This window comes from Bos indicus, chromosome 6 (assembly GCF_029378745.1).
Source record: "Bos indicus isolate NIAB-ARS_2022 breed Sahiwal x Tharparkar chromosome 6, NIAB-ARS_B.indTharparkar_mat_pri_1.0, whole genome shotgun sequence".
Taxonomy (NCBI): Eukaryota; Metazoa; Chordata; class Mammalia; order Artiodactyla; family Bovidae; genus Bos; species Bos indicus.
In genome coordinates, this window is record NC_091765.1 from 5111864 (window position 1) to 5256042 (window position 144179).

The window sequence follows — 144179 nt, forward strand, 5'->3', positions numbered from 1 at the left end:
AGAGTTGGACATGACTGACAGGCTGAACTGATTGACTGATTTTGAACTCAAGATCAGTAACTTATTGGGTGCAAAATTATTCAAGATGATTGTACACACACTTTTAACAAAAATGCTTGCATTTTAGTAAGTAACATAAAATTATACATGAAAGTGAAAGTTAAGTCACTCAGTCGTGTCCACTCTTTGTGGCCCTACAGACTGTATCATGCCAGGTTCCCCCGTTCATGGGATTTTCCAGACAAGAGTACTGGAGTGGGTTGCCATTTTCTTCTCCAGGGGATCTTCCTGACCCAGGGATTGAACCCAGGTCTCCCACATTGCAGACAGACTCTACCATCTGAGCCACCAGGGAATCCCAAAATCATATAAGAAAATGCATTAAAATGATTTTAATGATCTTTATGAATTCTGTTTTATGCATATGAATATGTTTTAAAAATGTAGAACCTAGGAAGAAAATATTATACTCTTTAATAGACACTGAAAATACATACTTAATAAATTATTCCATGCCTAGGTTTTCTTTTTATGAAAAAAAGATTTTGTCTTTATAAACATATATCTTTATATAACTCAGCATTTCTACCACCTATTTTAATAATAAATATTTATAGTATAAATTGCAAGCTTAAGTAATAGTTTGCTAGACTTTCCAATGGGGAAATGCCCCATGTACAAAGAGCAGACACTGACTTCCAAGATTTTGGGAGTAATATGTTCTTAGAATCAAAATCTGTGATTGTATATCAAATTCTCTGGAGATGGAATATGCTATTCCAATTTCACCATCTTTCAGAAATTAAAAAATAATTGGTACAATAACTAGTATTGAAACTCAGAAATAGTCATGAGGAGCTGGATTATTTCCATTGAACCAGGGCAAATTCTTGAGTGAGACAGAGGTGATAACCAAATATTTTAGCACATAAGAAATTATCTCTATTGTTAATTTTTCAGACAGCTATTAATCTATTGCTTTCTGAATTTCAGTGAAAACCTTTTTGTGGGTTGGGTTTTACTGGTACACTGCTTTGTAATAAGAGTTCATTAATGCTTTGCAGAGTTCTGACCTGAGAGCTCTGGGGTGTGACATGGAATAAGGGCCCTTTTCATAAATTTAGAGATTACAGAACATTTGTAAATGAATATATATCTATTTAAATGACACAATTATATATATGTGTGTGTATATATATTTATATATGTGAAGAATAATAGCTGCTGTAGGCCACGTTTAAGCAATTGCACTTGTATTACTACTGCTCAGCATAGATAAGTGAGACTAGACCCCTAAAAAGTTTTATTTTATGGTTAACCCTATAATTGAAAATTTCAAAAAAAACAAAAACAAAGAGGAAGGAATGCTTTTGAACTTTCCATGAGACCAGAATCACCCTGATACCAAAACCAGACAAGATACACACACATACACACACACACACACACACACACACACACACAAAACTACATGCCAGTATCACTGATGAACACAGTCACAAAAATCCTCAATAACATATCAGCAAACTGATTTCAATAATACATTAAAAGGACATACCTTTCAATCAAGAGGGATTTGTCCCAGGGATGCAATATCCAGGGTAGTTCAATATCCACAAATCAATATGCAATACACCACACTAATAAATTGAAGAACAAAAGTCATATAATCACCTCAATAGATGCAGAAAGAGCTTTTGACAAGATTCAACACTCAATTATGATAAAAACTCTCAACAAAATGGGTATAAAGGGAACAGGTGCGCATGCATGTCTGCTCAGTTTTGTCTGACTCTGTGACCCCATGGACTGTAGCCCACCAACTCCTCTGTCCATGGAATTTTCCAGGCAAGGATACTGGAGTGGTCATCATTTCCTTCTCCAGGGGATCTTCCCAACCCAGGAGTCAAATCAGCATTTTGCATCTCCTGAATTATCAGGCAGTTTCTTTACCAGTTGAGCCATGAGGGAAGTCCCATTGAAGGAACATACCTCGACACAATAACGGCCATTGATGACAAACACTCAATAGTGAAAAGCTGAAAGCATTTCCTCTAAGATCAGAAACAACACCAGGACGCCAACTATAATCAGAGAGCCCTAGTTATCACACGTCAAAATGTAAATAGATGGATCCTTTTGGATCTCAAGAGTTTTTTTTTTATTTGGATTTACTTAAGCATAGCTAATGCCCTGATATGATAAAGGTAAATATTCTTATCTCTAGCATCCTGACTTGATTCTAATATTATTTATTTATATAAAACCTACAAAAAGGCAGAAAATGGAAATATGAGAAGTAGAATGAATGGTTCAGTGCCAGGAACAATGAAATAAGATTCCAGATACCTCTCTTCTGGCCCTAAAGACCCTTTCTGGTTGTCTGTTCTCCCAGCTGGAAAATATGGGGATTCACCCCATGGGCACTTTGAACTCTGACTGTCCATGAGTTTCTGAGGTGCACCCTGGAAAAAGAAACCTGGTCAGGGTGCAGGCAGGCTCCTGGGCTTGCCTTTCCCTGTGCGTCTGCTCCCTGAGGTACCCTGAAGATGATTTCTTGTCCATCCAGTAAGCTGGTGTCACGTGACAGAAGGAAATATGTTTCCAATTTTGCTCACATCTGAAAGGAATTTTTCTTGGAAGATTATGTCTCTACCCTGCAAAGCATTATGGTACTCTCTGTATATCAGATCTTGTACTATTTTATTTATATATGAAAAGTTAGGATTTTGTCTTTTGACATGAGAAAAATCTCTTGAGAAAATAATGGATAAAAAATCCTGAATTACCTAAAGTCAGCCAAGGAAGTGAGAAAAAAATAATCACATATCCAAATAAAAAAAAGTAAAGTGGACACAGAAATCATACTGAAAGCTGGCTGGCTGCTACAGAACTTCTGTCTCTTAGATTTACATTAATATTTAGCCAACAGCTATTCTAAGTAGGAAAGTAAAATTTTAAGATTCAGTCTTAAGTCACATGTCACTTAGGAGGAAAAAGCCAAGTAAAGCCATGATTATGGTGTACTATTTCAGATGTTAAATCTCATTCCAGAATTTGTACAGTCTCACATTTTGAAGAGTAAAATGTGATTTCACATTTCTTTCCATTTTATGATAATACTCAAAACTCAGAAATTTAGACTAATGCAGATAACACTAAAATGAAGAGATCATGCAATTTGCACAGATAAGCTTTCTCAGGATAAAGTAACTTCTCCCAATATACTCTGACAGATATTAGTGATGTTATATGGTTGTAGTTTATTCACAACTTCACTGATTTTCATGACACTGTGCACTGTAGAAAATAATTACATTATATTAATTTCTCCACTGATGTCTTTAACAAATGAACTCCTGTGAAATATTTCAGTTGGAGTTTATAGTAGGTTGATGCAAAAATAATTGTGGTTTTGGAATGTGAATTCTAAATTGTTATAACTACACTCAAACACATCTTTATTAATCAAAATAGGAACGATTACAATCAACACATTTTTGCCAATAAGAACTAAGTCTGTTTATTCCTATAGCATAAAAATCCCAGGCTTTGGGATTTGACAAACTCTTGGAAAGCCTTTTCTGATTGCTGGCTAAGGAAGCATTTTCCTTGCAAAAAGTTGTTGAGATGCTCGAAGAAGTGCTAATTCGTTGGAGAGAAGTCAGGTGAATATGGTGGATGAAGCAAAATTTTGTAGCCCAGTTTGTTCAACTTTTGAAGTGTTGGTTGTACAACATGTGGTCAAACATTGTCATGGGGAAGAATTAGGCCCTTTCTATTGACCAATGCCAGCCGCAGTCTTTGTAGTTTTCAGGGTGTCTCACTGATTTGCTGAGCATACTTCTCAGATGTAATGGTCTTGCCAGGATTCAGAAAGCTGTAGTGGATCAGACCAGCAGGAGACCAGCAAATAGTGACGATGATTCTTTTTTTTAGTGCAAGTTTGGCTTCAGGAAGTGCTTTGTAGCTTCTTCTTTGTCCAATCGCTGAGATGGCATTGTCGGTCATTGTACAAAATCCACTTTCATCACATGTAACCATCCGATTGAGACATGGTTCCTTGCTGTTGCATAAAACAAGAGAAGACAACACTTCAAAATGACGATTTTTTTGATTTTTGGTCAGTTCATGAGACATTTACTTATTGAGCTTTTGCAATTTTCTAATTTGCTTCAAATGCCAAATGACCATAGAATGGTTGATGTTGAATTCTTTGGCAACTTCTAATGCAGTAGTAAGAGAATTAGCTTCAATGATTGCTCTCAATTGGTCATTGTCAACTTTTGATAGCCAGCCACTGTGCTCCTCATCTTCAAGACTCTCGTCTCCTTTGCAAAACTTCTTGAGCCACAGTGCACTCTAAGTTTGTTAGCAGTTCTTGGGCCCAATTTGTTGTTGATGTTGTGTGCGTCTCCTCTGTTTTACAACCCGTTTTGAACTTGAATAAGAAAATCACTCAAATTTACTTTTTGTCTAACATCATTTCTATAGTCTCAAATAAATACAAAATAAAAAGCAAGTAATAAGTCATTAGCAAAAAAAAAAAAAGAAATGTGCACAAAAATAATGTATAACATAACCACATTTACCTAAGAATGTATTCCAATATCAAACAGAAAATTTCAATAATGCAAAAACCACAATTATGTTTGCACCAACCTAATAGTTCTTAAATTCTGTATCTTTAAAAGGCAAGACTTCCTGAGTTTTCTAATCTATATATCGGGGATATAATTTCTACCTTGCCAAGTTGTTGTGAAAGTTGAAAATAATTTAATTTTGTCACATGAATATCAAAGTATGTGCTGTGGGTGATTGGAAATATATGTGTGTGTACATGTGTGTGCCTATTTCACAGAATGTTTTGTGTCATTATTGGCATTACTAAGCTTTTGACTGCTTCCTGCTTTACCTTAAGTAGTACTGACAATGTTAAACCACCACTGGGTAAAAAGAGTTGAGCAGAATGATTCTATTGAATTGCTTTTGAATTCTCTATGCTTATACTGTCTACAGGTTGTAAGATATTCCCTTTAACTAGTTTACTTTCATTTTTTTATCTGTTCCTCCCACAGTGGTCCTCTTAGAATCTCTCTTCCTCATTTGAAATGGGCATAAGTAATTAGGATATTTACTGAGAGATGTGTGTGTGTGTGTATATATATGTATGTCTCTTTTGATGGTAGTTCAAGTACTTTTGTCAAAAAAATTGGAAATGATTTTTTTTAAATGTTGAGATTTCTAGATTAATGTAATAATAAACTAGGGGTTCCTAACCCACTCTGCCCAGCATTCTCATAAAAATACTAAGACATATAAAACAAAAAACAAAAAAGTAATTGACAAGTGACTAAAGATAAGAAATTGGCAACAGAATAAATTCTTTAATCAATTTTCACTATATGCATTACATTGCTGGCAGTGGAAAATGAGAAACATATTCCAGGACTACACTTTATGAGTTTAAAATACAACATGAAAAGAAAGAAGAAAGGAAGAAAGGAAGGAAGAAAAAAGGGAGATAAGAAGGCAAAAGGTCCAGTGAAGTGCTGGCTCATCTGTATTACTTCACTGGGTCAAGAAAATATACACTGCAGTATAGAGAAAAACACATAATTATTGACTCACTGCAAAAGATTTCCCATCTAAGCTCCCAGAGCCAGAGTCTTAGAACATCTCCTGTACTTGGGAGTCATGTACTTAAATACTTAAAAGGGACAAGAAAATAATATAAATAATTGAAACAGACAGACTTCAGTTGTGGAAAGACAAAGACAGTTATCATTTCTGCAGAGAAGTGATTAAACCCATTCAATAGCCAAGAAAAAACTAAAATTTTAGAAAGACTTTCCATTCTTTTGGCCTGAAGGTTTAATGTGATGTGGTTTCACACAGAACAGGAATTTATCACCTCATCCTCCCCCACTAACTTGTATCTTTATGAGACTGGTCTGCTTGGGAGGGTGAATTAAGTTCCTGTTCTGTTCTCCTTTTGAATGTGTTACCTACACAGACTTGTATTCCAGTTTCTAGTCAACTGTTCAGTTAGCTTACCCAGGCAAGTCTGTCTAGAACTTGCCTGTACCTGCTTAGCAATGCTGTGACTGAGGAATGTCTGCCTAATTCAGGTGTGCAGTATTGCTAAGTATGTCTCCATAGCTGTCCTTTTCCACCTGTTTTGTTCTTGTGCCTACATTTCAGCTGGCTCTAAATCGAAGATATACTGTTTATTTTCCCTCTAAAATTCTAACAAAATAAAAAAATATTGAGTAGAAGTAACAAGTGTTTGATAGGATGACCTAATAAAACTGTTCAAATATTAATAATACACATATACATATGCACTCATATTTATGCATTACCAATAATCTGTTAGGAAATAAAATAGGAAACATCCCACTCACAATGTTAATAAAATTGCAAACTGTCCAGAAATTATCCCCAAACGGAGTATATGAAATAAACCATTAAAACTTATTCAGGGCTGTAAAAGTACTAATTCTACTTCTTCTTGCTGCCAAGTTGCTTCAGTCGTATCCAATTCTGTGCGACCCCATGGACTGTAGCTTACCAGGCTTCTCCATCCATGGGATTCTCCAGGCAAGAACACTGGAGTGGGTTGCCATTTCCTCCTCCAAAGCATGAAAGTGAAAAGTGAAAGTGAAGTCGCCCAGTCGTGTCCGACTCTTAGCGACCCCATGGACTGCAGCCTACCAGGCTCCTCCGTCCATGGGATTTTCCGGGCAACAGTACTGGAGTGGGGTGCCATTGCCTTCTCCCCTACTTGTTCTTAGTCTTCCATTAATATTGTTTTACTCTGATATATATAATAGTAGGCTAATAATAACAATATTATCAATAACAATATTTCACTAATTATATTGAAGATTGCTTTTCAGATGATTATGCCATTAGATTATATCACACTAGTCACCTTTCAGTGTGTCTGCCCTCTGATGCCCTCTCACAACACCTATCGCCTTACTTGGGTTTCTCTTATCTTGGACGTGGGGTATGTCTTCATGGCTGCTCCAGCAAAGCTCAGCCACTGCTCCTTACCTTGGATGAGGTCGCCCCTCCTGACCTTGAACGTGGAGTAGCTCCTCTAGGCTCTCCTGCACCCATGCAGCCAGTGCTCTTGGATGTGGGGTTGCTCCTCTCGGCCACCGCCCCTGATCTTGGGCATGGGGTAGCTCCTCTCGGCCGCTGCCCAGGGTCCTCCAGGCAGTAGGAGAGGGGTCAGAGCAAAGTCCCAGGTTCCTGGGCAAGGCTCTCAGGGTCTTAGGCCAGAAGGTGATGTCTTGGCAGGGGAGTCAAATCTCGTGGGATTCCCCACCTTTCTGGGGTTTCCCTTTATCTCCTCTATGATCACAAGGACCACAGCCTTGTCTAACTCAATGAAACTAAGCCATGCCATGTGGGGCCACCCAAGATGGGCGGGTTATGGTGAAAAGGTCTTACAGAATGTGGTCCACTGGAGAAGGGAATGGCAAACCACTTCAGTATTCTTGCCTTGAGAACCCCATGAACAGTATGAAAAGGCAAAATGATAGGATACTGAAAGAGGAACTCCCTGGGTCGGTAGGTGCCCAATGTGCTACTGGAGATCAGTGGAGAAATAATTTCAGAAAGAATGAAGGGATGGAGCCAAAGCAAAAACAATACCCAGTTGTGGATGTGACTGGTGACAGAAACAAGGTCTGATGCTATAAAGAACAATATTGCAAGGGAACCTGGAATGTTAGTTCCATGAATCAAGGCAAATTGGAACTGGTCAAACAGGAGATGACAAGGGTGAATGTCGGCAATCTAGGAATCAGCAAACTAAAATGGACTGTTATGTGTGAATTTAACTCAGATGACCATTATATCTACTACTGTGGGCAGGAATCCCTTAGAAGAAATGGAATAGCCATCAGGGTCAACAAAAGAGTCCAAAATGCAGTACTTGAATGTAATCTCAAAAATGACAGAATGATCTGTGTTCATTTCCAAGGCAAACCATTCAATATCACAGTAATCCAAGTCTATGCCCCAAGCAGTAACGCTGAAGAAGCTGAAGTTGAATGGTTCTGTGAAGACCTACAAAACCTTTTACAACTAACACCCAAAAAAGATGTCCTTTTCATTATAGGGGACTGGAATCCAAAAGTAGGAAGTCAAGAAACACTTGGAGTAACAGGAAAATTTGGCCTTGGAATACAGAATGAAGCAGGGCAAAGGCTAATAGAGTTTTGCCAAGAAAATGCACTGGTCATAGCAAACACCTTCTTCCAACAATACAAGAGAAGACTCTATACATGGACATCACCAGATGGTCAACACTGAAATCAGATTGATTACATTCTTTGCAGCCAAAGACGGAGAAGCTGTATACAGTCAAAAAAACAAGACTGGGAGCTGACTGTGGCTCAGATCATGAACTCCTTATTGCCAAATTCAGACTGAGATTGAAGAAAGTAGGGAAAATCACTAGACCATTCAGGTATGACCTAAATCAAATCTCTTATAATTATACAGTGGAAGTGAGAAATAGATTTAAGGGACTAGATCTAATAGATAGAGTGCTGGATGAACTATGGACGGAGGTTCTTGACATCGTACAGGAGACGGGGATCAAGACCATCCCCATGGAAAAGAAATGCACAAAAGCAAAATGGCTGTCTGAGGAGGCCTTACAAATAGCTGTGAAAAGAAGAGAAGTGAAAAGCAAAGGAGCAAAGGAAAGATATAAGTGTCTGAATGCAGAGTTCCAAAGAATAGCAAGAAGAGATAAGAAAGCCTTCTTCAGCGATCAATGGAAAGAAATAGAGGAAAACAACAGAATGGGAAAGACTAGAGATCTCTTCAAGAAAATTAGAGATACCAAGGGAACATTTCATGCAAAGATGGGCTCAATAAAGGACAGAAATGATATGGACCTAACAGAAGCAGAAGATATTAAGAAGAGGTGGCAAGAATACACAGAAGAACTGTACAAAAAAGATCTTCATGACCCAGATAATCACGATGGTGTGATCACTGACCTAGAGCCAGACATCCTGGAATGTGAAGTCAAGTGGGCCTTAGAAAGCATCACTACGAACAAAGCTAGTGGAGGTGATGGAATTCCAGTTGAGCTATTTCAAATCCTGGAAGATGATGCTGTGAAAGTGCTGCACTCAATATGCCAGCAAATTTGGAAAACTCAGCAGTGGCCACAGGACTGGAAAAGGTCAGTTTTCATTCCAATCCCAAAGGCAATGCCAAAGAATGCTCAAACTACCGCACAACTGTACTTACCTTACACACTAGTAAAGTAATGCTCAAAATTCTCCAAGCCAGGCTTCAGCAATACGTGAACCGGGAACTTCCAGATGTTCAAGCTGGTTTTAGAAAAGGCAGAGGAACCAGAGGTCAAATTGCCAAAAAATCCGCTGGATCATTGAAAAAGCAAGAGAGTTTCAGAAAAAACATCTACTTCTGCTTTATTGACTATGCCAAATCCTTTGACTGTGTGGATCACAATAAACTGTGGAAAATTCCAAAAGAGATGGGCATACCAGACCACCTGACCTGCCTCTTGAGAAACCTATATGCAGGTCAGGAAGCAACAGTTAGAACTGGACATGGAACAACAAACTGGTTCCAAATAGGAAAGGGAGTATGTCAAAGCTGTATATTGTCACCCTGCTTATTTAACTTCCATGCAGAGTATATTATGAGAAAAGCTGGGCTGTCTACGGCCATACCACCCTGAACGCACCCAATCTCATCTGATTTCAGAAGCTAAGCAGGGTCGGGCCTGGTTAGTACTTGGATGAGAGAAACGTTGGGCTGGAAGAAGCACAATCTGGAATCAAGATTGCCAGGAGAAATATCAATAACCTCAGATATGCAGTGGAGAAGGCAATGGCACCCCACTCCAGTACTCTTGTCTGGAAAATCCCATGGATGGAGGAGCCTGGTAGGCTGCAGTCCATGGGATCGCTAAGAGTCAGGCATGACTGACTGACTTTACTTTCACTTTTCACTTTCATGCATTGGAGAAGGAAATGGCAACCCACTCCAGTGTTCTTGCCTGGAGAATCCCAGGGATGGGGGAGCCTGGTGGGCTGCCGTCTATGGGGTCACATAGAGTCAGACATGACTGAAGTGACTTAGCAGCAGCAGCAGCAGATATGCAGATGGCACCACCCTTATGGCAGAAAGTGAAGAGGAACTAAAAAGCGTCTTGATGAAAGTGAAAGAAGAGAGTGACAAAGTTGGTTTAAAGCTCAACATTCAGAAAACGAAGATCATGGCATCTGGTCCCATCACTTCATGGCAAATAGATGGGGAAACAGTGTCAGACTTTATTTTGAGGGGCTTCAAAATCACTGCAGATGGTGATTGCAGCCATGAAATTAAAAGACGCTTACTCCTTTGGAGGAAAGTTATGACCAACCTAGATACAATATTCAAAAGCAGAGACATTACTTTGCCATAAAGGTCCATCTAGTCAAGGCTATGGTTTTTCCTGTGGTCATGTATGGATGTGAGAGTTGGACTGTGAAGAAAGCTGAGTGCCAAAGAATTGATGCTTTTGAAGTGTGGTGTTGGAGAAGACTCTTGAGAGTCCCTAGGACAGCAAGGAGATCCAATCAGTCCATCCTAATGGAGATCAGTCCTGGGTCTTCATTGGAAGGACTGATGCTGAAGCTGAAACTGCAATATTTTGGCCACCTCATGTGAAGAGTCGACTCACTGGAAAAGATCCTGATGCTGGAGGGATTGGGGGCAGGAGGAGAACGGGATGACAGAGGATAAGATGGCTGGATGCCATCTCCGACTCGATGGACATGAGTTTGAGTAAACTCTGGGAGTTGGTGATGGACAGGGAGGCCTGGCGTGCTGTGATTCATGGGGTTGCAAAGAGTCAGACATGACTGAGTGGCTGAACTGAACTGAGTCACATTTCTGTATTTTAAAGTTTCTGTTTTTAACCTAATCAGATTTATAGATCTCTTTATTTAACGCCCCAGCTTTTGTATCTTAGAAGAATTTTCCTACTTAGTTACACTTTATAAAAAAATTTACACATATATCTCTTTATAATTTGTATATGTTCCTTTTATTCACTTATATGAGCCAGAAACCGATTCAAATTGGTCCTCTGTCATATGGCTTACCAGCCATCCCAACACCATTTTCCTCCCATTGATAGCAGATACTCTTTTAAAAATATTTTCTAACTTTGTTGTTGTTCAGTTGCTCAGTCCTTTCTAACGCTTTAGGACCCCTGGGACTGCAGCACACTAGGCTTCCCTGTCCTTCACCATCTCCTGGAGGTTGTTCAAACTCATGTCCATTGAGTGAGTGATGCCATCTAACTTCTAACCTAGCATATACAATTTGACTTATTTGGGGATTTTAAAAATTATTTTTCACTAGTGTTCGTGCATGGTAAGTCACTTCAGTCCTGTCCGACTACTTGCAGTCTTACAGACCATAGCTCACCAGGCTCCTCTGTCCATAGTATTCTCCTGGTGAGAATGCTGGAGTGGATTGCTGTGCTCTCTTCCAGGGGATCTTCCCGATCCAGGGATTGAACCTATATCTTTCTCTTAAGTCTCCTGCATTGGCAGGCAGGCTCTTTACCACTAGCACCACTCGGGAAGCCTTTCCATTAGTATGCATGCATTATTATCGCACTACATGGTTTTGATTATAGAGGCTTTAGTACTACACATGTATAATATATCACAGGTCTAGAAGTCTTTCTCCTTCCTAGAAACTGCTCTTTTTTCCTACATTTTTATTCTTCTAAAAAAATCCATGATTGCTTGGCTGGTTTCAAAAATAAGGTTTTTACTGGAATATTGTTAAAATTATAAGTTTTTAGTGTTGAATCTTAACTAAAAATATGGTATGTTCCTTTCATAGCTTATCTACATTGTGTTCCCTTCATTAAGTCTATAGATTTTTTCTTTCAGGAGTGATTTTATGCTTTTCCTCACATATAGTTGTAAATATATAAAGATTAAAACTAGGTATGAATTTATTGTTTTTAATAGTGAAGTCTTTCTCTTTCCTGAGAGCTCAGTTGGTAAAGAATCTGCCTGCAATGAAGGAGACCCTGGTTCGATTCCTGGGTTGGGAAGATCCCCTGGAGAAGGAATTGCTACCCACTCTAGTATTCTTGGCCTTCCCATGTGGCTCAGCTGGTAAAGAATCTGCCTGCAATGTGGGAAACCTGGGTTCAATCCCTGGGTTGGGAAGATCCCCTGGAGAAGGGAAAGGCTACCCAGGCTAGTATTCTATTTTACATACACTACTGTAAATTTCTGTTCCTGTTTGAGTTCCCTGAGTCATTCAGCAAATCCCCACTGGCTATCTATTTTACATACACTGTCATAAATTTCTGTTCCTCTTTGAGTTCCCTGAGTCACACAGCAAATCCCCACTGGCTATCTATTTTACATACACTATTGTAAATTTCTGTTACTGGCTCCATATCTCTCCCCTTCTCCCTCCTCTCCTCCCACCATGTCCATAGCTCTGCTCTCTATGCCTGTTTCTCCAGTGCTGCCCTGAAAAAAAATTCATCAGTGCCATCTAGATTCCATATATATGTCCGTATATAATATTTATATTTCTCTTTCTGACTTACTTTACTCTGTATAATAGGCTCTAGTTTCGTCCACCTCATTAGAATAGATTCAAATGCGTACCTTTTTATGGCTGAGTAGTATTCTGTCATATATATGTACCACAACTTCTTTATCCATTCATCTGTCAATGAACATCTAGGTTGCTTCCATGTTCTACTGCTGCTGCTAAGTTGCTTCAGTCGTGTCTGACTCTGTGCGACCCCATAGATGGCAGCCCGCCAGGCTCCGCTGTCCCTGGGATTCTCCAGGCAAGAATACTTGAGTGGGTAGCCATTTCCATCTCCAATGCATGAGAGTGAAGAGTGAAAATGAAGTCACTCAGTCACGTCCAACTCTTTGCAATCCCATGGACTGCAGCCCACCAGGCTCCTCGGTCCATGGGATTTTCCAAGCAAGAGTACTGGAGTGGGGTGCCATTGCCTTAGAGCTGCAATGAACATTAGGGTACATGTGTCTTTATTAGTTTTGATTTCCTCATGGAATATGCCCAGGAGTTTAGAATAAACCTAGGGTTTGCTGGGTCATATGGTGGTTTTATTTCTAGCTTTTTACAGAATCTTCATACCGAACAGACTGACTTTAAAGTTTATACAAAAAGCTGAAAAAAACACCTCATATAATGTCTAATGTGACCCTGGAAAAAAATAATAAAGCTGGAAGATTCACACTACTAGATTATAAAGCTTATTATAAAGCTAGAGTAATTACTACAGTAGTATTGATAAAACAGTAGTGATGTAGACCAATGGAACAGAGGAGAGACCCTAGAAACAGACCCACATAAATACCATCAACTGATTTTTGACAAGCAGCAAAGGCAATGGCAAACAGATGGAGGAAAAGTGGAAACAGTGGCAGATTGTATCTTCCTGGGCTCAAAAATCACTGTGGACGGTGACCGTAGCCATGAAATTAAAAGACCCTCATTCCTTGGAAGAAATGCTGTGACAAACCTAGATAGCATATTCAAAAGCAGAGACATCACTTTGCCAACAAAGGTCTGTATAGTCAGTGCTATGCTTTTTCCAGTAGTCATGCATGCATGTGAGAGTTGGACCATAAAGAAAGCTAAGCAGTGAAGAATTAATGTTTTTGAACTGTGGTGTTGGAGAAGACCCTTGAGAGTCCCTTGGACTGCAAGGAGATCAAACCAGTCAATCCTGAAGGAAATCAACCCTAAATATTCATTAGAAGGACTGATACTGAAGCTGAAACTCCAATACTTTGGCCACCTGATGCAAAGAGCCAACTCATTGGAAAAGATCCTGATGCTTGGGAAGACTGAAAGCATGAGGAGAAGGGGGCGACAGAGGATGAGATGGTTGGGTAGCATCACTGACTCGACGGACATGAGTTTGAGCAGACTCCAGGAGAAAGTGAAGGACAAGGAAGCCTGGCATGCTGTTGCCCACGGAGTTGCAAAGAGTTGGAAACAACTGAAACTGAACGACAACAAAGGCAACAGAATGGAAAAAATGATAGCCTTTTCCACATATGGTTCTGGGATAATTAAATGTTCATCTGCAAAAAATGAAAGTGGACAGAGACCTTGTGCCTTTCACAAAAATTAAGTCTATAAATCTTCTAGAAGAAACATAGGAGAAAATCTACATGACCCTGACCTTGGGTTTGCTGATAAGGTTTTAGAATCAATACCCAAAGCTCTATGTGCTCAGTTGCTCAGTTGTGTCTGAAACTTTGTGACCCCATGGACTGCAGCCCGCCAGGCTCTTCTGTACATGGAATTTACCAAGCAAGAATATTGGATTGGGATGCCATTTCCCACTCCAGGAAAAGCACTATACTTGCAAGAAAAAAATGATATCTTGGACTTTACGAAAATTAACAACTTCTGTGCTGCTCAGTGTTATGTGGCAGCCTGGATGGGAGGGGATTCTATGAGAGAATGGATACATGTATACGCAGGCTGAGTCCCTTTGCCGTTCACCTGAAACTATCGCAACATTGTTAATTGGTTATACCCCAATATAAAATTAAACGTTTTTTTAATTTATTTATCTTAATTAGAGGCTAATTACTTTACAATATTGTATTGGTTTTGCCATACATCAACATAAAAACACTTCTGTGACATCATTAGGAAAATGAAAAGACAAATCACATACTTGGAGAAAATATTTGCTTAAGACATATATGATAGAGGATTTGTATCCAAGATATATAAAGAACTCTTAAAACTCAAGAATAAGGAAACAAACAACCTATTTTTTTAAATGGGCAGAAATATAAACAGACACCTCAGCAAAGAAGATGCTGCAAATAAGGATATGTACCACAGCTTCTTTATCTAGTCATCTGTCGATAGGCATGTAGGTTGCTTCCATGTCCTAGCTATTGTAGAGTTGCAGTGAACATTGGATAAGGATATGAAAAGAGGCTTAAGACTATTTGTCATTAAAAAATTATAAATTAAAATGAGATACCACTACATATCTATTAGAATATCCAAAATTTAAAAAAAAAATTGACAATGTTAATTGTATAGAGCAACAGGGCCACTTATTTATTGCTGGTGAGAATGCAGAGTGGTACGGGCACTTTGGAAGGAAACTTGTCAGTTTCTTAAAAAAGTAAAACTAATATTACCATTATTATCTAGCTTTTGTGTCCCTAGATATTTACTCAAATTATCTGAAAGCATGTATCTACATAAAACCTGCACATGAATTTGTGTAGCGTCTTTGTTCACAATAGCCCCAAACTAAAAACAAACAAGCTGCCATTAAGTAAGTAAATGGATGAACAATCTGTAGTACATTCATACAGTAGACTAATACTTAGCAATAAAACAAAATAAGCGAATAACCCATGGAAAGACATGAATGAATCTTAAATGGTCTCGTTAAATGGGAGAAGTCAGCCTGAAAAAGCTAAATACCTGATGTGATTCCACTATTATGACATACAAGAAAAGGGAAAACTATAAATGAAGTAAAAAGATCTGTGGTATTTTAGGGAAATTCAGTGGCAGGAGGAGAATTCAATGGGTAAAGCACAATGGATTTTTCAGGCCCGTGAAACTATTTTGTAGGATACTGTAATGGTGGATGCATGATACTCTGTCAAAACCCATCAAACTTTATAGAATAATAAATGAAACAATGCTATACAAAGTTTTAAGAAATTATTTAGGAGGTTGAATGAATGTATGAAACAACCTTACTGAAGGAAATGGGGAAAAGTTGTTGACCTAAGTATCTTTAGAAATAAGAAGAGTCTGCAAGACTAAAGGCAACTCTGGATTCTAATTGATAAGGTATGTCTCAGTTCAGTTCAGTTCATTTCAGTCGCTCAGTCGTGTCTGACTCTTTGCGACCCCATGAATCGCAGCACACCAGGCCTCCCTGTCCATCACCAACTCACAGAGTTGACTCAGACTCACATCCATCGAGTCAGTGATGCCATCCAGCCATCTCATCCTCTGTCGTCCCCTTCTCCTCCTGCCCCCAATCCCTCCCAGCATCAGAGTCTTTTCCAATGAGTCAACTCTTCGCATAAGGTGGCCAAAGTACTGGAATTTAAGCTTTAGCATCATTCCTTCCAAAGAAACCCCAGGGTTGATCTCCTTCAGAATGGACTGGTTGGATCTCTTTGCAGTCCAAGGGACTCTCAAGAGTCTTCTCCAACACCACAGTTCAAAAGCATCAATTCTTCGGCGTTCAGCTTTCTTCACAGTCCAACTCTCACATCCATACATGACCACTGGGAAAACCATAGCCTTGACTAGACGGACCTTTGTTGGCAAAGTAATGTCTCTGCTTTTGAATATGCTATTTAGGTTGGTCATAACTTTTCTTCCAAGGAGTAAGCGTCTTTTATTTTCATGGCTGCAGTCTCCATCTGCAGTGATTTTGGAGCCCCCAAAAATAAAGTCTGACACTGTTTCCACTGTTTCCCCATCTATTTCCCATGAAGTGATGGGACAAGATGCCATGACCTTAGTTTTCTGAATGTTGAGCTTTAAGCCAACTTTTTCACTCTCCTCTTTCACTTTCATCATGAGGCTTTTTATTTCCTCTTCACTTTCTGCCATAAGGGTGGTGTCATCTGCATATCTGAGGTTATTGATATTTCTCCCAGCAATCTTGATTCTAGCTTGTGCTTCTTTCAGCCAGCGTTTCTCATGATGTACTCTGCATAGAAGTTAAATAAGCAGGGTGACAATATACAGCCTTGACCTACTCCTTTTCCTATTTGGATTTCATGGGAGTACAAATTAAAAAGACAGATAACTCTATGCATGTATATTGGGGCTTTCACATTGGCTCAGCTGGTAAATAACCCTCGGGCCAATGCAGGAGACACAAGAGACACAAGTTCGAATCCTGGGTTGGGAAGTTTGATCCCTGGATTGGAAAGATCTCCTGGAGAAGGAAATGGCAACCACTCCAGTATTCTTGGGCTTCCCTGGTAGCTCAACTGGTAAAGATTCTTAGGTTGGGAAGATCCGGTGGAGAAGGGAACAGCTATCCACTCCAGTATTCTGGCCTGGAGAATTCCATGGACTGTATAGTCCATGGGGTCACAAAGAGTCGGACACGACTGGGCAACTTTATCTTTCACCCTTTCCAGTATTCTTGTTTGCAAAATTCCGTGGACAGAGGAGCCTGGTGTGCTTCAGTCCATGGGGTCTCAAAGAGTTGGACACAACTGACTGCCCAGGCATATTTACAATTTAAAAAACAAATAAGTAGCAGGTGATGGGAGCTAGTTTCTCAGTTGAAGTGGGAGTTTACAGGTAAGAAAGGAGTGTGTGCGTGCGTGCTCAGTCATATCAGACTCTTTGAGATACCACAGACTGTAGCCCACCAATCTCCTTCTGTCCATGGGATTTCCCAGGCAAGAATACTGGAGTGCATTGCCAGTTCCTTCTCCAGGGGTGTTCTCCACCCAAAGATCGAACCTGTGTCTCCTGCAGTGGCAGGCAGATTCTTTACCACTGTGCCACCTGGGAAGCCCGGGAAAGGAAGGGGAGGAGACTGGGATGATTCATGGGGTAATGGATGAGGTTTGGAGACATTAGTATAAATTCATGAGTAGCTTAATGTAATAACAGATGATTAGAAACACATAGAAATATCTATAGATAAGTGTATGCACATGCCTCAGTATAAACACATATTTTATTGCTCTGTCAGATGAGAAGGCATAAAAACAATGATATCCCACAAGCAATGGGCATATCTAGTGCCTAGATCCTAGTTTTTAATACTACTTTCCAGGAAAAAGAACCAGGATATTTTTGAAAAATGATATATTCTAGGAGTGGGACTGGATATATAAAAAATGAATCTGGAACATGGATGTGCTCTAAAAACAAAAAACAAACAAAAACTCAACAATGATAAGTATACGTCAGAAGGACACAGGGACCAACTGAGAAAGCACCCCAGCAGACAAACTCAGAACCAGCTGAGCAAGAAATTGAAGAAAGGAGTATTGCAAAGTAACCTAAGGTAAAAAATAAATATACATGAATCCACATTGATGTAAATAAGTGATTATATAATATAAATGATGAATAAATGAGAAGAGAACAGACAAATCACCATTGTAAAATAATCATAAATAATTTAGATGCTCTGCCCTCAAAGAGGTGACCTATATGGCATTTCTTTTTGGGTAAAAAAAGTGTTGTGTATTATACATAAATGGGATTTTCTCTGACTGCCTTTTATATCTGTCACTTTAGAGTGAATCATTTTTACCTCCTTATGTCTGATTTCCTCCCATTCTCCTCCTTTTCATCTTCTGTCAATATTTCTTTATGATGCTACCCTGTCTATCGGATCTTTTGTTCCTTTCAATTTAATTTCTGGAATGATTTTTCCTTTTCTGAGAGATGTTAGCAACACTTTGCGTTTTCTGTTGTCCAATCATTCCTCTGTTTTTCTAGATCAGCAATATACAACTATTCATGGTTTATACTGGTTTCCTAAACCTTGTTAATTCCTTCAGCTATAAATGAAACACTATATTATAGTTTTTATCTGTGTTGTAGGCACATTGTTTCTGACATGTCTTTTCCATGTGTACATATATTTTCTGGCTCATGATTTTCAGGACTGTATCCCAGAAGCAGTTTCTGGAGTCTTTGACTCTCAATACCTTCTGATCTCACTTTGTCTTCTTTCCTATTTCCCATTTTTAGTTTAATACCATGTTGCTTTTGGTGTTTTGACTCAACCAAGTGTTTTTCAGTGTGTGGGATTATTTTTCATTTTGGTTGAACATGTTTTAAATCAATTGTTTCCTTTTGTTAACCTAATTTCCCTGTTTATTGGGTCATTCTCAGAGACTGAAAAATCTATGCTCCTGTACTGCTCTCCTCCAAATCTTTAAAAATGATACCATACTACTGGCTGAGATGCCTGGACAGGAATCATGTATCAGAAAATACTTTAGGTTAGTTGAAGCAGGTGCAAACAAGGCTGCCCAGCAAACAAGGGGCACTTCAATTTAAGTTTTCAGCAAGTGACACAGCATAAGGATGAACTTCCTTTTATTTTCAGAATATTTTAAACATGTTTCAGTATCAGTCTCAGAAGCAGAAGGGGAATAGAAGGGATAACATATATATTTCTAAAATGTATCAATATATTTATCAATTATAATATTTATAATTATACAGATGGGCAGCTTAAAGATCAACATCATTATCAAAAGAAAACCTAAGCAAAGAGCATTAAGCTATATTAGAAATATTTACAACTAAAGACTGTATATGTAGGCATTTGTGTATGTCTGTTTCCTGCCAAAAAGAAGGTACTAGAAAAGAGAAGGCTTGAGCTCTGAAAATAGTGTGTTTAAAGGTGTGAGGCTTCAAAGGTTGTTACCATTACAACGCTGGCAGTCTCTCATCGCTGAGAGGTACAGTCCTCTGGCCTGCCACGTCAAGCCTTGACCTGGGTACACCCAGCTGTCCTCATCAGTATAAAAGGAACTTGGTCCCTTTGCTCTCTCTGAGTGATTTCTCCTTCAAGGTGACAAAAGCCCTGGGACTCACCATGAGCTGTAGCTTATTTTACTTCCAAATAGATTTGGCTGAAGACTACAGATGGTTTGGAATGATTGGAGTGGACAGAAATGGTATGGCCCTAACAGAAGCAGAAGATATTAAGAAGAGGTGGCAAGAATACACAGAAGAACTAAACAAAAAAGATCTTAACCATGATAGTGTATCACTCACCCACAGCCAGACATCCTGGAATGTGAAGTCAAGTGGATATTACGAAGCATCACTATGAACAAAGCCAGTGGAGGTGAAGGAATTCCAGTTGAGCTATTTCAAGTTCTAAAAGATGATGCTGTGAAAGTGCTACACTCAATATGCCAGCAAATTTGGCAAACTCAGCAGTGGCCACAGGACTGGAAAAGGTCAGTTTTCATTCCAATCCCAAAGAAAGGCAATGTCAAAGAATGTTCAAACTACCACACAATTGCAATCATCTCACACCCTAGCTAAGTAATGCTCAAAATTCTCCAAGCCAGGCTTCAGCAATACGTGAACCATGAACTTCCAGATGTTAAACTGGATTTAGAAAAAGCAGAGGAACCAGAGATCAAATTGCCAACATCTGTTGGATCATCAAAAAAGCAAGAGAATTCCAGAAAAACATCTACTTCTGCTTCATTGACTACACCAAAGCCTTTGATTGTATAGATCACAACAAACTGTGGAAAATTCTGAAAGAGATGGGAATACCAGACCACTTTACCTGCCTTCTGAGAAACCTGTATGTGGGTCAAGAGGCAGCAGTTAGAACTGGAGGTGGAACAACATACTGGTTCCAAATAGGAAAAGGAGTACGTCAAAGCTGTATATTGTCACCCTGCTTACTAAACTTTTATGCAGAGTACAACATGTGAAATGCTGGGCTGGATGAAGCACAAGCTGGAATCAAGATTGCCAGGAGAAATATCAATAAACTCGGATACACAGATGAGGCCGCCCTTATGACAGAAAGTGAAGAACTAAAAAGCCTCTTGATGAAAGTGAAAGAGGAGAGTGAAAAAGTTAAAATTCAACATTCAGAAATCTAAGATCATGGCATCCAGTCCCATCCCTTCATGGCAAATAGATGGGGAAACAATGGAAACAGTGACAGACTTTATTTTTGGGGGCTCCAAAATCACTGCAGGTGGTGACTTCAGTCATGAAATTAAAAGACACTTGCTCTTAGAAGAAAAGCTATGATAGATACAATATTCAAAAGCAGAGACATTACTTTGCCATCAAAGATCCATCTAGTCAAGGCTATGTTTTTTTTACAGTATTCATGTATGGATGTGAGAGTTGGACTGTGAAGAAACCTGAGTGCTGAAGAATTGATGCTTTTGAACTGTGGTGTTGGAGAAGACTCCCGAGAGTCCCTTAAACTGCAAAGGAGATCCAACCAGTCCATCCTAAAGGAAATCAGTCCTGAATATTCATTGGAAGGACTGATGCTGAAGCTGAAACTCCAATACTTAGGCCACCTGATGCAAAGAACTGACTCCTTAGAAAAGACCCTGTTGCTGGCAAAGAGTGAAGGCAGAAGGAGAAGTGGATGACAGATGATGGGATGGTTGTATGGCATCACCTTCTCGATGGACATGAATTTGAGCAAGTTTCGGGTGTTGGTGATGGACAGGAAACCCTGGCATGCTGGAGTCCATGGGGTCACAAAGAGTCGGACACGACTGAGCGGCTGAACTGTACTGAACTGAACAGATAATTTAGATAAAAAATCCAAGGAGTACACTGTATTCCTGTGGGGCTCTTCTGCTGGTACTATTACCCAACTCGGTCCAGTTCCAAGTTATCAACCCCTATTTAACAGTCTCGTTAAAAGTTTTTGAAACTTGCTCATTCTTCATATGTCACTCTGACTTCATTTGAAACATAAAATGATCCAAGAATAACACCAAAGTATGAATGTGAATAATATCTAAACTTACACAAATGGATAAAAGATCAAAGAAATGAACTTAAGATTTGACTCAGAGCTACATTTTACTTGTGACTACCCTGTTGGGATGTATTTAACAACTGAAATAAAATTCAAATACTTCTTGTAAATATTATCTCAGTGTAGAGTTATTATTGGTGATCATTTCAAAATGTATACAAATACTGTATCTTTATACTGTATATCTGAAACTGGTATGGTGTTACATGTCAATTACACTGCAATAAAAGATAATATAAAGAATCACTAAAGGAAACTGAAGTATAGTCTTGACTGAAGAAATGAGAAAGGAAAAGTCGTGAGGACTTTGGCTGCCCCAGAATCAATGGGGGATGGTGATTAAGAAATTTTAATTGAGGGTCCCCAATCCCCACAAGACTCCCCACCAGTTTACTTTTCATCTTTCCTTTCTCGTTAAAGACTACTGTCTGAGTTTGGAATTTGTGTGTGGGTGTCATGTCAGTGCTGTGGATGGCACCTCAGTGCTGGCCTGAAGCATGAAAAGGGTTATTCTTGGTAAGATTTGCAGCCACTGTGCTGAATAAACCTAATAATAATACTGACTGTGGCAGGCAGAATAATGGCCCCACAAAAATGTCAATATATTAATCCAAGAAATGTGTGAGTATGTTACTTTATGTGGAAAAGGTGGCTTTGAGATGAGGACACTAAGGTTAAGTACCTTGATATGGAAAGAATATCTTGAATTTGGACTAAAGACCAGTGTAACCACAGGAGTCCTTAACCGTGGAGAATGCCTCCCAGCTTGAGAGGCCCAAAGAGGTTGGCCATGTGAGAGGAACTCTCTCACTACCGGTGGCTTTGAGAAAGGTGCAAGAGTGCCTCCAGGAAGGAAGGCAGCAGGCCCCTAGATGCTGGAAGAGGTGTCAGATCTTTCCAAGTTGGGGTTCCACATAAAGCCGGGAACTCAAGTGTTACTCCATCAAGGTGAGGTAAAGCAGGGGCAGTGTGACCCTTCCTGACCCTCTGGGGTCTACAAGGCCAGGTTCTTTGTCACTGTAAAGAGCAGAGAGTGAAAAACAAAGCCCCCTGATAAAGTGCAACTCAAAGCTTAAGTTACTTCCAATATAGACTTGCAACACTAACCCATGTTCCCTGGATGGTGCAGGCTTGGTTTAAATGGCCTTGAACTTGAGGCCTGCCAGACACATTCAAAAGTTCTCCTTGGAGAAATCTACCCTTCTTCTGCAGTCTCCTGCCTCTTAGATAAAGGAGCTTTGATTTTTTTCCAGATACCTAGGCCAAAAAATTCAGTATCATCCTTGGCAATTCTGTTTCTCACACCTCCCATCCAGTCTGTTTAGTTCAGTTCACTCGCTTAGTTGTGTCTGACTCTTTGCAACTCCATGGACTGCAGCATGCCAGTCTTCCCTGTCCATCACCAACTCCTGGAACTTGCTCAAACTCATGCCCATCAGTCGGCGATGCCATCCAACCATCTCATCCTCTGTTGTCCCCTTCTCCTCCCACCTTCAATCTTTCCAGTACATCAGGGTCTTTTCCAATGAGTCAGTTCTTTGCATCAGATGGCCAAAGTATTGGAGTTTCAGCTTCAGCATCAGTATTCAGGACTGATTTCCTTTAGGATGGATTGGTTGGATCTCCTTGCAGTCCAAGGGACTCTCAAGAGTCTTCTCCAACACCACAGTTCAAAAAAATAAATTCTTTGGCACTCAACTTTCTTCATAATCCAACTCTCACATCCATACACGACCACTGGAAAAACTTTAGCTTCGATACATGGGCTTTTCTTGGCAAAGTAATGTCTCTGCTTTTCAGTATGGTGTCTGGGTTGGTCATAGCTTTTCTTCCAAGGAGCAAGCATCTTTTAATTTCATGGCTGCAGTCACCATCTGCAGTGATTCTGGAGCCCCCAAAGATAAAGTCTGCCACTGTTTCCACTGTTTCCCCATCTATTTCCCATGAAGTGATGGGACCAGATGCCATGATCTTCGTTTTCTGAATGTTGAGCTTTAAGCCAACTTTTTCACTCTACTCTTTCACTTTATTTTATTTTATTTTTAAACTTTACAATATTGTATTAGTTTTGCCAAATATTGAAATGAATCCGCCACAGGTATACATGTGTTCCCCATCCTGAACCCTCCTCCCTCCTCCCGCCCCATACCATCCCTCTGGGTCGTCCCAGTGCACCAGCCCCAAGCATCCAGTATCATGCATCGAATCTGGACTGGCGACTCATTTCATATATGATATTATACGTATTTCAATGCCATTCTCCCAAATCTCCCCACCCTCTCCCTCTCCCTCTCCCACAGAGTCCAAAAGACTGTTCTATACATCAGTGTCTCTTTTGCTGTCTCATATACAGGGTTATTGTTACTATCTTTCTAAATTCCATATATATGCATTAGTATACTGTATTGGTGTTTTTCTTTCTGGCTTACTTCATTCTGTATAATAGGCTCCAGTTTCATCCATCTCATTAGAACTGATTCAAATGTATTCTTTTTAATGGCTGAGTAATACTCCATTGTGTATATGTACCACAGCTTTCTTATCCATTCGTCTGCTGATGGACATCTAGGTTGCTTCCATGTCCTGGCTATTATAAACAGTGCTGTGATGAACATCGGATACATGTGTCTCTTCCCCTTCTGGTTTCCTCAGTGTGTATGCCCAGCAGTGGGATTGCTGGATCATAAGGCAGTTCTATTTCCAGTTTTTTAAGGAATCTCCACACTGTTCTCCATAGTGGCTGTACTAGTTTGCATTCCCACCAACAGTGTAAGAGGATTCCCTTTTCTCCACACCCTCTCCAGCATTTATTGCTTGTAGACTTTTGGATTGCAGCCATTCTGACTGGTGTGAAATGGTACCTCATGGTGGTTTTGATTTGCATTTCTCTGATAATGAGTGATGTTGAGCATCTTTTCATGTGTTTGTTAGCCATCTGTATGTCTTCTTTGGAGAAATGTCTATTTAGTTCCTTGGCCCATTTTTTGATTGGGTCATTTATTTTTCTGGAATTGAGCTGTAGGAGTTGCTTGTATATTTTTGAGATTAGTTGTTTGTCAGTTGCTTCATTTGCTATTATTTTCTCCCATTCTAAAGGCTGTCTGTTCACCTTGCTTAGAGTTTCCTTTGTTGTGCAGAAGCTTTTAAGTTTAATTAGGTCTCATTTATTTATTTTTGCTTTTATTTCCAATATTCTGGGAGGTGGGTCATAGAGGATCCTGCTGTGATGTATGTCAGAGAGTGTTTTGCCTATGTTCTCCTCTAGGAGTTTTATAGCTTCTGGTCTTACATTTAGATCTTTAATCCATTTTGAGTTTATTTTTGTGTAGGGTGTTAGAAAGTGCTCTAGTTTCATTCTTTTACAAGTGGTTGACCAGTTTTCCCAGCACCACTTGTTAAAGAGATTGTCTTTAATCCATTGTATATTCTTGCCTCCTTTGTCAAAGATAAGGTGTCCATATGTGCGTGGATTTATCTCTGGGCTTTCTATTTTGTTCCATTGATCTATATTTCTGTCTTTGTGCCAGCACCATACTGTCTTGATGACTGTGGCTTTGCAGTTGAGCCTGAAGTCAGGTAGGTTGATTCCTCCAGTTCCATTCTTCTTTCTCAAGATAGCTTTGGCTATTTGGGGTTTTCTGTAATTCCATACAAATTGTGAAATTATTTGTTCTAGCTCTGTGAAGAATACCGTTGGTAGCTTGATAGGGATCATCAAGAGGCACTTTAGTTCTTCGCTTTCTACCATAAGGGTGGTGTCATCTGCATATCTGAGGTTATTGATATTTCTCCTGGTAATCTTGATTCCAGTTTGTGCTTCTTTCAGACCAGTATTTCACATGATATATTCTGCATATAAATTAAATAAGCAGGGTGACAACATAGAACTTTGATGTACTCCTTTCCCTATTTGGTAGGAGTCTCTTGTTCTGTGTCCAGTTCTAACTATTGCTTCCTGACCTGCATACAGGTTTCTCAGGAGGCAGGTCAGGTGGTCTGGTGTTCCCATCTCTTGAAGAACTTTCTGCAGTTTGTTGTGATCCACACAGTCAAAGGCTTTGGCATAGTCAATAAAGCAGAAGTAGATGTTTTTCTGGAACTCTCTTACTTTGTCTATGTTCCAATGGATGTTGGCAATTTGATTTCTGGTTCCTCTGCCTTTTCTAAATCCACCTGAACATCTGGAGTTCATGTTTCATGTACTGTTGAAGTCTGGCTTGGATAATTTTGAGCACTACTTTCATAGTGTGTGATATGATTGCAATCGTGCGGTAGTTTGAACATTCTTTGGCATTACCTTTCTTTGAGATTGGAATGAAAACTGATCTTTTCCAGTCCTGTGGCCACTGCTGAGTTTTCCAAATTTGCTGGCATATCCATAGACTTTCACAGCATCATCTTTTAGGATTTGAAATAGTTCAACTGGAATTCCATCACATCCACTAGCTTTGTTCATAGTGATGCTTTCTAACATCCCCTTGACTTCACATTCCAGGATGTCTGGCTCTAGGAGAGTGATCACACCATCATGGTTATCTGGGTCATGATGGTCTTTTTTGTATAGTTCTTCTGCGTATTCTTGCCACCTCTTCTTAATATCTTCTGCTTCTGTTAGGTCCATACCATTTCTGTCCTTTATCATGCCCATCTTTGCATGAAATGTTCCCTTGGTATCACTTATTTTCTTGAAGAGATCTCTAGTCTTTCCCATTCTATTGTGTTCTTCTATCTCTTTGCATTGCTCACTGAGGAAGACTTTCTTATTTCTCTGTGCTATTCTTTGGAACTCTACATTCAAATGGGTATATCTTTTCTTTTCACCTTTGCCTTTGGCTTCTCTTCTTTTCTGAGCTATTTGGAAGGCCACCCAAGATGGATGTTGGAGTGTGGAGTGTTCTGACAAAACGTGTCCACTGGAAGAGGCAATGGCAAATGACTTCAGTATTCTTGCCTTGAGAACCCCATGAACAGTATGAAAATGCAAAAAGATATGACACTGAAAGATGAACTTCCGAGGTTGGTAGGTGCCCAATATGCTACTGGAGAAGAGTGGAGAAATAACACCAGAAAGAATGAAGAGATGGAGCCAGAGAGAAAATAATGCCCAATTATGGATGTGACTGGTGATGGAAGTAAAGGCTGATGCTATACAAAGCAATATTGCAAAGGAACCTGGAATGTTAGGTCCAGGCTGCTAAGTCACTTCAGTCGTGTCTGACTCTGTGTGACCCCATAGACGGCAGCCCACCAGGCTCCTCCGTCCCTGGGATTCTCCAGGCAAGAACACTGGAGTGGGTTGCCATTTCCTTCTCCAATGCATGAAAGTGAAAAGTGAATGTGAAGTCACTCAGTGGTGTCCAACTCTTAGAGACCCCATGGACTGCAGCCCACCAGGCTCCTCCGCCCATGGGATTTTCCAGGCTAGAGTACTGGAGTGGGGTGCCATTGCCTTCTCCGATGTTAGGTCCATGAATCAAGGCAAATTGGGAGCCGTCCAACAGGAGATGGCAAGACTGAACATCAACATTTTAGGAATCAGTGAACTAAAATGGACTGGAACAGGTGAATTTAATTCAGATGATCATTATATCTACTACTGTGGGCAAGAATCCCTTAGCAGAAATAGAGTACCCATCATAGTCAACAAAAGAGTCTGAAATGCAGTACTTGGGTACAATCTCAAAAATGACAAAATGATTTCTATTTATTTCCAAGGCAAATCATTCAATATCATAGTAATCCAAGTCTATGTCCCAACCACTAATGCCAATTTGAACAGTTCTATGAAGACCTGAGACCTTCTAGAACTTACACCCCGAAAAGATGTCCTTTTCATTATAGGGAACTGGAATGCAGAGGTAGGAAGTCAAGAGATACCTGGAGGAACAGGCAATTTTTCCATGGTGTACAAAATGAAGCAGGACAAAGGCTAACAGTTTTGCTAAGAAAACACACTGGTCATAGGAAACACCCTCTTCCAACATAAGAGAAGACTCTACACATGGACATCACCAGATGGTCAATACTGAAATCAGATTGATTATGTTCTTTCCAGCCAAAGATTGCGAGGCTCTACACAATCAGCAGAAACAAGACTGGGAACTGACTGTGGCTCAGATCATGAACTCCTTATTTCAAAATTCAGACTTAAAATGAAGAAAGTAGGGAAAGCCACTAGACCATTCAGGTATGACCTAAATCAAATCCCTTACAGTTATACAGTGGAAGTGAGAAATAGATTCAAAGGATTACATCTGATAGACAGAGTGCCTGAAGAACTGTGGACAGAGGTTCGTGACATCCAGTCTGTTAGCAAATCCTATTAACCTTTCAGTACTCTACCCTCTTTCTCTGTTGGAATATCAAATCATCCTCTCAGTGGTGTCTCTGCTTCTATCTTTGTCTCCCTAGGAACTATTCTCACTCTAACAGTCAGAGTAAGCCTGTTAATATGCAAATTATGTAATTTCTATGCTCAAAACATTGTACATGATTCTGACCTCACACAGAAGAAAAGCAAAAAGTCTTTGAAATGACCTCCAGGTTCTCAAACTTCTGCTCCCTTTCCTTTTCTGCCCTCACATCCTGCCACTCTCCTCTGTATTCTGTGCAGCAGTTCTCCCATTCACCGTGCAGGACACACATGTTTATTGGCTCTTCTCTCACTGAAATGTAAGCCACCTGAGCGAAGGGAGGGCTGCCCTGGTGGCACTAGTGGTAAGGAACCTGCCTGACAATGCAGGAGACACAATGAGAACGAATCATTTGTCACAAAGGAAGTGCTAGAGAAATGTCTGTTAAATGCATGAGAGGATCAAAATAAATAATATTCCTAGGATAATAAATAGGTCAGAGGAAGAAAAGTACCCAAGCACAAAAGCAACAGAAATACCATGAGTGAGAGAGTAGTAGTCATTTTTCTACTAGTCATGTATGGATGTGAGAGTTGGAACATAAAGAAAGCTGAGTGCAGAAGAATTGATGCTTTTGAACTGTGGTGTTGGAGAAGACTCTTGAGAGTCCCTTGGACTGCAAGGAGATCCAACCAGTCCTTCCTAAAGGAAATCAGTCCTGGGTTTTCATTGGAAGGACTGATGTTGAAGCTGACACTCCAATAATTTGGCCACCTGATGCAAAGAGCTGACTCATTTGAAAAGACCCTGATGCTGGGAAAGATTGAGGGCAGAAAGAGAAGGAGACGACAGAGGATGAGATGGTTGGATGGCATCACCGACTCAATGGACATAGGTTTGCTTAAACTGCAGGAGTTGGTGATGGACAGGGAGACCTGGTGTGCTGTGGTTCATGGGGTCACAAAGAGTCAGACACGACTGAGCGACTGAACTGAACTGAGCCAACAGAAACAGAAAATGCAGAAAGAGATCTACAAAGATTTTAGTGTGAAATGATCACAGAGATTGTATTTGTGTGCTACATTTAATTAAGAAATATGAGACATATCTGGAGCTGGAAACTATAAAAATAACTAAACAGATATGAAATTAATTTCTTCAGATAAAAACACAATATACTATAAATGATGTGTTTATCAGCATGTTAGATTCAGCTGAAGAGAAAATTAATGAAATATAAATCAAAAGGTTTTTTCTGAGTCCAGCTTAGTAGCTCAGCAGCTCAGTTTACTTCCAATTTATTTACTAGTTTACTTCCCTGGTAGCTCAGTTGGTAAAGAATCTGCCTGCAGTGCAAGAGACCTGGGTTCAATCCCTGGGTCGGGAAGATCCCTTGGAGAAGGAAATGGCAACCCACTCCAGTACTCTAACCTGGAAAATCCTATGGACTGAGGAACCTAATGTGTTACCACTCATGGGGTCATAATGGTTGAACAAGACTTAGTGCTAAACCACCACAGAGTCCAGCACAAAAAGAAAGATATGAAATATGTGAAAAGCAGTTAAAAGACTCAAAGAATAAAGTGAGAAAATGTAGCATATATCTATCACAAGCAGGACAGGAAAGGGAAAAGTTAGAGCCCTGTGCAGGGGGAATAATATTTCTTATTCTTGACAATAGCCATTCTAATATTAATCTCTTTAAATTTGCATTCCATTGGATCCAATTTTCTTTATTGCAAATTTTATTAATTTTTTATCTTAGTATTTAAAACATTCAATCTTCAATGCTTGATACTTAATGGCTTTAATTATCTTGTTAACTAGAATTTTATTGTTTCATTTATTACTCATTTTTACTTACTTAAAACATAAACTTTATATGACTTTAGAATTTCCCGCTCCTACTCTTTCATATCGTTTATGAGTTGTTTTTAGAACTGCCAATAGACAGACCCTCCATGAAGGTTGTGGTAAGAGGAATGCCAAACCACTCTCCAGGGGTTTGAATATCTTCTTTTCTACACATCTGTTCCTGCCCTCAGAATCTGCCTAATACTTATCCCAGGATTATTAATGACTAGTTTCCCAAAACAGCTGCATTCTTGCCAATCTTCCACCTCAAGGGTCACATGATAGGTTTCATGTCTTTTAACTGACAGAGTCCAAGACCTCAAATCTGTTACTATGCTCCTGCCCATCCCTTGCCACAAGAAACACCCAACTGCTTTGGAGAAAAGTCTACTTAAAAAACATAACACCATATCTAGAGAATGCAACCAACAACCATAAGAGCCATGACACCACTCAACTTTTAGGGCTAGCATCAGATAACTGTTTTCATCCTGAGAAGTACTTGGGAGAGAAGAGTAACTACATTCAGAATCTTGGGTAGATGGGAGGTGGGCAGAAAGTTTAAGGGATGGCTGAGGCAGGTCCCTGGGTAATAGCAATGTGACACAGGAATGGATGGGCAAACACCCTAGCAGGGTCGGACACCGCCAAGAGGAACTGAAGTACTGGACACCAGGCATGGCACCAAAAGGCCTCTGGCTCCATAAATGAAAAGGAAATCAGGTTCATCCTGGAGGGGGCGGAGAAAGTCTTTCTTTGGAACACAGTAGAAGGTCTGTTAGCGGGGACAGACTGAAAAGGAAGGGCGTTTGCTGCTAGGGTATTGATGTAGGCTCTACAGACTCTTTTTATTTCCCAACCAAAATCACATTTTTTTTTTTTCTGGAGTCTAAAGGAAAAACAAGTGTCAATGTGGGGGCCTGGTGGCCCCACTAGAGAATGAGGAAGAATGCAAAGTCTGAGAGGTATGCAGGCTTAGCATCACTCCTCTGCTTTCATATTGCAATTTATAAAATCACTCTTCAGTATAATTCTTCCCAAAGAGGAAAGTGATCTGTGCACATCACCAAAGACTGCAAGGATCCTTGTCACTACTAGTCTGTGGTATTCCTCATTTCATTAAATTTGCTACACTTATAGTAGGTGTTCTAGATTGGTTCACAAATATCCTAGTGTTTTGTGGTTGTTCAGCTGCTAAGTCGTGGCTGACTCTTTTATGACCCCGTGGACTATAGCCTGCCAGGCTCCTCTGTCCATGGGATTTCCCAGGCAAGAATACTGGAGTGGGTTGCCATGTCTATCTTCCCGACCCAGGGATTGAACTCGCGTCTCCTGCAGTGGCAGGCGGGTTCTTCACCACTGAACCATCAGCGATGTGTGGTCCTGGTATGAGTGGCCACCATTTCTATGCCTTGAAACAGCTCCCCAGTGTATGCACTAACTAAACCTCCTGTGTGTGAATTGGGAAATGATGGTATTCCTCTGTCTTGTCTAGTATCATAAATAGACATATATTTACCTTCCATCCAGTATTTAGAATTGCTTTGTTGTTGGAAGTACCCTATTTGTTAATCCCAAGTTGGACAGGCTTCTCTTGTGAGGTAATTAACAACTGCAGGAAATTCAGTCAGGCAACTGTGAGGACCTTGTAAAGGGCAGGAGGAAGAAAAAGAAACAGAGAAACAGTTTCCTTTTCAACTTTACATTGAAAGTCAGGAATGACAATGTTGTCACAGAAAGTATGTCACATCAGGGAAACACAATTCTGATAAGGAGACAAATAACCATAACATGCAGGAGGAGTGAGTTTCATCTGTTTAAAAAGCAATAACATTTGGACAACAGAAACTTAGGCTGAGTCCTATTTAACATTCTCCCTCACTTTGCTGTACACTGATGGCAATATTTCCCACATCAATTTGAAATTCACCTATGGAGCCTCAATTATGTTGTTGAAGTATTAATTTTAATCCTTAATTTCCCTTAGAATGCAATGTTCCTCATACTAAGAAAATGTCTGATTTGTGATATTATAAAAACAAAGAAAAACCAGAATCAACACTTGCTTTTATTAAAAAACCACATTTGGAATTGCTATAAGACTATTTTTGCTGAAATACTTCCTACTTATCCAAATACATGGGCAAATGTGTGAGCATGAAGGATGTAAAGGGATGTGAAGAATAAAAGTCCTAGTACCCTGGTCATCATATACAAACAAAATTCCCTCTGGTCCTTATGAAATGGATGAAGGCTAGCCTTTTTGGGTGTTGGTTGTTCCCCTTCAGTCATGACTTCTGCAGAGTGAAAGGAAGGAGGGAAGAGGTAATTCCACTTAGAAGGTGTTTCTGCTTCCACACCTAACCTTCACACTCATTTTTTTTTCATTCTAGATCCTTGGTCTCTGCTGCCAAGAATATAAATTTCATAACCACAGAAAACACAAACCCGGCTCTATAGTTCATTCATACTTAATGAAAAAATGTAAATGAAAGCTTTATTTTCTTACCCCAAACTTATTAACTTAAAAGTGACAAAGACACTAGGGTTTGTGGGGAAAAGGAGTAATGGAATGTGGAATAAGTATATAATATAAACAAATAAAATAAAACTGGGAAATCTTGGGTATTTTTAAATTCTTTATGAAATTCTTTCATTTTATTTTCCTTTTAAATTATGTATAGGGGTTTTTATCTGCTAAAGATTCAGAGAAAAAAATTGTTGAAAATGATAGAAGTTAACACTGAACAACTAAATTATCTTTTTCTCTCAAAGTAAAACTAACAAGCTATTTTTCTAATTACAAAACAACACTTATCTAGGATATATTTAGTTTGAGAACACTTCTGACATGAGAAAGGCAGGGAGAAAAAGCAGTGAGAATTACTTATATTCCCCCTACCCAAATTTTTAACTATTGTTAGCATTTTGCATATATTTTTCCAGATTATCTTCTATGTGCTCGCATGTTTACTAAAAATAAGATCATATTATAAATGCTCTTTCACAGTCTTATGTATTCCTGTGTGTGGACACTCAGTCATGTCTGACTCTTTGTGACCCAATGGATTGTAGTGTGCCAGACTCCTCTGTCCATGGGACTTTCCAGGCAAGAATAATAGAGTGGGTTGCCATTTCCTACGCCAGGGGGTTGTCCTGACCCAGGGATAGAACCCATGTCTCCTGTATCTCCTACATAGGCAGCTGAATTCTTTACCGCTGTGTCACCTAGGAAGCCTTGTGTGTTCATATTGTAACAAATAATGATCATCTTTTCATTCAATGGCTATAGAGTTACATTCACATTTTAAAGGAAGCAAAATATTAAGCATTGTAGATATTCTATAAATTATTTAAATAATCACTAACTGGATAGATCTTTAGGTTGTTTCTTAGTATTTACTATATGTTATTTGTTAGAAGCCATTATCATATTATAAACTGCTTGGCTGAATATGAATAAACAGGTTTATCTATAAACTCAGAATAAATCAATGAAAATTATGACCATACTGCCAATCACAAATGTTAATTACATGAAGCTGTTCGTTCCAACAACTCACAATCATTTAATACTGTTTTGTAACTTACTCACCTGCTCAGTAAATATTCGTTGGATACAGGAGCTGCCAGGCCCAGCGCAATGCACTTGGAGCTCATGGGTGAGCAAGGCATTAGTAGTCTTGGTCTGAAGAGACGTATTCTACAGGGCGCAGACACTCAATAAACATGCACATAAACAAGAGCATTAGAGGTTTGATAAACGCTTTGAATGAAGTGAAAAGGGTGGCATGATAGATTTTAACTGTAGAGGTTTACTAAACTAAGATGGCCAGGATCAAGATCTTTGAGATGATATTTAGTGGATACTTGAATAATAAAAAGGAACCAGTCATTCAAAGAATGAGAAGAGACGGAAGGAGAAAGCAGCAAGTCAAAAGCTCTGTGTAGTAAAAAGTTTCGCATGGAAGATCCAAATATAGCTGAGGTGGACCAAGAAGATGTGGCAGGACATAAGTTTGTACCAGATGGCCTTCCTGATTGGCAGGGCCTTCTTTACTAAGCTAAAGTGTTGGATTTTATTGTAAGGACTAACAAAAATCTTGGGAGAACTTTAAGCAGGGCAGTTGATTTAATGTGAGTTAACTTTTCAAAGGGTCATCCACTTTACTCTATGGGAAATTGATTATGGGGAGAAGAAAAGAAACTGAGAGAGTATACACAAGGGCATTTTAACAGTGCAGGTCCAGAGAAAATAATAAACTGAAAAGATTCCCTGGTGGTTCAGACGGTAAAGAATCCGCCTGCAATGAGGGAGACCTGGGTTCAATCCCTGGGTTGGGAAGATCCCCTGGAAAAAGGAATGGCTACCCACTCTGGTATTCTTGCCTGGAGAATTTCATGCACAGAAGAGCCTGGTGGGCTACAGTCCATGCGGTCGGGAGCACTGTTTACAATAGCCAAGACATGGAAGAAAACTGTGTCCATCAACCAATGAATAGATAAAGAAGATGTAGGATGGTATAACAGTATAATAATAACATATAATGGAATAGTACTTGGCATAAAAAAGAATGAAATGATGCCATTTGCAGCTACATGGATGAGCCCAAAGATACTGAGTACAGTTAAGTCAGACAAAGGTAAATATCATATGATATCATTTATATGTGGAATCTAAAAAGCAATGATACAAATGAACTTATATACAAAACAGAAATAGATCCACAGACGTAAAAACAAACTTATGGTTACCAAAAGAGAAAGACGTGGGTAGGGATAAACTGGAGTCTGGGATTAATATTCAACAAGTACCTACTAGATAGCACAAGGAACTATACTCAGTACTTTGTAATGACCTTCAAGGGAAAAGAATCTGAATATGTCTGTGTGTGTATAAAATTAATCACTTTGCTATACACATGAAACTAACACAACATTGTAAACCAACTATATTTCAAATTAAAAAAGAGAAAATTATGCAAAAAAAAAAAAAAAACCCAGTACAAGATACTTTGGAAAAGTGTGGGCAAAACATGTAGATGCAAGTAGTCATTTTAAGATATGTTTTAGCAGTAGAAAAACATAGTAGAGTGAAAGGAAAACTTCTTTTGGCATTAGAGTGGAATAAATATAAAAAAAACTCCCTCCTGATATAGCACATATGAAAACTATGTAGAACATATTCGAACAAGATGAAGAAAAAACAACACCTATTTAATGCATTGCTGAGTGATGGGAAGCAAGGTTATTTCTCAATGGGCAAAAATTATAAGAAAGTAAAAGAGGCAGTTGGTCTGCGGGATTTGCCAACCCTGATAACTCAAGTGTCCCAACTGGGCAATTTCATTAATTTTTCTTCTATTCTTCTGTGGACTGAGAACTTTATTTATTTATTTGTCAGATACTATGGTGCATCCCACGTAGTCCCCTGAGCTCTGGTGAGATTGCTTTCTATATCAGATCTCCGTGCTCATCAATCCAAATCATATTTAGGAAAGCACTATCACCCCTCCAATACATGCCGAGTTTCTAAGTGAATAACCACAGGGGGGATGTGGACAATCTGGTGAATATTAAAGCAAAACAGAAGTAGTCCAGAGGTTAAAAATAAGTCTACTGCAGCAATCAATAAGTACAAAGTATATCTCTAACTGATCAAAAACACCAGCATGGATGCAAAATTCTAAAATAATTAGCAAACCAAATCCAGAAGTGTATATAAGAGGTAACGTTGTTAGCACACTGGGTTTATTTCAGTATGCAAAATTGCTAAAACTAGTATATCTGTTAATAAAATTCATTGCAAAGACATATTAAAAGAAAAATTTATATAAACATTTCAGTAGATAGAGGGAAAAAATTAGCTAAAATTCAACTTAAAATTCCACTTCTTGGGTTTTAGCCAAGCCCATAGGCTGCCAGCTAAAGACTGTATTTTCCAGTGTGATTGTAGTGACCATATGACTTAGTTCTTACCAATAGAACGTGAGCAGAAGTGATGTGAGTAACCTCTGGGACGTGCCCTTGTGAGGAACGAGGTTTCCACTCCTCACTCTCCTCTTCTAGCTTCTGTGCTATCCAGACCTGCCATATCCCCACACTTATTCTTAGCTCACCATAAAATCAGGCCCACTCCAGGTATTTGTTGTTGTTGTTGTATAGTCCCTGAAGTAGTGTCCCACTTTTTGTGACCCTATGAACTGCAGCACACCACGTTCCTACGTCCTCCGTTATCTCTGAAGTTTGGTCAGATTCACGTCCATTGATTTGGTGATGCTATCTAAGCATCTTACCTTCTGCCACCCTCTGCCACCCGCTTCTCTTTTTGCCTTCAATCTTTCCCAGCATTTGGGTCTTTCCAAATGAATTGGCTCTTCACATGAGTTGGCCAGAGAATTGAAACTTCAGCATCAGTCCTTCCAATGAATATTCAGAGTTGATTTACTTTAGGATTGACTGGTTTGACCTCCTTGCAGTCCAAGGGATTCTCAAGAATCTTCTGAAGCACAAATTGAAAGTATCAGTTCTTTGGTGCTCAGCCTTCTTTATGGTCCATCTCTCAAATCTGTACATGACTACTAGAAAAAGGAATATCTTTTAATTTTCTATTATCATTATGAGTGTTCTTTATCTGTGCTAATAAATTCTAAATTTCCTGAAACAGGGAGTTTTACTTCTTCATCTTTATATTCTTTAAGAATGTGACATAAAATTTAGTTCACAGATACTATTTTTAAATATATATGTAATTGTCTTCAACTTTTTTCACTTATTCCTGCTGCTAGCTAAATGTGCTGCTGTTTAATTGATCCAAATTCTTACTAAGCTAAAAAATTAATCTACAATTTTGAACATTTGAGTCCATTTAAATCCTCATGTTGCACTTAATTGCAGAAATTTAATAACCATTTGTGTCCCAGTGGAAGAGAAACAACCTAAATCCCATGGAAGCCAGAGCTAGAATGCCAAGAGTTGAGAGTTTTTGTGCTGAATTTTCCTTTACTCAACTACTATATTCTTATAACACATGAAAGTGAAAATGAAGCCTCTCAGTTGTGTCTGACTCTTTGCAACCCCATAGACTGTAGACTACCAGGCTCTTCTGTCCATGGGATTTTCCAGGCAATAGTACTGGAGTGGATTGCCATTTTCTTCTCCAGGGGATCTTCCCAACCCAAGGCTCAAACCCGGGTCTCCCGCATTGTAGACAAACACTACCATCTGAGCCACTAGGGAAGTCCTTATAACACATAACAGGCAGATAATACAAATTTCTCATTTCTTGGAACATTCCTATAATAAATTATATAGACATCTCATATTGATTTCAAGCTAAGCTTCAGCAGTATGTGAACCAAGAACTTGTGCAAACTGGATTTCGAAAAGGCAGAGGAACCAGAGATCAAATTGCCAGCATCTGTTGGATCACAGAGAGTGTAAATGATTCCCAGAAAAACATCTACTACTGCTTCATCGACTAAGTTAAAGTCTTTGAATGTGTGGATCACAACAAACTGTGGAAAGTTCTTATAGAGACAGAAATACCAGACCTCTTTACCTGCCTCCTGAGAAATCTGTATGCATGTAAACAAGCAACAGTTAGAACTGGATATAGAACAATGGACTGGTTCCAAATTGGGAAAGAAGTACTTCAAGGCTGTCTATTGTCATCTTGCTTATTTAACTTCTATATACAGTCATCATGTGAAATGCTGGGCTGGATGAAGCACAGTTCAGTTCAGTTCAGTCGCTCAGTCGTGTCTGACTCTTTGCGACCCCATGAATCGCAGCACGCCAGGCCTCCCTGTCCATCACCAACTCCCGGAGTTCACCCAGACTCATGTCCATAGAGTCAGTGATGCCATCCAGCCATCTCATCCTCTGTCATCCCCTTCTCCTCCTGCCCCCAATCCCTCCCAGCATCAGAGTCTTTTCCAATGAGTCAACTCTTCCCATGAGGTGGCCAAAGTACTGGAGTTTCAGCTTTAGCATCATTTCTTCCAAAGAAATCCCAGGGCTGATCTCCTTCAGAATGGACTGGTTGGATCTCCCTGCAGTCCAAGGGACTCTCAAGAGTCTTCTCCAACACCACAGTTCAAAAGCATCAATTCTTCGGCACTCAGCTTTCTTCACTGTCCAACTCTCACATCCACACATGACCACAGGAAAAACCATAGCCTTGACTAGACGAAGCTTTGTTGGCAAAGTAATGTCTCTGCTTTTGAATACGCTATCTAGGTTGGTCATAACTTTCCTTGCAAGGAGTAAGCATCTTTTATTTATTTATTTTTAAATTTTATTTTATTTTTAAACTTTACAAAATTGTATTAGTTTTGCCAAATATCAAAATGAATCCGCCACAGGTATACATGTGTTCCCCATCCTGAACCCTCCTCCCTCCTGCCTCCCCATAGCATCCCTCTAGGTCATCCCAGTGCACTAGCCCCAAGCATCCAGTATCGTGCATCGAACCTGGTCTGGCAACTCATTTCATACATGATATTATACATGTTTCAATGCCATTCTCCCAAATCTTCCCACCCTCTCCCTCTCCCACAGAGTCCATAAGACTGTTCTATACATCAGTGTCTCTTTTGCTGTCTCGTACACAGGGTTATTGTTACCATCTTTGTAAATTCCATATATATGCTTTAGTATACTGTATTGGTGTTTTTCTTTCTGGCTTACTTCACTCTGTATAATAGGCTCCAGTTTCATCCACCTCATTAGAACTGATTCAAATGTATTCTTTTTAATGGCTGAGTAATACTCCATTGTGTATATGTACCACTGCTTTCTTATCCATTCATCTGCTGATGGACATCTAGGTTGCTTCCATGTCCTGGCTATTATAAACAGTGCTGCGATGAACATTGGGGTACACATGTCTCTTTCCCTTCTGGTTTCCTCAGTGTGTATGCCCAGCAGTGGGATTGCTGGATCATAAGGCAGTTCTATTTCCAGTTTTTTAAGGAATCTCCACACTGTTCTCCATACTGGCTGTACTAGTTTGCATTCCCACCAACAGTGTAAGAGGATTCCCTTTTCTCCACACCCTCTCCAGCATTTATTGCTTGTAGACTTTTGGATCGCAGCCATTCTGACTGGCATGAAATGGTACCTCATGGTGGTTTTGATTTGCATTTCTCTGATAATGAGTGATGTTGAGCATCTTTTCATGTGTTTGTTAGCCATCTGTATGTCTTCTTTGGAGAAATGTCTATTTAGTTCTTTGGCCCATTTTTTGATTGGGTCGTTTATTTTTCTGGAATTGAGCTGTAGGAGTTGCTTGTATATTTTTGAGATTAGTTGTTTGTCAGTTGCTTCATTTGCTATTATGTTCTCCCATTCTGAAGGCTGTCTTTTCACCATGCTAATAGTTTCCTTTGATGTGCAGAAGTTTTTAAGTTTAATTAGGTCCCATTTGTTTATTTTTGCTTTTATTTCCAATATTCTGGGAGGTGGGTCATAGAGGATCCTGCTGTGATGTATGTCAGAGAGTGTTTTGCCTGTGTTCTCCTCTAGGAGTTTTATAGTTTCTGGTTTTACATTTAGATCTTTAATCCATTTTGAGTTTATTTTTGTGTGTGGTGTTAGAAAGTGTTCGTTTCATTCTTTTACAAGTGGTTGACCAGATTTCCCAGCACCACTTGTTAAAGAGATTGTCTTTAATCCATTGTATATTCTTGCCTCCTTTGTCAAAGATAAGGTGTCCATATGTGCGTGGATTTGTCTCTGGGCTTTTGGCTGCAGTCACCATCTGCAGTGATTTTGGAGCCCCCAAAAATAAAGTCTGACACTGTTTCCACTGTTTCCCCATCTATTTCCCATGAAGTGATGGGACCGGATGCCATGATCTTCGTTTTCTGAATGTTGAGCTTTAAGCCAACTGTTTCACTCTCCTCTTTCACTTTCATCAAGAGGCTTTTTAGTTCCTCTTCACTTTCGGCCATAAGGGTGGTGTCATCTGCATATCTGAGGTTATTGATATTTCTCCCAGCAATCTTGAATCCAGCTTGTGCTTCTTCCAGTCCAACATTTCTGATGAAGCACAAGCTGGAGTCAAAATTTCTGGGAAAAATACCAACAATCTCAGATATGCAGATGATACCACTCTAATGGCAGAAAGCAAAGAAGAACTAAAAAGCCTGTTGATGAGGGTGAAGGAGGAGAGTGAAAAAGTTGGCTTAAAACTCAGCATTCCAAAACCGAAGATCATGGCATCCAGTCCCATCACTTCATGGCAAATAGATGGGGAAACAATGGAAACAGTGACAGATTTTATTTTCTTGGGCTCCAAAGTTCCTACAGATGGTGACTGCAGCCATGAAATTAAAAGATGCTTGCTCCTTGGAAGAAAAGCTATGACACACCTAGATGGTGTATGAAAAAGCAGAGACATCACTTTGCCAACAAAGTCCATCTAATCAAAGCTAGAGTTTTTCCAGTAGTCATATATGGATACGAGAGTTGGATCATAATGAAGGTTGAGTGCTGAAGAATTGATGCTTTTGAGCTGTGGTGCTGGAGAAGACACCTGAGAGTTCCTTGGACAGCAAGGAAATCAAATAAGTCAATCCTTAAGGAAATCAAACCAGTCAATCCCTAAGGAAATCAACTCTGCACATTCATTGGAAGGACTCACACTGCAGCTCCAATTCTTTGGCCATCTGATGCAATGAGCCGACTTTTTGGAAAAGACTCAGATGCTGGGAAAGACTGAGGGTAGGAAGAGAAGGGGGTGACGGAGCATGAGATGGTTAGATGGTATCCCCAACTCAATGGATATGAGTTGAGCAAACTCTGGGATATGTGGACAGGGAAGTCTGGTGTGCTGCAGTCCATGGGGTCACAGAGAGTTGCATGTGACTTAGCGACTGAACAACAACATCATATTAGTATAAGTTTTCGTAAATGTTTTGGAATTTACAGAATATGAAAAGATGAGGTGCTTCTCTATTTCTAGAATCAATATGCAACAATTATTTATTGGGTAGGAACTAGTAGTGATAAGACATTCAGTAAATTTTAAGAGCTTCCCAGGTGGCTCAGCAGTAAAGAGTCCACGTGCCAACACAGGAACTACAGGAGATGAGAGTTTGATCCCTGGGTCAGGAAAACTCCCTGGAGAAGGAAATGACAGCCCACTCCTGTATTCTTGCTGGGATAATCCCATGAACAAAGGAGCCTGATGGGCTACGGTATAGGCTCTCTAAACCTGAGTTCTTCATTTACAAAAAGATTTTGAACTAGATGAATGGTAAGATTGCCTCAGTTATAAAAGTTCATCTTGTTTTAAGAACTATATTGTTATTGAAAAATATTTGTGAAAAAGTATTATGCTGGGTCTCTTTAGATACAGCAGTTAGAGCCATCTGGGCCAGCATGTTTAACAGAACAAACATGAATCAGTGAACCTCAGTTTGAATGGGACTCACCATGTGGTAATGTATTAGATATGGCCAGAGTGGAAACCAGAGAATGAACTAGGTAGGGATAGACAGATTAAAACTTCATTGCAGAAATTTCATATTGAAAAAAGATAGTCATGAGAATAAAAAATACATGCAGTGAATGAGTCAATACAAGTTAACAAATATTTATTAAACATCTATAGTAAATCATTAGAAAAGTCAATCTTTCCTCTGATGCTGGGAAAGACTGAAGTCAGGATAAGGGGATGACAGAGGATGAGATGGTTGGATGGCATCACTGACGTGATGGACATGAGTTTGAGCAAGCTCCAGGAGAAGGTGAAGGACAGTGAAGCCTGGTGTTTCACAGTCCATGGGGTCACAAAGAGTCAGACACCACTGAGCGACTGAACAACAAGTCATGTACTTGGGTTACATCAGTGAACAAAACAAAGATCCCTATTCTCATGGAACTACATACAAGTGGGATGATGTTTTCACTTTTTGGAAGACCTCAATCAGATGAGTCACATGAGGAAGATGAAGAAGTAGCAGGTACCAACAAGGAGGAATTGGCTCTCAAATTTATTTGAGCAGGAGAGATAGGTGTAAAAGCAATGACATAAGCGTTAAGATACAAGGTCACGTGAGATGACGCGCCTATGTTGCGTCCATGTGTGGAACTTCACGGAACATGGAAACTTTCATAACAGCTATGAGCCTAATAGGTGGTGTGTGATTTAAGGACAATAGAAAAGTTTGCAATGTGGGGTCTAATGAATGTTCCAGGTAGTGATCCATTTTCTCCTAGAAAAGTTTGCAATGTGGGGTCTCCTGAATGTTCTTGTAGTGATCCATTTTCTCTCCTACCCTGCTAACCAGTAGCCTCCTTAAGGTACTGCCTGTGTCTCTGAAACCGGTGGGCCACCAACATTCACGAGCAGGTCTTGTACACCCTCATTTACTCACTTGCTACCAGACACTGTAAGGGATATTTTAACATGGTACATACTTTGTACTGGAGCAAGTTTATAAGAAAAGACTCTATCCATGCATGGTGTGTTCCTTAAGCCCATTGTGTGTGTGGCATGTGTCGGTGCAGTTTGTTTCCTACTGCTGCAAAGGTGGACAGATAGACTCTGCATCCAGTAAGCAAAAATAATAGAGACGGAAGTGAAGGAAGGGACATACCCCACCAGACTTCAACCGTCTCACCCAGCCGGGGGAGGGCTGGAGTTTGCTTCTTGCCTTCCTCCCCAATATCTGACCGTGCGGTCACTGAGTCAGGGTTGTAGGCAGCTCTGTCTCTGTCTTCTGTGCTAGAGGAAGGTTCAGCAGGTTATTTTTCACATGGCACTACTTAGCCTCATGTAGCCAGATAGTGTTTCAATCCAAAGGCATCCAGAGATGTCTATGAGGAAACATATAGTCTAGGAATTATGTAAACGAAATGTACAAGACTTTAGCCTTAAAATGAAGTACACTGGGAATTTCAATACATCTTAGCTCAGGCTCTCTTAACTATTTCATGCAATCCATTTATTTAAAAAACATGATTTTCCTTAACATATCACTGGAATAGTTTTATGTGCATCCATATCCAGTCCTTTTTCTTTCTGAATTAATTATTCTTGCTAGGTTGCAGGGAGGGGAGGAGGGCCCAAGCTGTCCTCAGGTGTAAAGGATACATTCCTGATTCTTGGCTTTGCTGGTTTTTTTTTTTTGGTCTTGTTCCCTTTCCAGCAAGTCCTGGCATTGAAATGCTGTGAGACTTCTCAATTCAGTTTGGTTTGGGGCCTTTCCTGTTCTGGAATTGCCAGATATTGTTGTCTGACATATCTTTGAACCTGAACTGAGCCAGAAAATTAGGGCCCTGGAATGAGAGTCCAAGTGAAAGAAGTGATTCCATGCAACCTGGCTGGGAGTCCAAGTGGCAAAGTCTCAACAACCTCACACGGGCCAGGTGGGTGCTTTTTGCCAGTGCATCCTCTTGAGATACAAGCTCAAAAATAGCAAATTTTAAGCAGATACTTTGAATGAAAAATGGCCTTAGTAATTTTATAAAACAAAGTATCAATGACATAAATGTCTCACATTTTCTCAGCACCTGGTATCTTTTAAGTGTATTTATGTATACATTTATACGTGCTCCCAGAGCACTTGTACATTGTGGATTTATGCCTGAACACTGAGGGTTGGCCTGGTTCCATTTGTGTGTATGCAAGAAGCATCAGAAGTTAGACACAATTTGAATATACTCAAGACAAAAAAATCATACATGCAATAATACAGAAATTAGAAGAATCAGAAGGCGTGGCTTCTGCTAAAATTATCATAATCATTATCAGCAATTTTAGTCCAGGAGCTATACCTTCTTATGTCCATGCTGTACCTATCAGGCCAGGCCAGTATCAGCCACAAGGGGCCCCACGCTTGTTTAGGAAGCCTAGATATGGTCCATAAAGGACTCTTAGATATGGTTGGCAGACTGTGCTGCTCTGCAGTTTGCATATCCAACAGACCTGAGGGGAGTTAGTCACATCCGCCAACAGGCAGCTGAGAGAGGACTGTGGTTGGGCTTAGCTGAGCACACTTAGCACCTTCTCTTAAATTTCTCAAACAGATAAATCATTCTTTCTCTCTTGAAGAGAAATGAATAAGGAGGTAGGGGGGAGCTAAATGGATTCCTTTTACTTCTCCCCCGCCCCCCTACCCTGAGAGGTGGTGGTTTAGTCGCTAAGTCGTGTCCAACTTTTGCGACCCCATGGACTGCAGCCTGCCAGGCTCCTCTGTCCATGGGATTTTCCAGGCAGGGATACTGGAGTGGGTTTCCATTTCCTTCTCCAGGGGATCTTCCTGACCCAGGGATTGAACCTGGCTCTCCTGCATTGCAAGCGGATTCTTTACTGACTGCAAATTTTCCCCTTTTATATAAACAGGAGGAATGGTAAATACATAACCTACATTGCTTTCAATTCAGTTCAGTTCAGTCACTCAGTTGTGTCCGACTCTTTGCGACCCCATGAATCGAAGCATGCCAGGCCTCCCTGTCCATCACCAACTCCCGGAGTTCACTCAGACTCACGTCCATCGAGTCAGTGATGCCATCCAGCCATCTCATCCTCTGTCGTCCCCTTCTCCTCCTGCCCCCAATCCCTCCCAGCATCAGAGTCTTTTCCAATGAGTCAACTCTTCGCATGAGGTGGCCAAAGTACTGGAGTTTCAGCTTTAGCATCATTCCTTCCAAAGAACACCAAGGACTGATCTCCTTCAGAATGGACTGGTTGGATCTCCTTGCAGTCCAAGGGACTCTCAAGAGTCTTCTCCAACACCACAGTTCAAAAACATCAATTCCTCGGTGCTCAGCCTTCTTCACAGTCCAACTCTCACATCCATACATGATCACAGGAAAAACCAAAGCCTTGACTAGACGGACCTTTGTTGGCAAAGTAATGTCTCTGCTTTTCAATATGCTATCTAGGTTGGTCATAACTTTCCTTCCAAGGAGTAAGCGTCTTTTAATTTCATGGCTGCAGTCACCATCTGCAGTGATTTTGGAGCCCATAAAAATAAAGTCTGACACTGTTTCCATTGTTTCCCCATCTACTTCCCATGAAGTGATGGGACCGGATGCCATGATCTTCATTTTCTGAATGTTGAGCTTTAAGCCAACTTTTTTTTTTTTTTTTAAGCCAACTTTTTCACTCTCCTCTTTCACCTTCATCAGAGGCTTTTTAGTTCCTCTTCACTTTCTGCCATAAGGGTGGTGTCATCTGCATATCTGAGGTTATTGATATTTCTCCCGGCAATCTTGATTCCAGCTTGTGCTTCTTTCAGCCCAGCGTTTCTCATGATGTACTCTGCATAGAAGTTAAATAAGCAGGGTGACAATATACAGCCTTGACGTACTCCTTTTCCTGTTTGGAACCAGTCTGTTGTTCCATGTCCAGGTCTAACTGTTGCTTCCTGACCTGCATACAGATTTCTCAAGAGGCCAGTGAGGTGGTCTGGTATTCCCATCTCTTTCAGAATTTTCCACAGTTTATTGTGATCCACACAGTCAAAGGCTTTGGCATGGTCAATATGCTTTAGCAACCGTATTTGTTTGGTAACTATGTATACTCGTTTACGTTAGCTGAGGTTACTTTGCTATATGATCATTAGTTCTATTAGTCAGCTTCAATAATTATGTTTGAATTTGTATTCTGAGTCACAGCAAGAATGTAGATTCAGTTACTAACTTTGTAAAGTATTATTTATAGTCAAGTCATATACTAGCCACATGATGTAGCAGCATAGATGGCCATTCAATACAATCTCATCTACCATTTCATTGTTTCTAGAAATCCCACCAAGAAAACCTATTCTTTCTTTATTTTTTTAATGATACTATCTTTTTGTTCAGGAAATTTGTTTTAATTTCTAACAAACTTTGTAAAACTCCACAGTAGGATTGAGCATATAGTGTTTATCAGTATATTTCATCAGTGTCTCAAGTGAGTGAAATGTTACAAAATTAGTAGTATTTCTCAGATAACAAATTATTCTCCTTCAAAACAAGACTATGAGCCAAAGCTATCCTATAAACTTGAAAATCATTATTTCACTTCATGGATATTAATGTTTAATTTTTAGAAAACAACTGTGCATACACAATTAAAACCCATTGTGACATTGCTGAGACATAAAAATAACCTGTTTAATAATTTTTCAAAGCTGCAAAGTGTGCTGTATTCTTGTATTACTTATAAAACATAATGTACTGTAATTAGATGATATGAATATAAATGAAATTAAGCAAAAATAGGAAAAAAAGTCAAGGCAAAATTTTGATATAGCTTCAGAATTCTTTTCTTAATTAAAATGGCTGGTCCCAAGCGAGCATATGCAACCATTTATTAACATCATGCCATGATGTAATGTCTATTTCCTATATTTGATCCAGTGCACTTGTGTTTTTCATGTTATTTTTATTGCTATGGCTAAGAGGCAAAGTCTATTGAATGTTCTAGGCAAACTCCATGTTTGTTTTTTTTTTCCTCTCAGGGTTTCTTTGTATATTTTATTCATAAAATACAAGGATTTTTCATATTAGTATACACTAGAAATATTTGACTGCCAGTTTATATTGCCTTTCTCTGATAGTGAACTATTGATATAAGAGGTGTAACAGAAAAGGTTTAGTTTCAAATAAACTTTGGCACTGGCTGAAGCCTGAAGCTTAATATCAGAGAAGTGGTGGGGATGGTTATCATGAAGAATTTAAGAGCTGGGGCCAAGCATATTTAAAAGAAATCAGAAAGGTGATTCTTACTGACCATAGATAATAAAAAGTAATATTTATTGAGAATATACAGAATGTCATGAATTGTTCTAACATGTTATAAATGTTTAACCATTTTATTTGCATAAGAACGCTATAAGGTAGCAGCTAATATTAATTAATCCCATTTATATATGGAAAAAAGTGGAGATTCTAAGAGATGTTTCCCAGACTCCCTTAGTATATGGTAAAGTTAGGATTCAAACACCAGCAGTGTGACTAAAAGAAAAGAAGAGAGGCAGGCAAGGAGGGAAGCAGGGAGGGAGAGGAGGAGGGAGGAAAAAAGAAAAGGAAAGAAAATGAAATTAAGGACATAGGTTGGAAAGAGAGAAGAAAGACATTATTTGTACATTACATGATCCTACTGGTAGAATTCCCAAGAAATTAAAGAAAAAAAAAAAAAAAAAGAACCAACTACTAGGAAGTTGTAGGATACATGATCAACACAAAACATACTTATTTTTCTATTTTCTAGTAATGAAAAATCTAAAAATAAAATTAAGAAAACAATTCCATTCATAATAGCATCAAAAAGAATTTGAGGATAAACTTTAAAAAATAAGTGCAACTGAAAACAATACACTTTTACACTGAAAACAGTAAAATGCTGCTAAAATAAGTTAAACAAGATCTAAACAGATGGAGAAATAATATGCATTCACTGAATTAGAGTACTCAATATTACCAAGGTGTCAATTCTCCCAAAATTAATATACAAATTGAATGCAATTCTATCAAATTGCTAGCAGGGATTGTTTTTGTTCTCAAAATGAACATACTAACCCTAATATGCCTGTAAAAATGAAGGGCACCAGCCCACACCAGTCAGAATGGCCATCATTACAAAGTCTACAAATGAACTTACTTACAAAATAGTAGAGTCCCAGATGTAGAAAACACATTTATGGTTACCAGGGGATAAGGGGAGGGATGTGATGGGAGATTGGGACTGACATATACACACCACAGTATATAAAATAGGTGACTAATAAGAGCCTGCGGCATAGTACAGGGAACTCTACTCAATACCCTGTAATGGTCTGTATCAGAAAAGAATATAAAGAAGAGTGGGTATATGTATATGTATAACTGATTCACTTTGTTGTACATCTGAAACTAACACAACATTGTAAATCAACTATACTCTAATAAAAATTTCTTTTAAAGCCTACAAATAACAAATGCTGGAGAGGGTGTGGAGAAAAGGGAACCTTCATCCATCCTACTGTTGGTAGGAATGCAAATCGGTACAGCCTCTATGGAGAAAGGTATTGAGATTCTTCAAAAAACTAACAGTAGAGCTGCCATATGAGCAGAAATCCCCCTCCTGGGCGTGTATCTGGACAAAAATATAATTCAAAAAGATACACGCACTAATGTTCACTGCAGCACTTTTTACAACAGCCCAAACATGGAAACAATCTAAATGTCCATTGATAAATGAATAAGGAAGCTGTGTATACACATGTACACACACAATGGAATATTCCTCAGCCATAAAAAACAGTGAAATAATGCCATCTGCAGCTTCATGGATGGACCCAGAGATTATCATACTTAGCAAAGGAATTCAGAATGAGAAAGACAAATGCCATATGATATCATTATATGTAGAATTTTAAAAAATAACACAAATGAACTTATCTGCAAAATACAAACAGACTCACAGACATAGAGAACAGACTTGTGGTTTGCTATACACTAGAAACTAATTCAATATTATAAATCAAGTATATTCTGATAAAAACACCTAAATTTTTTAAAAATTAAAATAAAAATTGTTTTTATATGTTGGATATCCAAGTGGCCTAGCTCTGTTGAAAAGATTACTCAATTCTGTATCTAGAAAATAAAAAGAAGATAACCAGATATTCTTTAAGATTTTTAGACTTGTTTCTCCTGAGACGCGTGAGGCCAGGCACTGTGGGGTATGTTCATATCTGAACTGACTCTCTGCCTCTGCTGTGCTAGGGAGTGGCCATAGTGACTTTAAGCAGAGAACTATTACAGCTAGTTTATACGCTGTTGGGAGAGGGAGAAGGGGGCATGGATGCTGTGGGAGCGAGCAAATGATTACAGGAGGAGGTCTGAATATGTGAGAGGGGTGGCACCAGTGAGGAAGTGAAAGGTTTGTTACTAGACAGCACACACGGGTCCCTGTGCCACTGTAATGGAAGGAAGGGGATGCAGGGGCATCAGAACATATGGTGCTGGCAGGGATGGGGTCATTCTTTTTTGCCATCTTTTTATTTAGTGAAAGAGGAGGCAAGGTCATTGGCTCTAAGTGGATTGATGACTTGAGAGAAAAGTGTGGACGTGTGGATGTGTCTTCCAGGAGAATCAAACAGTAAACTGACTATGGAAATTTAGGAAAATTGCTCAGCCCTGGTGAAATCCTTACAGTTTGCTGTCATAAATTTAAAGCATGCCCAGTGAGCACAATAGAATGCTCGTGAAGCAGATGGGATTTGTGTAACTAGGTCTGCAGTGTTGCCATTCCAGTGTGATGGAGAGGAAAGAGAGCAAAGGAATTGAGGATGTGTGTAAGGAGTGGTCATTATGATGCTTACGAAACCCAAGTTCAGTAGGGTTGAAATGAAATGAAATGAAATGAAAACTCATTTCAGTAGGAAATGAGAAGAGGGTGGACATTGAAAAAAATATTGAATCACACAATATGACATTCATCGATAGAAAAATTGTCCTACTGTAATGACCTAGAAATTTGGATGAGAAACAATAAGCACTTTTAAAACGCAAAATTGTGCTCAGAAGATGCATAGACAATCCACAGAGGCCAAAAATGAAACGTGAGCTGAAACTAGAATTGTAAGATAGCATGAAACCAGGATATACTGTGGATATTTCAAAGCTGAGGCCTTAAGTTTCAAAGACCATATTTGGGAAGGAAAGAAAAGTTATTGTAGGGATTGAAACTTAGACCACCACCTGAAGATGGAAGCTTTCAGAGACTACATCTCACTGAGGAGTGAAAGGGGCAGCTGGCATGAATAAATAAATGAATTTAAAATATAATTTCTTCTTGTATTAGAAAAAAACGTATAATAATCACTCAATATCAAGGGTAACATAAATATATTTTTAGGTCAACAAAACCAGAGATGTTTACTATTTATTTCAAGAAAACATATACCCCCAAAATATAACACACTAGAAAAATGGTGAAAAAAGTAAAATGGAAGGTAAACACAAGAAAAACTGCTGGATATACCAAAAGTAATAACATGCATGGCTGGGGCAGTTAAAATAGGATACAATTAAAATATTAAAAAGCAACAACAAAAATAGTAAAGGAAAGTGACTGGAATTAAATGATTTTTATTTTTTAGAGAAAGGGTAAAGACTTTGATTAAATTTAAATCTTACTAAAATAAATGCATTGTTAAAATTTCAAAGATTGGATACGGTATAAGGCATTTCAAAGAGCACAGACAAAAAGACATTAAGAGTTTAATTAGAAACAGGGCAAAAGAGAAATGAGACACATATAAAAGGAACAAAGAAAAAGCACAAAAGTGAGTAGAAGTAAATCCAAATGTGTTAGTATTAAGCTTAAATGTAGATGAATCAAACTGTTTTGGTAAGATTCAGTTATATATTGAAAAAATACATGGCTTATGTCATTTCTAAGACACCCTTCTAAAATGAAGACAGATATTTTGAAAGTAGAAAGACTGAACAAAAATACATATATCATGCAAATATTAACTAAAAGAAATTACTATGGTAGCTACATTAAAATCAGACAATGTAGTTATTATAGTGAAAGGAGTTATTAAGGAAAAGGAGATTACTTTTTATTGTTGCTGTCCCTAAAAGTGAAGATGAGAGTATCAGTGAAGAGAAACACTGTGTAAACTTGGCAAGTATTTCAGACCAAGCCTTTAGAGGTACAGCAGGTAGAAATGTCCGATAGAAGCACAGAGGCGCCAAAGTTTAGAAGAAGGGCTTGCATCAGTGAAGGAAGGCAAGGGGCCCTGCATCTGTCTTTCGAGCTCATAATCTTCAGAGGACTATACATGAATCATCATCCTTAGGGGATAAGCTAGATTCAGTTTAACCACAACTAAAAATAAATTCATATATGAGATTTTTTAAAAAGTGAACATAACATTATAATTTTGTGGGTTTTTTTTTTTCAATCAGGATTGCTAAAATGACACACTGAAAGAAGAAACATTCTCAGAAAAGGGAAAGGCAGATTTACTAAAATAAACGTATACAACTGAAATTGCATAGAAACATTAATTTCAAGTTTTGAATGCTATTTGGATAGCAATACTGAATACACTTTCCTCAAGGCATTTTTGAGAGCTACATCTGGGTGTAAAAGAGACTTCAGATTTAAAAAGAAAATGGTGATTTATCTTAAAGTATTTTTAAATGCTTTCTTCTTGAACTAATAGAAAAATACAAACAGCCTTTTTAAGACACAATTGTTTATAATAGCCAGGACATGGAAGTAACCTAGATGTCCTTCAGCAGATGAATGGATAAGAAAGCTGTGGTACATACATACAATGGAGTATTACTCAGTCATTAAAAAGAATATATTTGAATCAGTTCTAATGAGGTGGATGAAACTGGAGCTGATTATACAGAGTGAAGTAAGCCAGAAAGAAAAACACCAATACAGTATACTAACACATATATATGGAATTTAGAAAGATGGTAACAATAACCCTGTATGCGAGACAGCAAAAGAGACACAGATGTATTGAACAGTCTTCTGGACTCTGTGGGGCGGGGGGGGGAATGATTTGGGAGAATGGCACTGAAACATGTATAATATCATATAAGAAACGAATTGCCAGTCCAGGTTCAGGATACAGGATATAGGAAGCTTGGGGCTGGGGCACTGGGATGACCCAGAGGGATGGTATGGGGAGGGAAGTGGGAGGGGGGTTCAGGATTGGGAACACGTGTACACCCGTGGCGGATTCATGTTGATGTATGGCAAAACCAATACAATATTGTAAAGTAATTAGCCTCTAATTAAAATAAATAAATTTAAATTAAAAAAACTCAATTACAAATATTCAAAAAAAAAGACACAACAGTTGATTAATTTAATAATATTAGAATATTCGTTCATTGTGAAGTCATTAGAAATGGAGTGGTAAGTATATATTTAACCCTAGCACATGAAACGTTAATTAGATGTTCCTTAAATTCTTTCTAAAACAAAAAAAACTGATGGGTAAATGTCAAAAGAAACTAAAAAAGAATTGAATTCCCATACTTTTTTTTTTTAATTTTATTTTATTTTTAAACTTTACATAATTGTATTCCCATACTTTATATTTTGCTTCATTTCATGTGTTATTTTTTTCTAGGTAGAGAGATTCAATTCAGTCAGTTCACTTGCTCAGTCATGTCCGACTCTTTGTGACCGCATGGACTGCAGCATGCCAGGACTCCCTGTCCATCACCAACTCCCAGAATTTACTCAAACTCATGTCCATCGAGTCAGTAATGCCATCCAACCATCTCATCCTCTGTTGTCCCCTTCTCCTCCTGCCTTCAATCTTTCCCAGCATCAGGGTCTTTTCTAATGAGTCAGTTCTTTGCATCAGGTGGCCAAAGTATTAAGAGTTTCAGCTTCAGCATCAGTCCTTCCGATGTGTATTCAGGACTGATTTCCTTTAGGATGGACTAGTTGGATCTTCTTGTAGTCCAAGGGACTCTCAAGAGTCTTCTCCAACACCACAGTTCAAAAGCATCAATTTGTTCTTGCCTGGAGAATCCCAGGGACAGGGGAGCCTGGTGGGCTGCTGTCTCTGGGGTCGCACAGAGTCCGACACGACTGAAGTGACTTAGCAGCAGCAGCAGCAGCTTTCTTTATAGTCCAACTCTCACATCCATACATGACTACTGGAAAAACCATAGCTTTGGATAGAGAACCATTTTGTCTAAGGAATGTCTCTGCTTTTTAATATGCTGTCTAGGTTTTATTCTGTAAGACCACAATAAAAAACTTAAAAACTAAGCAAAATGAGCTTATGGTTGGTTAGGCAGTTTTCAGATTTCAGTTTATTAATTAATTCACCAGTGGTCTTTGATAATTATAAAATAGCTCAATATTTTTTGCTGAATTATGCATTAATAAATATTATTTTTTATTGCAGTGACCTTTAAGGCTTACCATTCTAAATGTAACCCAGAAACACAATCTAAGTTACCACATGGGAAATAACATAGCTAAAAGCATTAAAAAAATTTAAGTCTTTCAACTTAGGTGAACATAGCTCAAAAGGAAATTAATGCATTTGCTTGAAATGAGAGGCATTATCATTCATACTCAGGGACATGATTTATTTCTGTTACTATTTAGTGAAGTATTAAAAGCCAGAGGGCCAAATAAATATTTTTCAATTTAGTCAATTATTATATTGGTATCTGATTTCACATATAGTACTTCTTTAAAACTTTAAAAGTTCTTTATGTTCTTATTAAACATGGTTTAAGACTTAACTTAAAAAGTTCTATGACCTAAGTGCATGTGGTTGCTTCTGTGCTATGCTTAGTCCTCAGTTCAGTTCAGTCGTTCAGTTGTGTCCAATTCTTTGCGACCCCATGAACTAGAGCACCCCAGGCCTCCCTGTCCATCACCAATTGCCAGAGTTTACTCAAACTCATGTCCGTTGAGTCAGTGATGCCACCCAACCATCTCATCCTCTGTCGTCTCCTTCTCCTCCTGCCCTCAGTCTTTCCCAGCATCAGGGTCTTTTCAAATGAGCAGCTTTTCGCATCAGGTAGCCAAAGTATTGGCGTTTCAGCTTCAACATCAGTCCTTCCAGTGAACATTAAGGACGGATTTTTTTTAGGATGGACTGGTTGGATCTCCTTGCAGTCGCTCAGTTGTGTCCAACTTTTTGCGACCCCATGGACTGTAGCCCGCCAGGCTTCTCTGTCCATGGAATTCTCCAGGCAAGGATACTGGAGTAGGTTGCCATTCCTTTCTCCAGGGGATCTTCTCAAGCCAGGGATCAAACCTGAGTCTTCTGCATTGCAGGCAGCTTCTTTACTGTCTGAACCACCAGGGAAGCCCTCTAAGTTGCTTCAGTCCTGTCCAACACTTTGTGACCCTGTGGACTGCCAGGCTCTTCTGTCCATAGGGATTCTCCAGGCAGTAATACTGGGGAGGGTTGCCATGTCCTCCTGCAGGAGATCTTCCCAACCCAGGAATTGAACCCACATCTCTTACATCTCCTGCATTGGCAGGCAGGTTCTTTACCGCAAGTGTCACCTGGTAAGCCCCCTCTATGACTCACAGCGCCACATTATCCGTACTTTAGATCAATATAACACTCTCAAAAATCTAAATACATTTTACCTCTTTACAACAAGTCCAGAAATTATCTTCTCCATGCAAGCAAACAAGACCAAAATTTACATTCTCTAAGAAGATTTTACTAACCAGATGAGAGCATTTTCCTGTATCTCTAATCCTTGGGCCAGAATAATACTTTTGATGTATTAACATATGTTGATTTTGCCCATGGCAAAATTACAGCAAGGTTGAATGTAGATTAAGAAAAACAAATTTCTTGATTTTATTTTTCTTAAAAACTCTAAGTTCTCAGACTTCCTTTTCTAATTAGGATTAGAATGTCTCAAGAGACAATTGCTCCCACCTTAAAATATCAATCCACTCCAGTATTCTTGCCTGGAGAATTTCATGGACAGAGGAACCTGGCGGGCAACAGTCCATGGGGTCACAAAGAGTCAGACATTACCGAATGACTAACACTAAAATACAAAATTAGATAACCTACCAGATGATAGATTTTGCTAACTATCAGGTAGTTCAAGCTAACCCAATTGATATCGAGAAAACAATAAACTCTAACCAGGTAAGAGAAGCCAACAGCTGGGATCATCTTTAAAGGAGCAACAAGAAGAGCAGGGAAGTTCACTACATGTGGAGGTGAGGAGACACTAACAGAACTTCAGTGGGTGCGTGTGGATAAGCCTGACGGCCTGGAATCTCGGGGAGTACCCAGCCACAGAGGATATACAAGCCCACAACTGACATTCTCCTACAGACCAAACAAATTAATGAAGGTTGTTTACCACAGACTGGAAGCAGAGCAGAGGAAATGAAATAATGCCTCTCGGGATACATAGGCATTTTCCAAGTGTGATATAGTAGCCTGCTTAAAGAAGAGAGAAGGTCAAGAGACCTGAGAGAAATCCTTCAAGGTACACTAGGTCTTCACAGAAAACCAAGGTTGTGACAAAGGAGCTGAATTTCTGAAGGAAAAGTCCAGGACAAAATAGCACAAAGGACAGAAAGGGTAAATGCGATTAAGTATTATAAAGTTTTTACAATGGTTGTAAAATAGTATGAAATAGTATGTTACTTGAAATAACAGAATGTTTGAAATACAATATTAAAAAAATATTATTCATATATAATATATAGTATTGAAATGCTATATACATAAAAAGATACATCTAAAAATCAGTTTGAGATGTAAAACTGAATACAAAAATATCAGAGTCATCTAAATGATTCAAAAACTAAAGAACAAAGAAGGAAAGGATAAATGGAATTTTAAGAGAAAAGTTAGACTTAAATACAGTAATATTAACATCATTTAAATGTAAATGGACCAAATATTTCCTTTGAAAGGCAGGGATTTCCAGGCTCAACAAAAATACAAAAGTTAAATCAATGATATTTATAAGAAAAATATTTAAATGTAGAAATGTGGCAAACAGAATCCTAAAATGGTCCTGTGATTCCTGTCTGCTGTTGTTCAGACCCTTATGTGATCCATTCTCCTTGACTGTGGGGGATGGTGTGATTTGCTTGCAAACCGCAGTGCACAGCAACAATGCTGCAGCACACGTCTAAATAACCCATAAGGCGGATGTGGACTCGACAGGAATGCCAGTGTAACACCCCATGTGGTCTACTGGTAAAAGGAGTCACACAGTCATAAAAAGGACACCAAAAACTATGATGTGATTACACTGAATGGATGAAAGACATGCTTGTCTTTGTTTGTGTGTGATTGTGTTTATCTTTCCACTGTAGGAAGTCAGTAGATTATGTTTTTATTGAGAAATCAAAAAACATTAGTATATTCATGTTAAGTTGGTTCCCTTGGCTTTTTCTGCAAGTATTGGGAACTGTTCTTTAAAACTATGTACATGTAGAACTTTGATAAGATATTGCATTAGTATATCAGTATTATAGTAGAATGTACACAATCATTAAATACTTCTGAAGGACAGTATTAATGGCATATATATATATATATATATATATATGAATGCACATACACATTTGGCTTTAATAAAACACCAGAGTAATATACATTAAAAAAAATAACATGAAAAAAATTTAAAAAAATGTATTGTGGTTATTCTGAGTAATACTCTTTTCTGTAGCCTCTGGATTTTTACTAATGGACAATTTTTAAATCACTTTTGGGTTTCCTATTTGTTTGTCAGGGTTTGCATATTTCTAAATAAGCACACACTCACATGCATACACACACACACACACACACACACACACACACACTCTCACCACTCTGATTTAGGAATCTAAACCAGTTTCTATCCATAGCAAGGGAAGGTGACTGATGCAATCCTCAGCAGAACCGCAGAGAGGAGATTTGATTTTAAAGCACTGAGAGTCAAGTCTCAGAGGGGAAGTACAGTCTCTGTGTCACTGAGCGAGATCGCACATGGGGGACACACAAAGACGTCCAGGCTGGTCTAAAAAGAAGAGCCCAAAGACATACAGATGGCCAACAAATACATTAAAAGATGCCCAACACCGCTCATTACTAAAGAAATGCAAATCAAAACTATAATAAGGTATCACCTCACTCCAGTCAGAATAGCCATCATCAAAAAGTCTACAAACAGTAAGTGATGTTGAGGATGTTGAAAAAAAGGACCTCACTGCACTGTTAGTAGGACTGTAGATTGATGCAACCACCATGAAGAACAGTATGGAGGGTCCCTAAGAAACTAGGAATAAAACCACCACATGACCCAGCCAATCCCACCAGCGGGCATATACCCTGAGAAAACCGTAATTCAAAAAGACACGTGAACCCCAGTGTTCATCACAGGACTTATTTACAATAGTGAGGACATGGAAGTAATCTAAATGCCCACCCACAGGGGAGTGGATAATGAGGTTGTGGTACATATATACAATGGAATATTATCCATAAAAGGAATGCAATTGGGCCATTTTTAGTGATGTGGATGAACCTAGAGTCTGTCACAGAGTGAAAGAAATCAGAATTAGGAAAACAAATATCATATATTAGCATATAGATATATATGGAATCTAGAAAAATGGTCCTGATGAACATATTTTCAGGGCAGGAGTAGAGACCCAGATGTAGAGAGACTTGTGGACACAGAGGGGAAGGAGTGGGTGGGACGAATGAAGAGAATAGCACTGACTTACATGCACTGCCATGTGTGAAATAGATAGATAGCCACAGGAAGCTGTTGTGTAGCATGGGAGCTTAGCTTGGTGCTTAGTGGTATCCTAGAGGGGTGGGACTGTGGGATGGGAGAGGGAGATCCAAGTCGGGGGATATATGTACACATTTAGCTGATTTAGGCTTCCCAGATGGCTAAGTAGTAAAGAATCCACCTGCCACTGAAGGAGACGTAGGAGATGAGTGTTTGATCCCTGGGTTGGAAAAGTCCCCTGGAGCAGGAAATGGCAACCCACTCCAGTACTCTTGCCTGGAAAATCCCATGGAAGAGGATTCTGGTGGGCTACCATCTATGGGGTCATAAAGAGTCGGACACGACTGAACATACATAGCTGATTCGCACTGTTGTACAGCAGAAACTAACATAATATTGTAAAGTAATTATATTCCAATATTAAAAGATAAAAAAAAAGAGTCCAAGAAAGACAAGGGAGTTCAGACAATATATTTGGCAAACAGCTTCAGCCAATTCAGACCCAACTGCACAAGCTCCTATCCATGGTGTGCTGAAAGCCATCAATAATCTGTAAAACAGAATAATTTTATAAAACAGAATTCTGTTATCAGGGGCTACTTTTATGTTCATTACTGATTTTCTTGAAAACAAAGAGCAAGTGACTCTATTCTCGACCCAACAAGCATCGTTTAAGCATAACCCTGACTTTCATATGTGAGGGAAAAAAATCAAAAGATTATTTTCAAAGTGCTAAAGCACACATTTTTTTGTTGTAGTCTTATGAACAGAAATATTTGCTATTGTAATTGTTTTTGTTGCTCTATTTCCCTCTGGAGAGATCCAAGAATATAATACATACTATGTTTAATGGCAGAAGTCTCCAAGAAAGACATTAAAAGTAGGTACCACGAGACCTGAGAGGAGGAGGTGAAGAGTTTACCAGCAGTAGGATTAAAAGAACCGGAAGACACTTAAACCATTGTCGAGAATCGTTCATTGCTGGGTCAAAAAGGAATCGGTTCTTGGAAGTCTGTTTTAAAAATAACTCATTGGTCAATAATCATTCTGATAATCTTTTTATTCCTTTCAAACCAGAAAGAGCAACTGATCGCTCTTAACTACTTAAGGTTTTTAGCAATGGAAACTAGAACAGCCTCCTTTTCATTTGTTGCTCTGAAGAGGCAATTCTGAAGCAAGAGCAAGAACTTGGTTTTTGTCTCATGTTCATGAAACGTTTTCTACAGAGTGAAATTAACTCAGAAGTTTGTCAAACAGCAATTCTCACTGCAAGCCTGAGGTAAATGAATATGTGGTATGCCTGACAGCTACACTGAATTCCACTAGTCCTCACACCACTCGCCATTTAAAAAGACAACATCTGACCGTTTCTTGGAGTGATGGCAAATTCCATTTGGACACCTGTGAGCCAGATGTGTGTAGCTACACATGCAGCCTGTTATTCTGCCTGCAATATTTACCACAAGCCACTTCTCCCCTTTGGCTGAATTGAGAGAGCCATCAGAAGGCACTACAACGCAAACGTTTTTTCTCAGTACTCTTTTATCTTGTCATTCACATGTTTTCAGTTTTCCTTCTAACTCTATTTTTACATAACATCTCTTATTCCAAATCCACAAGTCATTTCTTTTTCCCTTACTTAACAGATTGAGAACTGGGGATTAATTGTGGCATTTAACATTTACTTTTATTTTTAAGATGTATGCAGTGATTAATGGAAGGGTATTACACTTCATTTTCCCATTGGATCAATCATAGGCAAGAGAACAAATAGACCTTTTGAAGTCCTAGTGAATCTACTCCAAATCCATTGAAAGTATTAGACCACATCTATTTTTAAACATTATTTAATATAATCGATTTTTCATGTTAAATGAGGGGTTGTTCTTTCTCACAAGTCTGGAAGGAAAAGTCACAGAGCAGATGGACATTAAAAAATGGAAAGATCAAAGGGTGACATCACTGGGACTCAAGGTCCAGGAGTAGAGATCCAGGTGGACACCAGAAGGATAAAGTTAATATATTTTGCTGCTACCAAAAGGCAAGAAGACCAGAGCAAACACAGCTACATATGCAGAAATCCTCTATCAGCTGTTGGCAATTTGCTTGGATTATCCCAAATGGCTTGCTTAAATCCATGTCATATAATATTACCACATGAATTCATGGTAGTCCTTGTACCAAATCAATGTGCAAAGTTTTAAAATAAGCTGTGAATCTCATGTCAAAAGTATTTAGGTAATATTACTGGGTTAAGTCCCTTATAGATTACCAAGGACTAATTTTAGCACTATGTAATTCCATGGGTTTCATTTTCAGTATAAAAAGTTGAATTTATTATTTACACAATAATAGTTTTTAAAAAAAATCTTTTATTGAACACAATGTCAGGAACTAGTTTAAGTACTTAACATGCATTTTGTCTCTTAACTTTCACAACAGTTTTACGTGCAAGGTACTAATGTTATACTGATTTTGAAGATACGGGGAAGACTGAAAATTTAAGTCATTTCCTAAGCTAGTCCAGCCAGCAAATTGTGACCCTGAAACCTAGGCTGTTCGCTTCTGGAATACCTGCAACCACACATGAAGGATCTGGAGTAGTACTGTAACTTAATGACATTTTCATGAAATTCGTCTTATTAGTAGGTAGAAGTTGTGCTTCTTAATGATCATTATATACACATTTCATCAAACTTGTATTTGACCAAGTAGAAAAGTAGATTGTCTCCAGGTTCTTTGGACATATTATTCTATTTTTCTTCACTATAATATCAATAATATCTTGCTAGATTTAAATTCCGATGCTTCCACTATCATGGGTTAGAGCCACTAAACTAAGAAAGGTCACCAAGTCCCTTCATTTCTGAGAAATGTAATTTAACTAAAGAAATTAATTAGTGAAATCCACATGTATGTTCGTAATTCATTGTACATTGCAACAATACACACAGATGGACTTTATACAAGTAAATTCTGATATATTAATAATGGAAGTAGAAATTAGAATTTTCTAATCACTTCACTCAATTATTGAACTATCTTCATATATACTGTATTTTATTTTAAGTTTAAACAGGATCCTTTCTGTGCCAAATAAAAGTAAAAATAAAAATAATTTCAGATGAGCAATCATTCTTCAATTATATGTCATCATATTGCCTCTCATGTGGTACTTATAAATCTAACAAAATAAGTGCTACATACTTCAAACAAACAGATATTCTTTGAAACTCAGGGCTAATAGTATATAAGAGGCACACGAGAAGCTGGGAACAGTCCTCAGGGTTTCAGATTTAGTAGGACTAGAATGGGATCTAGGAATTAGTATTTCTAGCAAATACCCAGGTGATGAAGCTGCTGCTGGTTTGGGACCATACCTTGAGAATCACTGGTTTAGAGTACTGGGAAAACTCCATCATCTAAGGGGAAGTCTCTAGCCTTGGATCTTATCTCCCCTCTAATGATCCCCATAGTTTTTGTTTTCATTTTTATTTGGTCTCTTCCAGCACCTTTTTTCCTCCTCAAATCTCATTGATTCACCTCTTACTGTTGCTTTAGGAGATGTATGTTGTCACCCATTTGGTCCCATCTTTTTCCTGTATTGGCAGTGTATTAATTACCGGATGGGGGAAAATCCTCACTTTAGACTAACCTCAGGATAAAACAGCCACAATCAGACCCTGCCAAATTCAAACTCACACGTTCTCAATAAAGCCTCAACCTGGAAACTTGGTCAGAGCCCCCTCCTCTACCCTTTCCTTGTTCCTCGTACTCTTTCTCTATTGCACATACCATGATTCTAAATGATGTGTTTCGGTGGTCATTTTATTTCTGAGTTCCTCCCATTAAGCCTGTGAAGTCCAGGAAGGCAAGACTCCTATCTGGTTTTATTTATTATTGAACCCCTAGAGCCTGACAATTAACACTCAACATACACTGAAGGCCCTGTTGATATTGTACAAGGATCTCTTAGAATGGGAAGCATGGAAATAGGGATGCATTTTTTTTACTGCATACTTTCATAAGCTTACATAATCTCTTAAACCATGCCAATACACATACTGAAAATCTGGGACAAGCACACACATTTAGGAAGCTATTCTCATTAACAAATATAGCATCGCATCACGACTGCAGCTGAAAATGCTCCTTGATGAGAAGAATCAATTATGTTTTCTTACCTGCCTCTTCTGCATGGTCTCCCTTAGACCTGTACTGCTGCTAAGTCACTTCAGTCATGTCCGACTCTGTGTGACCCCGTAGATGGCAGCCCACCAGGCTTCCCCGTCCAGGGGACTCTCCAGGCAAGAGCACTGGAGTGGGTTGCCATTTCCCTCTCCAATGCATGAAAGTGAAAAGTGAAAGTGAAGTCACTCAGTCGTATCTGACTCTTCGCGACCCCATGGACTGCAGCCCACCAGGCTCCTCCATCCATGGGATTTTCTAGGCAAGAGTACTGGAGTGGGGTACCATTGCCTTCTCCTTTAGACCTGTATTAACCCCTTAAGATTTATGTGAATTCCATTTTCCTGACTTCCTTGTTTCCCACCTGAGTTACTGGATTTGAGCTGTGGATGTAACTTCTTTTTCTGCTTCCTTTATTATATCGGGGCATTTATCACTAAGGCTTTCTAGCTAATTTTTCCAAGTTTATCTATTCTAAGTTTTATACTATTGTCTTTCATTTATATTTCCCTTGATGATTTACTTTTTTTCTTTGTCTTCTACTTAATAAGCATGCATCCTTGAGCTGTCAAGGCCTTCTCAAGAGTCTTCTCCTTCCAAGAGAAACGGGGCAATGTGCAAAATGCCAGGGATGTAAGATGATACTTTGCCGTTAGCAAACTTTAGGAAAATTATTAAAGAGACGGGAATACCAGACCACCTGACCTGTCTCCTGAGAAACCTGTATGCAGGTCAGAAAGCAACAGTTAGAACTGGACATGGAACAACAGACTGGTTCCAAATTGGGAAAGGAGTATGTCAAGGCTGTATATTGTTACCCTGCTTATTTAACTTATGTGTAGAGTACATCATGCGAAATGCTGGGCTGTATGAAGCACAGCTGGAATCAAGATTGCTAAGAGAAATATCAATAACCTCAGATATGCAGATGACATCACCCATATGGCAGAAAGCAAAGAAGAACTAAAGGGCCTCTTGATGAAAGTGAAAGAGGATAGTGAAAAGGTTGGCTTGAAGCTCAACATTCAGAAAACTAAGATAGTGGCATCTGATCCCTTCTCTCCATGGTAAATATATGGGGAAACAGTGGAAACAGTGTCAGACTTTATTTTCTTGGGCTCCAAAATCAGTGCAGATAGTGACTGCAGCCATGAAATTAAAAGATTCTTACTCTTTGGAAGAAAAGATATGGCCAACCTAGACAACATATTAAAAAGCAGAGACATTACTTTGCCAACAAAGGTTCCTCTAGTCAAAGCTGTGGTTTTTCCAGTAGTCATGTATGGATATGAGAGTTGGACTATAAAGAAAGCTAAGCATTGAAGAATTGATGCTTTTGAACTATGGTGTAGGACAAGACTCTTGAGAGTCCCTTGGACTGCAAGGAGATCCTATCAGTCAATCCTAAAGGAAATCAGTCCTGAATATTCATCAGAAGTACTGATGCTGAAGCTTTGGCCCCCTGATGCAAAGAACTGATTCATTTGAAAAGACCCTGAAGCTGGGAAAGATTGAAGGCAGGAGGAAAAGGCAATGACAGAGGATGAGATGGTTTGATAGCACCACCGACTCTATGGCCATGAGTTTCAATAAACTCTGGGAGTTGGTGATGGACAAGGAACTCTGGTGTGCTGCAGTCCATGGCGTCACAGAGTTGGACACAACTGAGTGACTAAACTGAGCTAAGATGATTCGTAAGTTGGTAAAAATCCAATAGTGAGTTTAGATCTCAATGCAGAAGATGACCTTTCATACCAAATATACAGGTGTTCCCAAGCTGCAATGAACAATTGTTTCATCCTTATGAAAAACTCCCTCTCTCCTTTAATGGCCTACATTTTCTAACTTTCTACTAGTCAGAACTGGGAGTAAGTGATGTTTTAAATTTATTTTTCTCCATCTTATGTAATGATTCTTGTGGAAGACTCCCAATTAAGTGCTCCACTTTGTAAAATAGCCAGAGAAAGTGAAAGTGAAAGTCACTCAGTCGAGTCCAACTCTTTGTGACACTATGGACTGTACAGTCCAAGGAATTCCCCAGGGCAGAATACTGGAGTGGGTAGCCTTTCCCTTCTCCAGGGGATCTTCGCAACCCAGGGATCAAATCCATGTCTCCCGCATTGCAGGTGGATTTTTACCAGCTGAGCCACAAGGGAAGCCCAAATAACCAGACATAAAGCAACAAAAGATGGAATTATCCTGGAAAATTTCATTGTTATATAAATGTCTACACAGCCACTGAAAATACAGAATTTCTGGAACTTCTGACCTGCAATGGTTTTATGACATTAAAACTAATTTTTACAAAGTTTTTATAAAATGAATAATGATTATGGAGGGAAAAAAATGTTTCCTTGGCCAACTCATGTTACTTAACTGCCAACTGAACATACAATGCTGCCACTGATGAAATCTCACACTTTAAATGAATGCATGAATGCCTTTGATTTGACCATATTTTTTAAAATAATATTTATGAAGACTTAACTTCACAAAATATAGTCCTTAAATCTCTTCCTCTGTATTTTGTCAAATTTACAATGTAAAGGAAAAAAAAAAAAATTAAGCAAAAGCTTACCACTACATTGACACTTAAATGTCTAAAGTCTAAAAGATCTGATGAGCATTTATAAAACATTCTGAAATTAACTGATATGATTAGCAATTAATCTAAATTGATCACCTTTCAATGGTATACATGAACCTAGAGTGGGAGTTACTGATAATGCCTATTGATAAATATATTGCTTTTATTTTTCAAATAATATAGGTTCAAGTAATTGATTCTCTTAAAGAATTTTCTCTCATCTCATTTCTTAGTTTGTATCCCTATGCCTTCATTGTTTAAAGTAAAAAGTAAATTTTATACCACTCTTATCTTTTTCCTTGATGACCTGGCATTGGAGACTGGATATCATTTGTCAGTCCTGGAAATTTATACTTATAGTTCAGTGAAAGAAGTCTCACCTCAATGTGATAATTCTATTTTCAAAAATATTTCTATGGTAAGTTTCAAAGAACTTTGAAATTTAAAAAGCTAAAATCATGGCATCCAGTCCCATCACTTCATGGCAAGTAGATGGAAAAACAATGGAAACAGTGACAGACTTTATTTTCTTGGGCTCCAAAATTACTGGAGATGGTGACTGCAGCCATGAAGTTAAAAGATGCTTGTTCTTTGGAAGAAAAACTATGGCAAACCTACACAGGGTATTAAAAGGCAGAGACATTACTTTGCCAACAAAGGTCCACATAGTCAAAACTATGGTTTTTCCAGTAGTCATCTATGGATGTGAGAGTTGGACTGTAAAGAAGGCTGAGAGCTAAAGAATTGATGCTTTCGAACTCTGGTGTAGGAGAAGACTCTTGAGAGTCCCTTGGACTGCAAGGAGATCAAACTAGTCAGTCCTAAAGGAAATCAACCCTGAATATTCATTGGAAGGACTGATGCTGAAGCTGAGGCTCCAGTACTTTGGCCACCTGATGTGAGGAGCCAACTCACTGGAAAAGACCTTGATGCTGGGAAAGACTGAAGGCAGGAGGAGAAAGGGACAACAGAGGATGAGATGGTTGGATGGCATCACCGACTCAATAGACATGAGTTTAAGCAGGCTCCAGGAGATGGTGAAAGACAGGTAATCCTGGCATGCTGCTGTCCATGGGGTTGCAAAACATCAGACACAACTGAGTGACTGAACAAGTTTCAAAGAAAGAGATGCTTGTGGACATCAGCAAATATTTGTAGAAATGACATATGTTGATTCAAAATATATACATTTCATGTCTCTTTTGCTAGACTGGGAGAAACAGACCTTGGACTGGGCAGACGGTAATGCTGAACAGTGCCATGTACAGTATTCTATGACATGACTCAGAAAGCAGGAAAACCCCTGGAATGAGAAGTGCTACAGGTATTTAAAGTCTGAAATTATGAGACATTTTCTCATAATTTCATTTTGCTAGAGTGCTCATAGTTTTTTCACTTCCTCACCCATACTTTCTCATCTAATTCTCTTGATTCTAACCAGGAACCACAAAGATGTCCAATGCTCTACACACACCTATCTGGAAGAAAGAAACTCCATTCACACTCAGAGGGAGCAACTGGACAAATATAACATCCCCAAATGAAACAACCAGACCAGAACAAGATTAGTGTCATTGCATTTTCAGGCCCTCTACTATTGGTGGGGTCCTGTGAAAGATGTAGAGTAACTTATATGCAGAGTACATCATGAGAAACACTGGGCTGGAAGAAGCACAAGCTGGAATCAAGATTACTGGGAGAAATATCAATAACCTCAGATATGCAGATGACACCACCCTTATGGCAGAAAGTGAAGAGGAACTAAAAAGCCTCTTGATGAAAGTGAAAGAGGAGAGTGAACAAGTTGGCTTAAAGCTCAACATTCAGAAAACGAAGATCATGGCATCTGGCCCCATCACCTCATGGCAAATAGATGGGGAAACAGTGCCAGACTTTATTTTTCTGGGCTCCAAAATCACTGCAGATGGTCACTGCAGCCATGAAATTAAAAGACGCTTACTCCTTGGAAGGAAAGTTATGACCAACCTAGATAGCATATTCAAAAGCAGGGACATTACTTTGCCAACAAAGGTCTGTCTAGTCAAGGCTATGGTTTTTCCAGTGGTCATGTACGGATGTGAGAGTTGGACTGTGAAGAAAGCTGAGTGCCAAAGAATTGATGCTTTTCAACTCTGGTGTTGGAGAAGACTTTTGAGAGTCCCTTGGACTGAAAGGAGATCCAACCAGTCCATTCTACAGGAAATCAGTCCTGAGTGTTCTTTGGAAGGACTGATGCTAAAGCTGAAACTCCAGTACTTTGGCCACCTCATGCAAAGAGTTGACTCATTGGAAAAGACTCTGATGCTGGGAGGGATTGGGGGCAGGAGGAGAAGGGGACGACAGAGGATGAGATGGCTGGATGGCATCACCGACTCGATGGACATGAATCTGGGTGAACTCCAGGAGTTGGTGATGGACAGGGAGGCCTGGCTGCAATTCATGGGGTTGCAAAGAGTTGGATATGACTGAGCAACTGAACTGAACTGAACTGTGAAAGATGAAGAATGTTGTCCTTTGCTGTGAACCTCTTGCATGGCAGAACTAAGCTCTCTGATCATATAAAATACAATAAAATGAATCTTACACATAACTCTATTGTGTATCTTGAAGCTTTTTTAGTTATCAAACCCGCAATCATAGGGAATTTCAGTGCTTATATTACCGGTAAACACTACCTCTTTGTAATGCAAATCAAAACTACAATGAGGGATCACCTCACTCTGGTCAAAATAGCCACCATTGCCATTCCCTTCTGCAGAGGATCTTCTTGACCCATGGATTGAACTGGATTCTCCTGCATTGCAGGCGGATTCCTTACCATCTGAGCGACCAGGAAAGCCTCAACAAGAAGTCTACAAATAATAAATTCTGGAGAAGGTGTGGAGAAAAAAGCAATGCTTCTATACTTTTGGTAGCAATGCAAACTGGTACAACTATAAGAACAGTACATAGGTTCCTTAAAAACTAAAAACATAGTCACTATATGATCCTGCAGTCTCACTCCTGGGCATATATCCAGAGAAAAACATAATTTTTAAAGATACATGCACCCCAATGTTCACAGGAGCAGTATTTACAACCCAAGATACGGAAGCAACCTAAGCGTCTGCGGACAGATGAATGGGCAAAGATGTGGTATATAATGGAATATTACTCAGCCATAAAAAGAATGAAATAATGCCATTTGCAGCAGCAGAGACAGAACTAGAGATTATGCTAAGTGAAGTGAGCTGGATACAAAAGGGCAAGTATATGATATTGCTTATATATGGAATCTTAAAAAAAATCATACAAACAAACTTATTTTCAAAACAGAAATAGACTCACAGACAGAGAAACAAACACATGGTTAACAAAGGGGAGAGGGGAGAGGTGCCCTATGAGTTCAAGACTAAAATATACACATTACTAGTGTACATAAATATAAAACAGACAGCCAACAAGGACCTAGTACATAGTACAGAGAACTTACTCAATATCCTGTAATGATCTATAATGGAGGACAATGTAAAAACAAAAAATATGTATTTACAGATATGTGTATAACCGAATCACCTTGCTGTACACCTGAAACTAACACAATATTGCAAATCAATTATATTTCAATAAAAATTAAAAAAAAAAAGCTACCTCTTTGCCCACAATTTTCCTGAGTATCCACTCCTTTGTCTAGAGCCCTGGTTATCTAGGTGGTATCATGTGATACCTTTTCTTCCCAGCTAAATTGTTTAAGGAAGGAATGAATAACCAGTCTAAGAGGAACTACTTGTAGGCTAATTTGAGACACTAAGATTTTTCTCTCTCAAATATTTGAACTAAGAAATAAACATTAGGTGATTTACTAAGCCAAATCAAAATTGTGGAGGATCAGAATCTGATTAGAAGGAATAGGTCCTCATCAAATGGAGAACCCTAATTGGATGATTTTTTTAGCTTATTCAAGAGAAGTACTGTTCAATTATTAAGAAGTTATAGTGCACATGAGTTTTATATAATTTTTCCTTAAAACAGATAAAATAATAAATAATTATTCAAGGATCATTGCTCAGTATTTCAAGTGGAGTCACAGATGTTTTATTTTCAGAAAATAATATTATAAGTAACAGGATGACATAGGAAAAATTAGTGGGATTGATGTCAATTGCCTCTTATTAATTATGTGAATACAGAGAAGTTACTTAATGATTTTTTGGCTTTATTTCCATGATCTGCAAAATAAAAGGGATGGCATAACTGCCCTCAAAGATAACAGTTTAAAGGCAGATGGAAGTCTGTGACAACGTTTGGCAAAGCAAGCCACAATGCTGATTTGACATTTCCACTCTACACTCAGTGAAGCTCCTAGTATCTAAAAAGACCACACAATGAAAAAAGATAAGGAGAAAAGAGTAAGGAATAACACAAAAATATGAAGCAGTGTATTCACAGAGTAAGAATTCGGGAGAGTACTTTTAGGTAAAATGATTTTAATCTCCTTCAGTTTTCTTCTTTTAAATGTCTCTTATTTTCCTGATTGAGCAAGAGTGATGTGTGTTATGGTTAATGGGTGCCTTCAGTTTGCAAGCACATTTGATTCTAGAGCAATTTAGAGATGAGGCAATGAACAAAGCGGGGGCTGAGTGCTTGACTTGCAATAACAGTATAGTTGTATGGGCTTCTGACCCTGGTTGGTATTAGCCAGGGTTTTCCTAAATTCCACACACCCATCCACTCTCAGCTTCCTATTCTCTATATATGTAGCACTTTTAAACAACCTGGTGTACCCCTCTATGACATATTGTTCATATGAACTATCCATTGGTCTTGCACTAGAGTGTGAGTCCTTCAGGATCGAGTTTGCATCATATTCACTTTTTATCTCCATCACCTTACCTAGTCCAGTGTTTGTTACTCAGTGGTTACTCAATAAATAATTCCACAAGTGAATTATCAATGTTTGAAGAACCAGAGTGGAATAAGAAATGATCCATGAAGAGGAATGAAATGGACTTTTATGTTTTAGTCTAGGAGGTCCAGCACAGGGAGGAAAGGAAGCATGAATTTTGAGACAGAAATACAAGTCAGGAATAAAAAATATGACAATAACTAGAGAACGTCTTATCCTGCAACTCTTGGGAAACCAGGAGTAGTAGAAGATGAATGTTTCAGTTAGAATGTTTCCAGTTGCAATAATAGTAACTATAGTAACTCTGTAGGTTCAGATTAAAAATATACTATACACTTACCTCACATATCAGAATTAGGATACAAAGGTACTTCAAAGCACTGACTTTAATCACATAAATAGTTCACCAAGGGTCATATTTTAGCTCTAATACCCAGAATATCTTCACTTTTGACTTCAAGCTTATCCTTCATGGTGACGAGGTACCTTACAAACGAGGTGTTTGTGTCAAACACCTCATAGAATGGACTCCAGAGTTAGGAAGAAATAGTTTTCTTCAATATAATATATAGACTGTTCCCTTTCCCCAAAGATATTCAACAGAATCCCCTTCAAAGATTTTTGGCTAGAACTGAATCATGTTCTGATAACTAAACCAATCATGGGCAAGAGGAAAGGGATTACTGTGTTTCACTAAAACTAACCATGATTTCCAGCCTGGAGTTAGGGAGGTATCCAATTTCTCCTGAAATACATTATTCCTAGATTCATGATCAAAACCTAGGTTCCATACACAAGATAGTTTGGAACCTCTGTAGCACAGGTAATCAATAGTGACCAAGTGAGAAATCCAAACACCGAACTTTTGTCTCACTGAGCCTGACAAGGAATTATAATGACTCTAAACTTCAAAGGTCTCATCATTTTTACTAAAGTGGTATAACAGTTAATCAACTATCCTATCCATTTGGGCTGAGTGTGTGTCAATCACATTCCATCACAGAAATGGCCAAATCAAACCATAACAGAAATGGCCAAAATATTCTCTACATATGCTGGGCTTTACAATTAGGCAACAAAACTATCATCTAGTGTGTTGATATCTAAGTCTTGGCCAAAATTACATTCTTGGCTATGACCCACAGCATGTATTTTAAAATCTTGGCACTTGTCATATTTGAGCAAGATCTTCTCATGCAGTTCGTATGATTAATGAAGTTCTAATACAGAAATTTAGAGGAATTGAAAAACATATTCTTGCCAAGAACAGAATAGACATTCCCTCTTCTAATCCAGTCTCTGAAGATAAAAAGTGAATTGGTCTTAATATGAAAAATACTGTTAATTATAAACATATTTCCAACTCAAAGTGTTTATCAACTAAGTGACTCAGGCAGAGTTAATTATTAGCAGTATCAAAGGATGTTAAACTATATACAGTTTAGGAAAGAAGATTTTACTTGGTGAATTATTTTTTAATTAGTTACTTAGTCAAAGGCAATTTAAAAAAAATTTTTAATTAGTGGAAAATTGCTTTATGATGTGTTGTTTCTTCTGTACAACAATGCAAATCAGTCATAATATATATATGTGTGTGTGTGTGTGTGTGTGTGTATATACACATATATGTGTATATATATATATATCTCCCCTCTCCTCCCCCATCTACTCTCTATGTCATCACAGAGCACCAGGCTGGGTTTGCTATGCTATGTAGCAACTTCCCACTAACTATCTATTTTACACATGATACCATATATATGGGCTTCTCAGGTGGTGCTAGTGGTAAAGAATCGCCTGCCAATGCAGGAGAAGCAAGTTTGATCCCTGAGTCAGGAGGATCCCTTGGAGTAGGAAATGACAACCCGCTCTAGTATTCTTGCCTGGGAAATCCATGGACAGTGGAGCCTGGAGGGTTATAGTCCGGGGTGGGGGGGGGGTCACAAAAGAGTCAGACATGACTCAGTGACCACACACACACACACTGAATAGCAGTTCTAGACGGTAACAGGAAGAAAGGGATGAATGTCCTGGTCATTTTACAATCCTCACTCCTGAACAATGGATGCAGTGGCCTACCCAGGAAGAATCACCAAACGTCAGAACCAGGAATAGGAATGCTCAGTGCTGGAAAAGGGCATTTGTGTTGCGAGTCTCCACTGTGAACCTAAGCAGCTCATTAGATTCCCCTACGTGAGTGTTAAGGGAGAAAGTTACTGTGCTAAACTTTCCTTTCCCTAAGTCCCCTGGTACCATGTGCAAAATGGTTTGCTTTTATAAATTACTATTTTTAAACATATGGTTTAAAACGAAAAAAAAAAAAGCTTTATCATACTTCATACTGAGGTTGATGTGGACACTGTCTGATGTTCTGGAGGGACTTCAGGAAAAGCCATCTGGAAACAGAGGGTTCTAGCTCTTCTCTCACTACCTGGCTATACAAATTGTGGGAAATCCCTGAACGGCCTCAGTTTCCTCGTAAAAATAATGGGAAGATGATACAAAACAACAATCCTTCACCTGAGGCCCAAGGACCCCCAAAGGGCCCATAAATCAGTTTAGACTGTCTGTGGACATCACATTTTCATCACTACCTAAATGAAATATAATTTTCTGTAATTAATAGGGCTTATTTGCAAAAATCCTTAACAAAATTCTAGCAATCAGAATCCAACAACACAGTAAAAACACTGATTGATTTGTGGATATTGAAGAATCTTTGCATCCCTGGGATAAAGCCCACTTGGCCATGATGTATGATGTTTTTACTGTGTTGTTGGATTCTGATTGCTGGAATTTTGTTAAGGATTTTTGCATCTATGTTCATCAGTGATATTGGCCTGTAGTTTTCTTTGTGGCATCTTTGTCAGGTTTTGGTATTAAGGTGATGGTGGCCTCATAGAATGAGTTTGGAAGTTTACCTTCCTCTGCAATTTTCTGGAAGAGTTTGAATAGGATAGGCATTAGCTCTTCTCTAAATTTTTGGTAGAATTCAGCTGTGAAGCCGTCTGCACCTGGGCTTTTGTTTCCTGGAAGATTTCTGATCACAGTTTCAATTTCTGTGCTTGTGATGGGGCTGTTAAGATTTTCTATTTCTTCCTGGTTCAGTTTTGGAAAGTTGTTCTTTTCCAAGAATTTGTCCATTTCTTCCAAGTTGTCCATTTTATTGGCATATAATTGCTGATAGTAGTCTCTCATGATCCTTTGTATTTCTGTGTTGTCTGTTGTGATCTCTCCATTTCTCAAATATACACAAGCAACTCCTGCAGCTCAATTCCAGAAAAATAAACAACCCAATCAAAAAATGGGCCAAAGAAATCAACAGACATTTCTCCAAAGAAGACATACAGATGGCTAACAAACACATGAAAAGATGCTCAACATCACTTATTATCAGAGAAATACAAATCAAAACCACCATGAGGTACCATTTCATGCCAGTCAGAATGGCTGCGATCCAAAAGTCTACAAGCAATAAATGCTGGAGCAGGTGTGGAGAAAAGGGAACCCTCTTACACTGTTGGTGGGAATGCAAACTAGTACAGCCACTATGGAGAACAGTGTGGAGATTCCTTAAAAAACTGGAAATAGAACTGCCTTATGATCCAGCAATCCCACTGCTGGGCATACACACTGAGGAAACCAGAAGGGAAAGAGACACATGTACCCCAATGTTCATTGCAGCACTGTTTATAATAGCCAGGACATGGAAGCAACCTAGATGTCCATCAGCAGATGAATGGATAAGAAAGCTATGGTACATATACACAATGGAGTATTACTCAGCCATTAAAAAGAATACATTTGAATCAGTTCTAATAAGGTGGATGAAATTGGAGCCTATTATACAGAGTAAAGTAAGCCAGAAAGAAAAACACCAATACAGCATGCTGCTGCTGCTGCTAAGTCGCTTCAGTTGTGTCTAACTCTGTGCGACCCCATAAATGGCAGCCCACCAGGCCCCGCCGTCCCTGGGATTATCCAGGCAAGAACGCTGGAGTGGGTTGCCATTTCCTCCTCCAATGCATGAAAGTGTAAGGTGAAAGTAAAGTCGCTCAGTAGCGTTTGACTCTTAGGGACCCCATGGACTGCAGCCTACCAGGCTCCTCCATCCATGGCAGGAGAAGCATTTTCATTTTCCTCCGTCCATTTTCTAGGCAAGAGTACTGGAGTGGGTTGCCATTGCCTTCTCCACCAATGCAGCATACTAACACATATATATGAAATTCAGAAAGATGGTAAGGATAACCCTGTATGCGAGACAGCAAAAGAGACACAGATGTATAGAACAGTCTTTTGGACTCTGTGGGAGACTGTGACAGTGGGATGATTTGGGAGAATGGCATTGAAACATGTATAATATCTATGTGAAATGAATTGCCAGTCCAGGTTCGATGCATGATACAGGATGCTCGGGGCTGGTACACTGGGATGACCCAGAGGGATGGGATGGGGAGGGAGGTGGGAGGGGGGTTCAGGATGGGGAACACGTGTACACCTGTGGCGGATTCATGTTGAGGTATGGCAAAACCAATACAATATTGTAAAGTAATTAGCCTCCAATTAAAATAAATAAACATATTAAAAAAATTAAGAAACAGAAAAAAAAAATCCTTGTGATGAGAACTTGTAAGCTTGACTCTCTTGAATGTTTTGCAGTGTTAATTAAATCTATCATATTGCATATATTGCATCCCTAGTACTTACCTTAGTGGAATTCTGTACCTTTTGATTGCCTTGGTCCAATCCCCCTTGTCCCCACCCTCTGCCTCTGCTATGAACAAATATGATCTCTTTTTCTACAAGTTTGTTTTGTCCATTGGCTTGTTTTTGAAGTATAATTGACCTACAACACTATTTTAGTTCCTGGGACATAGCACAGTAATTTGATATCTCTATACATTTCAAAATGACTGCCAAACTAAGTCCAATTACCATTTGTCACCACACAAAGATGTTACATAATTATTGACTATATTCCTCACAGTGTACATTTCATACCCATGATTCATTTATTTCATAATGGAAAGTTGGTATCTCTTAATTTCTCTTGTCTATTTCTAAGTCTGACTTTAAAATAAAAAGACAACTCTCTTTAAATCTTAAACAGCTAAACATCTCTTAAAAACACTGTCAATTGCTTCATGCCATGTGAATTTCTGAAAAGTTTTAATGAATGTGTTTTGAATGATGTAATTTAAGTTCTTATCTTGACTATAATTAGGTTTGAACATTAGCTAATGAATAAATTCAGCCTTTGCCCAGATTTTGCCTTCTTTTGAATTTGTTGTTCTACTAAGTGCACAGGAACAATCCAGAAACTTTAGAATGTGACTGAATGAGTGAATTACTAGAGAAGGGATTTTATCCACATTTTTGAAAGAATGAAGGAGGCAAGAAGAAGAGTAAGTGACAAAACAAACAGAACACAAAATCCCAACTTTGGTCCATTTCCACCATCAACAGTGGCTACTGTTAGATTTGTGCTAACTCTTTTTTCCTCTCCTGAAAGAACAATAATCTATCTTCAAATCCTCAGGGGATGGAAGAGCACGTTCAACAGGTTTTAATGTAAAGAAAACAGCATGCTTTCTAAGAATATCTGTTTTATAACAGTCATGGTTGTCATCATAAATATGATTAATTAGCTTTTTGTCACCAAGAAGCCTTTTAATTCTGAGACAGTGGCAATGATGAATACTGAAAAGACTTCATCATTCTGTAAAGCTGCAATTTTAAAGAATGTGAATCTTATGATGAAAGAAGAAAGGTGGCTGAATTATGTGCAAACTGCAATTTGACCAATATTGTTTTTCATAACTACTCTTAATATGTCAGCCATATTTCTTCTCTTGCATTAAAGTCATATTTCTTTGAAGTGACAGTAAATTGTTTTTCCTGCCCTTATTCACTTCAATCAATTGGTGCTGAATGAGGAAAATGGAAACCTACACATTTCAACATACACATTTTCTTTTCTTACTCTCTTCTGAGTTATCACTGAAATCAATTCATTTTGGTCACAAACATCCTGCTCTTACTTAATCATTTCTAGCACATTTGATGTAATTTACTTTAAGACCTTTCAAACTCAAAGATTTTAGAAAGACCAAGATATGCCTTTTTTTGTTACACTGTGAAGATGCATTTTATTAGCAATAAGATTCTCTTTACTCAATAAGAGGTCCTAAGTCATACTGCTTAGGTTTGGAAAAGAGAATTTATATAGGTTCACTCAATAATGAATCCTTGTATACATTTTTATATTTGTTAATACATATTTTGGATTTGAAGTTTAAGTGTAATTATATAAAATTTTTTACATATGTAATATCTTAATATTTGTGCAATTTTCTTCTAATCTGTAAAGTATTATGTCAAAGAAATAACCAATCACTAATAGGGTTAAAAAAGTTAAAGTGAAAATGATCATTCTGTTTCTTTTAACTATCAAACATTCTATAGAGGATCACTGAAAAAATACTCAGAGTAAAGGCTGAAAGGTAGTTACCCTAAAAACTCCAGAAATTCATTTATTCAAGGCTTTAAAAAGGTTTTCCTTTCTCCTTTCTGCAAAATCTTTCATGTACTGAATGTGTGCAAAAGAGCACTGGGAGACAATGAAGTGAGAGAAGTGCAAAATTTGAAGAGATTAAGTTGAACTGTGCTTTCATTTTTAGAAGGAGGTTAGCATAGACATAGGAGAAGGCAATGGCACCCCACTCCAGTACTCTTACCTGGAAAATCCCATGGACGGAGGAGACTGGTAGGCTGCAGTCCATGGGGTTGCTGAGGGTCGGACACGACTGAGTGACTTCACTTCACTTTTCACTTTCATGCGTTGGAGAAGGAAATGGCAATCCACTCCAGTGTTCTTGCCTGGAGAATCCCGGGGACAGGGGAGCCTGGTGGGCTGCCGTCTATGGGGTTGCACAGAGTTGGACACGACTGAAGCGACTTAAAAACAGCAGCAGCAGCATAGACATATTTTATAAGTTTTGGCCTTTTAAATTAAAAATTAATAAAGTTATTTTTTTAATTGGCACTGATCTCACTGCAAATGGACCAAATAAACAAACAAAAATAAATGAAAACCAGCTTATAAGTGCAAAGTCTTTTGTGTTTTCACATACACGTGTAAGATACCATATTACCATGATACGCACTTCAGAGGATGTAAAAAGTGGAGAAGAGAGTGTAGCTACACTCACAGGTTCTTCCTTCTAATTGAGGATGACACAAGGCACACACATAAGGCATACGGAGGTAAATATGAGAAAAGTTCTAATACAATGCTCTCAGTGTTCTCAAAAGAGAAGGACCACTTCCATCTGGGAATTTGAAGAAACCTGATAAAAGAAGTGATGTGACAACTTGAAATATATCTTATTATACTATATGGAAATGAAAAGCATTCATAGTAAATGAAACGAATTGAACAAAATTCAGGAAAATGTGGGTCAAATAGAAAAAAGTAAACATATGTCTTATTTGGGAGGTGCAGATGTATAAAACTAAGCAGTATGAAATGTATTTTAACACATGATCTACAGAGAGCTCCCCGAGTCTCAGGTACCAGGAGTGAGGGCTTAGACTCTACTGAGTACAACAGGTACGTGAAAGTCTTCGAACAGGAAAATATCGTGATTTTTGCAGCATCTTCAATGCTGTATTAAGCAGAATATTAATTCTCTATATGTCTCACTTGGAAGAGTTTTCTCTACACCAAATTCAAGAAGAGCTTTTCTAACAGTATCTTCAGAAAACTTTATTGGGACTTCCGTGGTGGCCCAGTGGCTAAGATCCTATGCTCCCAACGCAGGGAGCCAGAGTTCAAGTCCCGGTCAGGGAACTCCATCACATGACCACACGTCTCAACTAAAGACGCTGCGTGTTGCAACAAAGGTCCTACATGCCCCAACTAAGACTTGTCATGGCCAAATAAATACAAATATATACATAAAGAGAGATAATTCCTAAGACTGGAAAAAATAGAGACCTTTTTAAAAAATTAAAAAGAAGCTTTATTGTTTTATCATTTCATTTATATCTTGGAACTACCCAGAACTGATTTTTTCTGGAGGATGTGAGGTAGAGGTCAGGCTTTTTTTTTTTGTCCCCCTTAAATGGAGAGAAATGTTCATCTTTCTAATTTCCTGATTCTTGACACATGCTTCACTATATGATCAAAATGTTAAAGGATACTTGTTAGTAATCAAAACATGAAAAATGAAATGACATTGTTTATTTTTGCCTGATTGAAAAAGGCTTTTTCGAATGTTAGTATTTAATACTTGTGATGTTTTAAATTCTTGGCATTGGAGTTACTTCCTGAGAAATTGTTTTGGCATTACCAAATACTTTAAAATATTAATAACTTTTGACTGAGAAATTCTATTTATATTAATATAATCTATTTTGAAAATAGAAAAAAAATGGCAAGTAAGGGGGAAAAAATAGAAAAGAAAGGGATGGTAAGTGGTTAACAGGATAATTTAAACTTTAACAGGATAATAAGGAAGGGCTCACTAAGAAGCTGATGTTTGGTTAAAGATGGGAGGGAGGCAGTTCAGTTCAGTTCAATTCAGTCGCTCAGTGGTGTCCGACTCTTTGCAGGAGGGAGGCAAGGAGTTGCCAAATGCCTTTGCCTGGGAAGGAAGCATTCCAAGCATGGAGATCCCAAGGTTCTGAGAGTATGTATTTGACTAACAGTGAGATGGTCAGTGAGGGAAAGGAAAGAAGAATTAAGCTGGTTCAGAGAAGAGGCGGGGCCTAGATCAGGTACCCTTTTTAAGACAGTATAATGACGTTGGCTTTTACTCTGAATAAGACTGTATCTATTGAAAAGATTTGAATAGAGGAGTGGCATAATCTCACATACGATTTCACAAATTTACTGTGGCTCTTAGATTTTGAATAGAAGGGAAGGGACACAGAAAACACTGGATGGAAATTCAATGATCTAGGCCAGAACTGTTGATTTTCCAGACCAAAGTATTAGCAGAGAGATTGGTGAGAAGGGGGACACAGATCCTGGATATATTTAGAAGAAGGAGTTAATGGAATTTGCAGCTTAGATACAGATACAAGATGGAGTCAGAGAGGTGTCTAAATGACTCTAATACTTTTGTCCTAAACATTAGAAGAATAATTGCCTTTAAATGAGATGTATGAGACTACAGAAGAAGGTTGGTGGCGGGGGGCAGAAATTTGAATTTGGCATAAATGCATCCAAGTGAGTTAGTTGGATGTAAGACTCTGACATTTAGAGGAAAGGCCTAGTTTAAAGATGGACACTTAAATATAAGCACAGAGATGGTATTTAAAATCATGAGTCCAAGTAAGATCACTCAGAGAGTGAGGGTAACAGAGAAGCAAAGTTAAAAGGCAAATTTGATTCTTAAGCCACATCAGTGTTAAAACCTTAGCAATGTGAGGACTATCTAACAGAGATTGGGAAGAACTAAGGAATGACTTATGAGGAAAACCAGAAGAGTCTGGCAATCTGGAAATCAGGAGAACTAGAAATCTGGTAATTTCAGCATGGAGGAGAGATTTTCTAACAGTATAATCCAGTAACAAACAAATACCTTTATATATGGGGCTTCCCTGTAGCTCAGATGGTAAAGAATCTGCCTGCAATGCAGGAGTCCTGGGTTCCCTCTCTGGGTTGGGAAGATCCCTTGGAGGAGGAAATGGCAACTCACTCTAGTATTCTTATCTGGAGAATCCCATGGACAGAGGAGCCTGGAGGGCTCCAGCCAATGGGGTCACAAGGAGTCAGACACAACAGAGTAACTAACACTACTACTACCTTTATATAACCATTTTAAAAACTCACATGCTTTATACACCTGAAACTAATACTGTAAATCACCTATACTTCAATTTAAAAAGTCATATGTTTTGGATGTTACTACATGATGGAGGAAAAATGCTCCTTATCTATTAAAGTAGAAAACAAGATATCAACTATGATCCTCATTCTGAAAAGTCAATATATATGATGCATATTTAAATAGAAAAAAATGACTGAAAAGTATTACACCAAAAAATGAAAAGAATTTTCTTTGGGTGGCAGGTTTATAGACAATTTACTTTTTTCTATATTTCCCATATTTCCTACAAAATATAAGACAAAATGAATTATTCTTTCATAATCATGATTAAACCAAATCACAGAGTTTAAGAATTTGAGGAGGGCATTATAGTTCCTCTGTTCATATTCAGATGAACCTCACCTTCCACGTAAATATCGTTACATATACTTTTTGGTTTATATCATGTACACACACACAACACAACACACACACACACTTTGGCCAAAACACTTGAGAAGAAGGTGCAAGTGCTTTAACACTTAACTACTTCAACATGTCCTAGGAACAAGGACATTCTCCTGAGACTATCTCACTCAAGCATTTGCCATCAATGCAGTAACATTGCCAAGTATAGACTAAAATTCATATTTCTCAAAGTCACCCCAATTGGTTTTGAAAGCCTTTAATTTTCATTTAATCCACCACTCAATCTATGATCACAAAATATGCTTTTAGTTTCCATGTCCGTATGTCCCTTTTATCTCTAATTGAGACAAATTCTCTCTCTTTATTTTTTCTGCCTCTATTTCTATCTGGTCTTTCATGACATGGAGAGGTTTTGAAGAATTCAGGTCCGTTGTTCCATAGAATGTCCAGAGTCTTTCATTTTGGTTGGATTCTGGAAAATGCAAGGAATCTCTCCTCAGAATATCACATCAGGTCTCATTATTAGTGATGGTAAATTTGATCACTTGATTAAGAGGATATTGCCAGGAAAAAGTGCCTTTTCCCTTTTGTAATTAGTAAGTAATTTGTGGAGTGACACTGTGAGAGTGGGACAGCTAGTTTCCAAATAACTTCTCATTCATTGGTCTTAGTATCTTCTCAGTTCAATTCAGTCACTCAGTCATGTCAGACTGTGACCCCTTGGACTGCAACACACCAGGTTTCCCTGTCCATCACCAACTCCAGGAGTTTGCTCAAACTCATGTCCATGGAGTTGGTGATGCCATCCAACAATTTCATCCTCTGTTGTCCCCTTCTCCTCCTGCCTTCAATCTTCCCCAGCATCGGGGTCCTTTCCGATGAGTCAGTTCTTCATATCAGGTGGCCAAAGTATTGGAGTTTCAGCTTCAGCATCAGTCCTTCTACTGAATACTCAGGACTGATTTCCATTAGGATTGACTTGTAGGATCTCCTTGCAGGCCAAGGGACTCTTAAGAGTTTTCTCCAACACTGCAGTTCAAAAGCAGCAGTTCTTCAGTGCTCAGCTTTCTTTATTGTCCAACTCTCACACCCATACACGACTACTGGAAAAACCACAGCTTTGACTAAATAGACGGACCTTTGTTGGCAAACTAATGTTTGGTTTTAAATACGCTGTCTAGGTTTGTCACAGTTTTTGCTTCCTCCCTGCCCCCCGTCAGGTGGCAAGTGTCTTTTAATTTCATGGCTGCGGTCACTATCTGCAGTGATTTGGAGCCCAAGAAAATAAAGTCTGTCACTGTTTTCATTGTTTCCCCATCTATGGATGAAGCACAACTGGAATCAAGATTGCCGGGAGAAATATCAATAATCTCAGATATGCAGATGACACCTTATGGCAGAAAGCAAAGAAGATCTAAAGAGCCTCTTGATGAAATTGAAAGAGGAGAGTGATAAATCTGGTTTAAATCTAAACATTCAGAAAACTAAGCTCATGGCATCCGGTCCCATCACCTCATGGCAAATAGATGGGAAACAATGGAAACAGTGACAGACTTTACTTTGGGGGGCTCCAAAATCACTCCAGATGGTGACTGCAGCCATGAAATTAAAAGATGATTGCTCCTTGGAAGAAAAGCTATGACCAACCTAGACAGCATATTAAAAAGCAGAGACATAACTTTGCCCACAAAGGTCCGTCTAGTCAAAACTATGGTTTTTCCAGTAGTCATGTATGGATATGAGAGTTGGACTATAAAGAAAGCTGAATGCTGAAGAATTGATAATTTTGAACTGCAGTGTTGGAGAAGACTCTTGAGAGTCCATTGGACTGCAAGGAGATCAAACCTATAGGAAATCGGTCCTGAATATTCATTGGAAGGACTGATGCTGAAGCTGAAACTCCAATATTTTGTCCATCTGATGTGAAGAACTGACTCATTTGAAAAGACCCTGATGCTGGGGAAGACTGAAGGTGGGAGGAGAAGGGGATGGCAGAGGATGAGATGGTTGAATGGCATCACCAACTTAATGGACATGGGTTTGAGTAAACTCTGGGAGTTGGTGATGGACAGGGAAGACAGGCGTGCTGCAGTCATGCATGGGGTTGGCAAAGAGTCAGACACAACTGAGAGACTAAACTGAACTTAAGGGAACTGATGGAACCGAAAGCTATCATCTTCATTTCAGGAATGTTGAGTTTTAAACCAAGTTTTTCACTCTCCTCTTTCACTTTCATCAAAAGGCTCTTTAATTTCTGTTTGCTTTCTGCCATAAGGGTGGTGTCATTTGCATATCTGAGGTTACTGATATTTCTCCTGGCAATCTTGATTCCAGCTTGTGCTTCATTCAGCCTGGTATTTCGCATGATGTACTATGCATATGAGTTAACTAAGCAAGGTGACAATATACAGCCTTGACATACTCCTTTCCTGATTTGGAACCAGTCTATAGTTCCATGTCCGGTTCTAACTGTTGCTTTTTGAGTTGCATACAGATGGGAATACCAGACCACCTGACCTTGGTCTGGTATCCACATCTCTTACAGAATTTTCCACAGTTTGTTTTGATCCACACAGTCAAAGGCTTTAGCGTAATCAATAAAGCAGAGACAGATGTTTTTCTGGAACTCTCTTGCTTTTGCCATGATCCAACAGATATTGGCAATTTGATCTCTGGTTCCTCTACCTTTTCTAAATCCAGCTTAAACATCTAGAAGGTAACAGTCCACATACTGTTGAAGCTTGACTTGGAGAATTTTGAGCATTACTTTGCTAAAGTATGAGATGAGTGCACATCTGTGCTAGTTTGAGCATTTTTTGGCATTGCCTTTCTTTGGGATTGGAATGAAAACTGACCTGTTCCAGTCCTGTGGCCACTGCTGTTTTCCAAATTTGCTGACATATTGAGTGCAGCACTTTCACAGCATCATCTTTTAGGATTTGAAATAGCTCAGTTGGAATTCCATCACCTTGATTAGATTTGTTTGTAGTGATGCTTCCTAAGGCCCACTTGACTTCACACTCCAGAATGTCTGGCTCTAGGTGAGTGAGTGAACACACCATTGTGGTTATCTGGGTCATGAAGATCTTTTTTGTATAATTCTTCTGTTTATTTTTACCACCTCATCTTAGTATCTTCTGCTTTTGTTAGGTCCATACCATTCTGTCATTTATTGAGCCCATCTTTGCATGAAATGTTCCCTTGGTATCTCCAATTTTCTTGAAATGATCTCTAGTTTTTCCCATTCTATTGTTTTCCTTTATTTCTTTGTATTGTTCACTTAGGAAGGCTTTCTTGTCTCTCCTTACTATTCTTGAAAACCTTCATTCAGATCAATATATCTTCCCTTTTCTCCTTTGCCTTTTGCTTGTCTTCTTTTCTCAGCTATTTGTAAGGCCTACTCAGACAGCCATTTTGCCTTTTTGCATTTCTTTTTCTTTGGGATGTTTTTGATTACCGCTTACTGTACGAAATTATAAACCTCTGTCCATAGTTCTTCAGGTACTCTATCAGATCTAATCCCTTGAATCTATCTGTCACTTCCACTGTATAATCCTATGGGAGTTGATTTAAGTCATACCTGAATGGTCTAGTTGTTTTCTCTACTTTCTTCAGTATAAGTCTGAAAATTGCAATAAGGAGTTCATGATCTGAGCTGCAGTCAGCTCCCAGTATTTTTTTTTTTTTTTTGCTGACTGTATAGAGCTCCAACTTCAGCTGCAAAAATATAATCAATATGATTTTGGTATTGATCATCTGGTGATGTCCATGTGTAGAGTCCTCTCTTGTGTTGTTGGAAGAGGGTGTTTGCTATGACCAGTGTGATCTCTCTGCTAGCCTTTGCCCTGCTTCATTCTGTACTCCAAGGCCAAACTTGCCTGTTACTCCAGGTATCTCTTGACCTCCTACTTTTGCATTCTTGTCCCTTATGATGAAAAGGACATCTTTTTTTGGTGTTAGTTCTGTAAGGTCTTCATAGAACCATTCAGCTGCAGCTTCTTTGGCATTAGACTTGGATAACTGTGATACTGAATCTCCTCAGTTTGTTTCCAAATGGCACTGTTCTCATTATTTTCTCAGTATTTCTGTTAACTTCTAAGATATAAGATCATGTACACCTCTTCCAGTTTCTCTTTCTTCTTTACCTTCCTCCTTCCTTTCCTTCCTCTTTCAATTTCATTCCTTCTTCCTTCCTTCAGGTGGTTGGCAGAATTAATTGCCTTGACATTGCAGGCCTGAGGTCCTGTTCTCTGAGTGGTTACCCTCTGCTCTCAGAGCCTGCCTATAGTTGTTTGCTGTTTGTTTGTTTGTTTGTTTTTGCCATGCGGCTATCTCCAACAGCAAGACAATCTCCTTTTTCAAGCCAACAAGGAAGTGTCTTTCCAGTAGGCTAAGATAGTGTTATATAATAGTATAACATAAAACCTAATTACATTAGTACCCCATCAACTATGTTACAGAAACTTGCCTTACTGAGAGAATGGCATTTCATCAATACTGCCATATTCTATGGATAAAAGGAAGTCCTAGCTCCTGCCCACTCACAAGGAGGTAGATAGTTTACAGAGAATAAAGAGGCAGATCACTCTAGGGTTTGTCCTCCACGCATGTTGTTTTCATTAACATTAACTTTTTTTAAAAAATAGAATTTTTAAAAAAAATAGAAACAAAACAAATTTTGTTTCTAACCAAAGTGATCATTTATATTTCTATTTACATAGTCATTTACAAAGATTTTGTTATTAATTTCTACCAATAGCCTTATTGCATTGTGATTAGAAAAAGATTTTTTTTTATCATTTCTAGTCTATGGTTACTGATACTTTTACTGTGACCAATATATTGCTCTTTGTTATTTTTGCTTGTTTGTTAGTTTTTAATAGTATATGGGCGCTTGATAGGAAAACAGACTATCAGAAAACTATAGACTGTAGCCCACCAAGTTCCTCTGTCCATGGGACTCTCTCAGGTAAGAAGAACACCCAGTGGGTTGCCATGCCCTCCTCTAGGGGATCTTCCTGACCCAGGGATCAAACCTGAGCCTCCTGCACCTCCTAAATTGCAGGCAGATTTTTTACCACTGAGCCACTGGGCAAACTCCTTCATTAGTACATTCTTTAGTTATGCTGTATTCATATTTTCTTCCATTTCACTTAGGTTGAACTTATACGATTTTTTAAATTAAGACTTTATGTTTTTCTCTAATAATTGGCAGTGCTGAACATCTTTTCATGTGCCTCTGGAACATCTGTATGTCTTCTTTTGAGAAATGTCCATTAAATTCTTCGGCCCTTTTTTTTGATGGCATTGTTTGTTTCTATGGTATTTGAGCTGCATGAGCTTGTTTGTAATTTTGAAGACTAATTGTTAATCAAAAGTACAATAAGGTATCATTTCACAGAAGTCAGAATAACCATCAACAAAAAATATACAAACTATAAATGCTGCAGAGGTTGTGGAGAAAAGGGAACTCTTCTACACTGTTGGTGAGAATATAAATAGGTACATTTACTGCGGAGAACAGTAGGGATGTTCCTTAATAAAACTGAAAATAGAGCTACCATATGATCTAGGAACCCAACTCTTAGGCATATATCCTGGAAAAAATTTTGGTTTGAAAGTATACATGCACCCTAGTGTTCACTGACTATTGACAATAGCCAAGACATGGAAGCAACCTAAATGCCCATCGACAGATGATCAGATAAAGAAGATGTGGTATATATACAATGGGATATTATACAATGAAATATTACTTGGTCATAAAAAAGAGTAAAATAATGCCATTTGCAGCAACAGGGATGGACCTGGAGATTATCATATTAAATGAAGTAATTCAGACAAGAGACAGTATCAGATGATATCACTTATATGCAGAATCTAAGGAAATTATACAAATGAACTTATCTACAAAAGAGAAACAGACTCACAGCCTTAGAGAATGAATTTTTGGATACCAGAGGGAAGGGGATGGGGGAGAAGGATGGACTGAGAGTTTGGGATTCACATGTATACACTACTATATTTAAAATAAATAACCAATAAAGTTCTATTGGAAAGCACAGGGAACTCTGCTCATATTATGTAATAACCTAAAGGGGAAAATAACTTGAAAAAGAATGGAAAAAAGAGAAAAAAATGTTTAAATGACATCACCAGTTGCGGGCAGGGGAGATGTTATGTTTGTAAAGCAGCTTATGTTCACAGTGAAATTGAAGGGAAGGTACAGAAGTTTCTCCCCACATGACTTGTCTTCATCCTTATCCACATCACCCACCAGAGTGGCACAAATGTTACAACTAAATTACAAACCTACACGGACACATCACAACCACGCAAAGTTTGTATCATGGTTTACTATTAGTGCTGGACATTCTGTTGGTTTGAGCAAATCTGTAATGATGTTAACTGTCATCATGATATCACAGAGAGCATTTTAACTGCCCTAAAAAAATTCCTCTGTGCCCTGCCTATTCCTTCCCTTCCCTCGACTATCCCCTGGAAACCACTGATGTTCATTTACTGTGTCCATAGTTTTGCCTTTTTCAGTATGTCATACAGTTGGAATCATATAGTATTTAGCCTTTTCAGATTGGCTTTTTTCACTTCATAATATGCATTTAAGTTTCCTCCAAGTCTTTTTATGGCTTGAAGGACTTTTCTTTTTAATGTTGAATAATATTCCATTGTTTAATATTTAATAAACCAAAGTTAATTTATCCATTTATCTATTGAAAGACATATTGATTGCTCTCAAGTTTAAGCAATTATGGAGTTATTATGAACACTGATATACAGATTTGGAGGCTTCCCCTGGTGACTCAGACAGTAAAAAACCTGCCTGCAATGTGGGAGAGAGACTGGGTTTAATCCCTGGGTTGGGAAGATGCCCTGGAGAAGGGAATGGCTATCCACTCCAGTATTCTTGCCTGGAGAATTCCAAGGACAGAAGAGCCTGGCGGGCTACAGACTTTTGTACAGACATGAGTGTAACAACTACTTTTGGCAAATATCAAGAGAGCAATTGTTGGGTCATTTGGTAACTGTATTTTCAGTTTTGTAAGAAACTGACAAACTTCAAACATGACTGCACCATTTTGCATCACTACCAGCCATGAATGAGTCTCTATTGCTCCACATTCTCGCCAGCATTTGCTGCTGTTAATGCTCTGGATGTTGGCCATTATAATTCTTGTGCAGAGGTGTCTTGTTTTTTAAATTTGCATTTCTCTGATGACATATGATGTGGAGCATCTTTTAATATGCTTATCTGCCAGATGTATGCCTTCTTTGGAGAGATATCACTTAGGTCTTTGGTCAATTCTTAAATCTAGTTGTTTGATTTCTCATTGTTGAGTTTTAAGAGTTCAGTGTATATTTTGTATGTAGTCTCTTATCAGATATGTCTTTTGAAAATACTTTTTATTCCCAGCCTCTGGCTTGCCTTCTCATTCTCTTGCTGACAGTGATGTGGTGTCTTATTAGGTTACCTCCTCTTCCTTTTTGAACATATTTCCTATATAACATTATTTATAGATACACACAATTGCACAATTGTCATGCTTTCATTGTGGACTGTGGATTTCATCATTAAAATATACTCTTTTTATATTTAATCTTCAAACCTGAATATTAATGATCTAGATTATTTGATATCTGAATCAAAGACCCTGTTTCCACCTGCTTGGCCTACCCTTGCCTACCCTGTAGTTTGTAGCCTTTCTGAATTACTTTGTTTCAGGTATAAATCTTATATACATTGTGACTTGCCTTGTGAGACATTTGAAAATATTTTTTTAAATTTTATTTTATTTTTAAACTTTACAATATTGTATTAGTTACATTTATTAGTATGGCTAATTTGGTCTCAACTATTTCATATTGGTTTTTTGTTATATATATTTACTGTGATTTTCTATGTGACCTATTTCTTCATGCTTTGTATCCTGACTCTGTCTCTTCGTATTGGTATTTATGTATATGTGTTTTCATTAATGAATAGGCATTTATATGGGTATACACACACACATATATTTATCTTCATTTTCTTATTTCACCATCTACTATTTGGAATGTCAACTTTATACTTTTGACCCCCACCTAATATTTATGTAACAGTAAATTATTTCACTTCCTCTATTCTCTTCCCATATTTTTAGTTGCAATATTTTCACTTTGTGAGAGCATATAACATTTCTCTCACCTTTCTTTGGCTTTTCTATTTACAATTAATCACATCAAATAATCACTAATAATTTTTTGCCAAAGTTTCTCTAGTTATCTTCTGGTTGAATGGGGCTTGTCTCCTAAGTAGATATATAAGAATGACCGCATTATTACAATTTTCTTTGAGTTCTTATAAGTTTAAAACTCATTTTATATACTTTTGACATTGAAAGGACAGGTTGGATATAAAATCCTAAGTTAGTTATTTTCTAAATAATTAGAAAAAATTATTTATAATTATTAAAAAATATTGCTGCATTGTTTTCATTTTTATGTTGCTGTGAATAAATTTATGTCAAAATGATTTTCTTTTTATTTGTCCCTGACTTGGCCTGAAGTTCTTAATTATTTTCTCTGTCTTTAAAGTCTTTCAGTCAATTTTTCCTGAATACACAATTTAATCTTTAATATCAAGATTCATTTTTTCACTCATTTCTGAATATTTTCTTGTTGTTTCCATCTTTACGCTTTTCTTCTACAGATATTTTAATTATTTGAGAGTTGGATCTTCTTTGTGTATCTCCTATACCAATCATATTCTTTCCCCAATCACATTACTTCTGATTGTATTTATCTCTACTTGTGTATGCCTGTGTCTGGCTCTTTGTGATCCTGTGGGCTGTAGCACATCAGGCTCTTCTGTTCATGGGATTCTGAAGGCAGGAATACTGGACTGGGTTTCAGTGCCCTCCTCCAGGGGTCATTTTTATAGTCACTATCTTGTCAGTTTTCATACCTTTTCTTAAAAACTCTGCTTGTATTTTTCAGGCAAATTAATTCTTCCATGAGCATCCTACAATTCAGTGTAAATTGTTTATATATTTTTTTCTTTTTCTACTGTTCCTTTTCTCCTTACTTCAATCAACAGATATGCAGATGACACCACGCTTATGGAATAAAGCAAAGACGAACTAAAGAGCCTCTAGATGAAGGTGCAAGAGGAGAGTAAAAAAGTTGGCTTAAAACTCAAAATTCAAGAAACTAAGATCATGGCATCTGGTCCCATCACTACATGGCAAATAAATGGGGAAACAATGGAAGCAGTGAGAGACTACATTTTGGGCTCCAAAATCACTGTGGATGGTGACTACAGCCATGAAATTAAAAGATGCTTGCTCCTTGGAAGAAAAGCTATGACCAACCTAGACAGCATGTAAAAAAGCAGAGACATTTCTTTGACAACAAAGGTCCATCTAGTCAAAGCTTTGGTTTTTCCTGTGGTCATGTATGGATGTGAGAGTTGGACCTCACAGAAGGCTCAGGGACCTCAGAAGGCTGAGTGCTGAAGAACTGATGCTTTTGAACTGTGGTGTTGGAGAAGACTCCTGAGTGTCCCTTGGACTGCAAGGAGATCAAACCAGTCAATCCTAAAGGAGATCAGTCCTGAATATTCACTGGAAGGACTGATGCTGAAGCTGCCAATACTTTGGTCACCTGATACGGAGAGCTGACTCATTGGAAAAGATCCTGATGCTCAGAAAGATTGAAGGCAGGAGGAGAAGGGGATGACAGAGGATGAGATGTTTGGATGGCATCACTGACTCAATGGACATGAGTTTGAGCAAACTCCGGGAGATGGAGAAGGACAGGGAAGCCTGGTTGCTGCAGTCCATGGGGTTCCAAAGAGTCAGACAGGACTGAGCAACTGAACAACAATAATAAATGTGCTTTTAAGGTCCAAGTCTTTTCTTAACTTTTCAACATATGGCTAAAGCCCTTTTTCATGTTTGATAATTCTTATCTTAGTACCTTGATTCAGCTTTTATGTTACATCTTAACTTTCTTTGGTCTCTAGGTTGGTATTGGAAGTATAATTCTTATCAGCTAAAATGTTTTGTTTCCTATTTGCTGCATCGTTCAATAATAATTTTGTATGAATATAATCTGCCATTATTTATTTCATAACATTTCATTTTCCCATATGAGCAAGAAGATTATGAGCAAACTCGAGAGCAAGGTTTTGTTTCACATACTATGATTCTTACATCAGAAACAGTCTCTTCTATTAGTTCAGTAAACTATATATTCATTAATGTGGTTAGTCGCTCAGTCGTGTCCAACTCTTTGAGACCCCCATGGACTGTAGCCTACCAGGCTCCTCTTCCATGGGGATTCTCTAGGCAAGAATAGTGGTGTGGTTTGCCACGCCCTCTCTCCACGGGATTTTCCCAACCCAGGGATAGAACCCAGGTCACCTGCATTGCAGGCAGATTCTTTACCAGTTTTCTGAGCCACCAGGGAATATATTCGTTATTATATGGCACTGTTTATAGGGTAGATCATCTCACACACTAGTAAAGTAATGCTCAAAATTCTCCAAGCCAGGCTTCAACAATATGTGAACTGTGAACTTCCAGATGTTCAAGCTGGTTTTAGAAAAGGCAGAGGAACCGGAGATCAAATTGCCAACAGCTGCTGGATCATCGAAAAAGCAAGAGAGTTCCAGAAAAACATCTACTCCTGCTTTATTGACTATGCCAAAGCCTTTGAGTGTGTGGATCACAATAAACTGGAAAATTCTGAAAGAGATGGGCATACCAGACCACCTGACCTGCCTCTTGAGAAACCTATACACAGGTCAGGAAGCAACAGTTAGAACTGGACATGGAACAACAGACTGGTTCCAAATAGGAAAAGGAGTATGTCAAGAGTATATATTGTCACCCTGCATATTTAACTTCTATGCAGAGTACATCATGAGAAATGCTGGGCTGGAAGAAGCACAAGCTGGAATCAAGATTGCCAGGAGAAATATCAATAACCTCAGATATGCAGATGACACCACCCTTATGGCAGAAAGTGAAGAGGAACTAAAAAGCCTCTTGATGAAAGTGAAAGAGGAAAGTGAAAAAGTTGGCTTCAAGCTCAACATTCAGAAAACTAAGGTCATGGCATCTGGTCCCATCACTTCATGGGAAATAGATGGGGAAACAGTGGAAACAGTGTCAGACTTTATTTTTCTGGGCTCCAAAATCACTGCAGATGGTGACTGCAGCCATGAAATTAAAAGACACTTACTCCTTGGAAGGAAAGTTATGACCAACCTAGATAGCATATTCAAAAGCAGAGACATTACTTTGCCAACAAAGGTCCATCTAGTCAAGGCTATGGTTTTTCCAGTGGTCATGTATGGATGTGAGAGTTGGACTGTGAAGAAAGCTGAGTGCCGAAAGAATTGATGTTTTTGAACTGTGGTGTTGGAGAAGACTCTTGAGAGTCCCTTGGACTAAGGAGATACAACCAGTCCATTCTAAAGGAGATCAGTCCTTGGTGTTCTTTGGAAGGAATGATGCTAAAGCTGAAACTCCAGTACTTTGGCCACCTCATGCAAAGAGTTGACTCATTGGAAAAGACTCTGATGCTGGGAGGGATTGGGGGCAGGAGGAGAAGGGGACGACAGAGTATGAGATGGTTGAATGGCATCACCAGCTCGATGGATGTGAGTTTGAGTGAACTTTGGGAGTTGGTGATGGTCAGGGAGGCCTGGCATGCTGCGATTCATGGGGTCACAAAGAGTCAGACACGACTGAGTGACTGAACTGAACTGATATGGTAGGAAAAAGAGAGATATTGTGTGCCTGTTTTGTGATTTTCTTTTGTTTCTTCAGGATATGTAGTTTTCAGATTTTGCTTTTTACTTCCCCTTTATCACAAAACCTCTTGAAGGCTGGCATACCCTCCCAAGCACTCCATTCTTCTCCAAACTACTTCCTCTTATGTAACTCTTTTTTTATTTCCTTTCTTTTGAACAATAATATCAAGTGCTTATTTGCTGCTTTGTCTCAGTCTTTTTCTTAGTAATCCACTCAGGATGGGACTTTTTCTTTCTGGGTGTGATCTTATCCATGGGTAGATCCTTCACATTCCTCTCCTCTTTTCCACACAATCTTTACTGATTTTTTTGATCTGGGGTGGTTGGGTTCCAAGATGGTTTCCTGAATTTAGGTGTTTATTTGCCTATTAGATGTAATATGAAGTTTTTAAATAGGGTCTACCTCTTGGTTTTTATATGCATGAATCATAAGCCATTAAGAGATTTGCATGCTCTACTTAGAGATTTCTGTAGCTTCTGGAGGACACATGGAAATATTTAAATTTACGTGACTTCTAGTAACCCAGAGAAATCTAACAACTTTTCCTCATTTTCTTGAACAACATAATTTTTGAGTATAAATTGGTTCGAGTAATATATTTAAATAACCATCTGCATTTGACATTTTGTTAAAGTTCTAAAAAGTTTTTGTGTGCTGTCCTTTATTATACATACCTCATCTGGTACCCAAATTTAATTGTACCCTTCTAAAAATTATTAAAATTGCCCTTGTCTGATGCTTTACCATGTAGTCACGTTTTGTTTTGTATTCATAAATGAAAAACATGAGCAAAATTGGATGAAGAGAGAAAAAAAAAAAAAAAACCCAAGGACAAACATCAATAATGGGAGTAAAGTTTCTAAATCTGGAACTTGGCAGTCTCCACCATGGGCCAGCTTCTGGTTTCTTCTCGGTTGCCTAGGGGCTCTTCCAAACTTTGAAGTTATCCTGTTCTCCAGCTGTTTACTTCTCGGGAGGAAGCAGCTACTTTTCGTCCTAAATAAAGCAAAATTACTAAATCCAAAAATTTGAGAAATTAGCAGTGATTTCTCACAGTTTCATTACACAAGTAATGAACCAATAAGAGTTTTATGTAGAAATCTATGTTTGCCTTTCTTCACTGAGTACATTTATGTATTTCATATTTTTAGACAAATAAACACATCAAAAATGATTCTGTATTTGATTTAATGGAACCACCTGAAAATGATACTATAGATAAAATAATAACATTTTGTATTTCAGGTACATGGGTACCAACTCCTTGTATTATTCCATTGCTCTTAATGCTTTCTATTGAAAATGTCATTTAAAAATTATCCAGCTTCTTAAGCTCAGTATTCTAATGTCAGTTCTTTGATGTAGCAAACACTACTCTACACTTGACTGGCAACATTTGAACACTGAGAATTGCCAATGTACTCATTAAATAAAGTGCTTTAAAAATATATTTAGCCTTCACACTATTCAAAAAAACATGCTTAGATAAAAGCATGCCAAAATAACAATGTTTCAGTTGTTTATCTGGCAGCCAAGATTAATGAATGTTTCCTTACTAAGAATCTCTTCTGGATATCATGATGCTCTGAAGTTTGTATATTCAGACCTCAAATAAAGTTTCCTCATGTTTTCTATTAGTTTAATTTTGTGGGTGACATTCTGGAAGAGTCTCAAATTATAGTCATGTGTAGGATTTCAGGGGTGAAGAATGGGTGGAAGGGGATTGTGTGTTTAGTTTGGGCTTTGGGCATAGGGTCACTATTAGTATATTTGAAAAGGCCTTTTCTGTTATTTATATAACTTTGGCTATAAAAACAAATATGTATTCTTTTATTCTCTTATCCTCATTGGCAAGGATTCATAGCTTTCTGAGGGGTTTTAAATGACAATTAAAACATCAGAAATAAGCGGGTGTTGAAATACAATGCAGCTGCTTGATGTCTTTAACTATTTATGGTTTTATTTGCATGTGTCCATGCAATTAAGTTAAACATCATTGATTATTGTACTGAGTGCTTACTATGAACCAGGCATTAAGTCTTTACATATTTTAATTAATACAATCTTTGCAACATAAGGCAGACACTATTATTAGCCTATTATACACAGGTGGAAACTGAGGCACAGAATTTAAATAAGTCACAGGACAGCACACAGAGTAGAGACAGGATGGAACTCAGGAGCTCTGACTCCAGTCTGCCTGTCTCAGACTGTAGCGGGGACTCGCCTGATTGAACTAAAATTTACCAGGACCCCTCTGGGATGAAACTCCTTGAGACACATGATTAGAGTAACTATACAATTTATTTTCCACATTAGGATACACGAGTTAAAGGAGGTGCTAAATTAATGTCTCAAATTATTTCCTCTTACCAACAATTTACCGTGTTGATAAACTTATAAAATGGCTCTATTTAGGGATAATTGTCAAAAATCAAAATATATCTATATATTAAAAATAGCCAGAAGAGAACAGAAATTCCTCAGCCTCTCTACTCCTTCCCTCTACTCTCCTTCTACCACTTTGGGCAGAGGTTGGATGCTCAAGGAGATGGGAAAAAAAAAATGTATGTATCCATGTATATGGCATGCTACAAAACATTTATATGGGTACATTTTCTTATATTTAATGTTACTTAAATCTTATTATGACACTATCTCATCAGTATTTTATTGAATAATAATTTTTTCATTAGTTACAATTTTTTTCATAAAAATATTTTCAGTATTTTTCAGAGTAATACATTGTGGTCAATAAATTTTAAATTGGCAACAAATTCCATTGCTCTTTTTCTATAAGCCATGCTATTTCTCATTGAAAACAATAAGCTCCCTAAAGTTACTGGTTATGATCAGAGAAAATCCTGCTAATTGGAGACTAATATTACTTTGTATATGTTTGTGAGAATGAAGTATCTCTCTTTGAGAGAGATTTTACATGATGAATTTCATTAAACTGTTTCTCTCTATTCATGATTCATTTGAAACTATAGTTGCTGCAATCTTTTAGACCTTCTTAATTTTATTTCCTTATGTATAGGATAGAAATCTATCAAGGTAAAGCTCCATCAAAATATTCATTTCCTAAGTTGAAATATTCAAAAGCAGGATTATACAATTTCAAAATTAAATCTAATATGCCATGTAAGTGCCATGCAAGCTCATAATTTGTTTAGTTATCTCTTTCTTTTGTAATAAAAATTTTTTAAATGATTCTTTTCTCAAGTGTGTTTTTTAGTAATTGCAATTTAACAAAAGCTTCAAAAGGTGAACTCTTAGCTCTCCATTTGCTGAAGGTTTTTGTTAAAATTTTCTGATTAAAAAAAAGAGAAACAAACTTTAGATTTGCTTACAAAAAAAAAAAGATGAATACCAATGTATACACGTTGTTTTATAAAATAATTCTCCTGAAGCACCCACATTTTAAAAGTTCAAATGATAATGGTCAGCAAACAAAGTACATGCTGTCATACTGGTGTATGATAATTAAGTCAGCCTGAGCTTTGTCTTAAAAATTGCTATTCAGTCATTCTAACTCTGTTTATAACCAACACTTTGCAAATTTTCTCAAACTACAATTTATATTTTTTTTCAACTCTCAAGAGTTCAGTTCAGTTCAGTTGCTCTGACTCTTTGTGACTCCATGGACTGCAGCATGCCAGGCTTCACTGTCCATCACCAACTCCCAGAGTTTACTCAAACTCATGTCCATTGAGTCGGTGATGCCATCAAACCATCTCATCCTCTGTCATCTCCTCCTCCTCCCACCTTCAATCTTTCCCAGCATCAGGGTCTTTTCAAATGAGTCCGTTCTTCGCATCAGGTGGCCTAAGTATTGGAGTTTCAGCTTCAACATCAGTCCTTCTAATGAATATTCAGGACTGATCTCCTTTAGGCTGGACTGGTTGGATCTCCTTGCAGTCCAAGGGACTCTCAAGAGTCCTCTCCAACACCACAGTTCAAAAGCATCAATTCTTCGGCGCTCAGCTTTCTTCATAGTCCAACTCTCACATCCATACAGGACTACTGGAAAAGCCATAGCTTTGACTAGATGGACCTTTGTTGGCAAAGTAATGTCTCTGTTTTTTAATATGCTATCTAGGTTGGTCATAACTTTCCTTCCAAGGAGTAAGTGTCTTTTAATTTCATGGCTGCGGTCACCATTTGCAGTGATTTTGGAGCCCCAAAAATAAAGTATGTCACTGTTGTTTCCCAACTCTATCAAGATATAATTGTGCAATATGTTGTAATTGTGTCATAATAATGTATTATTTACTGATATGTAATATTACATAAGTTTAAAGTGTATAACAGTGTTGCTTTCATATACATATATTTTAATATGATTACCACCATAATGTTACCTAGCATTTCCATTGTGTCCCATAATTATCATTTCTTTCTCATAGTGAGAACATTTAAAAGGTAGTCTCTTAGCAATCTGAAGTACACGCTACAGGATTGTTAACTATATTTACATTGTTGTATCAGATCCCAAGACCTTTTAACTGGAAGTTTGCACACTTTCCCCAGTATCTCCCCAATTCCCCCACCTCCCAGGCCCTAGTAACTGACCTTCTTATCTCTGTTTCCAGGAGTTCAGCTATCCATGACAAGACTTCCTGCTTTCTCATGACTAAACAATATTTCATTTTGTATGTGTGTGTGTATCCTCTTTATTCATGCATCCGTTGATGGTCACTTAGGTTGTTTCTATATTTTGACTCTCATGAGTAATGCTTCAATGAACACAGAAGTGCAGATAGCTCTACAAAATAATGATTCATTTTCATCATACGTATACACACAGAAGAGTGATATCTGGGTTAGGTGGTAGTTCTATTTTTTTATTTTTTGATGAAACCCCATACTGTTTTTCATAGTTGCTATGCCAATATACATTTCCTTCAACAGTGCATAAGGGTTCCTCTTCCTTCCACAGTCTTGCCAACATTTGTCATCTCTCCTCTTTTTAATGATGTGGGTATGCTCAGTCACTCAGTTGTATCTGACTGTGACCCCATGGACTATAGCCTGCCAGGCTCCTTTTTCTATGCAGTTTTCCAGGCAAGAATACTGGAGTGGGTTGCCATTTCCTTCTCCAGGAGATCTTCTTGACCCAAGGATCAAACCCACATCTCCTGCATTGGCAGGCAGATTGTTTACCACTGAGCCACCTGGGAAGCCCTTTTTGGTGACAGCCACCCTGTAAGTGTGAGGTTGATTTGCATTTCCCTGATAATTACTAATGTTGAGTATCTTCTTATATACCTATGGTGCATATGGATAGTTTCTTTGGAAAACTGCAACTATGTTTCTATGGAAAAATGAAACTAAGTTCCTCTGCCCATTTTAAAATTGGATGTTTATTTTTGTTAGAGTTATATGAGTTCTTTCTACATCAGATGTAGTTTGCAAATATTTTTCCCATTTTGTAGGTTGTCTTTTCATTTTGTTGATTATTTATTTTTAGTTCTATGTAGTTCCACCCACTGAATTTTGCCCTTGTTGTCGTGCTTTTGATTTCATATTAAAAAATCATTTTCAAAACCAATGTCCAGAACCTTTCGCCTATGTTGTCTTCTGGTAGTTTTGCAGTTTCAGATCTTAATCCACTTCATGTTAATATTTTTAAGCCCTAAAAGATGTAAATCACATTTTTCTGCATGTGGTTATCCAGTTTTACCAATACCATTTATTAAAGAAAATATCTTTTCCCCATTGACTGTTCTTGAATCTCTTGTAAAATATTAGTTGACCATATAAATGGGTTTTCTTCTGGGTTCTTGATTCTTCCATTGCCCTAATGTTTCTATTTTTACGCCAGCACCATACTATGGCATTGGAGTACATAGTTTGTATTCAGATAATGTGATGACTCCAGCTTTGCTCTTCTTTCTCAGGATTGCTTTGGCTATTTGAGTTCTTTTGTGATTCCATACTTCAGCTTCTATTTTTATTGATAGAATATCTTAGCTGTAGTGAATACAACTATGAATTATATGTGTATTTTAACCAATCCCAAGCATATTCATGTCCACTTGTTTCTTAATGTAGCAGAACATTGTTTTTAGCATGACAATGTATTAATACTTCATCCAAATGTGAATCTGTATTCTCAAGCAAAGCACAATTTATTTCTTCAAAATTGAGTATATTAGTTGAATTTACAATTATGTCAGATTGCTAAACTACAGAATAATCTTCCAAAATTTTACTTCGATTCCAGGAATTGTATTAAAAATAATTAAGCCATTATTGGACCTAATCAATATTCTCTTCTGATATTATTTATGTTTAGAAAATTCTTCTGTTACTAGACAACATACTAATTATTACTTCTCATTTCGTACATGCACAAAAAACTTGGAAATAAAAAAAATTAGTGAAATTTACATAGAAGGGCTTTATATGGAAAAAAATTAAAATGCTCCACCCAATGATACATAAACCCACCTTCTTTGTCTGACCTGTTGAATAAGTCTCTTTGGGCATTATGTTTTAGAAACATTAATAATTGCTAAGTTTTGAAGCATTTACTGATACTTTTCAAATTTATATCTTCTGGTTTTCCTATGGCCAGTAAGATTAGGATAGTCCTCTGAAAGATATGAAGCATCAGTAAATTACATTAATGAGTTATGTGTTCATAATTAAGCTTTGTGAAAAAAAATCAGTACTCAATTTTTGATTAAACATGTTCCCTTTTTTTAGATCACTATTTCTGAAACATTTCATGGACAAAAAAATTAGCAAATAATTGAATACCTAAACACTTATAAATTATACCAGAAATAAATTACATACCCACATACAGTGAGAGAACTCTCTACTGCTATCTGGAGGTTCAACTATCCTCCACCCGTCACTTAGTTCACAAACTGTTTTCTTTTCCATGTTTCTCATCTTATGGACTAACAGCTGGCATTTTTGCTTCTCTCAAACGGCACAGTTACATGGTACACCACTAAATGCTTCTTCCAGGAATTAGTTTGAATCTGAGCACTCTTCAATTTATCAACGAGTGCCCTACATGCTCTTCTTAAAATGTAGGTGTTAATAGGTGTTAATTAACTGATGCTGCATTTGATAAAGATTGGAAAATGCAAGGTATATTTATGATCAACTTCCAAAAGTATGTTGAAGATTTAACTGTGTTTGCTAAACAAGTCCTTGCAGAAGGTGTGTAGGTAAAGTGGAAGTCCATCAAACCCATCCTGGCCTATTTTAAGGCAATTATAACAATAATAGTTGGTTAAAGTTTTTAAAAATCTTACTGACAGAACACTGTGATGAAATGCATAAACTAGGTTTATCCCAGTCAAAACAGGATTATTGTCACCTTAATACTACATATGTAAGTGGATTCCCAGCACAACCCACTGATTCTCAGAGCAGAGAGCTGGGGGAAGGGCAATTCACACTAGAGGAGAAGGTTGGCTAAGATAGACACCCTAATAGACTTGTGTAGGAACAAGGTACTCTCAGAATTCAGAGTAAGGCAGAAATCGCAGTGGTAAATAGCCACGGAGTGGAAAAGATAGGCTCTACGTGGCCAGAAAAGCCTGGGGTGAGAATTTTCAGTAAGGAGAAAAGTTGAGTTTCACATAGTAGAGAAACTCTGTGCTATGTCTGAATCATAACCTTGGTCTTCGCAACCAACAGGAATAAATCAAGCCTTCCTTTGTTTATAGTCCATGATCTTGTGTCCAGCGACTGTCAGTGTTAAAGTTACCATCTGAGTTACCAGATGGTAACTAAAGTCCCAAAGATAAATATCTATTTTAAATGTGGAGCCTATTTTCTTCATTGCTATGGCTTTGTTCCTGTTCATAAAACTTTGTTGTTATTAATTGAATCATTATTTTCATGTCTCACTGACTTAGAACATAAATAAATATCAAGGGAACAACACCTCCCATTTCCATAGCAACAAATTAAAAGTAAATATTGGTCATTTAACCACTTCCTTCCCCCATGCATGACCACAAATACACCCAGTATATCCCTGATTTCACCCTGAGTAGAGACAGACTCAAGAATGAATGTTCCATATTTAGAGAACAGTTGGAGGAGAATCCGCTTGGTTGGAGCAGTAAATAGGTTTGTGGAGAGAGTGGAGTGAGGTTTTAGGTTCTGTTGGACCCAGATTTGAGAGGCATTTAATTTATCAGTAGTAAGCAAACCCTGGAGAATTTTGAGCCTGAGGGTAACACGAGAGAATGAAATTTACAGAAAGTTTACCTATCAATCCTTTGCAGCATGCAATTAGAAAGATAAGAAAGAGAATGACACAGGGAACCCAAAGCCAGCACTCTGTGACAGCCTAGAAGTGTGGGATGGGGAGGAAAGTGGAAGGGAGGTCCGAGAGGGAGGAGACATACATGTACCTAATGTCGATTCATGCTGGTGTATGGCAAAAATCATCATACAATGTTGTAGAGTAACTGTCTTTTAATTTAAAAAGATATTAAAAAGAGAAAAATGAGAAAGGGAAGTCTGGCAAGTTATACGGTTCTGTGGATACCAAGATGAGGCAGAAAGTGAGCAAGTTAGTTCAGTAAATTATTTACCAGATACAATACCCTCCCTCTAAATATTTACTTCCCATGTTTGAGAAAGTTATCCAAACTCTAGACTGGACTATGAGTTTACATTTTTAAAAATCTATGACTTACTAAAACTTAAAGAATATTTATTATCTAGAACTTAATAATCAAAAGTTAATCTAAGCTTCTCTTCTTAGAAATAACAGCTTTTTCTGTTATTTAAATGAGAAATAAACAGCTTTAGTCTAGCTCTTTAGGTATTACCATGCTAAAAAGCTTTTTGTGTTTCTGCACATCACACGCTTCTTGGGATAGAGAGCAATGCTAACTACCTTCTGTGTCTAAAGAGAAGGGAGCCTTAGATATCTTGGGCAGCATTTTTTCACGGAAAAGTTCTTCCTGTTCTCCTCCAGCTCCTCTGCGCCACCTTCTCCTCTCTTCCTTCTCCCAGCTCCTCTTTCTCTTTGCCCTCTTCCTGTCCTTCCTCCTTCTTTCACAACTTTTAAGAAACACGTGCACCTCTGTTTGGTACAGTGCCGACTCACCGATGCATATTTACCAATGCTCAACACAGCTGCCAGAGAGAGCCGAGAGTGAGCGAGTCGCCCGTCACTCCTCTGCCGAGAGCCCCACTCTGAGGAGCTCATGGTTTTTCCTTAAATGCTGGCTTCTCAGTAAATATACCTTACCATCCTATTTTGAAATACAGTCCTCCGTCATCTCCTTTCCTACTGTAATTTCTCCCTGTTATCACAATTTAACTTGCTATATGCATATATTAATTATGTGATTTATCATTTGTCTTTCTGAACTAGAATGTAATTTAAGTAACTAAGAAATAAACATTTGTTCAATTAGCTAGTACATTCATAGTCACTCAGTAAAATAATTAGGCTAGTGTAAAAGCTATTTTTCATACATTTTCATATTTTTATACTATTATATAGAGTACACATATTCTCAGATCATGTTCTATACACACATAGGTATACTCATACACATACATAATATATCCACTCTGGACCATTTAAAAGATATGCCAATTTTGTCTTGGCCTTGTGTTTCTTTTATGTGATGATGAGAATTTAACTTTATATTAAATTTGTCTCCACCATGGAATGTCCTAATATCTAATGATCTCTAATGGATTTCAACAATTTAAGTCCTTTGATGAAAATAGTATATACTGTATGGCACCCAATATGCACTAATTTAAGAATAAATAGTACTCGTAGTAGTGGTGTCAAAAGGAGTAGTAGTATCAGAAGAATATTACATCAAAATTATATGTATATGCATTATGAATTTATATGAGTATATGTAAGAGTATATGTATATATATGTAAGAGAAGGCAATGGCACCCCACTCCAGTACTCTTGCCTGGAAAATCCCATGGATGGAGGAGCCTAGTAGGCTACAGTCCATGGGGTCGCTAAGAGTCGGACACGACTGAGCGACTTCACTTTCACTCTTCACTTTCATGCATTGGAGAAGGCAATGGCAACCCACTCCAGTGTTCTTGCCTGGAGAATCCCAGGGACAGAGGAGCCTGGTGGGCTGCCGTCTGTGGGGTCGCACAGAGTCGGACACGACTGAAGCAACTTAGCAGTAGCAGTAGCATGTATGAAACTGGATCAAATTTAATAAAAAAATTACGCAAAGACTTCCCTTGTAGCTCAGATAGTAAAGAATCTGCCTGCAAGGCAGGAGACCTGAATTCAGTCCCTGGGTGGGAAGATCCCCTGGAGTAGGAAATGGCAACCCACTCCAGTATTCTTGCCTGGAGAATTCCATGGACAGAGGAGCCTGGCAAGCTACAGTCCATGGGGTCGCATGGAGTCAGACATGACTAAGCAACTAACTCACACATACAAAATTGATTTTTTAAAATTTCATTTTCTGTTTCTCTTTGAGTGTAACTAAAGTTAATTCTTGAATTTTTAATAAAAGACTATAAGGATAGGATCTGTATTTCCCTTCCTTCTCTTTTACATGAACTTTATCATGTCCCGTGGTTTCAATTAGCACCTCTATTTGTAGAATTCACAGTCTATTTGTTTAATCTTGACCGCTACCATGAACTCCAGTATCACATTTCTAATTGCCTACAGGGCATTTCAACTTGGGAGTCAGCGGATCACTGCAAACTCACGAGAATCTATTATTACCAGCCAACTAATTTGCTCCTCCTCCATTTACTAAAAAAAATAAAAAAATAAAAAAGCATCGTAATTTACCTTTCATGTATTTCAGCATTGGAAATCTTCTTTATAAGCATTCTAAATCTTCTGCTAACTTTTCCTGAGTATTTATTTTCTTAATTAATTCCCTCATTTCCATTTGTACATACCCTCACCTTCCACACTGAGTAGTTATGATCATTTTTAATTATTTCATCCACCTTTTTTCTCTTCTCTCTCTTAACTATTTCCCCAAATTTTAGATAGATATATTTTCAAAAAGTACATGACTTTGATCATGTTATTGTGGTCAGAAATTTTCAAAAAAAATATTCTTGGAAAAAATTCTAAACCTATAGCAAAATTTTTTAAATTTCCAAATTTATGACATTCTGTTATTAAATACAAACTGTTGTTTTGACCTACAAGTTATCTATATTAGCCATACTCTTCCCTGATTATATTCTACTTCCCATTTCGTATTGCTTCATTTCTACCTAACCTCCTAGGTTGTGCGGAATTCCATTTCTGTTGAGAAATCTTCCTTGATGAACCCAGCCCTTGGTAATGTTACCCTCTCAGGGTATGTGGGTCTAGTTCTGACTCAGATATCTGTCATTAGTTATGTGGCCTTCAACATGTTGTTCCTGGAAAATCCCACGGACACAGGAGCCTGGTGGGCTATAGTCCACGGGGTTGCAAAGAGTCAGAAATAACAGCGACTAAGACTTAACTTCCTGCATATCTTTCATTTGCCTCTGTAAAAACAGAGAGCTGGGTTATATAATCTCTTATATTTTGATTACCAAAGATTAGGCAAATTTATAACATATTTTAGCATATAATTTGCTGATCCTTGGTTGCTAGTTAACTATTTGACATCCCCAAACTGCAAGTTCATTAGAAGCAGACATCATAGGTATACTTCTGTCTTAGCAACATAGTTCTACATGCAGAGTAAAGGCAAAATTTTTTAAAAGGTATAGAATTAGTAAAAATCTCAGATATGTCAGCTGCCATATTTTATAGCCCTTGATAACTGTTGATTAACAATTAACCTACTGACACCAGAATACTGATCTGCTGAGAGTCAAGTGTCTGAAGCTCTAAAAATAAATTATGATTTCTGAGACTCAGGAAATACTTTCCTGAATCACAGGGAAAGTTTAGTCAATATAAAAAGGAAAGATATAAGAAACGAAGTGGCTACCTTTTCTCTTATGACTTGTTCTCCCAGCATGACATCTACAGATCCATCAGTTTGATCCCTCTCTCCCTTTCATCGATTTCTTTGTCCCCACCATTCCCATGTTTATCCATTCCAATTACTTCTGTGTACAACTGTTTTATTTGATAACTAGAAAAACTAGAGAAAGTATGAATTATAAGTATTACAACACTAGAAGTACTCTGACAAAAGTACTCTGATACAATGACAGAACACTTCTGAGCACAGCTGAATGATCACAGCTTTGGGAAATCCATTCACGTAAATACTCTGTTGCTGAACATATACTACATACAAAGCAAGATGCTAGCAGCAAAGTTATGGCAATGATTCAACCTCTTGCCTGAGGACCTCATCCGGTTGGACTGTGATTAGATCTATATCACTGTGGCTACTAGGTCTACACCATGCATAGATTTATGTAGGCAAAGAGCAATGTACCATAAAATTTCAAAGGAGATCATCATTATAAACAAAGAGGGAAAATCAAGAAAGCCTCTGTGAAAGACTGGTGGGATTTTAATGGGGACAAGGGGTGGAAAAGATGTCAGAGGTGGGAGTAAGTGAGTAAAGATCTGGAGGAGAAGCCCAGAGGAAGGACAAGCAAAGGCTGACACAGACACATTCTGTGCAATGCCTTGGATCTAGAATAGGTTTGAAATGCAAAAGAATTCACACAGCTACTTTTAGTAGGCATTCCATCATCAGTCCAAAGTTCTCTTTAAACTTCTGATAGAATCCACTTTCTGGATGCTAAATCACATGATGACTGATGTTCACACCACTGTCTCACAGGCTGTCTGCTGCACATTAAACTAACTCTTGCTCTGAACTCAAATTGCTCATTCTTCCTAATGAAAGCTACATCCTCAGTTTGGTTGTACTTTTCATTAAATGTATGGAAATAGTTTGGTCCAGAAGCTAATGATGTTTTTGGGTTTTCTTTTTAATTTCTAAATAACTTCCCATTGAAAAAGGACAGATACTGGAGGGAACACAGAGATGAAAAGCTTTTTTTTAAAAAAAAAACATTTAATTGCTATTTTTAAATCTCTATTTGCCCTTCCTTTAGCATTACATGCTATGTGTGTGTGTGTGCACCCATGCATGTGTGTGTGAAAGAGCCAGACTGATTTAAAGTTAACATGTATCAAAAATAAGAGCCTCAGATCGGGACAAATGATAAAGACTCAATTACATGAAATTTTCTTTGCAATCTCAGTTTTTTCAAAAGGGGTGAAGAGAAAGAAGAGTAACTAATATGTTCTCATTTATATAGCTTCATCTTAATTTTTGGGAAGGATCATGAAGACTGTAAAGTGGTTTCAGTGACATCATGGAAAGCTGCCCCCTTGACCTGTTTTCTGATTCTTTCCATATTGCCTCTAAAATCTATGATGAAAAGGTCTTCCTCTTTTTAGAGACTTCAGTTCACAGAGTGCTCTCTGGACAGACAAGTTAAAAAAAAAGATGAGAAAGTGCCCAGAGAGTCTGGTGCCTTATTTTTGTGAGTTAATTATATAGTTTTTTTTTTTTTTTTAAGTAAACTGCTATTCTGCTATTTAGCAATCCTTTTCTCTGTACCTGATTCATCATTAATCAAGTGGAATGACAACGCTTCTGTGTTTTGTAAGTTTGTTGAAAGACTCTAATACAGAAATCTCCCTGTTTCAATACTCACTGAAGGAAATAATTGAATTAATTATCTTTAAAACATAGTTATAATGAAAATAATCTCCCCACCAACAATTCAGGAAGTCTCAAATGAGAATTAGATAGCACACATTTTCAAGTTTAAACAATGAAATGGACTCTTAACCTTTCTGATTTCATCTAAGGATCTCGCTTCCCATTGTGTTCTTAATTTGATCCCATTGCTTATGACATTTTTGGACTTCAAGTGTGGTTTCACAGTTTGGATGAACTGCCAGATTTCGCACTGAATAAGTTACTAAAACAAAGAGGGGGGAAAAAAACCACTTTTTGTTCCTAGGATCAAGGGAATTTGAGACTATGAATGTGTAAATTTGTGAAGGAAAATATTTAACATTTATTTGTGTTTATCTGTTTCTATAGTAATGACTGGAGGTATCTCATTTATTTGCTTTGTTAAGGTTGCCAAAAAATACCACCTCAGTTGTTAATCATCAATATATGAAAATCCATAACCATAACAAAGGGAAGATTTTACATTTAGAGTGATGTCTATCCATGAACCTGGCCAATACTCAACAAATATTCTAACTTAGAAAATATTCAGAGAGAGGTACATTTTTCCTTTTCAATCAAAAGGGCACAAGTCTTATCAGTCATATTATACTCTTCCTCCTACTTCTATATCCCTCTACTGTTATCAAATTTATCATGTACAGATAGATTAAATGCCCCAATGATGTATGCTGGAAGGCAAAAACATCATTACAAATGTATGCAAAAATTACAGAATCACAGAATTGTTCTTTACATGGAATCTTTATGATAAACATAGATTTGTTTCATAAGCTCAAACACTGTGAACCTGAAAAAAAGTTGATTTCCTTTTTCCAATGAGAAGACAAAAATAATTTTTCTTTGACAATTTAAATACATAAAACTTTAGGAGAATCATGCATTGTGCATTAAGTAGTAAATATACTTATGATGCAGATGACACCACCCTTATGGCAGAAAGTGAAGAGGAACTAAAAAGCCTCTTGATGAAAGTGAAAGTGAAGAGTGAAAAAGTTGGTTTAAAGCTCAACATTCAGAAAACGAAGACCATGGCATCTGGTCCCATCACTTCATGGGAAATAGATGAGGAAACAGTGGAAACAGTGTCAGACTTTATTTTTCTGGGCTCTAAAATCACTGCAGATGGTGACTGCAGCCATGAAATTAAAAGACGCTTCCTCCTTGGAAGGAAAGTTATGACCAACCTAGATAGCATATTCAAAAGCAGAGACATTACTTTGCCAACAAAGGTCCGTCTAGTCAAGGCTATGGTTTTTCCTGTGGTCATGTATGGATGTGAGAGTTGGACTGTGAAGAAGGCTGAGCACTGAAGAATTGATGCTTTTGAAGTGTGGTATTGGAGAAGACTCTTGAGAGTCCCTTGGACTGCAAGGAGATCCAACCAGTCCATTCTGAAGGAGATCAGCCCTGGGATTTCTTTGGAAGGAATGATGCTAAAGCTGAAACGCCAGTACTTTGGCCACTTCATGCGAAGAGTTGACTCATTGGAAAAGACTCTGATGCTGGGAGGGATTGGGGGCAAGAGAAGGGGACGACAGAGGATGAGATGGCTGGATGGCATCACTGACTCGATGGACATGAGTCTGGGTGAACTCCGGGAGTTGGTGATGGACAGGGAGGCCTGGCGTGCTGCTGTTCATGAGGTCGCAAAGAGTCAGACACGACTGAGCGACTGATCTGATCTGATACTTATGATAAAGTAGAACTTAAGCGGTTGTATTTACTTACAGATGTGTTTATGTACAGAATAAACCCAGGTCTCCCACATTGCAGGCAGATTCTTTACTGTCTGAGCCACCAGGGAAGCCCAAGAATACTGGAGTGGGTAGCTTATCCCTTCTCCAGAGCATCTTCCTGACCCAGGAATCAAACTGGTGTTTCCTGCATTGCAGGCAGATTCTCTACCAGCTGAGCTACCAGGGAAGCCTTGATAATCACTGCACTATCCTGTATCTTACCAGCAAAAAGTGTTGGCTTTTGTGATGGAAAATCTACAGTTTTTAAGGTAGTAATGCTCTATGGTGAATCTGATTACGGGAAGCTATGCCAACAACTTGTTGAGAGTATTTGTAACATATTCCCTGGTTTGTGTCCCTGCTGCTGCTGCTGCTAAGTCACTTCAGTCGTGTCTGACTCTGTGAGACCCCATAGATGGCAGCCCACCAGGCTACCCTGTCCCTGCAATTCTCCAGGCAAGAACACTGGAGTGGATGGTTCGTGTCCCTACAGACCTCTAATCCTCACAGATGGCATCACTCAGTCTCCATATGCAAGCTCAGTTCCATCTAGGTTAGCAGACCCTTCTTACCCCAAGAAGTTTAAAGAAGCAGATCTATACTGTCATCCATGTAGCATACCTTATCCATAGCCAACAACTTTTCAGTCTCTGCAATCACATTAAGTGATTATTTAGTGTATGTATTAGGTTTGGTAATCATCTTAAAAATCAAAGATTTGAGTTCATTTTATATTGAAGAATTGTATTTTAAATATGTGAAGAAAGCTAATGAAAATGTTGGAAAATGATTAAGAATAAATGTATTGTTAACACACACACATATATATATATGCGCTGGGTAAGTTTCTCCATCTCTACTCTTTGCTACAGTCAACTCTATGCTAAAAATCATTTTTGCTTTGAATGTGATGTTATTATTTTATACTATTTATAATACCTTATATCAAAATTGGAGTAGAAAATAGGAAAAAAAATTTATCAGGACTTCAAATTTTTTCTTCTTATATTTTAAAAGATAAATGGGCCATCTTCTTTGTACCCTTAGCAACAGCACAGTGCTGGGCCTGCATTAGGATCTCAATACATGTTGCAGCAGCTCATGATCCATTCCTGTCCCCTGTCCCAGAAAGAGGAACCTCTTGCGGTATGGCAGGTGTCACTGGAGACATTCACAGTCATTCCAGAGTGTGAATTGATATTTGCCAGAGTGTTATTTTCCTGCCAAACTAATGTCTGTTTACTTCCCTTTACTCTTGTACTTGGGTTTGATCTCTATTTGATTCATTTTCTTCATATTTCATTTGTACTCAATGCTGGGTCACTCATCTCAAAAACCATATAGTATTGGAAATTCCTACCAATTTCAATACAGGGGTACCACTGATGGGCTTTAGTGCTAAGGGTGAAAGAAATAAAGAGGTGGAGAAAACCCGCGAATATCATACTGATTCAGCTCCTCCTATTGAAGGGAAACAAAAGGAGTGGGGATAAAAGATTTATTTATGACACCATACATATGGCAAGTACTCAATTATTTTATTATGAGTTATATGATAGCAAATCTGGTTGGTAATCAACTGACTTAATATCAAAGGGAAAAGGGGCGATTGCAAGTAAGACTTTCAAGTCAAGATAATTAGTTCTAATAAAACTTTCAGGAGTAGTACAAAAGTTAAGACTATGAAAATATAGTCATTTGATCCTGTTATTTTGTGTAATCCATTTGGGCAACTGGCTGATGTTGGCTGCATAACATTTATTAGCATCACTTTAATGAACTCAGAGGAAAATTTTAACTTGGTTTACTTTTTTCTTCTGGACATGATAACAAACTTTAATTTAAAATAACAGTAAATTATTATTTTAGTTTTTATTGTTCCTGAACTCTCAGACAAAATGGATCAAGAAAGGGATTCTGGAGAACTAGACTGGTTCTCCAGACAGAGCAGGCTAGTGGGGTGGTCACCAGTCAGGAGATAGAGGGTGATTCAAAAGAATAATACAGGGCTTTCTTGGTGGCTCAGTGGTAAAGAATCAGCCTGCCAATGCACAAGGCCTGGGTTTGATCCCTGGTCCGGGAACATCCCACATGCCGGCGTGGAAAGGCAGCCTTCACGCCACAGTTACTGAGCCTGCGCTCTGAGCCCGCGAGCTGTGACTACTGGAGCCTGCACGCCCTGTACAGCCTGCGCTCCCAGCAGAGAAGCCCCTGCAGCGAGGAGCCTGTGCCCCCACAGTGAAGGGTGGCGCCCCACTTGCTTCAGCTAGAGAAAAGCCTGTGCAGCAGTGAAGACCCAGCAGAGCCAAAAATAAAAATAAACAAACAAAATTTCAAAGAAAGAACAAAAAAAAAGAAAAAGACATGGAGATAAAAGCCAAGATGTAGTCTAACCAGGTTCTTTGCAAAATGGCTAGAAAGGCGGGCGGGGTTTGAGTTGAAAGCAGAATGCTGACAAAAGCAAGACCATGAGCCAGAGGAAGGGACTTAGAAGAAATGAAAGGGGACAAGGCCTGGGCAGGTGCCCTGGGGCTCTCCATCTAGCTGTTCCAGGGGTCTGTCTATTCAGCCATGAGACTGAACACTGCATCGAAAGGGATCCTATGAGCTTGAATTCATTTCCGTGAGATAGGTAATTCTTATTATAGTCATTCACAGGTTGCTGCTGCTGCTGCTAAGTCGCTTCAGTCATGTCCGACTCTGTGCGACGCCACAGACGGCAGCCCACCAGGCTCCTCTGTCCCTGGGATTCTCCAGGCAAGAACACTGGAGTGGGTTGCCATTTCCTTCTTCAATGCATGAAAGTGAAAAGTGAAAGTGAAGTCGCTCAGTCATGTCCGACTCTTAGAGACCCCATGGACTGCAGCCCACCAGGCTCCTCCGTCCATGGGATTTTCCAGGCAAGAGTACTAGAGTGGGGTGCCATTGCCTTCTCCAAGAAGCCTGCAATTGGGGAAGGTGGAATCTCTACTGATAGTGTTCTAATCGGTCTTCAAGTTTCTCTCATCTGAGCTTTGGTCGTGCTTACACTTATTGTGTTTGGTCTTCTCCTCTTATTCCTTCACACTGGTGTCATACTTACCCTAAACACCAGCGTTGATCACAATAATCCATAATTTTACAAGTTTACCATTTCCTGTAAGTTTACCTTTCTACGCCTAACCCATCAGTCTTTTGATGATGCGCCCTCTGCTGTCTGCGCACCTCACTTCCCATGCACTCCTCGACTCGTGCTCTGTCATCGAGGGCCTTCTACCCTCCATTCCTAACACACACCTTGCATGTTCATAAACTCACAGAAATATGTGGACTACTGCACTTGTGGAATGGAAGCTATGTATTTCTTAGATAACATTACTTGTTTAGATATTTATGTTTCCCTTACATCACAATCTCTAAGCACTTTACATGAATTATTATATCCTTACAAAGTTTTATGAAGGTACATAGAAGCTCATTAAGTAAGTAATAAATTTAATGGATAAATAAGTATAAACTCTACACACTCTTCTATGTACAATATCTTCTAACTGGAAAAGGTTCATCTTCAAAACAGAAAGCTTCAATGAGTCAATCTCTCAGTCATAAATACAATTTTTTTCTGGAGAATTATACCAAAATATACCACTTTGCACATAATTCCTTTAAGATGCTTATTTTTCAAGGCAGATCAGCTGCTTATATTTTCCCAGGACAAATGTGCTCTTAAGAGTCTCTCCTAATTGAGCAATTGATTAATTAGCACATTTCTACCTTCACCAGGGAGTGAGAATTTAGAGGGTATTACTGTGCTAATAAGCTCACACTTTTCCTATTTTAAACTGTTTTCAATTTTGGGAATACAAATCCCTAAGACAAGAAATAATAAATTTTAAATCTTTTCATCCATGGAAACTGTAAAGTAGGTCACCCCACCTGTTTCTCCGTGGCTAGTCCATTTGATGAGGAATGAGATAGTTCTCTCTTACGTCTCTGTTTCACATCTACAGTGTATTTGTTGAGGAATTTAATATCATAATATATAAAGGAGCAAAGAAAATTAAATCATAGATGAAAAAGGAGATAAAAGGTCTGACATCTCTTTTCCTTATTTAGTAATTCTCTTCAATAAGGGGTTCAAATCTATGTGTTCCAATGAGTAAACAATTTGTATTGGACCAAAGCTTATGTGTGAATATCTGCTATTCACTGAAGAAAAACTTAGTGACTATATCCTTTTGCAAAATGAATCCCTGATACTGAAGAAAAAAAATACAAAGTGATAGAGAATTTATCTAACAGAAACACTCTTCACTGGAAGAGAGGCTCTGCCATGGAACAGGTCCTCTTTAATGAGTTTGTAATAAGCTGCCGATGATGGTCTAGGGCTGTGTTGAGCTATGAGGCTATTACTGGTATTAGAGACAAAAGCAAGTAATCAGAAAAAGTTTTATAGCACTCTGAAAATGACTTTGACCCCAATAAAATGTTTTCAAATCTGTAAAACAATAGGATTTTTTATATTTTTAAGTAGAGAAAATAGAAATGTTCTTATATATATATATATATATATATATATATATATAATGTATAACTCTAGAAATATAAATATATATTAGTAAAAATTGCACTGTAAATCAAATTGTTTATAATGCTCATTTTTTAAAAAGTCAAAATAGCAATCCCTAAAATGTTCTATTAAAAAAAAAACCTGTGATTAAAAAAGTCTGCATTTAATATATTCCTTTGTATTACAATGTTATTCAATTTATGAACTTAAAGAGAGTCAATATGTTTAATTATTAACTGACATATATATATATTCCTTAGAATTCATTTTTTAAAATGGTATTGGTGACATAAAGGCTAATTTTTATTAGCTAAAGGCTAGTGTTACTGTATATTATTTATCTTTACTCTGTAATATTGGAAGAGGAACTCTGGAATAAGAGTGGTCTTCCTCCATAACTCTATGACTTAAATAAACTAGCCACACAAAGAACGAAGTCAGATAGCCATGGACGATATCTTGAAAGGCAGAGCATCATCCAGACCCAACACGGGAAGGGCGGGACTAGAGATTGGAATCATGTGTGTGTATCTGAAACAGAGGTGATGTATATGAAAATGGAACATTCACTGCTGCGCACTGTGTGCAGAAAAAGTGATAGTCATGGACCCTGAGTGTGTCCATCGCAACCCAACGCTTACAAGGGGAACCAGTGATGAATCCAGAAAACTGGAGAGAATCAGGAACCATTTGAAGGTAAACCCCAGAACATAGCTGTAAACTCATGCCATCAATTACTCATCTCACTGTTCTTGCTATGATTCATTGCCCAAATAAGGACCATCAGAAAACATTTGCCTGTCCATGTTCATTTCTTATTGACCCTGAAGGAGGTAACCAAAGGAAGCAATAATACTGAGCAGTATGGCTGCTGCTAAGTTGCTGCTAAGTCACTTTAGTTGTGTCCAACTCTGTGCGACCCCAGAGATGGCAGCCCACCAGGCTTCCCTGTCCCTGGGATTCTCCAGGCAGGAACACTGGAGTGGGTTGTCATTTCCCAGTGTGGCAGTGTAGCAGTACTCGTCAATGTTTATTGATAATCTTGTATATGTTGTAAATTTCAAAACAGGGTTTTTTGGTTTCTCTATCAGTCTCTCTGGACTTGGTTAGTGTAAGGCAATCTTCTGCATCTAAACTCTGAGTGATCAATGCACCCTGACCCTCTGGGTGTGAAATGCTTAAGACAATTATATACCACAGTCACCCCATAACTTGTGTCACCCTGTAGACCCTGCCCAAGCAGCTGTCAACTTCCTACATAGTATCTTTAACCATAACTGTAGATGGGATAATCAAGATAACAAAAATCAATTTAACTCATATATGAAGTGGAAACATCTTTCTACTCCATTTTGGAAAGAAATCTTTGGAAAGCAGCTCAAAACAGGGCTCAGGCAGCTCAGGCGGTAAAGCGTCTGCCTGAAATGCGGGAGACCCGGGTTTGATCCCTGGGTCGGGAAGATCCCTGGAGAAGGAAATGGCAACCCACTCCAATATTCTTGCCTAGAAAATTCCGTGGATTAAGGAGCCTCGTGTGCTACAGTCCATGGGGTCACAAAGAGTCGGACACATCTGTTCATTATTTTTTAGATTCCACATAAAAGTGATATCATACAGTATTTGCCTTTCTGTGTCAGACTTATTTCACTAAGTATAATATTCTCTAGGTCCACTTATGTTGCTGCAAATAGTATCTTTCTTTTTATGAGTGAGTAATATTCCATTACACATACACACCATGCACACACCCATATCTTCTTAATCCAATCATCTATTGATGGGCATGGAAAGTATCCTGAATAAATGCACTTTGAACTCATGTAGTAATAGGGCAACCTACATCAGTGTTTCCCCAAGGGGGAATTTTTGACTTCCAAGGAACATTTGGCAATGTCAGGAAACACTGTTAGTTGTCACCACTTGGGGGAGGAGTACTGTATGCATCTACTACTACTACTACTAAGTCACTTCAGTCGTGTCCGACTCCGTGCGACCCCATAGATGGCAGCCCACCAGGCTCCCCCGTCCCTGGGATTCTCCAGGCAAGAACACTGGAGTGGGTTGCCATTTCCTTCTCCAATGCATGAAGGTGAAAAGTGAAAGTGAAGTCCCTCAGTCGTGTCCGACTCCTAGCGACCCCATGGACTGCAGCCCACCAGGCTCCTCCGTCCATGGGGTTTTCCAGGCGAGAGCACTGGAGTGGGGTGCCATCGCCCCACATCTAGTAGAAAGAAACTAAATGTGCTGCTCAATTATCCTACAAGGCAGAGGACAGCCCCCACAAAAGAATGTTCTTATCTAAACTAGCAGCGTCTCAAGGTTGAGACACTGCTAGATACTTATTTTTAAAAGGTTGTAATTGTTTCAAGATACAGATAATAAATCAAAATAAACTTATACATTGGAAGAAGTGTTTTTTCAAGCAGTGTATAAATAGAATAAAAGAATCCCTAATACTAAGTCTCACTATGAAATGGCTTGAATTGACTCTGTAGAGAATTTTTCCCCATTGCTCATTTAAAATGTTTATTGTTATACTTTTATTTCTCAAGTAATTAAACCTACAAAATGAAAGACTTCCTGAGGCATGACTGGAATTACTAGACAGCCACATAGCTGAAATGCTCATTGTGCAAATCTTCTTAGATGAAGTTGGTTCTCCCATAAATCTTACTTTCATGTTATTTCCTCCATCAGTACAACCAGCAAATTTCCTTGTTGTTCAATATCTTCTTCCTGCTTTGTACAGCTATTCCTTTTAATTACACAGTAATTCACAACCTGATCATGACACTTTTTCTTTCTTTTGTTAGTCAGTATTCAAGAGTTTAGCAATTAATAGGAAGGTTTGAGAAAAAAAAAAAAAAAACAACAAAACAGACCCCTCACGCAGGAAGTAGTCCTTAGGCAAATCACAGTGTATAAGCAGTCCAACCAATCGCACAGTGTCACGGAGCAGCCTGTGTTATCACAAGCCATGCTGATAACAGCTCTGCTCCATATTCATGAGTTTCAAGTCATTGTGATAGAAGATCAGTGCATTTTCTATTTAAAGAACACTGTGGGAATATAATTACCTAGCATCCCATGGTGCATGTATATACTAAATGCTCCATTTTGCCAGACCCACAGGCACAAAAGTTAGTCTGCCAGGGTTACTCATTTGTTTGTCCACTGAATCAACAAGTGAATGGAAATGGTATTTATTTATTAGGCACCTCCACAAAGGAACCACTTTCACGAACGCTTTCTTTTTAGTTATCATACTGCCTCGAGAGATATTAACATCAATGTTTTACTATAAACTCAGGCTTAATGATTTATACATGTCCCCATGGGCTTGAAAGCTAGGAGGTGATTATTATTCCACACAGACCTATTCTCCTTCTTTCTCTGCTTTGTCCTATGCCCCAAGAAGCTAAATTCTACAGATTCCATCACCCAGACTCCTTTACCCTTTGGCTTCTAGTTGGGTTTAGCCAATGGAAGGCACCAGCAGATCAAAGACTGGGAAGAGGAACTGTGCATATTTATTCCCTTCCCTCTCCCCTGCCTCACAATGGTCTGACCACTGCTGCAGTTCTTTACAATTCCAGGTCCTGTCGGGGTCCCTTTTCCCAGGGCCCTGATTCCTCCCAGGGTTCTGGGAAAACCACTCACTTTCTTATTTCTCCTGGTCTAAGGATCGGAATGGTTTCCTGATGAACAGTGATGCTTTCCTTTGGTTTCCTCGATTCGACCCACACTTCTAGTACTTAAAGTTTTTAAGAGTAACTGTAAGCATGCCAAAGTAGTAATGCTATAATTTAAACCCAAGTCTCCCTGACTTTAAAAGCTGAGCTGTTTACTCTGCCATGATGCTTACCTGTGCTAAGGATCCAAGAGATGAAAGGTCATGGCCTTCGTTTTCAAGTTGCTCTCAGTTTAACTGAGCAGACCCACACTAAACTACTATGAAAGACTGTGGTGACATAACGGGAAGGAAATCCAAAAAACGGGATATGTGGACACATACAATCGACTCAATTTTCTGTACAGTAGTAACTAACTCAACACTGTACAGCGCCTATATTCCAATAAAAATTAATTTTAAAAAATGCAACACAGTGTAAAAAAGAGACTATGTTAAATTCCATAATGAAAGAAAAAGAAAATACACCAAAATATATCCTACATCTCTGAAAATTAAAATAAGAAATGATGCACAAGGGTCTTTAAAGATTGACTATTAAATCTCTGCATGGCAGTGGTTCTTCAGGGACTCCCTTTACTTACAGAAGGAAACTGAGATTCTTTAAGGAGGTCTGAGAAGGCAATGGCACCCCACTCCAGTACTCTTGCCTGGAAAATCCCATGGACAGAGGAGCCTGGTGGGCTGCAATCCATGGGGTCGCTAAGAGTCGGGCATGACTGAGCGACTTCACTTTCACTTTTCACTTTCATGCATTGGAGAAGGAAATGGCAACCCACTCCAGTGTTCTTGCCTGGAGAATCCCAGGGACAGGGGAGCCTGGTGTGCTGCCATCTATGGGGTCACACAGAGTCAGACACGACTGAAGCGACTTAGCAGCAGCAGCAGTACTAGGTAAGACCCACAAAGTTCCACAGTGGCCATGCTGAGTCTAGTACTCGTTTCTTAATTCCTAGCCAAGTGTTCATTCCTCTTTATAAAATAACCCACATAGGCTAAGAACCTTGAATATTGTGACATTCTATTAATACGTACATTCTACATACATTAAGCAAAACAGTAAATTCTCTACTTGAAGAATATTATAATGCAAAAATGAAAATGTAGCCTTCTACCTTACCCCTCCCCCTAAAACCCTACAAAATGGAGAATATGTGAGCATGATAAATAAATGCAGAATTAATCTAGAGAGACTCTTCAAAACTGCAAACTCTTTCAGAGAATATTTTTTTCCAACTAAATCTAAATCTGAACTGTTTTTTGAGACTTCGTTTCCTCATTTAAAAACAAAGCTAGCACATCTGCATGAAAGGAGAAAGAGATGCTACAAGTGCTCAGTATGTCCGCATTTGTAATCTGCTTCTGGTCAGTGGGTGGTGAAGTGGTTTATTTCAAGTTGAAGATTTATATGAAAACCCCTTTGTGCTTATTTTATTCAGAATAGCTTTCCCACAATGATGCAAAGCAGTGTGAAGCACCAAGCGATCCAAGTGCTGCTCCACAACTTTGTTTATTTTTATGTAGAATAGTTCTGACATTCGGATTTCAATGTTTTTAATGGCGCCGGATTCTTATGTATTCAAAAATTCAGATAACATCAAGCTGCGTATTATAATTTTATTTAAATTAAGATCATTTGAATCACAAGCAATAGTGAGGTCTACAGAAAAGAGGGGTCTAAAAAAGCACTGTGCTCTAAATTATTATGGGGTAAGCTTGGTTTTATATCTGTCCCTTTGGGCCTTTCCTTGGGAACACAGCACAAAAGCAGGATGATGGAGGTTACTATTCCATTAGTTAACTTTATTTCCATTTTAAACTTTTAAGTAAATCCAACTAAACTGAGATTTATTTCCTGGCTGCTTCTTTTACCCTGAAATAATTTGTTATTAGAATAGGATTCAGGTGGCCTAGAACTCCTCTGATGCTACACGTTGTTTTTTCTCTTTTTTTAAATCTTTTCCTCTCAACTAAAATGTATGTCTTTAAACAAAGTGCATAGGAGAGTTTTAAAAGAAGCATTTTCCCCTGACGGTTTCCAGTCGCCTCAGAGGCAAAAGCACCAAACTTTTTCAGGAAAGGCTGCCCTTGTGACATATTTTGGCAGGAACCTGAAAGGCAGGCGCAGAGGGCATGCAGAGAATCTTACTCTTCTATGGTTTTCCTTACGATTCCAAATGGATAAAGATTTAAGACACTAATTCAAACAATGTCCAATGTAACTTTGCATCCACACTCTGCAAACATATTATGATCCATCCGCTCCCCCCGGGGGGAGCTTTTCAGTGATCAGACAATGCACTCTGATAAGATGCATGATCCCTCACTATTGCCAGATCCTTTGAGAGTGTAGCATATAAAAAGACAACTGAAGTGCCACTTGGCCTGACAAGAGCAGAGTCTAAATGAAGAGACAGACAAATGACCTGAGAATTGGGGGTGAGGGAATAAGATCATGAAGATAGCCAAATATATCTGGCTATATGTACAGCATACTAAGAGAATTATGTGCATTATCTAATTTAATTTCCACAATAATGCTGCTGTCTGAATTCTTCAGATAAGGAAGCTGAGGCTTAAGAGAGGTTATTTAACGTGCCCAATATATTACTGGCATGAAAGATTCCAGCCAGAATTCAAATGCAGGAAATTTTTATTATGTTCGCTAAACAAGGGGAACTTTCTCATATTACCATCATGCAATCCTCCCAATCAGGAAAGAATCTCTGATTCTACTCTGCCATCCAATCCACAGACAGTTCAAATTTCATCAACTGTCCCAATATTGCCTCTATTTCTCTCTGATCCAGGATATGTATAAGAACATGGATTGCATTAACTGCTGTGTCATACTAGGCTCCCTCAGTCTGGAAGAGTTCCTAGAGATTTCCCTGCCTTTTATGGGCTAGTTGCTGTTTTAGAGAACAAACTCCATTCTGTAGGATGACCTGAATCTGCTCAACCTGGTCATCTGACCTTCCTCAGGACGCCCCAAGAAATGATGCTGTGTGCTCCTTGGCAAGTCACGTCAGGAAGCACTCTGCTGTGATTTGGTTCCACACGTGGTGAGTTTGCCCCTGATTGTTTGTTCAGTCAAGTCTGTGCCTATCTATCAGGTTTCACCACTTTAAGTCACTATTTCCCTCTTTTTATTTGATTAGTATTTGTGGAGAAATATTTTCATATTACACCTATATCTTCAGCACACCTCTAACCATTCGTTAGCCTCTATTGATAACTCCTAGTGATATCGACTACCACTCTGATAATATTCAGTGACCATTATCTGTGTCAATCGCTCCTTCTACAGTTAATAATGGGTATCTCACAGTGGGAAAAAGTTTTTGATTCTCTTCAACATTTCTTTATATTTTTAGAGTTTCAAAAGTTTTCTATTTTACCCAATGAGTTACAGCCCCATACTCTATTTGAGACCAAAGTGTCCCAGATTGCCTAGTGGGAGCCTGATTAAGGAGGCCCCTGTGTCCACGTGATATGTTCTCAAAATCCTTCATCGTGTTGACCTCCTCTTCCATCAAGGTTAGCACCACACCCCCTGAGTAAGTCATCATAAGGTCCAAAGTATCAGGAGAGAGCAAATTTCAATTACCAAGCAACTCTTACAACTCCAGTGTCTGAGCCTGGAGAACGTGTTTCAACCTTTTCCCCAGTGATATGAATCTTTGAAACAAGAGAAACCTTGAGGAAATGAAAGCACGTGGTTTGCTACTTACATTAACTGTGACTAAGGTGACCCGAAGAACAGCTGGTCAGTGTCACACCTAGAAGCTCTTATGGGCCCCACAGCAATACGACCCGGTGCTTCCTCTGTGGCACAGATCCCTCGCATCTTTTTCCTAGGTCTTCCCTAAAATGGAACTAACTAGATACTCTTTCCAATTCCATGGCAATTTTATGAGCATAATAGTGGGCATCTTCAGCCTGGCACTCTGTGATGATGTAGAGGAGTGGATGGGTACCCCATCCACTCACTTGGGAGGAAGGCTTCAGAGGGAGGGAATATGTGTATAATTGTGGCTGCTTCAGGATGTTGACAGCAGAAACCAGTACAACATTGTGAAGCAAATGTCCTCCAATTAAAAAATAAATATTAAAAAAAACTGGAAAGAAAAAGCGGGCAACTTATTTGCAGTTCAAAGGTACAATGTGTATAGTGTCATTGTCCACGAGACTTTAGTTGAATTCTAAGTTTTTGGCTCATTGTATTTTAGTGATTACAAAAATATAAACATTCCACAGTTTCCCCATTCTTAATTTGCCTGCTTAGCCTCAAGATTTTATTGACCTGTACATGTTTTTTTTTTTTCCTGAACTCAGTGACTTATATTCTTTCTACTCACAATGTGTGATAATACTCATTCAGTATAAATGACCTATTTTCTAATCACTACTGTTCACTTAGCATATGAAGCAATTTATGACTTACAGATCTTGAGAACTATACAGAACATGAAGCCAAGCATATATCTTGAACATTAGGACCTGCTGGAAGTATTGTGCTGGAGGTCATGAGACAGAATGACAGCTGAGCAGTGGTGAGGAATTTCCAAAATGCCCATGGATTTCCACCCAACCTTTTCCTTTTTAAAGTGCTTTTAACATATCTTCTTATCAATCTCATCTACACTTAACACTGCCCAGAACAACTTTTCCACGAGTTTATGCATTTCCAAACAGTGATCTATTTTGTATACCAACAAGATTTTCAGAAGAATAAGCAAGTAATTGAAAACTCACAATAATTTAAGCCAAGTTATTTCTTTGAATAAAAAAAATCTGGACATGAACACAAATATGATATATAGCTGTTCAAAGAAAAGCATTCCTAACATAATTAAATATAAATTACCATAGCATAAATTTGGTCAAAGGATATATCTGTCTAGATTCTGATAACATTTAAAGTCCAAAATTCTAAATTGCCATGTCTTCCATGATTTTCTTTGAAGATATTTTTCTAATCATCTTTTTTTACAGAAAAGACTAGAATTTATGATATGAAAAAATACCCGATTATCTTAAGGAAACAAGCCTCTGCAACAAGGCTTTGAATCCTGATCTGCTCCTAGTCACCCAGCATGCAAACCAAAGGGACATAAATAGCAGTGGTATATTTCATTTTTAGGCTCAGTCATGGGTCAGCCTCCTTCAGGTGATGCTCTGAATGCTGACAGGGGGCCTTAAATCTTTGGTGGGTTTATGAACTGCAAGAAGGAACTTTCCACGATGTCCCGAATCCCAGAAGTGAGACGCCAGTGGCTAATCTCTGAGTCACTGGGCCCCTTTGACCTGTTCTCTTCACACTTGTCTCCATATTTCATCTGCTCTGAGCCGGGTTTGCTTTATGACTTTGGTTAAGAGTGAAGAAAATCAGTATGGCAGATGGAAGGAACTGAAGCTGCTTTTTACTCAGTGCTAAATTTCTGCCAATATGTATTCTGTTTCCCATACCAAAATCCCTGATGTCGTTTTTCGGCATGTCAACTAAGCCTTATCACTTGCCAGTTTAAGCAATATCAGATGTGATATTCCCTCAAAGAGGGAAGGGACTCTGTTTGGTTTTTATGCTAAGGACAGCAGGGCTCATCATCCACAGAGAAACCAAAGAAACCATTTTCTTTAGGAATCATGCCAAATGCAAGGCCTGGCTTTGCTTTTGAGACTCGAGTTATAGAGACTCGGCTGACAATCCCAGGCTGCCAGGGGCCCAGAGCAATGTGAGGAGCTCTCCACTCGGGCCCAGGGGCTTCTGACTCAGCCAGTTTGTTTCCCCACAAGGTAGCTTCTAACAACCCGAGTTGCTGTAATACTAAATCAAAATAAGGCAGACCTCAGATGATTTAATTAGGAAAAAGTGAGATAGTAAACTCAAACCATATACAGGCTAAAAACCATCTTTTAACGGGTTATGTTTCTCTTGTTACATGCTTGCAAATCTTTTTTTTTTTTTTTTTTGCCAATATTATCTACCTACAGCCAATAAACCCATGAAATTGCTGCTATGGCAGTGATTTTAACTTCTTAATAGAATTCTGTGTCTGTCTCGATGTCAACAATAAAAATAGAAACTAATATATTGAGTCAGTAATCTGGACTGCATACTATACACACATAGCTCATATTTTGCATAGAAAATACTGTATTTTTTATAAGATTTCTTAAATTCAGTTCAGTTCAGTAGCTCAGTTGTGTCCGGCTCTTTGCGACCCCATGAATTGCAGCACGTCAGGCCTCCCTGTCCATCACCAACTCCTGGAGTCCACCCAAACTCATGTCCATCGAGTCAGTAATGCCATCCAGCCATCTCATCCTCTGTCATTCCATTCTCCTCCTGCCCCCAATTCCTCCCAACATCAGGGTCTTTTCAAATGAGTCAACTCTTCGCATGAGGTGGCCAAAGTACTAGAGTTTCAGCTTCAGCATCAGTCCTTCCAATGAACACCCGGGACTGATCTCCTTTAACATGGACTGGTTGGATCTCCTTGCAGTCCAAGGGACTCTCAAGAGTCTTCTCCAACACCACAGTTCAAAAGCATCAATTCTTCAGCGCTCAGCTTTCTTCACAGTCCAACTTTCACATCCATACAGGATCACTGGAAAAACCGTAGCCTTGACTAGATGGATCTTTGTTGGCAAAGTAATGTCTCTGGTTTTTAATATGCTGTCTAGGTTGGTCATAACTTTCCTTCCAAGGAGTAAGCATCTTTTAATTTCATGGCTGCAATCACCATCTGCAGTGATTTTGGAGCCCCCAAAAATAAAAGTCTGACACTGCTTCCACTGTTTCCATCTAAATTGCTGCCTATCATTATGGATATCCATGCTAAGAAATTCTTTGTAAACTGTAGCTTGTAACCTCAGAAATCTAGAAGCTGTTGATCACACACCAAAACTATGTGCAGTATTAAACACGGCAATTTTTATGAAAAACTAAGCACAAATAGTTGAGAGTTCTGATCCAGATAAATAGCTCTCGATTGCCTCTGTAAAAATGTGTGTATATATGTATATATATATATACACATACACATATACATATGACAGGAAGAGAGCCACAGCTCTATATAAAATAATGAAATAATGATATATATTAAATGAAATATATAAATATGAATGCATATATTCGTGTGTATGTATGTATATTCATATATACACTGAGACACACACACACAAGTCTCCATGAGATCAATGCCATGTTCCCGTCCCAGGACAATTAAGTTAGAATACACGGAGGTGGGGCTGTAGCACTAGTGTGCATTAGAAGCTCCCCAAGTGATGGCAGTGTGCAGCCAGAGCTGAGAACCTTTGCTTCACATCTATGTCTGAAAGTCTTCTGTGTGGCCGGTATTCTGCTGCTGCTGCTAAGTCGCATCAGTCGTGTCTGACTCTGTTTGACCCCATAGACAGAAGCCCAACAGGCTCCTCTGTCCGTAGGATTCTCCAGGCAAGAACACTGGAGTGGGTTGCCATTTCCTTCTCCAATGCATGAAGGTGAAAAGTGAAAGTGAAGTCGCTCAGTCGTGTCCGACCCTTACGAACCCATGGACTGCAGCCTACCGGGCTCCTCCGTTCATGGGATTTTCCAGGCGAGAGTACTGGAGTGGGGTGCCATTCTACATGCTGTTAATTAGCACTGGCTCATATGTTTCCATTCAGACAAAAAGGACAATACCGATGGCATTAGTAAAAACCTTCATCAGATGCAACTAATTCACTGAACTTTTCCATTGCCTCTTAGAAAATGAAAGCAGACGTCACTTACCCTTCTGGCTTCTCCTTGTGGTGGACAGAGACTTACCCTTCAGCTTCCACGTTGTGGTGAGCTTGATGATGCTAACAAAGCGGTGGAGGGTCTCTCTTCTTTTATCTAGTCTCTATGTTGCTCTCAATGTCACTCAGTGCTGTGAATGAACATTGTTAGATTAATGGTGGGACTGTGAAAAGACAATGACAAGAAAACGTACATAGAGGAAGAAATGGGAATGTTGAATCCAGGAACCCGACATCGGGGGTGAATGGGGAGAAGAGCACACTCAGCACAGCGGCACCTGAGACTTAGAGAAGCTTCTGTTTGTGCACCCTGGGGTGAGCACAATGCCCCTGGGCCGGGCAGACTAAGACGAGAGGACACAGCCGCAGCACTGATCTCCATGGGGCTCCTGTCATCGTCACTTTAACTCTGGAGCGTCCATACTGAAGTCCTTTACTCTGTTTTCAATCGAAAAAGAGTCTGTTGACAGGTCCCATCCACAAACAAAGAGACCACTTAAAATTAGTTTCAGACAATGCAATGTTCACACATGTGTATGTGTTCACAGGAAGTGTGATGTGCCCAGTTTAAAAGTGAACAATCCTCTCCTCACTGGGACTTGAGACGTTTGAAATTTAACAGGAAAAAAAAAAAGTTACAGAATATATATGAAACCTAGCCAAAGCAATGCAGTGTAGAATCTATCTTCCTCACTGTGCATGATGGGGGCTCTCCAAATAGATACTCACTGATCACCAGACAATCCTGGTAAGAGACCAAGTCGTTTATACTACTAGTCAGATTCCTAAACCAGCCTGAGTTTCTTTATACAACTAATTCCATGTCATTGTTCTAATGCCCTGAGATATTTTTTTGTGAAACTTTTTTGTGCTTTCAAACATATGGGGACCTTCCTAAAATGCAGACTCTGATTCAGTGAGCCCGGGGAGGACCACAGACTCTGTATTTGTAAGCAAGTACCATCTCTTTCAGAATTTGGAAAGTTCTGAAAGAGATGGGAATATCAGACCACTTGACCGGCCTCTTGAGAAACCTCAGGAAGCAACAGTTAGAACTGGACATGGAACAACAGACTGGTTCCAAATAGGAAAAGGAGTACGTCAAGGCTGTATATTGTCACCCTGCTTGTTTAACTTATATGCAGAGTACATCATGAGAAACGCTAGGCTGGAAGAAACACAAGCTGGAATCAAGATTGCCAGGAGAAATATCAATAACCTCAGATATGCAGATGACACCACCCTTATGGCAGAAAGTGAAGAGGAACTAAAAAGCCTCTTGATGAAAGTGAAAGTGGAAAGTGAAAAAGTGGGCTTAAAGCTCAACATTCAGAAAATGAAGATCATGGCATCCAGTCCCATCACTTCATGGGAAATAGATGGGGAAACAGTGGAAACAGTGTCAGACTTTATTTGGGGGGGCTCCAAAATCACTACAGATGGTGACTGCAGCCATGAAATTAAAAGACACTTACTCCTTGGAAGGAAAGTTATGACCAACCTAGATAGCTTATTCAAAAGCAGAGACATTACTTTGCCAACAAAGGTCCATCTAGTCAAGGGTATGGTTTTTCCAGTAGTCATGTATGGATGTGAAGTTTGACTGTGAAGAAAGCTGAGCACTGAAGAATTGATGCTTTTGAACTGTAGTGTTGGAGAAGACTCTTGAGAGTCCCTTGGACTGCAAGGAGATCCAACCAGTCCATTCTGAAGGAGATCAGCCCTGGAATTTCTTTGGAAGGAATGATGCTAAAGCTGAAACTCCGGTACTTTGGCCACCTCATGCGAAGAGTTGACTCATTGGAAAAGACTCTGATGCTGAGAGGGATTGAGGGCAGGAGGAGAAGGGGACGACAGAGGATGAGATGGTTGGATGGCATCACTGACTCGATGGACATGAGTTTGAGTGAACTCTGGGAGATGGTGATGGACAGGGAGGCCTGGCGTGCTGCGATTCATGGGGTTGAAAAGAGTCAGACATGACTGAGCGACTGAACTGAACTGAACCAGGTGATGCCAACACTGCAGCTCATTTCCTGGTCTTCAGTGGCAAGGCTGTTTAAAAAAAAAGAAGGGAAGAAAAAAATAGAAGGATAAATTCGAATTTCTACCACTCAGAGAAAGCCTGGCTTACAAGGCTTTCTAAAACAAAACATTTAAGAAATAACATAGACGTATGAATGAGAAACTTAAGAAGCAGAGAAAGCTCAGCAGCTATCTTTGAAATAAGTTTCTGTTTGCTTAACAGTACTCCTAAATATTTCCTTTGGTTTCTTTGTTTTCCTAACCATACTTCAGTAATTAGTAAATATTAGAGGCAAGCTGAGATTTGCTGCATGGTCCAATAGTCAATCATTCAAGTTTCTATAGGTAAATACAAGCACTGAAATACACTTCTATGATTTGTAGCTTCATAAATGTTGTTCTAATTCTATTCTTCACAGTTAGCAAAACAGGGATGCAATAATTCCTTTATTTCAGCACACAGCTCACCATTAGTCTTGGGATTTATTATAAAAGGCTGTACTCCATGAAATTAATCAACATGCTCCATGTTTGTCTTCCTCCCCTCTCCCCCCTCCCCTACCATGTCCTTGCTAGATCCAAGAAACCAAAGGACCAGTAGATTTCCATAACGATGCCTGAAATTCTTTGCTCAGACGTACATGCAGTTAGGACTGCAGAGTTTCCTTTTACTTGTGTTAGAAAGGAGGTAACTATGCTGGGCCTCTTGCCTCCTGCCACTTCTAAAAAGACTCATTTCATAAAAGGGAGATAAGAGGAAGTGCTGAAAGGACTTTTGAGTCCAGCTTTTTGCTTAATGTGTCTAGTGTGACCTGAGCTAGTCACTGCAAAGTCTCTGAGCCTCAGTTTCCTCATACATAAGGCAATATTATTAGGAACACAAACATGTGTTATTACTATTATGACTATGGGATATGAACTTATGCACACTTTTGATTCAAAAAGCTGAGTGAGGTTATAAATTCTCACAAGCGACACACATGTAGATCATTCCTTCTCTTTTCTTACCTTAACTTAAACATGGTTTGGCAGCTGGGACTGTGAATGTTATGTGTGTTTTAGCTTAGTCAATCAGTCTTATTCTCTGCATTTAGGTCATAAGAGGGAAAGCCTCCCAAGGGCAAGGTCAAGGTCTGCCACCATGCTGCTGGGTAACAGTGCCTAGCATAATGCCAGACACACAGGCAGCCTCACAAACACCAAACACAGAAATGAAAACTGCTTGCCTCTGACACATGTACTTCCTTCTAAGGATAAAAGTTGAGACATTCTTCCTGGTGATTTGGAATCAAAATGAATTTTTAGTTTGAAAGCTACATGATGACAACTAAACATGATGTTAACATATGTCCAACTGCTATTTCATTGTAATTCTTCTAAAGTGAAAATTCAGAGTGTTAGTAATTTTTCAGTTCAGTTCAGTCGCTCAGTCATGTCCGACTCTTTATAACCCCATGAATCGCAGCACGCCAGGCCTCCCTGTCCATCACCAACTCCTGGAGTTCACTCAAACTCATGTCCATCGAGTCGGTGATGCCATCCAACCATCTCATCCTCTGTCGTCCCCTTCTCCTCCTGCCCCCAGTCCCTCCCAGCATCAGAGTCTTTTCCAATGAGTCAACTCTTCTCATGAGGTGGCCAAAGTATTGGAGCTTCAGCTTTAGCATCATTCCTTCCAAAGAACACCAAGGACTGATCTCCTTTAGAATGGACTGGTTGGATCTCCTTGCAGTCCAAGGGACTCTCAAGAGTCTTCTCCAACACCATAGTTCAAAAGCATCAATTCTTCGGGTCTCCTGCATTGCAGGCGGGCTCTACCTTCTGAGTCACCAGGGAAGCCTGGTGGGCGGGCAGAGCCTCAAAGAATACTGGAGTGGGTTGCCATGCCCTCCTCCAGGGGATCTTCCCAACTCAGGGATCGAATCCTGGTCCCTGGCATGATGGGGGTGGGTGGGTAGATACTGACCACTATAGTATTGGTGGGGGGTCATAACTCATTTAGAATCACTTGCAACTTGAGGAACACTCAGGAAACCAGAATTTCTAGGGTGGCATGGGAAGAAAATGAAAGCTAAAAGTCCCAGGCACTAAAATACCTAAAGTTAAAAGTGTCAGTCCAGAACTAGGAGAGGTCTAATATGTGCCTGTGAGAAAGAACAGAAGATTCTGGAGAAACAGACATGCTAATTAAGGGATCTTACTCAACATGGACCATTCTCTGACCTCAGTTATTTCTGAATTCTACTGAAGAATGAAGAAAAGGACTTTTCTTTGTGCCTGTTATTCTTTTTCTCTCAAGGTGGTGTGCTTTACTGATTTTAGATGATTTCCTTCTATAAGCTCTTATCCTCAGGAATCTAAGTAAATCACAAATTAGAAATTTTTTTTAAAAAATGCATTCCTCAGCTGTCTATGTGACTGATGAAATGCTAAGCACTCAGGAACTATGATAGAGTGCATGAGTGGACATCCCTGACCACTGTTCACCATGTAACAAGAGAAGGCTTTGAAAGAGGCCAAAAGCTCGAAATACCAAAAAGTATTTGGTCCTCATATATTCTATACTACATAACGTTTGCAATCCTATAGCTGGGCCCATTCTGATCCTAGGATAAGCTAGATATCTTTGGAACTGATTTATTACTCCAAATAAGGAGAAATGTTTTATTTCCAACACATCCCCCAACAGTGCAATATTCCAAGAATGGCATACCTCTTATCATTCTCTTGAAATTAGAAATTTTCCAGAAATTTCAGCTATATTCCTCATTAACTATAGAGAACCATGCAATTGTTTGGAATAGCCCATCAGAAGGCAGTCCATGAAAGATAATTGATATAATACGCTAGGTCTTGAATAGATATAGGTCTGAAACATACCTACCTAAGTGGCACAGTGGTAAAGAATCTGCCTGCCAAAGCAGGAGATCAATCCCTAGGTAGGGAAGATTGCCTGGAGAAGGGAATAGCAAGCTGCTCCAGTATTCTTGCTTGGGAAATCCCATGGACAGAGGAGCCTGGCAGGCTGCAGTTCACGGGATTGCAGAGGGGGTCACGATTTGGGACTAAACAACAACAAGGATTTTAAGAATTAAAAAGACTAACTTCCTAAGTGGTTCTTTGTTCTCAAACTAAACTCCCTTCCTCAATACTCTGTATGGATTTTATCCTTTTTTAAGATAAGCAATCAAAACCAACACACATTTCTGTCAATGTCTCAGCAAACACATGAGTATATTTAGATTCCTCTTCAGATTTCAGATTTCCTCTTCAGGACTTCCCTGGTGGCTCAGACGGTAAAGCATCTGCCTACAATGTGGGAGATTCGGGTTCAATCCCTGGGTCGGCAAGATCCTCTAGAGAAGGAAATGGCAACCCACTCCAGTATTCTTGCCTGGAAAATCCTACGGACGGAGCAGCCTGGTAGGCTACAGTCAGTCCGTGCGGTCGCAAAGAATCGGACACGACTGAGCAACTTCACTTTCTTCACTTTCCTTTTCAGCTTTCTATAGTCTCAAATTTCTCCTTTCATTAAGCCCTCATAGGGATAAGCTAAGCTAGGACTAACTGGGGACTTTAGTAATTGGGACTATGACTCAAGGTCTGGGCCTCTGGGATTGTATCTTACGCCAGAGTACTGTACCTGAGTGAGACTTTGCAATAATCAGCATGGAGAAGGTTGAGAGCTACCTGTGGAAACTGTACTTGGGATGATGGGCAAAACCAAGAGGATCTTTCAAGAGGCAGACTCATAAAAACTACCAATAAGTGCACTTGATAAAATATCATCTAGAAAATATCTTGGAATTCAACTTCATGGATCGTTTATTCATTACTATTCTTAATTAAAATATAAAGTGTTTGATTTGATTAAAATATAAAATGTTTGATTCTTGATTAAAATGATCAGTGTTTTGTTGAGATAAAAATGGAGTGAAGTGTTTGGGAAAGAAGCTGGCCATTGTTGAAATATTAATGGGAGACCCCGATTAGGATCAGATGTTATCTCAACAGAAGAAGAGATCAAGTCGCCAGGGGAGTTATTATAAGGAAACACTGCTGATGGCAGTTGGGCTTTATTAAAACTTTTCAATTTGATAAACCTCTTGTGGACCGAATGCTATTTAATATTCATTGATTAAATGGAAAGAAATAAAAATAGCCACATGCAGGTTATAATTTCTCAACAGTGTAGAAGTTTTTATTATCTCCTCAATCAAGAACTTATTTTAAGAACATCACAGAGAATGTTCGATACGCATCGGATCCCTTGAAATGTTACTTTTTATAGATACATAACTTTACATAGAATTATTATTGTGCAATTTGTACCCTAATCTTTAAAAGGGTGTGTGTCCGAACTGTAATTTAAAAAGTCTAGGCAAACAACATACAAACTGAATTGTGACTTCTAGTGTGATTTTGTAGAAAGGTAATGGATTGCTCAAAGTTTCTTGAATGTTTTTCAAAGATAATCACTACAACTATTTTTTAATCAGGTATTGTTTATTCAGAACATGAGTTTTGGAGTCAAAGTACTTCAGGTCGAAGCCTAACTCAGCTGACAACTAGTTATGCGACCTTGTTTGGCTCTACTGTGCCTCAGTTTTCTTGCCTATAAAATGGAAATGATACTAGCACATGTGCTGTGTTTCGTCGCTCAGTCCTGTCTGACTCTTTGTGACCCCATGGACGATAGCCCTCCAGGCTCTTCTGTCCATGGGAATTCTCCAGACAAGAATACTGGAGTGGGTAGCCTATCCCTTCTCCAGAGGATCTTCCCAACCCAGGAATTGAACCCGGGTCTCCTGCAATGCAGCTCTCCAGCTGAGCTACCAGGGATGTTGGAAGACACAGCCGTAATTCTCCCATTTTTCTGCATGTCTTTTGGGCAGTCACTGACTATATTTGTTATGGATTATATCTTTAAGGATACAACATCCTCGGAAAAGAGAAATAATGTCTGCTTCCCAAGCAATAATGCTTACTGCCAATTATATAAATTCTGGGTTTCCCAAGTTCAGAGTTCCTGTTCTGTCATTCAGCCCATTGAATGGGCATTGCAATCTGACTCTTTTCAAGTTGCTCTGTAGGAATTCAGGCTGAGGAAATGGACACAAGAAAATGTGCAAACTCCAGTGATTATTATTACTGTGAGTAATAAAACTATCTTTTGTCTTTGAACCAGAAGTCTCATGCCTTCTGCTAACATCCAAGAAGCTGTGGTAGACTGATCTGTTAGCTTGCAATTCAGGTAAAATGTCAAATCTTTCACAGATTTTGCAGCACCTACTTTCTAATATTATTTTGAGGAGTAAATAAAGTAATATGTGTGAATTGCTTACAACATTATCAGGCATATAAAAATCCCAGATTATATTAGCTAATATTGTCAGCTGCTAATAATTGGTCAACAACAATTTCAAGATGTAAAATCCTCAGGGTATTGGTGAGTTCCAATTCTTTTGGTGCTGAATACTGACAAGTACTGACGAAAGGATCACTGAAGTATCTTGGATGATATGCATTTTCCTTCTTAAAAAAAAAAACGAAAAAAAAAAAAACCAAAACGGTGATTTGTGGAACTGGGGATTTTATGACTATCTTGGACAGTTACTTTGAATATCCAAATTACTCAACCCATATCAAATTATATAGATGATTACCAGAGAAGATAATGCACCACAAATTAACTAGTCATTCATATCAACATTTTTTCCTGCTGAAACTGTTGCCTACCACTAATGGTCAACATCATGCTCATGTCATTGCTTTCATTTGAACTGAAGACAAATTCTTTTCACTGTCCTGTGAAAATGTGTGTTGGTTGGTTCTCTTATAAAAGTGCCATAAAGGAAGGAATGATAATTGGTGCTTTTTCCTTTAATTTATTACTAAGGATGTCTTATAAACACATTCAAAGACATCTTTGCTGAGAGATTAATTGACCAATGTCACATGACTCCCATCTGACCTCAGCCTGATTGTTAAGGAGAAATAACTGCTATCTCTAGGTTTCTTCAAAACTCTGCCAAGTTATTCTATCAAACTGAACTGTCATACTGAGTTTCTATTATAGTCCAATTCATTAATTGAACCAGAAATACTGTATAAAGAATTCAGTTGATCACATAGCTCAATTTTTGAGAATTAAATGAATGAATGTGATGCTGGTTGACGGTGTTAAGGGCTAAGTTAATATTTACAGAATGTTTACCATAGCTCATTATCACCAAGAAAATGTAAAAAGTGTGGGATTGCATCCTCCACATATACTTCCCTTGCTCTTATTAAGTCCTAAGACTGTTTTAATACCTGTTTTTAGTTTATTTTCTCTGTAGAAAAACGGAGGGGAAACTTTGACATACAGTGTACTTTCTCCTAGATTCCATGCCCCATTACGATTGTTCACCTGCCTACACAGAGTTTAGAACTGAGTCAAGGGAATAAAAAAATTTGCAAACATGTTAATCTATATGTAGTGCAAACCAATACAACATGATTGGTTCAGATAGGAAATGCACAGGAGAAATGATTTTCAAATTATTTTTCAAGTGTGGAAATATTTTTCAATATCAAGTTACAGGATATCCATATGGGTCTGCTTATCCTACAGAGCATCCCAGTGGGCAATGCAAACATCCCAATGGGCACTCTAGAGATCCCAGAGGATTTCAAATGCCAGAGTTCATAAGAGGACACTCCGATTCTCCCCAAGGGTAAGTGGAGATGCTGTACTCTTTCTACATACGCAGTCCACTTCAAGAGGCATTGATCTGTCACAAACTTAGATGGTAAACAAATAATTTGAAGTCTAGTTTGCCTGAATTTGAAAGTGATGTTATTTTTACTCTTTTGAATGTTTATTTGTTTCCATTTCACAATAACACTTCTGCTTATGTTTGCCAGATAAAGTTCAGGATGACCAGTTATAAATTCAGGATGAACAATAAACAGTTTTTCAGTATTAGTTTGTCCCAGATGTTATATAGGACATTCTTATATTAAAGAAGTATGTGTTGTTTGTAAGAAATTAAAATTGAACTGGCCCTCCTGTACTTTTATTTGCTAAATCGAGTAAACCTTCATGGGCAGATTTCAAAAAAAGTCACACCACATATGAATCAATAAACATAAAAATCATATTCAAGAGGATATCTCAAGAGCAGAAAAATACAGGATTATCTACATTTCTAAACATTATCATAGATATGAATATGCATTTTCTAAGTGTGAAAAAAAATTGTTATTGAATCCTCTCTCAGGAGTTCATGTGTACCCAATTGGGGGAAAATCTTATTGTCTTACTATTTAGTGGGATTGTCAAACTCACTTAAAAATTTTCTACAGAGGCAGATCTGAGACCCAAAGGGTGAGGAAGCATGTAAGAATTAATGGTCTAGATTTTCACAAAAATAATAATCTAACCTTCTCCTTTATGAATGAGGAAACAATCTTCCTATTTTACTATGAGCTTTACTTCAAATGTCTTCCTGTATCATATTTTAGAAAAAAATATTAACACTTCGTGGTAGTTAAGAAAATATTTTAATCAAGCAGGGTAGTAATTCAAACTCTATCTTCCAACATGTATGAGCCATATGAATTTGAACGAATGACTTAATCTGAAACTCATATGTCTTGCTGAAAAACAGAGCAAATGATGCTTACATTATAGGGTTATTGTGAAAATTAATCGGAATGTGTTTCAAACACATGATATACATAATACCAAAATATAGTAGGTGGTCAAATAAATGATAACTCTCGGGACTTCCCCGGTGGTCCAACGGCTAAGACTCCGTGCTCCCAATGCGGGGAGCCCTGATTCAATCCCTGGTCAGCAGACTGAGGGTCTGCATGCCGCAACTACAGATCCCGCATGCTGCTATGAAGAGCGGGGATCCTGAGTGCCACGACCGAGACCTGGTGCAGTCAACTACACAAATGAAACAAAGACACATTTCTGAAAGATAACGAACAGTAACTATCATTTCAGACCCTGCCTACCCGATTCCAAATTTTCCAAGTTTCCAAATTAATGCAAATAAATTATGCATTTATTATCTTTTCACAAGAGTTCATTTTTGTAAAAATGTCATCAAAGCAAAATCTTATTTATATCTGTTATGATCCTTAATCAGGAATTCTGAAGTAATAATTCTGAATAAGAGTGAGACCAACCACTGTCTGGCAGGCATGAGCCCATCAGAACAGCTACAATGGTAATTAAAGCAGACCCCAGAGTTTACCACACTCTACAGGCCTGCCCTTGGCTGAAGAACAGCCTCATTCCTAGAACAGAAAAGGCAAAGCATCAGGGACTCTATCATCCCATGAAGGATCACAAGATTCAAGGGAAAGCCCTTATATAAAGTAAGTGTGTTTCTTGGCAATAATTATTGTGGAAAGTGAAAGTGAAAGAAACTGAAGTCGCTCAGTCATGTCCCACTCTTTGCGATCCATGGGCTGTAGCCTACCAGGCTCCTCTATCCATGGGATTTTCCAGGCAACAGTCCTGGAGTGGACTGCCATTTCCTTCTCCAGGGGATCTTCCCAACCCAGGGATCGAACCCAGGTCTCCCGCATTGTACACAGACGCTTTACCGTTTGAGCCACCAAGCTGACATTTCAATCTCTAATTTAAAAAGTCAATAGTAACAGTGGCATAATACTTAACGGCAGGCCAATGTAGAAAACCAGAAGTAATAGCAGTAATAATAATAGCTTTCTTTATTAAATTTCCACAATGTGACATGTACTCAGCTATACACTTCATATCCACTTACTCACTCTAATTTGACAGAAACTAGAGGTTGGATTTATCTCCATGTTGCAGATTGGACTGACAAGAGATTATAGAGATTTCTCAAGTCACACACAGCTAGTAGTGGAATATTCTGATTTTTTAAATCCACTTATATCTATCTGAAAAACCCATGTTCTACGTATTATGCAGTGATGCTTTCAACTATAATATAATAATGTAAAAATAAACAGTCATATTTTCATAAAATTATATAAACAGTGAAAGACATCATTAGCCTATTTGATAGCTACCACCAGAGTGATGCCTCAAAGGAATTTCATTTACTCAATATTATCAATCCAACAATCTAGTTTCTCAAAGTTTTGGTGGAAAACAGCAGAAATATTGCAGTTGTTTTGATTCTTTTCCCAAACACAGTAAAGATGAATATGCTTCTGCTTAACCAGACATAGAGAGAAAAGAAGAGAAAAAATTGTACTCTAAGCAAACCTTGCACCTGGATGTTGCCCCTGTGGGTAGTCGTCCTATGAATGGGAAATGCTCTCATTGACATCAGCCCTCTCCAAGCCCTGCATAATTTTTTTGGATACTATTTTTATCCCTGCTCAAAAGTATGTATGTATTATTCTGAATGCAAATTTTACCCATATTTAAAAGTGTATACATAGCCATGACTTCAGCTAGCTTAATCAGCATATGGACTGGTTTTTTTCACTTTACAGACTCCACAGTGACTCAGGTTTGTGAGAAATCCTAAGAAAAGTTTTAAGGCTAAAAGTATTTGAGAATCTTAAAATATATAAAGAGAATATAAAAAAGAAAGATATGGCAGAGACTTTGAGTTGCCTGCTCACAATCTATTTATGCCTTATTTTATATTTAATAAAATTTATTTCTTATTAGGGAGCTTCCCTGGGGGCTCAGTGGTTAAAAACAAATCTACCTGCCAATGCAGGAGACAGGGATTTGATCTCTGGGTGAGGAAGATCCCCTGAAGAAGGAACTGGCAACCCAATCCAGTATTCTTGCCTGGGAAATCCCATGGATAGAGAAGTCTGGTGGGCTATAGTTCATGGGGTTGCAAATAGTTGGAAAGATTTGTGGCTAAACAGAAAAAAACAAAATTTCTTGTTAGAAGCAGCAGCAAAGCACTTAACTGTAAAATACCTACCTTCCTGCCTCTTCCTCCTCCTCTCTGCTGCCATTGCAGACTCCATTGCTGGAGCAACTGTAACTATCCCATAACTCACAAGGCAACTTGAGAATGGAAACAAGTTTTATAGACTACAGAGCAGGAAAATAGAGGGAATCTGGGGGCCGTAACAACAGCACACACCCAGTATATTTCTAAAAGTAAGAAATATCTAATTCACTTAAGCCACTGTTTAAAGGTCCTACCTTTGGTAGCCAGATAAAATTCCTAAATTATGTAAAAGATAATATTCTTTTACTTTTGTTTATTCATTTATTTATTTAGGTGTCTGTATGTTTGTGTGCAAATGTGTGTATAAGAAAAGTCAACCACAACGGGAAATAATCAATGCCAATATTGTAAATGTGGGCTGGAAAACAAAGAAACTAAACTGCAGTTGGTAGAATTTAGTAACTATTTGTAGAGTTAAACATAATCAAATTGGTAGGTTCTGATTTTAAAGAATGAGAAAAATGGGAAACATGACCTTATGTAAGATAGCATGCTTTCTAAAACCAGGGGGTACAGTTGTGTTAGCTCTTCACTCTTTGCCAGATTGGACAGCCTGTGAATTCCCTCTTACGCCCCTCAGGGCTCACAACACCCACTTCCTGCATCAAGAGCTATTATGTCTTCTTAAGTGGAGAAGGAGCTAGTTAGGGGAGAACTTGGGGATGAGGAACAAATGCAGAGGTAGATTCTCAAATTAATAAACACTTGTCATTTCAAATCTCAAAAATACTTTATAAAAGCCATTAAACAGAATTATCTATGAGATTCTTACAAAATAAGCAAATAATAGTAACTTCATAGATACAAATAAGAGTAAAAGTATTAGGCAGATTAAAAGCCAAAGTTATATTCACCTGGCTAACTCAATCGGTAGAACAGGAGACTCTTAAAAACCAAAATTAATGTAAGCAATAAATGGTAATAAAAGGTAAGAGATAATAAAATGTAGCAACGACAATTATTCTTTGAATACTGGCATTAAATGGTTTGCAATGCATCATTTAAAAATATTGATATATAGTTATTTGTAACCTAGGTCAGACTATACTTGAGTGTGTATGCATATGCAAATAATCAGATGGCTTTTGATGAAATGAAATCCATGCATCTATACTTTATGTACATGAATAACAATAATTAAAATCATTTGTAAGTAAGCAAGAATAATTTTTTTAAATAGCTGAGGTAAGTACATCTATTCGGAAGATGCCCTTCATAGATAATTTATCTTTAAATTATTACCTTTAAAAGAATTCCCTTACTTTGAGAAAGTGATCCTTTTTAATTAAACATGTAACTAGTCAAACCAACAGAATGGATAAGGGCTATTCATAGAATGGCAAATGTTACACATAGATTAACCTCAAATCCAACATATGTTAGGGAGAATTTTTATATTTCACTGTGGCAGAAAGATCAGTGTCTACTCTGAAAACTGTAAGAACAGAACTCACCGCATTTGAAGGCAAGGAACACATGACTAAACATTGATTCCTAACTATATCTGATGATGTATTGTTAACATTTTATATCATATAATCCTTTAGGTGATGTTCTTAAAAATAGTGGGCCTCAGATTATAATCTGACAAAATCTGGAAGTCCTTGGGGATAGACTAAATGTATTGACTGCAGATTGGAAAATCACATATTTTTGCATTTGACTTGAAAAAAACTTGAAAAAAGACTTGAAAAAAATAAGCGAATGGGTAGAATTTTGTTAGCTTGCCTTTTTTTCTACAATTGCATCATAAATCAGTGTTATCACACTAAAACAAACAAATGAATCAATAATTAGTGCTTAATAAGCTGGAAGTGCTATTAAAATATTTATACAGTATTATTTTCAAGATGTGAAACAGTGCTATAAAAATACAGCCAAATTTTCATTTGTTTGCATAATGGAGTTTAATAAAGTGATGTTTCATGATTCCTATGTATTCTACTGCCAAGTGCTTTTCAGAAGTCTTGTCCTAGAACAACATTATTGGAAGGAATGTCTGGAGATGCTTACTTACAATTCAAGATTGACTACTCTCTTTGATGGAGAAGGCAATGGCACCCCACTCCAGTACTCTTGCTTGGAAAATCCCATGGACGGAGGAGCCTGTTAGGCTGCAATCCATGGGGTCGCACAGAGTCGGACACGATTGAGCGACTTCACTTTCACTTTTCACTTTCATGCATTGGAGAAGGAAATGGCAGCCCACTCCAGTGTTCTTGCCTGGAGAATCCCAGGGATGGGGGAGCCTGGTGGGCTGCAGTCTATGGGTCGCACAGAGTCGGACACAACTGAAGTGACTTAGCATAGCACTCTCTTTGACTCTCCTTTTAACTTTTTATCATTAATTGTTCAGAGTGATTGATCCCTTATTTATTTCTAAAGAACCGTATGTAAACAGGTTCAGATCAGATTAGAACACTGGCCAGACCATGCTAACAGACACTTACTTCCACCACCAGAGCTCCATCCATATTATCATCAGCTGCCACCTGGATGCAGAGCTTCCTAACTGGTTTCCCTAGTTTCATTATTCCTTTCCACCAATCTCACCAATTTATACACTTTAGCCAGATTATTTTCAAAGTGAAAGACTTATCAAATCTTGCACATGTGTCATACATGCACACACATTTTGTTTATAATGTCTCAATGAATCCCCGAGGCTCTTCTGTAAAAATCTACATTCCTAGCAGAGCCTGCACAGTCCCGTCTCTTTCACTATACATGAGCCACTCACTGCCTGACTCCCTCCCTGGATGTCAGCTGCACTGATGGGCTTCCTGGTTCCTGAAAGGTCTTGTCTGTTCTTGTCAGGGTATCTGTGAAGACACTGATCATCCTTCCTAAGATACTCTTTACCTGCCAATTGACTGATTGACTTGATATCATTAACTCCAAAATCTTTGCTAAACTGTTGCTTAAGAAAAACATACATGGTTTACTTGGTTATATCCAATACCCTTCTTATACGATCTTATATCTTCAAATAGTACTTACTCAACTAATACCGTTATATTTATTATATTTCCATTTTTATATTTATATTTTTATGTAATATTTGATTAATATCTAGTTTTTCCTCTAGGCTGTAAGTTCCATGAGATCACAAACTGCATCAGCTTTTGTTCATCATTGCCACTCCAACAGTTTCTATATAGCAATTCTTCAATAAACAGTTGTTACATGAATCATAATTATAAAAAAATTCATAGTCTTAACTGTTTACATTTTAGTTATATACATAATTGAAATAAATGAAGTGATAATTCAACTCAAGAAGTCAGGAGGAAAAGCACAAAACAAATTTTACTGATTTTATACAGATAATAAAATCTACTGCATATTCTTTTACCTCAAGCACAAGTAAGAAATAAAAATACAATCACTAAATTATTTCCTGATGATCGTAATTTGACTTTAAATGAAATATTTCTTCTTATCCCCACCCTCGGCCCAATAGGTACCCCAAACATACATGAAACGCTGAAGTATTATTAGTTTTTACTGGTCCTGCTGCTGCTGCCACTTAGTCACTAAATCACGTCTGACTCTTTGTGATCCCATGGACTATAATCTTGTAGGCTCCTCTGTCCATGAGATTTTCCAGGCAAAAATACTGGAGTGGGCTGCCACTTCCTTCTCCAAGGGATCTTCCCAACCCAGGGATAAAACCTGTGTCTCCTGCTTGGCAGGTAGATTCTTCATCATTGAGACAACTGGCAAGACCTTCTTATTGGTCCGGATAATCCTAATAATGTATTATAGGAATAAAATGCCCTTATGTTGATTTACATTTTGGAATATACACGCATGCACACACATATCACAAATACATATACACACACTGACAGCACATCCATTAATCTTATTCAAGAAGAAATTTTACTAACAGAATAATCAGGAATGCTGGAAACGAGAGTGTTCTTAACATTTTTAACCTTTATTTATATTTTTAGAAAATAATGATTAAAAAAGACTCCCCATCCTTCCACATAGTCCATTGCATTTACATTCCCAGGTTTTCAATTATATCTTACCTTCAGTTTCATAATAACCTTTTTCCTGTGGTGCCTACGTTTGCTATATGGTTTCCCTCTGATTTCTTGAGTTGAATTATCACTTCATTTATTTCAGTTATTTCCTGAGCCCAAATATAAACATTTAAGACCAAGATTTTTTTTTCTTTTTGCTTTGTCCCTCCAGGTTCTCCCTCTGCTGTTCCTACTGTAGCTTCCTAACTAGGTTTCAACTTGCATCTCGCTACGCTTTTTGACCCAAATGCCCTTTTGCAGAAAGCTTCTCTTCTTTTGTACAGTTTCCAAATTAATTGAGGTGTTATTATTACTGTTGTGAAATGTTCATGTTAATTATTTTACTCCATTAATTTATTAGGTAATATGGCCTATCTATGGGGTAGCTCAGATGGTAAAGAAGCTGCCTGCAATGCAGGAAACTTGGGTTTGATCCCTGGGTTGGGAAGATCCCCTGGAGAAGGAAATGGCAACCCACTCCAGTATTCTTGCCTGGAGAATTCCATGGACAGAGGAGCCTGGTGGGCTATATGTAGTCCATAGGTTCACAAAGACTCGGATACGACTGAGTGACTAACATACAAACATTACTAGTATGGAAATTTGTTGACTTTTATGATAAATAAGTGAACATTTTTAAAAATTACAACTATTCTGTGTGTAGCTGAAAAAAGGTATATACTTTGTTGAGAATTCATTAAATCATCTTTTTATACCATTCAAAGTCCTCATATTTATCTTGTATATTTAGTTAACAAATGATTGAGAAAGGCTGATACCTTACACTGTTATCATGCTCACAGTAATTGTCCTCATATTTCAATCTGTTTTTATTTTATACACTGCAATTTATGCTATTTGGTTGGTAGCAGTTTAAACTTTTATTTTGAACCAGAAATTTCAGCAGAATAAAATTTCTCTTTGTCTAAGGTAAATCTCTTTTCCTTTAGTTCTGCTTTATATAACATTAATTGTATCACCTTGATTTATTTTTTGTTCATGCATCTTTGCTACATTAGTGTTGAACAGTTTATACTCGGTCTTTCTTTATCATTCTCTTTCAACCAAATCTACTGTCAAGAGTCTATTTGAGGCTGGGAGAGGTGAAGTCATTTCTAATGTTTCCTTTACTCACTGCTTGTCATTAAAAGAGGAACATCTTATTGGAACGGTCAATGCATGGTGATGTGTGAGTCAGACACGTGCTCTTGCCTCTACGCCTCTGCTAGCCGGCACACAGCAGCGCTCCGTTCTGCTCTTAGCCCTGGTAGATTGTGCGGTGAAGGCACTGCCGCTGCAGCAGGAGGCCTCTGATCATCCAGCGCAGCCTGCTGGTAGAATCTTTGTAATTCAAGACTCAGGGTTCGGAAGCTGTTGTTGCTGCACACCTAGTCACAGTCTGCAACACTCAGTAAGCAGCAGACTTTCTGAACTCCGTTTTTCGAACTAGTCCATCCTATTTGAGTCAGTTCACCTATATCTGGAACATTAGTCAAGGGACTGACAAGGGGTGGGGCCAGCTAGCCATGTGATATTTGCAGATGAAAGCCGACCATGTGGCTATTTAAGGCGGTCAGTCTGTGATGGCCTGTTTGCCCGTGTGAATGGTTTCTATTTTTGTGTAGTCAGATTTTCACTGATGTGGTAGACAACTTTAGGAGTCAGCACACTTGTGTGTGTCATTCCAAATATCACAGAAATCCGTCCTGCCATGCTAGAGCCTAGTGCTCCAACTAGCACGAGTGTGTGTCATGTCAGATTCTTTGCAACCCCACGGACTGGAGCCCAGCAAGCTCTTGTGTCCATGGAATTTTCCAGGCAAGAATACTGGAGCGGGCTGCCATTTCCCCTTTTAGGGGATCTTCTCAACCCAGGGATGGAACCCACATCTCCTGTGTCTCCTGCATTGGCAGGCGGATTCTTTACCACTGAGTCACCTGGGAAGCCCCTAATTATCATTTCATACACATTAAATTACACAGGTACAGCTTGACCTGGTATTGTAGCTGGAGCTGGTGCAAGGAATAAATTACTAATCCACTTATTTTTAGTCAAGATTCACCTTGAACCAGAGTTATATCAATAGTAAAATTTTTTTGATGTTTCTAATGCAAAGTTCCATGTATATCACAAAGCACTAGCAAATACTTAATTTTTTAGGGCAAGCCCTACTGAATAGAAGTGGTATCCAAAATACCAGTATTTTCCTTTTTCTATAGTAAAGACTTGATACTTTCCCATATTGCCTCCAAGCTACCTGTGTCCATATGATGATTCTGGCCAATAGGAAGGCAGCAAGAAATTATGGGATAAATTTACAGGACAGGTGCTATGACTGAAAACAGATAAAAATTTTAACATCAATCTACAAATCAATAGGGAGAAAAAGGAACTGCAAACCAATTAAAAATTGAGTAAAAGACTTGTACAGTTCCTTCACAAAAGACATTCAAGTGATTATTAAGTATATGACCACATTGTCAATCTCAGTACTCCCTGGAAAAATAAAAACTAAAAACACAGTGAAATACCACTATAGAACAAACGAAATGGCTAAAATTAAAAAGATCTGCAGCACCAAGTACTGATGAGAATGGAGCATCTGGAACTTTCATACACTGTGCTGCAAGTGTCAAACAGTGGAATCGCTTTGGAAAACTTTCTGACATTTTTCTAATAAAGGAAACTGTTCTATGCAATCAATGCCTTAGAAAGTCACTCCTAGGTACACCATATATGGAACAGAAGCAAATTCACATGTTCAAAAAACACTTCTATAAGAATACTCAGAGAAACATCTTTTATTTATAGCTCAAAGCTAGAAACAATTCACTTGCTCAGAAACAAGACAGGTAAAGAAATGTATATTACAATTGAAGTGAACAAGCAACAATGATGTCTTATAAACATGTTAAACTTAAGAAGCACTACACAAAATAATCCATAGACTCATTTATACGAAGTTAAAAACCAGCAAACTCATGCCATATTGTTTATAGAAGTATATATGATTATAAAGAAAACAACACAGTGACTATCATTAAAATTAAGATAAAGACTGTCTATAGGAGATAAAGGTGAGAGGTAAATTGGAAGAGACTCCTGTAGGGACAATGTTCCAGTTCTTAATCTAAGTGGTGGTTACATGGATGTTCATTATGTAACTGTTCTCTAAACACTATGAATATCTTACACACATTTCTATGTTTATGCTACACCTCGCAATTTAAAAATGTTAAAAAATGAGCTTTGGCTATGTGATTCAACAAAACTGGGCAAGTTTCCTTAGCGCCTTACAGTTCTGGCCTTTTAATCTGAAATGGTGATTTTTAAAAAATAGCCATTTAATCGAGTGTTCTGATGAAATAATCAGATGACATAGTGAGGGCTTAGATTTGATTTTGTCCTTTCTACAAGATACAAAGTTATTAGCCTTTTACAAGACGGTTTATTCTTTAGAAGATACTAAGCTACTATTTCAAGGATGCAGGCAAGCAGACTTAAGATTCCTGGGTCAGAAGCAAAGAACTTCATTACTCATGACACAGTAAGCAGCAGGAATGTCACCATGTTTGCAAGACATTTCCTGGCCCGGGATCCAATGGGAGTGATGTGATATGGCCCAGAAGGATGCACACAGTGGCTGTACACAGTGATTGGCATCACAGCTGAGGAACACAGAACTGGGGGAATCCATCGACTTCATAAGATGCAAACAAGAAAGCCTGCTCTCTGTCCCAGAGGGAAACATTTCTTCACCTTTCAAGGTCACTAGCTGCTAATGCAACCCTGAGAAATTGGCTAGGTAAAGAATGGTCGGGGCCTTACATTCTTGTTACAGTCTGCAAGATATGTAGGAATGCAAGCAGCATGTGGTAGATTATCTCCAAACTTGCAAAGTTTCCTTGCAATAGAGTCACCACCCAAGGGTAATGACATTATAATGAGAAAAACACATACAATACCTAAATTAAAAATAAATGAGTACTTAATGAATGCTGTTAGAGGAACTGAATATCCACATAGGAAAATAATCAAATAATGACCCCTGCCTTGCATCATACCCCTCCCCCCTCAAATAAAAATATATCAGAGACATAAACGTGGAAACGTGGAAACTATAATGTTCATCGAAAAAAAAAAAACAAAAAATGTTCACGACCTTTGTTGGGTCATGACCCTGTAGACCTACAAACCCTGTATTTGTCCAGCCTCAAGACCAAAGAAAGAGCCCTGAGACAAAAACAGAGCCATCAATGGCTTACTGGATAGGAGATCTTACACAAAGGGTCATGAGTGACCCCACTGTGTGCGGGAGGCAGAAGGCAGGACAAGGCAGCAGTCACTGCTACTCAGGAGAGAAGGAGGCTACCACTGATAGAGAGAACTGACCTTGAGGGGGCTCGTCAGTCACCGGGCACTAATTAAGTCCTACCATTAAGAGGACTGGATAGTCCTATGAGTTAAGTAGGAACTTGTTGAGCATGGGATGTACAGAGAACAAGAGAATGGCCATCTTGAATGGCCTGACCATGTACCTTGGTGTAGTCAAATTTTTAACACTTTAACACAATACATAAAGTTCTAATTATTTTTTTATATGAAGATATAATTTTATCAAAATTTTAAAAGTTCGCTCATCAAATATTCCATTAAGTAATGAAGGGAAAGCCACAGATTGGGAGAATCAAATGAAATACTCATATCTGACAAAGGTGGCGCTTGTGGTAAAGAACCTGCCTGCCAATGCAGAAGACATAGGAGGCCCAGGTCCAATCCCTGGGTTGGGAAGATACCCTGGGAATAGGGCATGGCAACCCACTCCAGTATTCTTGTCTGGAGAATCCCATGGACAAAGCTTAGCAGGCTACGGTCCATGGGGTCGCAAGGAAGACATGACTGAAATGACTTAGCACACACTCACGCACATCTGGCAAAGGACTCACATACAGAATATACGAAGAACTCCTAAAACGCAATAACACAGCCCAGAAGCTGCTGCATGAAGATCTTGTCTCCAGATGTGGAAGACAGAGTTCTAAGGCAATCCCAACAGCGCCATTCCCTAGTGCACACACTGTGTAATATCTGGGACTGGGGCTGCAGTGGACTTCAGGCCCTTATTGGTTATATTATATTACACACTGTATAATACCTGGGACTGGGGCTACAATGGACTTCAGGCTCTTATTGGTTATATTATATTACACAGTTGACTTTAAGAAAGGGAGGCCATTCTGGGTGAGACCTGACCTAATTAAGTGAGCTGATCAAAGGAGCAGAGATTTCCCTGGATAAAGAGTTTTGAAGTATGAGAAGGATTCAAAAGGAGAGAGATTCTCCATTGTTGGCTTTGAAGATGGAGTATGCAACATGGAAATTAATGTGGGTAGTTGCATCGAAGATGAGAGACAGTCAGCAAAGAAATAAGGATTATAACTCTGTAACCTCAAGGAACTCTTCCAATTGCTTAAATGAATTTTTAACAACAGCGTAAATTCAGATGAGAACACAGCCAGTGACATCTTTCCTGCCACCTTGTGAGAGCCTTAGCACAAGACTCAGCCATTCGGTGCCTGGACCTCTGACTTGCAGAATCATGAGCTAAGAAATCTTTGTTATTTTAGACAGTGAAGTTTTTATATCTCAATAAAATATTGTAAAATAAAAAGACATTCTATTTTATTGAAGTATAGTTAATTTTCAATGTTGTGTTAGTTTCAAGTGTATATATTTTTTACAATTCTTTTTCATTATAGTTTATTACAAAATAAGTATAATACACTTACAGTTCCCTGTGCTAACAGTAGGTTCTTCTTGTTTATCTATTTTATATATAAATAGTACAGATATGTTAACTCAAAACTCCTAATTTATCTTTTCCTGACATCTCCTTTGGTAACTAACTGTAAATTTGTTTTTTGTCTGTGAGTC

At 38.4% G+C, this 144179-nt stretch overlaps 1 pseudogene; it reads right to left on the reverse strand.

Moving 5' to 3' along the window:
* Positions 1-3464: 3464 nt before the first annotated feature.
* On the reverse strand, positions 3465-99952 carry LOC139183573 (histone-lysine N-methyltransferase SETMAR-like; annotated as a pseudogene).
* Between the last annotated feature and the right edge of the window lie 44227 nt (positions 99953-144179).